Here is a 121,896-nt window from a genome sequence, read left to right as displayed (position 1 = left end):
CTCTGCAGCTGAACGCTGCCTCCTAGGTCCTAGTGCCAGTCAAGTTCCCCTTCTGTGTGCTGGGAGCCTTCCTGTTTTCTGTGCAACAGTGAATGTCCGCGATGGGGTGTGGGGAAATGAGGGAAAGAGGTAGTTGGAAAGGAAGGGAGGGGATTGGAGAAGAAAAGGAGATAGGGAAATCGGAAGGGGGAGCCTGGCATGTGGCACCCCCTTGGCAGCTGGGGCTCCCCTGTTAACCAGGCCCACTGAACCCTCACTCTGACCGACCCTACCCCTCCCTAAACCTGGACCCATCTGACAAGCCCCCCACAGCCAGACCCCCATCCCACTGAGCCCCAATCAACTGCACCTGGACCCCCACCCCATCAAGCCCCACTCCCCCAGCCTCCCACACCTACCCCCCCCAAGCCCCAACCATCTTCACCTGAATCCCCTGAAGAATCCCATTGCCTCTGTGCACCCAGATCTCCTGCTGTGCTGACCGCACCCAGAGTGCCCCACACAAACCTCTCACCCCACACCTGGATCCACCACACTAAGCCCCTCCACATTTGGATCCTGCTGGGCTGAGCCTGCCTACCCACACCTGGTGCAGAGGGGCAGGGCCCCGGTCTGTTTCTGGAGCAGGCCCAGCCCTTGCACTGTGTCATGGTCAGGTGCAGCCTCACTGCTGAGTCCCTGTCCTGGGGGAGGTGGGAGCTTCAGTGTGACCTCCCACCTCAATGCAGCCAGGGGCCTGGACTCCTCACTGCCAGGCTGGAGCCACATTTATTTATCAACAAATAAAATTTGCAGAATTTTTAATTTTTTGGTGCAGAATTCCCTCAGGAGTAGATACTGTTTACTAAATCTATTACAGGTCTGCCAGCAGGCTTCTTAAGAGTTCTATAGGCTGCATAATGGTGAGATGGTAATTTAAAAAAAAAAAAAAAAGGGCAGGGGGGAAGGATTAGATAAAGGAATTGCCAGCAACCACCATTTAAACAAATGACTTTGAAACAAACACCTTACATTTATTTTTATCTCTATGGTATAGATTATATTTTTGGATTAGGAAAGAGTCACTGGGATGGAGGTAGTGGTAGAAAGTTACACACCCGAGCAAAGCCAGGATTGCTTACCATATCTAGGGTATGATGGTAGGAAACCTGAAGGGTGAGCAGTGTCCCATCTGATACAGCACTAATCAGGACAATGTGGTTGGTGCAGATTTAAGAACCTAGACAGTTAAAAAGGAGGCCAAGAGCTACATCATTTAGAACTTGAAACAGTAACAGTGCCTGTTAAGTCAATCACTGCTGATGTTAAGAATGCAGGGTGAGCATAACATTTCTGCCACTCAAGTCAGGGAGCAAACATACTGGTCATTCTGAAGATGCTGGTACAGCTACCCGACAGTAAGCTGTACAAAGAGGGCTATATATTAAAATTGAGCCTCCTGATCATTAGAAGGGGTACTCCTATTTTGAAGTTGACATGTTTTAAGAGCAGGTCAGACAAACACCTGTCAGGGATGGGCTGGATAATACTTAGTCCTGCCGTGAATGCAGGGGACTGGACTAGATGACCTCTTGAGGTCCCTTCCAGTCCTATGAGAAATATTTTCATATCAATCCCACATGGCTCCTCAGAGAATGGTCATGACTGAGACACCAAGATTATTATCAGGATTCACTACTGTCAATCTCATTAACAAGCAGTGACCCAAACTAGGCACAAGTGACATCTTAACAATGGCAATCTATCCTGCATGTAGTTCTATATCAGGGGTTCTCAAACTGAGGGTCGGGATCCCTCAGGGGGTCACAAGGTTATTACATGTGGGGGTCGCAAGCTGTCAACCTTCACCCCAAACCCCACTTTGCCTCCAGCATTTAAAATGGTATTAAATATATAAAAAAGTGTTTTTAATTTAAAAGGGGGGGGGGGGTCGCACTCAGAGACTTGCTGTGTGAAAGGGATCACCAGTAAAAAAAGTTTAAGAGCCACTGTTCTATGCTAACTTTAAAGAATGTAACTACATAAAGTACTATAAATAATCCAATGCGTTTATTTTAAAGCTCGGCTATATATAGAGGCACCACGATACAAGAAGATCACTTTGTCAGGCAGCCACTACACACTACTAGCTCAACTGTTAGCTCAATATGTAGAAATATGCCACTGCAGATTGTAATAACTGACCTTACAGTTTCTTTAGAAAATCTAAACTTTTATTATACATATTGTAGTACACTGAAAATACGTACCCGAAGACAGAAGATCTTGAATTTACAACTGTACAAAAAACAAATAGAAAACATATGGGCTATGCTATAGATGTAACATTTTACAAAATGACATTTCTTGTTAAAGGCACCAGATTCCCAGTGGGCTCTGGCTTAACATTTTTCAGTCTTTTTTCTAGTCAGATCTTGCTATGAATGTGCGAGCCAACCTCAAGCTCTACAGTGTCAAAGTATCAAGCTTCTTTTTTCTATGCAAGTGGTCTGCACTTTGACGTGATTCAGTGGGGGAAATTAGCAACTTCACAGGGGCCTATTTTATTAACTGCTCGAAAGAAGATTTTCCCCATCACATCCAGCACCCTATTTTATTTGACTGAAAGGTTAACAGCAAAACTACAAATAAAAACTGAGACCCCTTAGGATCCCCTTTGGACGCTGATCCAGAACTGAAGAGTTAGTCATCCTAAGAACTGGGCAGTGTTTTGGGGAGTTGGATGGGATTTACTAGAGAACGCTTTGGCAGGAAAAGGTGTTTCCTCACCTCAGAAGAGATGAAAGGAGCCATGTTACCTGTTTCTACTCTATACTTCACCCTAGAATCCTAAATAAGAGAAACTAATTCTGTGTGGCCCCTCCGTAACCACGCTGGGGGGGCTTTCACAACCTTAAAAAACAAAAACAGAACACCCACAAAGGTCTCCTCCTTGCCCCCAGCGTAAAATTCCCCAGGGCATTCTTGTTTGCTGAAGCTACCCCACAATGCACATGTGACATTCTGGCTCACAGACTAGGGCCTAGAATGTTGGGCTACAGTAAAGGGAAACAAGAAAAAGGATTTAAAGAATGTTAGCCCTGAACAATGTGTGCACCTCCCACGCCTAGTTAGTGGGGGCTTCAGCACATCATTCTAGAGTTAACTTGGTTTTTGTTTAGCTTTGCAATGCACTGCTGAGCCTCATGTACAAAATCAACTTTTCAGTCATTTAGATGCTAGGTGAAGACAAAAATTATCAAGCTCAAGGAGTCAGATTTGCTTTGTAAAAATCAAGATTAAGTAATATACAGGAATTCAAGTGCTTGCTCTGCTGTTTCCTGAACTTTCTGGTACTTTAGATGTTCTCTTCTCAAAGCACTGGTTCAAGCTATGATACAGGGCTCTCGATGTAGTTTAGTTTTTCAACAGTGTAATGATTCTAAAAACATTTAAATGGCTACTTTCATTTCATATTTTGTTTTTAAAAAGGACACTAGATACTCAGAGCTAGCTGAAATAAAGTTACAGTCCTTAGGGCTAGATCCAGCCAAGAGAAAGCTTTTGTATTTAAAAATAAGACTGCTAATTATTTTAGCAATGTTGTCTCAGTTCCAGTGAGAATGAGTTTAAAATATTTTGTTTCTATTTAAAAACTAATTGGTTTAGTGCATATCACTAGTCTTCGATGAATAGGCCTGGAGATTGAAGTCTGTCCATCTACACAGTAAATACAGAGCAGGTAGCAGCAGTGTAAGTTTCCCCCATCCTGCTTCATTCTAATACTTCAACCGAGTTCTGGAGAGACTACTTAGAGAGAGGGAGCATCTCCTTGCCCACGCAGTCCTCCTCCTTGCTGCTGATGGCTGAATTTTGGGGATGTGGAATTTGTCCACTAGACACTGGACTGAGAACCCCAACTCATCGCATGTAAACTGAAGAGCCATCAAACGGCAGCTTCTGATCACTACCAAATGTGAATGAGTTTTGAACCAATAGCTGGGGATGCGAATGCACGTCCCCTGAGGTGTCCACTCCTAAAAACATTGTTTCTTATAAAAAGAAACAAACCCCTCATCTAATGTCTCTATTAGCAGAAGACTAAATGTATTAAAGCAGCAGCAGTTAAGACAGAAGCGTCACACTGGTTTAGTGTATAGAAAACTAGTTATCACATGGACTATTTTAAAACCTGAAAACAAACGAGATTGAAAAGGAATGCAATTTATTCCTTACACATTTTTAAAAAGACAAATACTTCTGACTTTAGCCCTTCACTTGTAATGTATTAAGTCAAAGAAGTTATAACCATTGTGAACACACCTTATAGTGAATTCATTCTAAAAACGAAAACCCTCCACTCATTTTAACTTGTTCCTGTTGCTTGTTTGGCTGATTTGTATCACTTGGAAAATAGTCTACCTCACTGCAGAAATGGAGTAATTAAGTAGAGGACACTTTCTAGAGTGACAGTTATGCTGAGGAGTCTCGTTCTCTCACTTATACATGCACACAACTTCTTAATGATAATGGAAGTTCCATGCAGGTACCAACAGTACAACTCAACCATTAAGTGTTAGAATGGTTAATTTAGGTTATTCTGGACCTTAATTTCGTTGGAGCAAATATACATACTTTTGATCAAATCACAATAAAATGTTGTAAATACATTTCCTCATTAATGTTTGCCCTGTTCTGATAGGCACATAGCTGGATAATCTATAGGCTGTGTTGGCACACAGATGTATCACTTAGGGGATATTTGCTTTTATCTTAGAAAAAGATCGTGTTGGCCTAAAAGTCATAGATTAATATTCCTTTTTAATGCCAACCCTGAGTCATCACAAGGCCCCATGTCAGTCTCTCACAATGCTATGTGACTTATCTTTGTACTTCTACCTCCCCAGCATCACCTTCCCAGGCAAGTGCAATTCCACACGAGATTGGCTGAAAGCAATTTAACATGGACATTTAATGCAAGTCTCCATTAAGGGCCAAATTCTGAAGTCACTACTTATGCCTGGTCTACACACAAGATGTACTGCTTTAACTGTACCAGTTCAGTTAAAGTGGTACAGTTATATTGGTATGTGTGCATATATGGTATAGCTATTCCTGTATGGGAAAGGGAATAAGCTATACAAGCATGAGACCCCTTTACTCTGGTATAACTGCATTCACACTAGGGATTTTACTGGTATAACTATATCAGTTTTCAAGAAAGTCACACCCAACAGTTGTACCAGTACAAAAACCTGTGTGTAGCTCAGGCCTTGGTCACCAAGTGCCCAGTGGCTGATTAGTCAAACTTGCACTAAAAAAAAAAAAAAAAGGAATTTGCCATAAAGGCAGAGTCTCGCTAACCTTCCACATTCACAGATGTGACAGTAACTCACTTTGTGGCTGGAAGAGCCACTCTTAAGACTGCAGTAAAATTCAACTGCTCTCGAGAGGCGTGAAAGCACAATACAAGCTTCATTCCCTCCAAGAGAAAGATAGGTTGCCCAGGGGGCCTGCTGTACACGAGCCAGAGATTAATCTCCACTGTGCGCCTCACGTGGTAGCAAAGAGCTATGATCCCGAAGCAGCCCATAAGCAAGGTGGGAATTCCATTTGGCAATCTTAAGTTTGACACTAAAGGAAAATTATAAATTTTGCTGCATAAAAGGTTAAGATATTCAGTTCCCCTCCATCTCAGTTGATTTATGCCAAATACAGATTAACTCGTGCTGGGCATTAACATTTGCAATACAGTAAGGTTAACAAAGCTTCTCAAACCCACCCTATGACCCTGGAAGAGACAAGCTAAACACACAGAGGGTGCCATTAGACATCTACCACTTGCAGTAGTTAGATTTACTACAATCAATCAAATTGCAGGAAGAACTGCAAATACCTGTGGTGGTGCAAGTGTCCATATGTAAATGGAACCCATGTAGTCAAAGTAAATATTTCTGCATTAAAATCTGTGCCCTTGCTTAGTGGTAAATTGTGATTCTGTAATTGTTCTTTCCTCAGTGCTTGGAACTGAAATGCTCTCAAAGTGAAAAGGAAATTTTTCAGCTGTGATCTCAATGTCTGGCACCCTGAATCACAGATTAACAAATCACAAATGTTAACTTCCCCCCTCCTTAAAAAAAAAAAAAAGGTAAATCTGTCAGTTTGACAGCATCCTCATACTGCATTCACCTGAGCCCAGTTAGTTTGGATAGCTACAACTTGTATTCTGGAAGGAAATAAGAAACCTACACATGAATGCCATTTTGTACAACGGACGCACTCTAGAGGTGCTGGCTGATTCTAGTCTTGGTTTGGTCCACAGTTTGTTGTTACTGAATCTCTTAGGAAACATTAGTTATAGGTTTGTACTTCTTGAGTCTGGTCCACTGGCCCGTAGCATAGTTCATTTCAAAGACTGTGTCAACTAACATGGTGGTGCTCCCAGTGCCATCGGCCTTTGGTAAAACTTCTGTATGCTCGCTAAGTTTAATCTGAATGATGTCGCCTTGCTCTTGGCAAGGATTCTCTGTGGAGACAAGAATAAAAAATAGTCAAACTACAAGTTAAGACACATTTCAACACAGCGTGTTAGCAAAATTAAAGGGTAAGGAAAAGCTTTGGCTTTGCTAGGGCCAGAGGGAGGAGGAAACCAAAAACCTGACAAGCTATAGTATCACTAGCACCTGGAACAAAGCAGGAAGCCACATGCTCTCACAGATCATGGTTTGAGTTAACAAAGGGAACTGAACCCTGAGGGACTAAATTAAGGTTTTAGCAAGGTTACCGGGGTAGGTGGGTGGGTGTTAGGGCTCTCCCTGAGATTTATCATAGCATTTGAGGTCACCTGATGTGCTTGAGTCAATATTTGCTACATTTAAAACATTAAAGAAGAGGCTCTGTACTCTTGAGCTCCCTCCTCGTCCTGGTCTGACAGCACCCACACTCGCTGATCTTCCGAGCACAGTGCAAGGCCTATTCACAAGACAAGAGTGTGGACTAGTTTGGTCTGTAGGGGTGGGTGCCCCCACCCGAGGTCCACCACATGCTTTTGTATGAGCAATGGTATTATGGTTATTTGTTATTTACTGAAGCATGTGCATGTCCTGAAGGGCACATTTTGTAAGTACAAAAATACAGTTTGTCAGAGCAGTCAGATGTCAGCACCCCTCCAACCACCACTCACAAGATTTTAGACTTCAGCTGGTATGTTGACACAGCCATGCCATACAAGCTTTCCGTGCATTGTTGTAGGGGCAAATGTATAGTTCAGCTGTTGCCAGGCAGTGTAGTGAGGCACTCCATACCTTTAAAACAGAGGCTTTCCCTGCTCCTCCCAATTTTTACATTTAAGCCATAAAATAAGATCCTGCCCAGATTATCACTAAAGCAGCACATCTTTACATTTTAGTGGTGCTTCATACCATCTACTGGTCCTCAAAATAATGTTAGTTGTAATACATGCCTCTGGATCCTGCCATGAACCCAAGGATAAGAGCCTTTTCTGGCCTAGTAACTTTGTTTGCAGTCTTGAACATTTCCTGTGCGGCATACATTTGCTCCCTCTGCAACATATTAAAGCAAGTGTATATTTCAGTGGAGAAAATGCTACTGAAGAACACAGTAAGTTACATTCAACATCCAAAGATAAGACACAGGCTACATAGTGATCTTTATTCTTATAGAAAATAAGTCCACTCATTCCTTTTCATAAAAGGCACATAGTGGCACACATTTTTGAGGTTGCAAAAGAGTTCACATAAGCCCCATTTTCACACAATTTTAGGGCAGTCACTTTTTGTGACTAGCGCAGACCTCTCAGTGACACCTCCACTCCACTTTTCCTTAAGGACTACACCAGCACATTTCACGTTTCAAAGTTCAGCTGCTTCTGCTATAAAAGTTTTTTAAGGGGAAACTTGTGGTGAAGAATTTCTTTTTATGGGGGGGAAGAGTCTGCTTTACTGACTTGTGTGTGTGTGTGTGCAGAGGTGGCAAGGGAACAAAATGTTAAAACTGTATGTGAATGAAAAATCACTGAGAATGTTCAGGAGCATCTGCTTCGTCCATCTCTTTTGTGACATTACAGATTCTTCCTACCCAGACTGACAGGCCATGGGGCTGCTGCTGGGACAGTTTCATGAAAGAGATTTTTTGAGAGAGATTTAAATATAGCAAACTCATTGAAAAGAAAACAAAAAGGTCAAACAACCCTTTCTTAAGGCCCTGATTCTTTGAACACTTATGCACGTGCTTAACACTGAAGACCTGAAGCTCACGCTTGAGGGCTTCAGCCAGTCACCTGCAGGGCTCAGGAAGGAATTCCAGCTCCCCAGCCCCAATATATTCTATTTTGTTTGATCTCCTATCTCCAAAGCATCAGAGATGGCCACAGCTGGAGGTGGGACACTGGATGGGGCCTGTGTTCTTAGAAGGCACTGAACATTTCCCCTCTCGCATGCTTAGCTGGCTGGTTCTTGCTCAGGGTTTAACTGATCGCCATATGTGGGGTTGAGAAGGAATTGAGAGAGAGAGACTGTGTGTGTGCGTGTGTGGTGAGAGAGAGAGCACGTGCGACCGTCTGTCTCGCCTTCCTCTGGACCATGAAACATCACTTGCCTGGATTATCTGGGTCTCTCTCAGTTAAACCATTTCCCTTCCATTGCAGGGGCCTTGGATATTGATATACCTCAGTCCCTCCCATTCTGCCTGTGGCACATAATAGTCTAGTCCCCTTGTCGGCTGTAATACTTTAGTTTAAGTTTGGTTGTTGGGTTTAGCGTGCAGCTGCTGGATGGTGTTGGTGGTCTGTGACGTACAGGATGTCAGACTAGGGATCTGATGGTGCCTTCTGGCCTTAGAACTCTATGACCTGGGACTGCTCATGTACTTTAACTTCAGGCACGTGCATTAGAGTTTACAGGATCGTGACCTTAATCAGCAACAGAAAAGAGATGTAGTCCAGTTTTTGGAGTATGATTTTTCCTGCATTTTACAGTATTTGACCATTTAAAGCTTTCTCTTTAGAACAATCAATTGCTATCTTCTTCCACTGTACAGTCACTGCTATTTGTGTTGGTTTATAATACAAGTCCTTTTCAGCCAAACATGAGTAGCAGTTATGGTGGAAACTCACCCCCATCCCATTTGTCTCAATGTTTGACTGTAACAACCTCATTAGGTCCATTTACCGTTATGAAAAACAAATGATTTGTTGGGGTTTTTTTTTTTAAACTTAAAAAACAAGGAAATCAGGTAAAGAAGTCTACCATACTGAACCATTATGTTTGCACAGATAGAAATCACAAGACACATGAAAACATCCAATAGCAACGTTAACTAGTTGGCAGAGCACTTCTATTTTCGTTGGTTAAAAGATGTACTTTCTACAGCCTCCTGAATGCCAAAACTCAGCATTTGCCAAGCCATTAAAGAATTAACATGCTACTGAGGTTAATAGTAAAGATTTGTGATCCTGAATGAAAACTGCTTTTCATCTACAGATACATTATTACTTACCGTGAGAGAAAGGCTTTTCTTGGGTGGTGGCTGCTGCGGAGTTTGGGGGACTACTTGCGGCGGTTGTGCAGCAGGGGAAATGGCAGGAGGCGCAGTAGGTGTTAAGGGTGAAGTAGGTGTAGCTGCAGCTGGATTTGAGTTACTGTTGTACATGGGTGTTCGTTGTTTGAACTGAGCAGGAAGAGGAGTAGTGTTTGGAGCTGTAGACTCTTCGGGTTGCCTGTTAGCCTGTATGGCCTCTCGCACAGATCCAGCTGCATGAACAAATGTAACAATTAAAAAAAAATCATCCGCAATTGGATAAGGGTCTCAGATACTACAGTGCCTTTTAAAAGTATCTAGATACAGACAGACAAGAGTTCGAGAGAGCCACGTTTTAGTGATGTGATTAAATGAGCCATTTATTTTATTTATGGATTACATTTGAAAAACTACATTCTCTCTCCCTTTCCACTGCATTTCCTTTACCAATAATGGAGAAAGCTTGGGGACTTCCAATTGGCAAATCTCCGTTGCACTATACTTAGCAGTGAAATTTGTATTTAATGGAGTCTGCTTTATAAATTTTTGAGTTTCTACTCCATAATTATAAGTATAGCACAATTATTGTATGAAGACCTATTATGCAGGAGCTGAGATTAGAGAAACTAAATTTTAGAAGCAACTTCCCAAAGGAAGTCAGAATTAATTCCCAGTCTCAGCCAGTCAGTGAATATTGAGAAGAAAGACTGAAAAAACAGGCTAAACAACAGGAATTATAGAATTAAAATCCAGTTCCTGGATCAGTTGTTGTTTAGAGGACCACTGAAAAGGAAAGGGTTACTGTAGAGACCTGCTTTTGGAATGACAGATGAACTGTCCCTTCTCTCCCAAAGTGGATAACCAACTAGTACAATTAAACCTCAAAACCACACACAGTAACTATTTCAAATCCAGTATGAACTCAAAACATTTTAGAGGAAAATCCCAGACAATGATATCCGCCACAGCCAGACACAGATTCTACAATTTATCAAATTATAATCTTGTCATCTGAAGACTCCCACAAGGCTTTACAAACAGAATCTATCTATTAATCACTTAGCTTACCATGACATGCAACTTACTCTTGGCTTAAACAAAGAAGCTGACTCCTAAGTGACTTAGGGGCTATTGAAAATGCTACTACTATTTAACGATGCTAAGCATCATTATAAACAGTTTAGGGCAGGAAGTGAGGAATGTGACCATATTCAATTGAAAACAGACTGGGGGGCACAGAGGGCAAAGGAAGGAGAAAAAACTGGCAGAATGTAAGTGCAGGAGTTGGGATTTCGGCAAGACGCCACATTAACAGCTTTAATCTTGGAGGTTGTTAATAGCTAAAGTGATGCAAGATGCACAGTTTGTTGTATTACATAAAAAAAATAAGGTCAAACAATAAAGCAATTAGATCCTGAATATGTGAAGTACGGCATTGACCAATTTAAAATATTTCCTGCCACAACAATGAAACAAAATGTTTAAAGAAAGAGGTTCTTAACCTTGACCATGAAAACCAGATAGGGCATTCAAAGCCATAAGGTGTATAGATTGTCGGGCTCAATGGGTAGTGATCAATGGCTCCATGTCTAGTTGGCAGCTGGTATCAAGTGGAGTGCCCCAAGGGTTGGTCCTAGGGCCGGTTTTGTTCAATATCTTCATTAATGATCTGGAGGATGGTGTGGATTGCACCCTCAGCAAGTTTGCAGATGACACCAAACTGGGGAAGAGGTAGATACGCTGGAGGGTACGGATAGGATACAGAGGGCCCTAGACAAATTAGGGGATTGGGCCAAAAGAAATCTGATGAGGTTCAACAAGGACAAGTGCAGAGTCTTGCACTTAGGACGGAGGAATCCCATGCACTGCTACAGACTAGGGACCGAGTGGCTCGGCAGCAGTTCTGCAGAAAAGGACCTAGGGGTTATAGTGGACGAGAAGCTGGATAGGAGTCAACAGTATGCCCTTGTTGCCAAGAAGACTAACGGCATTTTGCGCTGTATAAGTAGGAGCATTGCCAGCAGATCGAGGGACGCGAACATTCCCTTCTATTCGGCATTGGTGAGGCCTCATCTGGAGTACTGTGTCCAGTTTTGGGCCCCACACTACAAAAAGGATGTGGAAAAATTGGAAGGAGTCCAGCGGAGGGCAACAAAAATGATTAATGGGCTGAAGCACATGACTTATGAGGAGAGGCTGAGGGAACTGGGATTGTTTAATCTGCAGAAGAGAAGAATGAGGGGGGATTTGATGGCTCCTTTCAACTACCTCAAAGGGGGTTCCAAAGAAGATGGATCTAGACTGTTCTCAGTGGTAGCAGGTGGCAGAACAAGGAGTAATGGTCTCAAGTTGCAGTGGGGGAGGTTTAGGTTGGATATTAGGAAAAACTTTTTCACTGGGAGGGTGATGAAGCACTGGAATGAATTACCTAGGGAGGTGGTGGAATCTCCTTCCTTAAAAATCTTCAAGGTCAGGCTGGGATGATTTAGTTGGGGATTGGTCCTGCTTTGATAACCTCCTGAGGTCCCTTCCAACCCTGATATTCTACGATTCTAAGTTCAAATTAAAGTAAACCAAAATATTTGGTCTTCATTGTATGTGCTTTAATTAAACAAGACAATGTTAAACTCCCCTGGCTAGATAACACACACGATCCAAAAGGAATGAAAAATAAAATGCAACTAGCAAGGCTCAGAACATCACATGATGGTTTTTCTGCAGTTAGATACAATGCTAATACTAGAAAACAACACTAGCGGCTGACACTGCTGATGCTTCAGGCCATGTACTTTCCAGAGCTGCCAAGTTGCAGCCAGAGAGAGATTTATACAGGGCTTCTGAGAGATTTGGAACTCTGTTTCTGAGCCAAGCTTGTGTACATTCTACATGTGCCCGTCTGCAGTGACCACTGTGCCAAAGTTCCTGAACTGAAAAGTAAACATTGCTATGGTAGGAATCTGTACACAAGCACCAGGGTAAAGAATGTTGCATATAATTGAAATGTCAGTTCTTTGTTGACTGAATTTATCCCAAAGTGCTTTGTTAACGAATCACTATTATTTACGTGTATTAGATATCTTACGGACCTGTATGATGACAAGTCCCTGCTCCGTTGTGTGTGTGCGTGTGTGTGTTGGGGGGGCGGGGGGGTGTGTTAAACCTTTTAATCCCATGGCTAATCACTTATTTTAACACTTCCCTGTTTTCTATTATTGAATGTAATTTGATTTTTGAACTGTACCTAATAGACCTTCATAAAAATGCAAAGGAAAAAGGTGAGAGGGTGATAGGTTGTGGTTGAACACCATGTGTTAAAGCAGTAACCCTTTAATAAATTATACAATTATTGTTTAACACTTGAGAAAGTACCTCTCTCTTTCACACACCCAGAGCCACAAGGTAATCTTTGGACTAATGTACATTCCTAATGGCTTACAATCAGATTTCCTATAAAAAGACCAAGCAAATGAACCATTTAGGGGGATAAAGAGTACCTTAGCCTTTGTCAGATCTATAATTAAAAGTGATTTCATAGCTACTTTTAAAGTGAGAATTTTTTTAAAAATAATGTAAATGATGTGTCTTTTGTTACTAAAAAACTAGAGGCCTTCTCCTGCAACCCTTACACAAATAGTCCTGTTGAAGTCAATGAGATTACTTACACCAGGGATGGTTGAAGGAATGTGTCCTGCATTTGTAATTACAAATGAATGACAAAAAATATATGAGAGAACCAATGTATTAATAAAGTGCCAGTAGCAAAAATGATTATTTTACCTGGCTGCACTTCGGAGCTTGGGATATAGGAGGAAGATGGAACCACGCTGGGGGTTGCAGGCAAATAGCTTGTAGAAGGTAGTGCGGACTCATTGTTCAGAGGGCCAAGTTTCTGTAAAACAGTAAATGGTTTTGCAGTTCTGCAGCCATATATGACATGACTGCATGGAAATTCTGACCTTTTACACACAATGTCAACTTTGTCATTTCTCTATTTCTCCATTAGCGCTTTCTTTTTGGCACTTGCTTAACAATGTATGTACATGGGAGATTTTTCCAATTATACAATTATAGTTAACTGCTATAATTATATCAGTAACTCCTCACGTGGACACTCTTATTCCAGAATAAGAGTGCCTTATCTTAAATGGCTTACAACTCAATATAAACCAAACTGAAAAAAGGCACTCAGTCTGGTAGAAGAGTGTCCACACAGGGAGTTATACTGGTGTAACTAGTGCAGTTTGAATTCACAGCCTACCTTTTAGTGGTATAACTTCCCTGTGCACATTAGTCGTAGAACACCAGAAACTCCCTGAGATGTTGTCAGTCATTCAAAGTTTAGACAGAATTAGCAGCTTGCAATGATAATCCACCTTTCGGCTTCCACAAACTCCTCACATCCCCTTCTAACCCTCAGAAGAGAAGATCGACCCTAAGTTACATTTATGAAAAAAGCTCTCACTAGTTTTCCTAGAACACATTTAAGTGTTCATTCTGCATTGTATATTAGCAGCAAAATACATCAAGAATAGAACATTATTTTGTGGAATCGTTATAAAATAGTTATTCACTTGGAGGTAAGCTTTAAAGAGGATACAGAACTAGTCTTTAGAATAAAATATCCCAGCATTATGCAGCACAATTTTATATTTCATTGCAACTTAATGTCCTACCTGGGTAGACACAAGGCCAGCAGCATAATCTGGAGTTGCATTTTCCACTACTGTTTCTTCTTTGGCTTGTTTTTCCACCACTTCTGTATCTATTGGATAGAAAAGAAGGAGTTTGTTCAAGTTAACTTTCCTAATTCCTGAACTAAATTTTTTTAGAGTGATCCATGTAGAAGATTAAAAGAAAATTCTGATAAAAATTACTTAGAAAACACATCTGTTATAATTCTGGTAAAATCAACGTTTTTCCATATAAAATACCCACGTGGTTTCATAATCACGCTGATGCTTAAATTAACCACAAAATTTACATTTCACAAAGATACTGAATCTGAGCATTCAGATAAACCAAGCACAGCTATCCATCACAACACTTCTTACAATTGTGATTTCATTCATAAAAATGTATTTAACTTGTTTTGGATCTTACAAAAAAGAACTGAGATTTGTTTTCATTTAGCAAATTGCAAAATCAAGAAAGTGTTCCAGGAAAAACATGCCACCTAATTTGTTTTCTGCATGTGTTTAAGTAGCCCGGTCTTCTCATTCAGGATGATTATTAAATAATGCCTAATTGTTTTTTCATTCTTTTAAGATCATTCAAAATAAATATTTAAGATGCTTGTATACCATATAGATAAAAGATTCAAAATTGATCCTTTCAAAATTTCACTTAGTTATGCAATAAGTATACAATATACAAAAATGTTTCAGAACTTTTTTTTGACTGCAACACAAAAGGAAAAGCTAATGTCACATTCATCTTTGTTGGGATGTTTGTATGTTCAAAAGGGCACAGATAGTTAGTTCAACCCTCTCAACATATTTCCAGGGCACACAGCATTTTAATTAGTGGAATTCAGAAACAAACATGGCTACCTTTAATTCTTCAAGTGCTTGCCCCGTCCATTCCAAAGTAGGTGTGTGCTCACCCCAAGCACCGCCACTCAGTGGTATCTGTCAGGTTGGCTCCAGTGCCCCCTAGAGTTGCGTGCTCATAGCGCTGCTATAAAGGGTTCTACCGATCCTTCTTACCAGTCGCTGGAACTTCAGCTCATTCTTGCATTTTCCCTCAAGTACCCCTCTCAGTGGACTTTGTTCTTTTAGTTGTACATAATTATTTGTAGTGGTTAAGTTTCAGTTATTTAGATTATGGTACCCTGTTTAGCAGGGTTACCCACCCCCTAGTAGCGAGGCATGCCTCGGTCTCCAGGGTTTAAGTCTTGTGTGTCATGCCACAAGCCTATGCCTGTTAGTGACCCCCATTCCAGCTGCCTCAAATGTCTGCGGGAAGCCTACATGCAGAAGCACTGCAGAATCTGTAAAGGATTCAGGCCCCACACTAAGAGAGACAGGGACACCAGACTTAAATTCTTCCTCATGGTGGAGGCACTTCACCCTCCCTTGGAGCTGAACCACTTTGACTCAGCACCGAGTACTTTGGCCTCAAAAAGAAGCATGGAGGCTTCTCTTAGAGAGATGCAGCGCTGTTCTGCCTCTCTGGTGCCTTTCTGCTTTTCAGGACTCCTGGCACCATCAGTCATCCCTGTTGCCAAAGATCGCTCCTGTAAGGGACTCTCCATCGCCGGTGCTGAGAAAGAAGCAGAAGAAGATGGACAGGGAGCGATTCCCAACCCCAAGATCTGTGGGACACAAAGACACCAGCAGACTGCGACCCATGCCGGGTCTAAGATGCCAGCAATTCGCCCTGTACTGTTGACTCCAGCCCCAGAAAGGCACCACTGAGTCTGGCACCTTTGGCTCTCTCGTGGTGGAGGGTCCATCAGAGCCCAACTACTCTGGTGATGCCATCCACACCAGAGGTGTTTGAGGCCGTGAGGGAGGAATCGTTGCTCCCAGGACCGCCATCCCCTGCTGTACAGGAGCTGTCAGCGGCGGCACCAGAGACCAGAGCTCCCACAGCACCGTGGCCCAGGATGCCATCAGAAGGGAAACCAGCCATGATGGCACAGCACCAGTATCCTCCCTCCCAGCACCGCTCACCGGCACTTGTCAGCACCACTCCGTGCTGGTCACCTGGCAGGGAGTCCTCGGAGTCTGACTCAGAGGCAGAGTTGTATGTCTCCCGCAGAAGCCGGCACTGCTCCAGTCGGCTTTACCCAATGGTGGACATGGGCCAGGGCATTCCACCAGCGGCCTGGCCACCAGTGCAGTGGCAAATGCCACTACAATGATTATTCTGGAAGGCCTGGGCCTTTCCACCAGTCAAGGGGTCATAGTCCAGGAAATCCTACTCCATTGTTTCAGAGTCTGGAGCTCCCCCACCACGTCCCTCGGAACAGGTATTGAGCCTGGTGCCAAATATCAAGATCCAGCACTGAGAGACCGAGCTGGTGCACAGAATGAGGAACAGTGCCCCTTGCCTGTAAAGGCCTCCTCTTTCTTCTCTCTTGACAAGGCAGTGGTGGGAACAGGCATAGCACCCTCCTGTATAATGATGATTATAGGGAGTACTAGGAGCTCCTCAAAAGGGTAGCTCAAAACCTGGGGGTACATAGAGGAGATTAGAGTCCTCCCATGCCCTGGTGGATATTCCTGCTGCATCAGGCCCTCATGAGTTGCTTTGCCCTTAAACGAAGCCATTATGGACCCCATCAAGGCCTTATGCCAGACCCCAGTGTCCCTATAACCAACGGTTAAAAGGATAGAGAAAAAGTACTTTGTTCCAGCAAAGGGGTTTGAATTCCTTCAAACTCATCCACCACTGAGCTCACTGGTGGTATCAGTGGCCAATGAGTGGGAGCAACAGGGTCAGCAAGGTCCAACCCTTAAGACCAGAGATGCCAAAAAATTAGACTTCTTGGGCAGAAAAGTGTCTTCAACTGGCAGCCTTCAGCTCAGGATCGCAAACCAGCAAGTGTTCCTGAGTTGCTATGATTTTAATTCTTGGAACTTGATGGCAAAATTCAAGAAACTATTGCCATAGGAGTCAAGAAGTGGATTCACAGCCCTAGCAGAGGAGGGAAAATCTGTGGCAAGGGCATCCCTATTGGGAGCTTTAGACACGGTGGACTCTGCAGCCCGATCAATGGCTTCGACAGTAGTTATGAGGAGAGGCTCTTAGCGTCAATCCTTGGGCCTATCGTATGAGGTGTACCAGACCTTACAGGACCTCCCTTTTGAGAGTATGTCATTCTTCTCAGAGCAAACAGACATCAAAATGCACAGCCTCAAGGTCTCAAGAGCCACCCTGAAGTCCCTAGGGCTACATACACCAGCCCCTTCTAGGATGCACTGAAAGCCCCAACCAGCTCACTTCTTCCCACCACAGTCCTGACAGGACTATAGTAAGAGGAGAAGCAGGGGCTACAAGACAAGACCTCTACCCCAGTCCTCATCTGCTTCCGTGCCTGCCCCCCAAGACAATCGGCGGGGTGGCAGACCTTTTGATGGGACACTCAGGGACAATATACGAGGTCAATGTGTGGATCAGATTTCCCCAATTTTTGTGGACCGGTTGTCCCACTTCTATGAGGCATGGTATTACCTCAGATCACTGGGTGCTACACATGATAACACTGGGATACACCCTTCAATTCAGTTGTTCCCCTCTTTCGCACCCCATCCTTAGTCTCTCTTCAAGGATCCTTCTCACAAGCAACTTCTAGCATAAAAAGCCTTCTTCATCCCCTCCCTGTATTCAGGGAACTGGTATGCCGCCCTGGATTTGAAAGATGCTTATCATATTTCAATCTTTCAGGGAAAGAGAAGGTTCCTCAGATTTACTGTGAATGTGTACTACCAATTTGCTGTGCTCCCATTTGGCCTGTCCGCAGCCGCTTGGGTGTTCACAAAGTGCAAGGCAGCCTTCCTGAGGAGACGGGATTCAGGTCTACCCTTATCTCAACAGCTGGTTGATCAGAGGTTGGAGCAAGGTCCAGATGGAGACATATATAGCACAGTCAACTTTCTAGGACTTAGGTCTGTTAATAAATATACAGAAGTCTACTCTCTCCCCAGTTCAAAAGATAGAATTCATCAGGGCGATTCTCAATTTGGTCCAAGCCAGAGCCTCCCTCCTGGAAGCCTGGTTCCAAGCAATATGGGTGCTCATTGAAAGCTTCAGAAACCACCCATTACCATGGCTGGGATGGATCATGATGGGATGGGATCATGAACTTATGTGGTGAAGCATGCAAGACTACAGCACAGACCCCTTCAGGCATGGTATACCTGGACATGGTCATCACACTTCCCTCATTGGTGATCGCCTCCTTTCTTTGGTGGTTAGACGAAACCAAGTCCCATTCTCGAGACCCCAACCATCAATGTCTCTCATCACAGACACATCAGCGATGGGCTGGGGAGGTCACTTGGGGACCCTCAGGAGTCAGGGTCTCCAAAGGAGCTCTTGCTACACATCAATATCAGGAGGTCAGTGTGGTTTGCCTAGCCTGTCAGGCCTTCCAACCCCATCTGAAGGGCAAGTGCATGTTGGTTCTTACAGACAACATGACAGTGATGTTTTATATAAAGCAGCAGCATGCAGCGTGCAGTATGCAGAAATTCTGCATAGCTCACTCGATCCACTTTGAAGCCTCCTATCTTCCACGGCACAGAACAAGCCAGTGGATCACCTCAGCAGATCCTTTTCCAACCACCACAAGTGGTCCATCTGTCCAGATGTCATAAAAGGCATCTTTCACAAGTGGGGGACTCCCCAGATAGATCTGCTCGCGACGAAGTAGAACAAGAAATGTCTTTGGTTCTGCTCCTTCCTGGGTTGCTCATAGACACTTTTCTCCTCCCCTGGACAGACCACCTCTTCTACGCATTCCCTCCCATCCCTCTCATTCACAAGGTCTTGCTGAAGGTCAGAAGAGACAAGATGCATCTGATAGCCCTAGTGTAGCCATGTCAGCACCGGTTCACCATCCTATTAGACCTCTTGATGGAAACGCCAATCTGCCTGCCCCCATTTCCAGACCTGATCTCCTACGACCACAGCCATCTACATCATATGAACATAGCGTCCCTTCATCTCACCGTCTGGAAGTTCCATGGCTGAACCCCACAGAGCTAGCATGCTGTGAGCTGGTTTGTGAGGTGCTTTTAAAGAGCAGAAAACCGTCCACTTGAACCACTTACCTGCCAAAGTGGAAGAGATTCTTGAACTGGTCTATGCAGAAGTGTGTTTCACCTGCACAATCAACTCCACTTGAAACAACAAGTCCTAACTGTGTCATCTATTAGGGTCCATCTAGCTGCGATCTTGGCTCTTCCCATGGGTGAATCGCCATTCTGTTTTCTCAAACTCTAATTGTCGTCATTTTCTTAAGGGCCTGGAGAGGTTATACCCCCAGATATGGCAGCCACTCCCTCCCTGGGACCTAAACTTGGTGTTAGCAAGGCTAACAAGACCTCCATTTGAACCGCTGGTAACGTGATCTCTGCTCTACCTATCCTGGAAGGTGGCCTTCCTGGTGGCCATTATTTCTGCCAGAGGGTCTGGGAGATCTGAGTCCTTACTTTGTAACCACCTTATACAGTCTTCAAGGACACGGTTCAATTGCAGCCATATCCGCCCTTCCTTCTAAAGGTGGTCTCACAATTCCATAGTTACCAGGATATCTTCCTACTGGTCTTCTATCCGAAGCTGCATGTCAACAGGGAGGAACAGAGACTCCACTCACCGGATGTCAGATGTGCACTGGCCTACATAGAAAGACTAAATCATTTAAAAAAATCTACTTGGCTTTTTGTAGCTGTTGCAGACGGCATGAAAGGCCTTCCAGTCTCGGCCCAGATAATTTTATCATCATGTATCCACACATGCTACGATTTGGCAAAGGTCCCTGCTTCTCCTGCCCTGACAGCACAATTCTAGGAGGGCTCAAGCATCTTTGGTGGCGTTTGTAGCTCAAGTTCCTAACCAGGACATCTGTAGACCAGCACCATGGAATGCAAAACAGTGGATTGATGACCATTATACCATCACCCAACAGGCTAGAGATGATGCAGGTTTCAGCCAAGCGGTATTAACAATCAGCATGCCAATAAACTCCAAATCCTTCACCTGTGCCAGGGCTTGGGAGTCACCTACTTTGGAATGGACATGAGCAACACATCTCAAAGAACCGTAGTTATGGAAGGTTAGTAGCCATTTTTTCAAAGGGAGGAACCTCCCTTCAAGTTTAAACCCATCTGAGTTGATAATTTTAATTAAAAGTTGGATTTAAGAAAGTGAAATTGATAGGATATATCTGGCTCTTGTTCTCAAGGTAGTTTCAGTTATTAACATTTATACACCTTACAGACATGCTGTACCAACCTAAAGTCTTTCTTCTTCTCTTTGCTTCACGACCAGCACCAACCATATCCAACTCTGAGATATCTAGTAGCTACCAAAAAAAAATAAAAAAAAAAAATTCATTATTGAATTGAAATGTCTTACAAAACGTATTTCATAGAATCACAGAAATGCAGGGCTGGAAGGGACCTTGAGAGGTCATCAAGTCTAGTCCCCTGTGCCAAGGCAGGACCAAGTATACCTAGACCACTTCTGAAGGGTGTTTGTCCAACCTGTTCTTAAAAACCTTCAATTCCACAGCCTACTTTCGAAGAGTATTCCAGAGCTAAACTATCTTTACAGTTAGAAAGTTCTTCCTAATATCGAATCCAAATCTCCTTTGCTGCATATTAAGCCCATTATTTCTTATCCTGTCTTCATCAGACATGGAAAACAATGAATCACTGTCTTCTTTAAAGCAGCCTTTAACATATTTGAAAACATATCAGATCCCCCCTCCAACCCCAGTCTTCTTTTCTCAAGGCTAAACCTGCCCAGTTTTTTAACCTTTCATCATCGATCAGGCTTTATAACCCTTTTATTATTTTTGTTGTGAACTCTCTCCAATTTAGCCACATCTTCCCTAAAGTGCGCTGCCCAGAAGCGGACACGATACTGCAGCTGAGACCTCACCAGTGTTGAGCACAGCAAGACAATTACGTCCTATGTCTTATATACAACATTCTTGTTAATACACCCCAGAATATTAGCCTTTTTTGCAGCTGCATCACTTTGTCAGCTTATATTCAATTTGTGATCCACTACAACCACCAGATCCTTTTCAGCAGTACTGAAACCTAGACAGTTATTCCACATTTTGTAATTGTGCATTTGATTTTTCATTTTTAAAAGTAGTATTTGATTTGTACTATTTGATGAAATACTTTGGAAACTCACAAAAAAATATTAACTGCTCTATAACCAGTGCCAACAAACTATAGTTCACTTTTGATCAGAGGCTGGGGACTGATGGGAAAATGCAAGAGTATTTAAAAAGACTATTACTTACCTTCACTCCTCTTTCTTTGCGCAGAGGTGTTCTTGAAGGAGGTATAGGGGTTCTGTTTCCAGCAGGGCTAAATACACTAGGTGCTGTGGGACTCCTGAATGGAGCTTGTTTTGGTATTCCTTTGAGCGGGGCTTTGGAGGGGGGAAAAAAAAATCAGCAACATCAGTTGTAATGAACTTCCACTTAGTTGAAAAGAATGATGAGATCTGGACTCCTCATTTCTTGTACTGTAGCTTTAAAAGCTTTAAAAGCTTCTTGGACGGAATTGACTATAGATATACATCAGATGCATCTCAGAGGTTTATTTTTGCCTGCAAAAATGTTAATAAAAGGAGTTCACTGGGTCAGAGTTTGTGCCCCAAAGGTTTAAGGATGAGCCACAATTATTACACAGTTAGACGCATACAGATATCTTTTCATGCACAAGAATTTAAATAAAGCAGTCTATTAAAAAAGACATATTGCTACTGAACTACATCAAGCTCTGCTTACTGCTAAGGGCTCTATTTAATCAAGGTGAATTATAGACACAGATGGTAGTACCTCCTATAGTTAAGACTGCCTAACGTTTTCCATGATAGGACAAGTTTTCAGTTGCTTATAACTTTACCATGCTTTAACCTTTTGAGATGAAATGTATCATGTTATTTGTGCATCTCTGGCTGAAATACACAGGGGACTGCAGGAGCCAGAGGAGGGGGAGGGGGAGGGTCAGAGGGATGCAGCAGCTGGTGATGGGGGTAGATAGGAGCAGAGGGTGCTGGTGGGATTGCATAAGAGAAGAGTTATGGAGGGAATGTGGAGGATAAAAGAAACATGGAGTAACTACCCATTCCCTGAATGAGACAGAGGCCCTGTGGAAAATAATAGTATGTAATCATGTAATTAAAGTCTAAATCATAATGCAAGGGTGCCAAATGAAGTTTTAACACAAGCAGCTTTAATTCAGACATTTCCTAACTTTTGAGTCCTTGACTTTGCAAACTTAATATGCTTTAAGATGTGTTTTGGATGCATATATAAATCAGGAAAGCACTTAGCTTAATTTTCATAAGCTATTAAGAAGTTAAGCTATTGGAAGGAGCAACATATTGGTTATCAACTTCCCTCAAACAGCAGTTAGAAGCCATCCTGATGTCTCTAACCTTCCCCTTTCTGGGAAAGAGGACAAAAGTAATTGGTGTTCTACCTGACTTTCCTGCTTTCAATCAGGTTTTTGGCTTGGGTTTAAACAGAGTGTACCCATTCATTTTGTTGGCTGATTATCTTCTCCTATGGAAACTCAGGTTTCCATGCAGAGATTGTATTGTAATTGTCCAGCGACCTTTGATGCTATTGACCATAAACTTTTGAGACTCTCCTGCAGATCCTGGTGATGGGGGTAGATAAGATTGCATTTTGATGCTTCTCTTCTTTCCTCTCAGAGATCCAAGCATTATTCTGAGAACCTGTTCAGATGTTCTGAAGGTTCTCATGTGTCATGCAGAAATCTGTTCCCTCACCTTCCCTTTTCTTGTGAGATCACTTGGGCAGACAACAACATGTCTCTACATCTCCCTGTCACCAGACACTGATGATGCAGCCTCACTGCCTTCCAACTGCCTGGTTGAAAAAAGGCAGGTAAGAGCACAGATAACTGTAGTTCCAGAAAACATCTATTGTAGGTAGAAGAGGAAATGGAGATGGAGAAACTGCACTGGCTGAAACTGCTTCTGGCTGCATAGATGTTCCTGAAGGTGTGAGAAGGTGCAGTGTGCCTCATAAGCTACATAGAAGAGAATAGGTGTTTGTCTCTAACATTCTATCACTGTTGAAAAGTTATTGAAAGTAACTATGCCAAAAGCAACCAGCTGTATATTTAGCAGTTATGATAATCTGTCAGCCTGAGTAACCCTCTGCGAAGGAGTCTACACCATTACTTGCTTCCTAAAAAAATGCCACAGCCTAACTTGCACTTCTGGAAGTTGCATACAGGCAACAGTAGCTGCAGCAGCTGGGTGCATGTCTGAACTCCAACAGCAGGTCTGGCCACTGTGCTCCTACTCTGGATGGGTCCTCAATGTGAAGCTCACCTCTCTACCTTGAAATCTACCGGTATGTGTAGGAGGCCACTCGTCTGGTTTTATATGAGGCAGTCCTCTTTTTGGCTAGTTTGTCCCCCAGCCAGTACTAGACAAAACTATGCTATTTTGAAGAGTGTGCCACTCCATCCCTGCCAGTGTGATCTTGCATGCACTGTGAATGCAGGGTCACACAGGCAGGAATGGGGTCATGCAATTCCCAGAAGTGCTGGAATGCCCAGTATTCTGGGAATTTGTGGATGGCCACATTGTGTGACACCAGCACCTAACATGTGACAAATGCCCAAAATGTTTACTAAACTTACTGCCTCAGCAGTTGTGCGGTGTGACCCGGGACCTCTTGGTGCCAACTGGCAGAGGGATGCATAAGTGATACAGGGATCCACTGGGTCTGATGTCTTCATATTAGTTTGCCAAGGGTGCGATGTAACCCTAGTGATCATAATCACTGTGAAATGTATACATGGATAATATGTAAGGAGTCATGTATATATATTGAAAATTATGTTCTCAAGGTATGTGAATTGGAGCTGGTCACCAGAAGGTGATAAAGAAGTTTCTTTTAGGCAAGAGATGTTTGTCTGGCTATATGTAAATTGAGTATTGTGTGGTTCACAATGGATACCCATTTACAGTCTGAGCTGAATAGTAATGATGGGATTATAAAATCTTCAAGAGAAGGAATTTACAGGAAGAAATAACCCAGCAGGAGGGAATCCAGTTTACAAGTGAAGACAATGGATTTTTGGACTACAACTGTAGAAAGAAAAAAGGAACTCACTCTGTATCCTTCATGTAGGAAGTAAGCTGACTGCGTGTGTGCTTTATGAAAAAAGTATCATAGTCAGGCTTGGTTGAAAAATGCTGGGAAGACTTTGGGGGTGAACTAAACTTAGACATCCCTTGGCCAATGAAGTAAGTCTACATTCTAGAATGCATGTTATGAACTTTGTTATGTATCCCTTTGCTTCCAATACTTCGACTTGCTATCACCTGGATCTGTTCTTTGTTAAATAAATATCTTCTTTTTACTGTAAACATATCTAATTGCTGGGTGTTAAGCAGAGCTGCGATCTAAGGTATAACTGGTAAGCTGAAATGTACTGTTCTTTTGGGAGCAGAGGCTCCGGGAATTTTGTGAGCATCCAGTGATCAGAGGCTGGGTACTCCACGGGAACACGTGTGGAGAGTTAGAGTGCGCATATTGTTAACCTGTAAAGTCAGTGATTGCATTTCCAGAGGCTGGTGAAGCTGGGGAACTGACCCATAGTAAGCACAGATGAGGGCAGGTGGTACGGGTGTCTCTCACAACCATAGGTACCCCCAAGAAGTGTCACATGTGGATTAAATGTAACATGTGCCTTTGTATCAGAGGGGTAGCCGTGTTAGTCTGGATCTGTAAAAGCGGCAGAGTCCTGTGGCACCTTATAGACTAACAGACGTATTGGAGCATAAGTTCCACTACATGCATCTGACGAAGTGGGTATTCACCCACGAAAGCTCATGCTCCAATACATCTGTTAGTCTATAAAGGTGCCACAGGACTCTTTGCCGCTTTTATGTATCTTTGTGAAAATCTTAAGTGACCTACAACACATTCCTGCTGGCATCCTTCCCTGGAATCACAGGCACATCTGAGCTTACTGAAGCTTCTCCATCTGCCAGAAGAAGTCGGGGGCTGGGTGAAAAAGAGGCCAGAATTAGAAAGTCGGACAGAGGAGGGCACATGCATGGGGGCTCTTGCAGGTAAGACTAGCTCCCGCACACAAGGCGAGACCAATAGTGACTGACAGTGATGGCATTTGTTAATGAATGACCAAAGTATTAAACTGTTTAATACATTGTTTGAACCCTACGCCACATCTGATGGCCCAAGGATTCAGAATACACTGACACCATTTTGTCCTTTACCACTTGTAAGATATAACCTATTTTAAAATGCCCTGAACCACCACCTCTATAAAAAAACGTGTAGCCAATGCTAACCCTGTAAGGCTCTTTGTTTCCTACAGTGGCTACCCCACATACGAAGCTTTTAGAGTCTGCCCCTGCCTTTGACCAAATGGCCTAATCCTCTAGCTCAAACAATAGCTTTAAAATCCAGAGGTCCAGGGCTTATTTCACACTAGACAGCCTGACGAGTGGGATACAAAGAGAAACACTGCAAGCATGGATTACACCCTGGCCAGGGAAGCTTGTCCCAAGCTTCTGAGGTTGACAGGAGTTTCAATCCTCACATGTATCCATGGGGATTGAACCTGAGGCTTCTGGATCTGAAAGTATGAGCCTCTAGTGCTTGGGCTAAAGAGATAGCTTTATTAGCTCCAAGTCTAGAGTAGACAAACCACTATCTTGTATCTGTGGTCTGTCCTTTAACAGGGGACAAAGAGCCACATTTCATTAGGGTCAGAACTCCTGTAGCGTGGTAGTAAGCAGTATGTCTGATAAATTAGATCATCAGAAACCCCTTGTCATTGTACTGAGATAACTCCAACACTACCATTATAACTTGTATCTTCAGCAAATTGTGTCCACATAGCTCCAGTGCTACCAATATTCCTTATCTTATACCAGTGTCAACCTTGATCAGTTCCACTGTATCAATGTCAACATTCAAGCAGTAACATTTTAAAGCTTAAATATCTATTGATTTTTTTAAAAATGCAACTTTTAAATATTCTTCCAATCTACTCATAGCAAAGAATCAGACCAATTTTCACACTTCAGATTGCTGTAGGATGTTTAAAGAAGGCCCTGAAGGAAAAACTTCAGGCACTAACATGGTTTAGTTGCATAGCAGTTTCAAAAACTGGCATAATTGGCCTTAATTTTTTCCCCCACTACAAACTGATAACAGAAAATTCAAGTAGTTCAGAAATTACAACAAATACTTGGAACTGATCATCTCAGAGCACTGACTTGTGTAGACTCTTTTCACCCCATTAAAATGGAAATCTTGAGTGCAATTTTAACTGTAGTGGTGCTACTGCTACCCTAAAATATTGAAGGTACTGACACTTCAAGAAAATGGTGCATTTATAGTTCTCTACATTTAGAAAACAACTATTCTCAATTACTACAATATCCTTAGTAAGAGCTAGGCAATCTTTGCATCTGTTTGAGTCAATGTTTGATAGGCTTTATCTGCCTTTTCCCTTCTAATGCGCAGAACTGTTTATGTTTTTGGTAATTATGTTTGACAGTTTTGTACCTTATTTTAAGAATTACAATAAAATATACTATTTTTATATATAACCTCATCTATATATGTAAGAAAAAAAATTCCAAGCAGGAATTTCATACTATTTCACCTGGAATAATTACCCCATATTATGGTTATCACATGTTCTCCTTTCCATATGTGAAAATCAGTTTAAGATTACTTCACTAAAGTGCATCATTATTTTTATATTTTCATGTTTCCATAGAGCTTCATTTCCCTCCTCTCTGTAATCCAGTTTTTAAAAATATAAACCTTGTAATTTTATTCTTTGCAAACATTATATTTTACCTACATATGAGCTGTATAGACATATACATTATTCTCTACTGAGTAGTAATATAAAATGAGTCATACTTGTTGTATCTATTTTTTTGACCAGCCCCCTTCCTTTGGCATGGAAAGGCACTCCTGCAGTCTTCTTGAGCTGTTGTGCAGTTTCTGTTGCTAAAAAGAGAAATGCTTTAGTTATTTCAAAATTTGTATTTGAAATTAAAACTACTGCACATCCTACATAAAATTCTTTTAGGACCTAATCTAGTACAAGATGGGAAACTACCTTTAATTGACACAGGTCATCAATGTTAGACAAATCACATAATCTAATTATTTTTTTTCCCAAATGGTGCATTATCTGTTACACAATCCTTTTAAGTTACAGAAGTATACAAACTAACATAAAAATAAACAAACAATCTACTTGAGGGGAAAGTAGAAAGTTAAAAAAGGTAAAAATTTCATTCAAAATGCTTAGCTACTCAAGTTGATATTTTAATCCAATCAAACTGACTAATCAACTCAAAGAAAGGTAAAAGCAAGTTGCTACAGCAAAGTGCAATGTACAGTACAATATTTTAAATTCACTCAGTTAAAGAATGGCTTGGCCAAACTTCCTGCCTTCTGTTAATGAAAATCTTCTTGGCTTTCACTCACAGTAGGCACACTGAGCAAGGGAAAGCATGTACTGGCTGCCTCTGCTCCCTGTTGCAAAAACTATGACAAAATAAAGCTCAGCTTGGTTCCAGTTTCATTTCTGTGGTAAGAGCCCCAAGCATCTTAACAAAAGCTCTCCCTGATGAGTCTCAAACTGATTGCTAAATATAACCACCAAAGAATCTAACGTTGCTTTAAACAGAGAAAAAAAAAAAAAGCTTTTTCAGTGCCTTCAAATCTGAACAGCATTTAAATTACAAAAACAAGACTAGCATATTAATATGGTGACAGCCAGAATGGCTTCACTAGGCTTCGTCCTGATCTTCTGCACTGTTGTGTATTGTGGAAAACCAGTCAGCACATATTCTTGTAAGAAGGGAAGATATGATACGTGTTCCTGTACTGAAGAACAAGACTGAATTCTATGCCTGCCTTTTACAATCCTATTTGTAACTGTATCTGATCAACTAGCTGGTTTACTACTTACATTTCTGCAAGAGTTCTGCTCGAAGAGTGGCACTTTTGGGTTTTCTTTTCAGCTGGAAGTGTTTCACTGGGGGAGTAAGTGGCCCAGCTAGTGTTGTCAAGGCATTTTTGTTTAAGTACTGGCACTCCAACGGCAACATAGCTGATGTTTCACATTCACTTACTGTGTAAAGAGTTAACATAATGCATGTGGGTAAAAGGACCTCTTGCACAGATAATTACAAGACAATTTTTATATAGTTTGTGCAGGTGATTCTTAACTTCAGAGTATTTATTCAGACCCCGAGGGAAACTTCTGTTTTGCTCATAATCACTATTCCAGAAACCTGCCAACTCTAGCTATATTATAGGAAGTAACCCTTCACAAGGATTTAATAAAACAGGAAATATGTTATTTTTAAGATGGCCACGTTAGATTTGTCTAGTCAAGTGTAAAGTTATTTTTAAAGTATTGTACATATTTCAGTACTCGGGAGAAAACAGCTGAAGATTAATTCTCAGAAGCTACATTTAAAAAAAAACACAAAAAAACAAACAAAAAATAGAAAACCCAATCTGGCAGACCACAAAATACCGAGAGGTAAAGATTTCTACCAGCAAATGATCATTCCTATTTTCAAGCATGATGCAGTTCTCTTTCCAAGGAGTTTTTCTATTACTTTGCTGCATCCTGGCTTCTACAACCATTTCTGTCCATTACATTCGGTGGCTCTTCTACACTTCCAACTTTTGGGACAGTTCCTGTTATTTCATGAAGACTGGTACTGTATCACTGGTAGCAGTAACTATGGGAGTACTAGCATATACATGGCTCAGGCATTTTAACTGCCTTAGTCTAGACTACACTAATGCTCTGACTGCTGCCATCATCCGTGAAGCTGCACCGATGGGACACTTCCTAAGAACTGCTAGTATAGTTGCAGTCCATCTGTATAGCACAATGGTTGGTTCTTTGAAGTACAGATGTACACGCTCATCTTTAATGAGGCTCAATACAGGGGTCTGTCCACACAAAGCTCACTGCTTTGGGATCGGCGTCTTAGAGAGAAAGCATAATATCATGCTTTCGAAACTATGAACAAATGCACAGAGCCTCTCTCCTAATGTAGACAACCCGAAGTCCCTTGAAGATTAGTAAAAAAAAAAAAAAAAAAAAAAAATGCAAGACAGGAATAAAATGTTTAATTTATGATCTTTTAAAAGTTTATACAAGTTTAATCAAAAAGTAATATTTATTAAATTATACATCAGTTTTATTTCATTTCAGGCACTCCTTACATAGTTCTACTGCCTCATGTGGAACAGTTCCTGTGGCAAAGAGCTGCTGAATTAGACCCACATTTATTGCTTCCCATTAGACTCAAACACATAGGGTGTAATCCTTGCCTCATTGACTTTCACCCATAGTGGTTTGAATGCAAAAAATATAAAATATGCAGAGTAATTTTAGACAACAAATGATTGCTTACCCTTTTCCCTAAGTTCTCCTAAAATATCTTGAACATTGGGATTCTGTTCTTCAAGATCAAGGTTAAGGGAGCCAGTATCTGGAAAGGATTTTAAAATATCAGCTACCATTAAGACCCAGGGGTCTGAATCCAAGGTAGCGAGCTGGATAATTTCAGTCAGTGCACCTTTCATCTAACAAAAAAGAGAAAAGAAAATCAACAAATTGGAAACAATTCTAAGAAGGTTACTTTGTATCTGGAAATATTTTCAGAAACCAGCACAAACATGCACAATATTTACTTCCTGTGGGGAACCCATATATTGTGTTTTAACACAGTTAAAAAGACCTTTAAGCCATATGTCCAGAGTCATCTTTTTTGTTACAGAGTGCCATGAAGAAAAGATGATTTTTAAAAACTTATTTCAGGAGGTTCAACTGGGGAAAAAGTCAAAAGATTGTAGAGGGGGAAAGTTTATTTCAGCTACTAGTCAAAATATCTATTAGTTCGTAGCATAAATAAATAAAAATAAAGAAAATACAATCATCTCACTGAAATTACATATTGACATTTGGTTTTAATCATTATACTTTATTCACAGGTAGCTCAATCCCTGAGAGAGTTGAAAATTCAGATTTAAAAACTTTTTTTAATGTCTTATTTGAACGTTAAAAATTGACTTTTTTAAATCTCTCCAGTCTTTTGCAGAGCTAAGATGTTGCTTTAGGCAGCATGTGCTTACCAGAGCACAAGAAAAAAATAGAGTCAACATAAACTGTGTGACCACTATTAAGACATATTGGCAATACACAGTCCTAAGACTAAGGGTTTTAAGATGAAGTGCAAGGAAACTAAGAGTTAATATTGAGACATGGCCCTTTCCATATCCCATTGTGATCACATATTGCAGTACATATGGCACAATTTACACTGTTTTCAGGAATCCAAACACAATGAGACAATCAAGGAGAGATCTTCATCCTTAACTCTATATTTCCTTTCTCTTATTAATTTACAACAGGACTTTTGTTATTTGAACATATTTTGCTTTTTAAAAAAAAATATTACACCAAAATAGTAAATTATTAGATTATATCCCAGTTCTCTCTTCCATTTCCAAGCATCTTTAGACCTCAGAAATAAAGTCAATGGTCCTTTTGATTTTGCTGATTATATAGTGATCCCCCTGCTCCAACACATACACCCTAAATTACAGAAAGCTAATTTACGGTCTTATTTATGCTGTGCACAGAAGTCTCCACAAATTTCTAATCCCTGCTCCCCTCAAAGCCTCCCTCTCCCAAATCTTCACAAGAAACAGTGCTTAATTTGTAATGAAAGAGGTGCTGGGGCTCAAACAATTTTTTTTACTTTCATAACTGATGCAGCAAGTGCAGAGGTGCCAGGGCTATGAAATGCCAAGCCTAGAGGTGCCAGACTCAGCTCTGACACAAATTAAGCACTGCAAAAAACCCAGTGTCAGCCTAGAACTGAGGGGAAAATGGCAAAACGGCCAAATTGGGCTTCCCCTCCATCAGAAGCTGCTTCCGCTATATTTTAAAAAAGGAATGAATTAAGCAATGGGAGGGAAGAGTATGATACTTTGACCTCTCCAGTCCACAATACAAATTCTAGAACTTGAATAGGGATTTTCAGGGATTGTAAGTGTGAACACAGAACAGTCAATAATGCTTTCAGTACGTTTGAGTAATATGGTAAGAATGATAGACCCTGACTAAGCTGTCTATATTATGATTCCCACCAGTTTTAACACTGGTTCAGCTGACCTGGTGGTAATTTTTTCCATACATTTCCTCAGTGTCAACATCTTATGTCTCTTCTTCCCACCACTCTGTTAGTGCTTTTTCTTCAGGCTGCTTTCTACATATAGCCAAGCATCCTCAATGCCCTCTTTTATATTCCTCCTCAAACTCCTCTTTTCTCTAGTTTTGCATCAGGAAGACCGCCACTGGGCTCTCTGATCCCAGGTTAAGTTAACAGATCTGGCAGTTAGAAAAATATGTATTTATTTGCAAACTGAGCATATATGATATGCAAGTCAGAGGCAACAGAATCGCACATGCCATTTTTACAGTTACTTTTCAAAGCAGAACTGCATTCCAACATTGTTAATTTCATTATGGACCGAATCTTGAAATCCTTACTTAGGCAAATCTCTCATTGATTCCAACGAGAGTCTTGTTAATCATAGACTTCAGGATCAGGTCCAACATAGTTTGTCAGTTGTCCTTATGGGTCTTTCCTAAAACATCAATGTTTAGCAAAAATACTTTAAAAAAAGGAGTGAAATTAGTACCTATGGAAATGAGGAGTTAATTACATTTTGTACAGACAGCCAAAAATATGGCAAGGCTTTAACTTGGACAAATATCACTATAAAGATTAACATGAGAAAAACCAAACTCATTTTCACTAATAACAAACAGCCATCAGCATTATAAATAATCATAGCATTTGGGAATGGGAGGGAAGGGACAAGTTATTGGCAGCAGACAAGAAAACCAGACAAGAGCTCCAGCTTCATCCAAGTAGTTCCTATTAATTTGCTTTCCACTTCTACCACTAATGCAGTGTGGATTAAATAGAATTATAAAGTGGTTTTACTACTGGCTAAAAAACCTTAACTGTTTTTAATGGTTCAGTGTCCATTAAGAAGGTGATGTTGAATAGGAGTCCACAAAGGTCTATTATTAATCAGCATTTTCATTAATCTGAAGAATGGAGTGGAGAGTATATTAATATCTGCAGATGGTAAAGGTCAAAAGGATCAAAAATTCTCTAGTGACAAGGGATTAAAATACAGTATATATTTAATAAAATGGAAAAATGGCCAAGTTCAATATAAAATCGGATTCAATAAACTGTAAGATAGGAAATACAAGAGAGGGCCAGGGAAAAGTAAAGGATGACAAATTAAGACAGATAGTGATTGTCTTACATGCAGCTCAAAGAACTAAGGTGGCATAATATACCCCCCCTTACTCCGGTGCTTTATACCACCACTTCTAGTGTGCAGGGAGCAGACAACTTCCCACCCATGCAGGTGGATGGGGGCAGAGCCTTGACTCCGTACCCTTCAGTGTAGTTATGCTAGTGCATCAGGGAGTGCAAACAAGACTCCGGTTTAGACAACTCTCTCCCAGGGTACTCCAGGGGAAGCACAACACCACATTGCCCAAAATGCAGGGCATAATGACACAACCTAGCCATAAAGGAGTAAATGCAATCCTGGCAGAAAAATGCACATGCCACTATGGGTCATGTTAACAGGAGTATATTGTGCAAAATAAATAAGGGTAATTATTCCTCTGAACTCAGAACTGCATTGAGCTTTCGGTATCATTTCAAAACTCTGATTAGCTGCAAAGGGTTTAGAAGAAAAAGAACAAAAGGTTAGGGAAATAAATCCATTAGGGAATGGTTAGGAAAGCTGCCACGTTCAGCTTAGAGAAAAGCAGTACGAAGGATGAATTTAACAATTGTCTACAAATACACAGAGATGTTAAGAAGACAGGCACCAATTATTCTCATTAGTCAGTGAGGACAAACAAGTAGTAATGGGTTTATGGTGTGGTAAGGAAAATGTAAGTTAATTACCTACCCGACAGGAGTGCTGGAAGGATTAATTCATTAATACTTGTAAAACACTTGGAGTTCCTGAATGAAAGGTACCAAGGAAGTTGCAAACTATTGGGGGGGGCGGGGCGGGGGAGCTGAACACTCAAGCAATGGATCAAGCTGTCAAAGAAGGTTTGTGAATCACCTTCACTGGATATATTCTTAGATAGACTTGACACTTCCCAGAGAGGTTTAGGGATTAAGAATGGACAAGTGACCATCAAAAATCCTTTTTAAACCAAACACCATGTATTCTATTCATCCCAACATACACTGTAGTCCAGAAGTGGTTTCCCAATTATCCTGTTCCACTGTTAACCAATATACTTCACACAGTGCTCATTTTAGAAGGATGAAAGATACTGTCTCTTTAAAAAGCCTATATTCAACCTACTATCCACACAGCACAATATAATTTGATGTTTAATACCTTTAGTACACATGATACACCAGTTACACACACTGTACACACCATTCAGAACCAACAAATGCAACATTGTTCCTAATCTCATAACATTTTCAGGACACCAGCTCAATGCTCTGAGTCCTAACACCTGATCAGTGCAGACATGTACATGAGGAATAAAGAAAAACATGCAGTACGCTAATGAAGTCTAATCACACTGAATCTAAGTCATTTTCACAGGTCAATTCAACTCATAATACAAACTAATTCAAAAATCAGTCTGAATATACATTAAGACTTTTCACTCTTAGCTAGCCACAGCTCTCTTATATTAAAATAATTTATTATTATTAGTTGTTGTTAAAGGATGACATTGTGCTCAGTGCTGTATCATATATAAAAATGAATACTGTTCTGGCCCAAAAGACTAAGAAACTGTAAGGTTAATGCTAAATAGCAGCTGTTACTTGTTTTAAAGTCATCCTATAACAAGTGTGATTGTAACACTGTTTAACGTGACTTCCTAAGCATCATCATTTAATTTGAGCTAGTTTATTATAAAACAATGCACTTTTGATGTAACAATTGTTCCTTCTCAATGAACTCATCACTGAATTCCCTTTGGTTAATAGCTTTGTTCCACTGGGGTACTTTATTAACAATACAAAACTAATGCAAAAAGTTTTGGGATTCGACTATACAATTTTTCATCTTCAACTGATTTTACCTATATAATAATGATTTTTTTTATGTTTAAGTTTTAAGTGGGTGAAAATGGAGGAAAAAGGTCACGTACCCTAGCAGTTTTAACAGATCACAAGTACTCTGAAAAGGGACCAAAAAATTACATTGTGCAAGTCTCTCTCAAGAGCAGGCTTGCTCAGTTTACAAGTCAAACGATAAAATTTGTAGCTGCTAGCTTCACAAACTCCATCTAGAATCTGAAAAAGCCAGCACTTCTGCCTCTGTCAATAACACCAGTACAAGTTTCTATATTCAGAGCTTAGCTGGCCGTTTTGACAATACATGAGGTAGAATAGAAACTAGCTCACTCTTCAATAGTTTGAATGAGTCAGCAAGGCTAACAAAAGTCAAAATGAGTGAAGTGACCTGCCAAGCCTAATTAAATTTGGATTAATTTTAAAGCAGTATTTTAATAAAAAGTATCTCAGAAGTACTGTTCAGATCGATGGCTTTGCAGCATTTCAATGGATTATTTTACAGTGTCACTTGAGCTGCAGCTCCATCAGTTTGAGACAAGAGCCAATCAAGTGTTCTCCATGAAGAGCCCCAAACTTTTTAATTCACTCCTCTTGATCCAAAATACCTCCAATGTGGTAACTTTCAGGGAACACAGCGAGTCCCATTTTTTTACCTAAGCTTTCTGGGGCTTTTGCTAACTCTGGGTGTAATGAGAGCTGGGGTCTTGATATAGAGGGATCATGTGCGACTGGGGTGAGCGATTCCTATTTTCTGGTTTTGGGGAGGCCGCTTTATTTTGTTGTATTAGTATAATTGAATTTGTAATGTAAGAAAGATTCAGAGGTGGGACAGGCACTTAGCAAGCAGTTACAGTATGTCTCAAAGATACACAGGAAGTAGATATGCTAAGAAAGCGCCTTTTTAAAAACAGACTGCAGTGACACATAACTCAGTGAATGACTGCACAGAAAAACCTACAAGAGCCACTCTGAGTCACACTACTCTGAAACCAATTGGTTAAAACACTTGATGCTTTGCATATATCTCTTTTAGGACATTTGGTTGTAAATTCTCGAGGGTGCAGTGTGCACTAATCCAGGTTATTTACAATTTCCCCCGCACCGTGTTTAGAACACTACTATCACACCTCAACAACAAAAATATCCTATCTGACAATGGCATCCATAAACATGAGTCTCTTGCAAACTGCACATCTACTCGGAAAAGGTGAGACTCAAGCTGAACCTGCACGCTATCTGCATTGGTGTTGTCAGGAAACAGAACAATGTCGGCCATGAAGTAGAGTGCAAATTCCTCAAGACTCAAGTTGTGGAAATGTATGCTCCAGAATGCCCTCCCATTGCAAAACTATTCCCTCACAAATCAGCAGCTTCCTGACTTCCAACTCAATGCCACTTCAAAACACCCCACTCAGACTGTTACATCCTCCTACCTCCAGTTAGCCATGCCAACTCTGATTTCCTAGCCCCTAGACATTTGAACTTCAACATCCCTCTCCTATCCCCCCTAGAGACCCCTGCTCTTTCCCTCTCCGAGTTTCAGCACTTGCTGCTGTCCTCCCTAGGGTAAGGCTCTTAGGCTATGTTTACACTACAAGTGCTACAGCAGCATACTGCAGTGCTGCATTATAGACCAGTGATGTGCAAATGGGGCGGGGGGGGGGGGGGGGGGGGAGAGTTAGGCTATTCCCTAGATCGGTGGTTTTCAACTTTTTTTCCCTGCATTTACAGATTCCTAAAAAGCGTCAAATGGAGGAGCAGACCCCTTTGGAAATTTCAGACAGTGTGCGGATCACAGGTTGAAAACCACTGCCCTATATAGTTTGCTCCTCTGGCCTACTTCCAAGCACAGGTGCTGGCCCAGAGACACAATCCCCCAGAAGGAAGCCACTACACTAGCAGTTGTACCTGGTGAAAGTCTCAGGTTCATAACTCATCAGCCTAAAGATGAAAAACAACCCCTCCCCCAACCATGTTTCAGACAAGAGGGCAATGATGGGACTTTTTAAGACTGACTGTATGGCACCCACATGGGTGCCACACACGAGTAACAGTAATGATTGCATTTTACACTTTCCATTAGGAGGGTCTCCGAGCACTTGACTTTCATCACAGATTGAAACCTCAAAGTACTGGCTAAACAAATAATACTAAATGCCTAGATCTTACACAGCACTTTCATCAAAACAATACAAAGAAGGACAGTACCAATACCCCCATTTTACAGATGGGCAAACTGAGGCACAAAGGTGGGCCAGGACTTGGCCAAGGTCACCCATCAGGCCAGAGGCTCCCAGGCCCTGTGGATTCAAGGCCAGCGCTCTCTCCACTGAGAGACACAGGTCTCAGTGGGCTGGCCACTCAATCCAGAACAGCTATTTCAGTGTAAACTGGGGAAGCTGGTCGGGCTGGCGGAACTGGGGGAGGGCTTGGCAGGAACACATGGCAAGGACCCCCTGGGAGTGGATGTAGGGGCATTATGGGTTATAACTGTGTGGGGGCCAGACCAGGCAGGTACTGAGTGTAACGCCCCGGGGGAGGACGGGGGGGCGCAGTACTGATACCCCCTCCCCCACCCGGGGGTGTGTCCAGCAGGCGGGGGCGAGACTCCGCGCACGGCTCCTCAGACGCCATTTAACGGGGAGAGGGCGGGTACCGGCGCCGTCGCCACACGGGGACGTTTGCCGCCCGCCCGCCCTGCCGGGCCGTAGCCCCGACCTTCCCGGCTCCTGTGCAGCCCCTGCCCTGTTCTCACCTCATCCACCGCCCGGCGGGGCAGGTGCAGCATCCCCAGCAGCAGTTTGAGCTTGACGGCCGAGGAGAGGCCGTGGAAGCAGAGGCGGATGTTGTCGATCACCGAGGCCGTGAGCAGCGAGGCGATGCTCGGCGGCGCCCACAGCTCGTCCGTGGAGCCCAGCTTGTTGTGCAGCCACAGGCCAGTGTCGCTCTCCCGCATCGACGCCATCTTGAGAGCGGGGCGAAAAAAGAGGGGATTCTCAGCGGGCATTTTATGAAGACACCTAAGCGAAGGGAGGGTGAGGACCCCTTTGGGCTGCCGTTTCGTTCGTAACCCAAAATGGCGGCGCCCAGTGGAGAAACTCCACCATGGGGGGGGCAAGGAATTCCGTAATCTAAAATGGCGGCGCCCTGTTGGAGAGGAAGAGCCGGCTCTTGAGCAAATCTCCTGTGATGCAAAATGGCGCCTCTCTTCCGTATTGCAATATGGCCACCCCCTGTTGAGGGGAAGCGTTACCGACAGACTGGCTTCCTACCCCTCTCCGCGGGCTGGTTGTGTCCCCAATGCTCCCTTGTGGTAGTAACGGGCCACGGGACGGGTCTGAAGGTCGAGCGTCTTGGAGCGCGCCCCTCAGCCAGACGGAGCAGCGGCTCTGAGCCAGGCCCCTTCCCTGTGCCCGCTCCCTCTGCCCTTCTCTCTCCCTCATTCATTTCTTCCCCCTTCCCACACCTTCACCTCTTGTCTCCCCGCCCCTCTTCTCCGTCCATCCGCTCTCCTCCTTCCTCCCACTTCAGCCCCGCGCCTCACTGGCCAGTAGCCAGCACAGCTGTTGCCCGCCAAAGCCCAAGAACTCTCCGCTCAGCCCTGCGCGGAGCAGCTTCCCCGCGCCCGGGGCTGTGCTCTGCCCATTGGACGGTACCGACCGTTTCTGACTCGGTGGCAGCCTGTTGTAGGCTAGAGCTGGCCGGAAAAGTTTGCAATGTATATTTACTTATATAAAATATTTAAATATTTTAAATATATATAAGACTTCTCCAGTCTCCAATCTCTCCCCCCACCTTCTTTTGACCAGTCAGCCCGATGCTCTAATCTACACCCTCCACTGTGGTGTCTGGGCAACTCACTTCTTTGGTCCTTAGTTTGTTCCCCCTCTTTTCTTCCTTTCAAAACAACAAACCCAACCTGCCACCAAATTGATAGATGATGAAATCAACTTGCAATGCTGTGCTTTGACGGAAGCAAAGTTAACTGCCTTTTTCATCATCTCCCCAAAGATTTTAGTGGGGGGGGGGGTGATGGTGACAGGAGGAAGTCATCTCCGTGTTCACACCAAAAGCAGGAAAAATAGTCTCTGCAGGTTCAGGGCCTTATAAATACAGCTTAAAATGCTTATTTTAGTATAGCAATAAACTAAATTAAAATAGGGGAATCTTTCTGGGCATGGCTGGAGACCATGAATTTGGTGACCCTGCCACACTTAAGGATTTTGTATCTGCAGATTTTGCCACCTCACAGTTTACCTCTTTTTCCAGACCCTTTATGAATATATTGAACAGTATTGTTCCCAGTACAGACTCCTGGGGGACACCGCTATTTACCTCTCTCCATTCTGAAAACTGACCATTTATTCCTACCTTTTGTTTCCTGTCTTTTAACCAGTTACTGATCCATGAAGAGCCTTTGGTGAGGGAACTTGTCAAAGACTTTCTGAAAATCTAAGTACACTATATTCACTGGATCCCCCTTGTCCACATGCTTGTTGGACCCCCTCAGAGAATTCTAGTAGATTGGTGAGGCATGATTTCCCCTTTTACAAAAACCATGTTGACTCTTGCCCAGCAAATCATGTTCATCTATGTGTCTGATAATTCTGTTCTTTACTATAGTTTCCAACCAGTTTGCTCAGTACTGAAGTTAGGCTTACCCGCCTGTAATTGCTGGGATCGCCTCTGGAGCCTTTTAAAAATATTCATGTCAGATTAGCTATCCTCTAGTCATCTGGTGCAGAAGCAGATTTAAATGATAGGTTACATAACCACAGTTAGTAGTTCTGCAGTTTCACATTTAAGTTCCTTCAGAACTCTTGGGTGAAGACCATCTGGTCCTGGTGACTTTTATTACTGTTTAATTTATAATTTTTTTCCAAGATCTCCTCTGACACCTCAATCTGGGACAGTTCCTCAGATTTGTCATCGAAAAAGAATGGCTCAGGTTGGGGAATCTCCCTCCATGAAAACCGATGCCATGAAGACTGATGCAAAGAATTCATTTAGTTTTTTCACAATGGCCTTAAGGGGGATAAGTGCGCCTTTAGCATCTCGATCATCCAGTGACTCTGCTGGTTGTTTAGAAAGGCTTTCTGTTTCTTATATACTTACAGGGTTTTTTGTTTTGTTTTGTTTTTTTTTTAATATTGCTTTTTGAATCTTTGGCTAGCTATTCTTCAAATTCTTTTTTGGCCTTCCTTTTTTTTCACACTTCACTTGCCAGAGTTTATGCTCCTTTCTATTCAATAGAATTTAACTTCCACTTTTTAAAGGATGCCTTTTTGCCTCAACTGCTTCTTTGACTTTGTTTATCCACAGTGGCACTTTTTTGGTCCTCTTACTACATTTTTTAATTTGGGGTATACATTTAATTTGAGCCTCTATTACAGTGTCTTTAAAAAGTTTTCATGTAGTTTGCAGGGATTTCACTTTTGGCACTGTACCTTTTAATTTCTGTTTAACTAACTTCCTCATTTTTCTGTAATTCCTCTTTCTGAAATTAAATGCTACCGTGATGGGTTGCTGTGGTGTGTCGTCCCCGTCCCCCCGGATGTTAAATTTTATTATGCTATGGTCACTATTACCAAGTGGTTTAGCTATATTCCCTTCTTGGACCAGACTCTGTGCTCCATTTAGAACTAAATCAAGAATTGCCTTTCCTCTTGAGGGTTTCAGGACTGGCTGCTCCAAGAAGCAGTCATTTAAGGTGTCAAGAAACTTTGTCTTTGCGTTGTGTCCTGAGTTAGTTGAAATCCCCCACTATTAGTGAGGTTTTTTTATTTTTGTAGCCTCTCTAATCTCCCAGAAAATTTCAGTCATTATCACCATCCTGGTCAGGTGGGCAGTAGTATATCCCTATTGCTATATTCTTACTATTAGAGCATGAAATTACTATCCATAGAGATTCTGTGGTACAGTTTGGTTCATTTAAGATTTTTATTTCCTTTCACTCTATGCTTTCTTTCACATATAGTACCACCAGTACAACCTATTCTGTCCTTCTGATATATTTTGTACCCTGGTATTACTGTGTCTCATTGATTATCCTCATTCCACCAAGTTTCTGTGATGCCTAGTATATCAATATCCTTATTTAATACAAGGCACATTTAGTTCACCCATCTTATTATTTAGACTTCTAGCATTTGTATATAAGCACTTAAAAATTGTCACTTTTTAGCTTTCTGCCATTATGGGATCACACCTCTAGTCCATCACATGTTGTGCACTTGGACAAATCACTTAACCTTTGTGCCTCTGTTGAGTGAAGTTTTTTACGTGTAACTTCCTACCTTTAAAAATATTGAAAAAACAAATTTCATCATGTGGTCATGTTGACACCCACATGGGTCATCGGATATGTAGGGCTATTTACAGTGACTCGAGTGTGAGTGAAAATCTCAGGGCAGACTGTTAGGAAGCAGGGCACAAACCCCAAATTGGCTGTGGCACCAGCTACCAGGGAAGGAGCCTCGGGGGGGGCCTGTGGCTGCTCTAGCAACCACCAGGGGGCACCCCGGGGTCAACTGCTGCCCTTGGGGCTGCTGCTCAGGCATTCCCCAGGGCCAGCTGCATTGGCTGCTGCTCAGGCGGTCCCTGGGGCCGGGTTCCCTGGGCCTCCAGAGTAGCAGATGGGGTGGGGGCCGCTCCAGCAGCAACTGGTGAGACTGGCTGTGGGGCCACCTGAGTGACTGGCCCCAGGGTCAGCTGCTTGGGCGGCCATGGGGACAGCCACACTGGCTGGTTGCTGCAGAAGTCATGGAGGATACAGGAAGTCACAGAATCTGTGACTTCCACAACCTCCGTGGCAAACACAGAGCCCTACACATAAGTGAGCCAGACTGATTCCTGCTATGTATTTGTCAGTGTTCTACTGAGACACGGGGACTCTGGCATGAGCTTGCACCTGGTTTGCCAGCATCACACGCACTGTTGGAACCTTTAGATCTATAACACAGACCTCTGCGACTTGAGCTGAGGGAGAAACTGATAGCAGTAGTAGGTGTCATCATCAGCCCAGTAGGAGATGGGATACTTTGCCAGGAGGTTTCACAAATCTTTGCTGGCAGCAGAGGAATGGTGAGTCTCCGGAATCTTGGTAATACCATGCCAGACTCTGGAGGGGAGCTTGCTGTGAGCACAGTTTCTTTCTATCCTTTCCAAGCGGGATCCCTTCTGCCCCAACCCCTCTAATCTGTCCTTGTTCCAGTCCATGTCCCATTCCCCTTACCTAGCCAGTTCCAGTCTTCACTCCACTCCTTAGGCTTTTTTCCACTGAATGCATCCAATGAAGTGAGCTGTAGTTCACGAAAGCTTATGCTCAAATAAATTTGTTAGTCTCTAAGGTGCCACAAGTACTCCTTTTCTTTTTGCGAATACAGACTAACACAGCTGCTACTCTGAAACCAGAATTATGTTTGATTTTTTTGGCAACAGTATTACATTGTTGACTCATATTTAGTTTGTGATCCACTATAACTATATAGTGAACCTTGGGTTCCATGCCAGCTTCTGGAAAGGCGTGTCCTCTAGTTGTCACAGACCCTTCTGCCCCTTTCTCTCTCCCCACAAAAGACTGACCCCTTTGCCCCTCTCCCAGACCCCTCTCTCTTCCCCTAACTCCCAATCCTAGCCTGGACCCTGGGTTCCTTGTCCCAATCTACCCCATCATATGGTTCTTTTCCCTTCTGGATTCATTAAATTGGTTCCTCCTCTTTGTTCCCTGGGTACCAGAAGAGAGACAGTCTGCCTGCCCTCAGGACCACAGAAGAGCCCAAGCTGGAAGAAGCAATTGCAAAGGAAGTCCTTCTCAGCCCCAGTACCCAAGATGGAGTATGCTCAGTTGGTATATTCAAAGTTCTGTTGGCACATAGAAGCTGTGAGGGGATGGAGCAGGTCCAGTACAGACAGATTCTTCAGAGAATTTAGCTGCCAACCTTTTAACAAGTCTGGACTGAGAATTTGTGAGACGAGAGTTTTTTTTTTCTAAGGCTTATAACTTGGCCAGGGTTTCTCATGGAAACATCCTTGATACAAAGGCCAAATTTCAAACCCCTTCTCCAAAGCATGGAAGTGTAAGAGCATTTCAGCAAAATGATTGTATGAATTTTTTCTAACATGGACAAAACAACACATTTTCCCCTAGTTGGTTCTCAGAAGCACATGGTTTCAGCAAAAATAGTCTAACTAAATTCAGCCTGAGGCAGACAATTGACATGGAAAATGTCAGCCCAAGTGGTTAAAGGCTGGCAAAGTTATAAGCTCCTAATAACAGCTCTTATGATGGAAAGTGTCAGGGTACCTTAAGTATAAGACTTGCTATCTGTGCCACCAATAATGAACAGTAAATCTGAACCTTGGAAAAATTAATCTTCAAAAATGTATTTCAAATGCTATACAGCATTTGTTGTTTTAAATGAGTTTTTCCAGTGGTCCATACAGCTGTTCATACATGTTAGACTTATTGCAAGAAATGAAGGAAGCAGAAAAGGGGAGCAGGGAGAACCAAATCTCAACTTAAACGCCTCACCCACAAAGGGCCAGGAAAAATAGAGCTGAGCGCACTTGTTCAAAACTTTTGTAGTGGAAAAAATGCAGATTTGGCAAACAGAATTTGTATCAATTTCACCAAATCGTTTAAGTAAAATCTAAAAAAAGAAAAATTAAAAAAAAAAATCTAAATGTTTAAATATTTTTGGAACAGGACATTTTGATTTTTTCAGTTCGAAATGACTTTGTTTAGAAATTTCCTTTAATTTTATTAAATTAAAATTAAACCTTTGTTTTGGGTTAAAGAAAATGTCTTGCTCAACCCAAAACAATTTTTTGAAATTTTTTGATATGCTAAAAATTTTTGGTTTTGGTTCAGCCTGAAACTATTTCTCTCCACTCCCACCCAATTTTTTTCAGAATTGCTAGTGAACCAAAAAATCCATTATTCATCCGCCTCTACAGCAAAAGTAACGGTAGGACTCAGCCTCTTTTGTTGTTTGAGATGCTCTCAATGAAATTTTGGAAAACATTTTGAAGTCTGTATTTGCTATAAATAGTTTTTAAAAAGTTGTCACATTCAGTCATTTATTTTTCCAAACTATTGTTGCAGGAGAACCTATGCCTTCCATTCTGGCAGTTATTTTTTGCCCAACATCTGTGCAATAGTTGTTTTGTTTTAAGCTACACATATTTGTGTCCTCAGGTCCCTTTCAATACTAAACTTGATGTAGGGATAAGTTTTTGTAATAAATAGATATTTTTCTAGTATTGTCCAATGACCAAACAGCCATCAAGCTTATGTGATAATTTTGAGTAGAGTTGTTAGAATGTGAAGGGATGCTTTCCTTCATCCTATGAAATGTCAGAATGTTTCACTGTGGCAAGTGGGTGCAGCTTTATTTTAATTTCCACTGAAGAAACTTTTCCAGGCAATACCTGGTCCCATAAATGTAACCAAAAGGTGGCAGCATATTGTTTGCTATTCCTTTTCTCTCACTTTATGGAAACACTAGCAATAAGCAACTCAACTTTACTCCATCAGTCTGCAGAGATGCCAGGAAGACTGGCATAATCATTCTGACTAAGGCATTTAGGTGATGACTAATGTAAATTCAGCTGTTTGTTTAAAAGAACATAAGAACGGCCTACTGGGTCAGACCAAAGGTCCATCTAGCCCAGTATCCTGTCTACCGACAGTGGCCAATGCCAGGTGCCCCAGAGGGAGTGAACCTAACAGGTAATGATCTAGTGATCTCTCTCCTGCCATCCATCTCCACCCTCTGACAAACAGAGGCTAGGGACATCATTCCTTACCCATCCTGGCTAATAGCCATTAATGGACTTAACCTCCATGAATTCATCCAATTCTCTTTTAAACCCTGTTATAGTCCTAGCCTTCACAACCTCCTCAGGCAAGGAGTTCCACAGGTTGACTGTGCACTGAGTGAAGAACTTCCTTTTATTTGTTTTAAACCTGCTACCCATTAATTTCATTTGGTGGCCCCTAGTTCTTATATTATGGGAACAAGTAAATAACTTTTCCTTATTTACTTTCTCCACACCACTCATGATTTTATATACCTGTGTCATATCCCCCCTTAGTCTCCTCTTTTCCAAGCTGAAAAGTCCTAGCCTCTTTACTCTCTCCTCATATGGGACCCATTCCAAACCCCTAATCATTTTAGTTGCCCTTTACTGGCATTAGAAAAGATTCAGAATATCTTTTTTGAGATGAAGGTCCACATCTGTATGCAGTATGCAAGGTGTGGGCGTACAATGGATTTATATAAGGGCAATAAGGTATTCTCCATCTTATTCTCTATCCCTTTTTTAATGATTCCTAACATCCTGTTTGCTTTTTTGGCTGCTGTTGCTGCACACTGTGTGGATGTCTTCAGAGAACTATCCACGATGACGCCAAGATCTTTCTCCTGATTTAGTTGTAGCTAAATTAGCCCTGATCATATTGTATGTATAGTTGGGGTTATTTTTCCCAATGTGCATTACTTTATATTTATCCACATTAAATTTCATTTGCCATTTTGTTGCCCAATCACTTAGTTTTGTGAGCTCTTTTTGAAGATCTTCACAGTCTGCTTTGGTCTTAACTATCTTGAGCAGTTTAGTATCATCTGCAAACTTTGCACCTCACTGTTTACCCCTTTCTCCAGATCATTTATGAATAAGTTGAATAGGATTGGTCCTAGGATTGACCCTTGGGGAACACCACTAGTTACCCCTCTCCATTCTGAAACTTTACTATTCATTCCTACCGTTTGTTTCCTGTCTTTTAACCAGCTCTCATTCAATGAAAGGATCTTCCCTCTTATCCCATGACAACTTAATTTACATAAGAGCCTTTGGTGAGGGACCTTATCAAAGGCTTTCTGGAAATCTAAGTACACTGTGTCCAATGGATCCCCCTTGTCCACATGTCTGACCCCCTCAAAGAACTCTAATAGATTAGTAAGACATGATCTCCCTTTACAGAAACCATGTTGACTTTTGCGCAACAATTTATGTTCTTCTATGTGTCTGACAATTTTATTCTTTACTATTGTTTCAATTAATTTGCCCGGTACTGACATGAGACTTAGTGGTCTCTAATTGCCAGGATCACCTCTAGAACCCTTCTTAAATATTGGCGTTACGTTAGCTATCTTCCAGTCATTGGGTACAGTAGCTGATTTAAAGGACCGGTTACAAACCATAGTTAACAGTTCTGCAATTTCACATTTGAACATTCAGAACTCTTGGGTGAATGCCATCTGGTCCCGGTGACTTGTTACTGTTAAGTTTCTCAATTAATTCCAAAACCTCCTCTAGTGACACTTCAATCTGTGACAATTCCTCAGATTTGTCACAAAAGACTGCTCAGGTTTGGGAATCTCCCTAATATCCTCAGCCGTGAAGACTGAAGCAAATGAATACAGACCTGTTATTTCAGTTGGTTCAATGGTTTGCACCTCATTTGTTTGGCTTCTGGCACAAGAGAGAAAACACCTCTGAAGAAGGGTTACATTTTAGCTCACTGTTAGTCTGCTGAGGTAGCTTCAGGAAGAACATGTCCTTTACTGCTTGTTAATTAATCTAGACATTGTAAGCAGACTATTTGAAAAGCCTCAGGTGTGTTATTGATCTGTAGACTTGTGCCGAATTTTGTCCCTTGTGCCACCTTGGATAACTGGGCTGGGTGCCAGTGACCTCCCCAGGGCCAGGAAGGGGAGGAGGAATCCTTCATGCAGAAGTATACAAAAGTGAAATGGTATGAATATATCAGTCAAGGTTTTGCTGAATAACTGCATCTGTTTAAATGACTGCTCCTGAAAGATCTGCAGATGTCCAGTTTCCAGCTTCAGTGGTAAGAGGCGTGTGTGTGTTCTGGACATCACTTACATTGCATTTCTGTAGCCCAGAGAGCATCTGGGCATGGAGCCAGCAGCCCTTAGGAAACTCCAGCTAGTACAGAACACTGCAGCATGACTCCTCAGCAACAAGGGCCAGCGAGAGCACAGGAGCCTTGTCTTCCACGTCCTCTGCTGGCTTCCCACAGACTATCAAGTCCAGTTCCAGGTCTGTCTTTGCCTTCAAGGCTCTCAGTGGCCTGGGATATTTAAAATATCACCTAATGCTCTGGGATGAGGACCATCGTTGACAACTCCACTCCCTAGACACAATGGAGCTTTCTAACACAGGGGTAAAGCTTGCCTGTGCAAGAGACAGTTTTCTCAGGGGCTGTTCACAGACTGTGGAACAAATTCTCACAGGAATGAAGGACCATCATAAACATCACCACTTTCTGTACTAAGTGCCAGGTGCACTCCTTCAGCCTAACCACAGAGCAATGGGTGCATCTGTAAAAACAAATCCCTCAATATTACACTGAACAAATAAATCTTCCCCTGGGGAGAAGATGAGAGAACAAACCTCGCATGAAAAATGTGGTTTAATCCACTGCTGGAAGGTGCTCAGATGCACATGTTGTTGACTATAATACAAGGGCATATATAGTTTAGGAGCCCTGGGTTTTCATTCTTGTGTTATGTGAACTTGAATCTCTGTGTGGGGAGTATGGGGATAGGGGGCTGGAACTTGGATTTTCTCTTTACTGTTTGCTATATTTTGGGTGGTGTTCTCCCTGAGGCAGCACTGAGAACTTGCTGGAGAATGTTTAGATCACTCTGTATCACTTGATGTCAATGGATGTTCTACTGTGCCGTCAGTCTGGTTCCTGCAACTTGCCCTCCTATCTGCTCTTTTCTTGGTTTACTTACTTTTCTATGATGTCAATACACTCTTGGGACATGACCCTTTGAGGAGCCTCTGATGATTGGGTGTGGCATACAAATTTAGCACCAGCCACCACAATTTACACTAAACCTAGTTTACACCCTCCCTGGAGTCTAGTTTAGGAGTGAGGGTGGACACTGAATGCACCTGTAATGGAGTGTACCAGGCCCTTTGAGGCCCCCTGCTGGAGACCTCATGGTCCTCCTACCACACCCCGCCCCAGAAAAGGAGCAATAAAGGTGGGTTCTCCAGGCCTGCCTAGAAAGGATGTAGGAAAGCAGCCAATCAGAGCACAGCAGGCTCAGATTAAAGGAGCTGCAGGGGCTGAGCAGGTCAGTTGCTGGCTGGGACCAGAGGAGCAAGGAAGGTGGTCCTTGCTGGAGCTCAGTGGAGAACCAGAAGACAGGTTGTAGTGACATTGTTATTCCGTGAGGAAGAACTTCAGCCCTGAGTAAGGGGCTACATGGGAAGTGACCCAGGGAATAGCAGCAGCAACTATTATAGGGCAGAGAATGTTTAGATCACTCTATCACTCGAGGGCTAGTGGCTGCTATTTATAGGGTCCTTGGGTTGGGACCCTGAGTAGTGGGCAGGCTGGGTCCCCTCACTGGCAGGGTGGTCTAAGTCCCAAGAAGGGGTTAAGACTTATTTAGAGGCCCAAGTGAAGGGCAGGACTTAAAGAGTCTCCAGGGAGGAAGCCCTGGGGGGACTGCTCTATAACAGGGCAGGGATGGACTTAAAGCTAGCCCAGAAGGGGCTGAGATCTGAGCCCAGAGACAGGGCTGTAGACATTACCATGGGCACAGGGACAGGCCCTGTTGGACCTTTTACCCTGGAAGGGGTTTGTTTGTTCACGTTTGACTGACATTACCAAAGGCACAGCGTTTCACTGTGTGTGACTTGGCCACAGGGTTGAGCCACTGAAGGCATGCCTGACAAGGGCAATAGATGACAAGGGGCACCATGAGAAGAAAAGAGTGCAGGATTGCACCTGGCTGACAGAAGGCACTCATGGGAGGTGAGTGACCCCCATCACAAAGCCCCATTGCCTTTTTTGTGCATGCAAATATACTGGGGGAGGAGGCGAGATGAGAATTACTTCATGAAGTGTCTTATTTCTTTAATTGCTGTCATAGGTATGAGTTAATACAAATTTCAGTGTGCCAGCATGAGCAGATTTCAAAGCTGCTTGACTGTTGCTCCCTCTATTTCCCATCTCTTGCTGAACAGCTGGTCTCTAGAAACAGAGGAAATGTTTCCATTGGGAAATTTCAAAGCCAGCTTGAAAGAAAAGGGACAGAGGGTACGTCAATATGTTCTCTCTCCTCACTCTTTCCAAGCCCTGGACTATTAAAACACTCCAATTTGGGAATTGTCTATATTTAATGCCTTCATGGACCCAGAGTCATGTGTTCAGCTCAGTCTGTCGTTGACCTTTAATTAGCTGGCCCACTGTGAACAGAAATTCTGTTTTCCTTTATCCTTTACTTCAAAAGCATCTGCGGCACAACGTTAGGCACAAAACACACAAAACTTATAAGTCTGCATGTGAGAATGAGAATGCCAATGCAATTTGGTGTGGCACAGGCACTGTCCCAATACAGCTTTGTTACATTTGTTTTGGGGATGAAGGTACTTTCTGAGTTGCTGTGCTTGTGTCTGATCTAAATGAAGATGGTTTAATTGGGATCTTAAGGCTGCCTTTTCTTTACTTTGAAGAGTTATTTCTGTTCCCTAGTCTCTTCACTGACATGTACAATTTTCTCTCTCTCTCTCTCTTTCTTTTTGGATTGGGAAGGCAGGCCAGAATTAATACTCCTTCAAGAATGTCATTCTGTCAATAAAACATCCAGAGGTGCACCTGTCCATTGAGATACTGAGTGCTAGTCACTACTACTCTGGGCCAGATTTAACTCACTAATCTTGAGTTTAAAAGTTTTTCATGTCATTGCCAAGCTTTTGAGCCACCTGGTTCCCTGACTTCTCTCTCAGGAAAAAGTGACAATTTAGTATTTTCCTTTCAAAATTAAGGCTACATCTACATTACACACCTTTTAGCCACTACAGCTGTCCCGCTAAAAGGTGCGCAGTGTAGCCACTGTTTGTTGGCAGGAGACAGCTCTCCTGCCAACAAAGCGCTGTTCACCAGTGCTTTTCGTTAGCAAAACTTTTGTCGTTCGGGGGTGTCTGTGTGTGTGTGTGTGGGGTTTTTTTTTCACACCCCTGAATGACAAAAGTTTTGGCCTTCAGATTCCAGTGTAGACTCAGCCTAAGTTTTGAATATTTAGAAAAAGACAGTAGTAAAGCTTTCAAAACAGCCAAAGTCCCAATTAGTCAATGAGTGGCTTGCATTGTCTAAGCCACTCTTAAAAAACAAACAAAACAATCAGCAAAAACCCCAAGCCAAAAATTCTACTGTGCATGTGAAAAAAACATTTATATGCTCATCAATTTTTTTTTAAAGTACTGAACAGATTTTATTCAGATGTGGCTTGCACCATAGCTACAAAACAATCCAACTTTAAATACAAAAAAGTTTGAGCCAACTTTGAATGATGCAGGGTCAATATTTTTGCCTGGAATAAGTAAGGCATAGTGCATTTGTTTAGTTTTTATACAAACTGCATCAATTCTCTTCAAAGTATCTCCCCTTCTCCCCATTCCCCCTGAGTCACTTCTGTGAGAAGACTTAAGTATGGAAAATTACAGACTCAAATGCATTTGTTTGCAAGAGCCATGAGCAATTGAAGAGGTTAAGTGGGGGGTTATAATGGAGGTTGGAATTCAACTTTAACTGCAGAGTAAGCAGTAGCACAAGCTAATTTATCTGTCATGTTTGGTGTGTGTTTTTCAGATACTGAATGCAGCCGTGGTCTTGTTTGTGTCAAAAAGATATTTTTGTTATTATTGTTACTTAAAAACCTTTGTTTGCCTGAACCATGTTGTAAAGCTGCCATAAATCTATTGGGACTTTTTTCTTTTCTTATTTTGAATCTTGAAAAATTCTCACTTCAACTTGCACATTTAAAAAAACCCGACAATATGAAAACCACATGCCCTAAGTGTGAACACATTTTCCCCTCCATGATTCAGAGCAGTATTGGATTGTACTGTAACTCTTCAAAGGTGGCAGTATTGTGACAGCAACATTTAGCATATCACAAGTGTTCCATTAGCACAGACATAGCAAGAATATGTGCTTTGAAAAATAAGAGCTTTTAAACCCCCTCCCCTCACAACCCCTTTCCTCTTTACCTTGATGCAGTTTCCAAGACGCAGTTGGAAAGCTAGTTAAAAGAAATCTCCCTTCTGAGATGAGATTGTTCTGCGGTGATGAAAACCCAGAGATGTCTGCACAGAGCAAGTTCCTTGGCATTAGAAAAACATCTGAGAAACAGAAAGCTATGTCTTTTTTTGTTTTCTTTTCTTTGAGACAGTGAGTGGCCATTAGGACTACAGCTTTGCATGATCGAGGGGATATAAGTGTGCCCTAAAAATAATAATGAAATGTACTGTGGAATCCCAGCATACGTGTTTGTATGCTACTCCAGTGCATGGCACTCTACTTCAGTGCATGGCTTTTCAACTTGCAGGTTGTGAACTGGACTTGGTGTCTATCTGGCCCATGTCTAGGGCTCCTAGGTAGTATGGTAATACAAATAAATAATTATATTAATAATAATAGACCTGTGTGAGTAACAGATTTTTTTTTTCACTAGTAATTTCAAAATACTGAAAAAAAATTTGTTTGGATCAACATAATACTGACACTTCCCTGAATTTTTAGTGAATCAAAAAGTCAGAGACAAAATTGTTTCAGGGTGAACAAAATATTTTGTTTCAGTTTTGACCATTTTTAAAGCTGTTGGGGTTTTTTAAAATAAAATTGAAGGGAACTTCTAAACAAAATTGTTTTGAACTGTAAAACTGAAACAGTTTTACCTTTTTCTGAATTTTTTTTTTTTTGACACAAATAATTTGGCAACATCAGCACAAATTTGTAAAATGTTTCAGTATAAACAAATCTTCAATTTTTTGCTGAAAAAACTTTCAGGGGAAAAAATTTGCCTAGCACTGGTTGTGATCACCTTACCCATCCTGGATGGGTATTCCTGGGGTGGAAAAGGCAGGTCTTTAGTATGGAAAAGTTGGAGAAAAATTTTTCTCTAGGGCACAGATGCCTTTCTTAGGGCATCCCGAGGATGAACAAGGGCCTTGGTCAAGGCGAGCCATAGGCATTTTTTGTTTTTTTGCCAGCCTGCAAAATATTTTGCAACCAGCTCTCCTGCCTCCAGATACCCTTAAAAATAAAAGGTACTCTCGTCTCACACTCCCTGCAAAAAGTAAATTTTAACCTCTTTTTACTCATCATGATCACTCCCATCCTCCCACGTTGTGTGTTTATGTGAGTTAACAACGCAATCCTGTAGCCAATGATTGTAGTTTATTATTCATTTGTTGTGTAATATAACTAACTTCTATGCTATTTCATATATCATCATTGCATGCTAAATAGATTTAAATTGTCAGATTATAGAAGTATAGGATTGATCAAGAGTTAGAAGAGATAATTACTTAGATATCTAATACATATGGCTAAAACACAAGGCCTACTGGCTAAGGCCTCTAAGATTTTAGCTTATAGTCATACTAGGCCATAGGCTTAAGAAATGCTTGACACAAGTAAGTGATCAAAGAATGACCTTATGCCACAAGATTACTGGAAAAGATGCACCAATGGGTGATATTGCGAAAAATTAACTGTAAGAGAATTTTTTGCTTACAAGATACCAGATAGGGCACGTGTTAGAAAAATGTGACTAACTGCAGGGTGCACTATATGTGTAAATGCTAATGAGGTATAGTCAGAATCGCATAATAAAAAGAGGGTGCCCAGATGAGGAAAACTGAGCTCCGTATGGGAAACTCCAGCAGGAACCATTGCTCTACTGAAGATCAATTGGCAATGCAGCCATCAGACCTTAAGAATATTGCAAGTATATGAGTAACTTGTGCATAGGTCTTTATAGATTTTCTATATACTTGGGTAATAACTTTAACTGTGACTTTAATAAAACTTGTAAAACAGATCAGACCTTGTACTTGTGAAATGTATGTGTGGTCACGATCCTTGGTCTTTATGTGTTCCTAGAGACTCTAAATCGGAAGCAAGTAGCAGAGGTGACTCACTTGGTTGAGCTTGAAACTGTAGCCACCAGTGCCGAACTCACGGTGTTGTAATACAACGTTACTAAATTTATTTAAAATAAAATAAAGGGCTACAATCCCAATTTATATAAATGTCTGTCTACCTATCTCAGTGTTTGTTTTTCTGCCTCCCATCACTGTCATGTCTGAGTGCCTTCCATGTAAAATGGACAGCAATAGTGAAGTCCTCAGGGTAATCATGTGGCTTTGAAAATCAGGGATGTCATAGAATATCAGGGTTGGAAGGGACCTCAGGAGGTCATCTAGTCCAACCCCCTGCTCAAAGCAGGACCAATCCCCAATTAAATCATCCCAGCCAGGGCTTTGTCAAGCCTGACCTTAAAAACTTCAAAGGAAGGAGATTCTACCACCTCCCTAGGTAACGCATTCCAGTGCTTTCACCTAGTGAAAAAGTTTTTCCTAATATTGAACCTAAACCTCCCTCACTGCAACTTGAGACCATTACTCCTTGTTCTGCCATCTGCTACCACTGAACAGTCTAGATCCATCCTCTTTGGAACCCCCTTTCAGGTAGTTGAAAGCAGCTATCAAATCCCCCCTCATTCTTCTCTTCTGCAGACTAAACAATCCCAGTTCCCTCAGCCTCTCCTAATAAGTTATGTGTTCCAGTCCCCTAATCATTTTTGTTGCCCTCTGCTGGACGCTTTCCAATTTTTCCACATCCTTCTTGTAGTGTGGGGCCCAAAACTGGACACAGTACTCCAGATGAGGCCTCAACAATGTCAAATAGAGGAGTATGATCACGTCCCTCAATCTGCTGGCAATGCCGCTACTTATACAGCCCAAAATGCCATTGGCCTTCTTGGCAACAAGGGCACACTGACTCCAATCCAGCTTCTTATCCACTGTAACCGCTAGGTCCTTCTCTGCAGAACTGCTGCCGAGCCATTCGGTCCCTAGTCTGTAGCGGTGCATGGGATTCTTCCGTCCTAAGTGCAGGACTCTGCACTTGTCCTTGTTGAATCTCATCAGATATCTTTTGGCCCAATCCTCTAATTTGTCTAGGTCCCTCTGTATTCTATCCCTACCCCCAGCATATCTACCTCTCCTCCCAGTTTAGTGTCCTCTGCAAACTTGCTGAGGGTGCCATCCTCTAGATCATTAATGAAGATATTGAACAAAACCGGCCCCAGGACCGACCCTTGGGGCACTCCACTTTATAGACATGGAGCCATTGATCTCTATCCGTTGAGCAAGATCTAGCCAACTTTCTATCCACCTTATAGTCCATTCTTCCAGCCCATACTTCTTTAACTTGCTGGCAAGAATGTGGGAGACTGTGTCAAAAGCTTTGCTAAAGTCAAGGAATAACACATCTACTGCTTTCCCCTCATCCACAGAGCCAGTTATCTCGTCATAGAAGGCAATTAGATTAGTCAGGCATGACTTGCCCTTGGTGAATCCATGCTGACTGTTCCTGATCACTTTCCTCTCCTCTAAGTGCTTCAGAATTGATTCCTTGAGGACCTGCGCCATGATTTTTCCAGAGACTGAGGTAAGGCTGACTGGCCTGTAGTTCCTCAGATCCTCCTCCTTCCCTTTTTTAAAGATGGGCACTACATTAGCCTTTTTCCAGTCATCCAGGACCTCCCCCAATTGCCATGAGTTTTCAAAGATAATGGCCAATGGCTCTGCAATCACATCCGCCAACTCCTTTAGCTCTCTCAGATGCAGCACATCCGGCCCCATGGACTTGTGCTCGTCCAGCTTTTCTAAACAGTCCCTTTTTTTCTGAGTCCCTTTCCATGTCCTGTCTGTTTTACAGAAGCAGTGTATTACAAACCCCTGCAGAATGGAGGCATGAAGGAGTTGCCAAGCACCTGAGCTGGCTGAGTGAGCACATCTAGATCTGCCAGATAGTAATGTTCCCACTATGCACCCCCCATGATTCTCCCCTGCCCCACAAGAAGTCAAGTCTCTGAGGAGGCTGAGAATCTTGACACCTCTGAATGACAGCCTACCGCTGCATGCATTGCCACCGCATGCACGCATGCACTGCAGGTGAGTCCCAGATTTTGGTCGGGTGTCAGGGCCAGAATGGGGAACGAAAGGGATCAAGGTGGGAGACAAAGGAGTGAGAGTGAATGTGAGAGAGAATGGAAAAAGTGTGGCAGAGGGAGAGAGAGGACTTGGAAGACAAGAGGCAAGGAGCAGAGGTAAAACAAAAATAGACAAAAGTACAGAAGAGGTACCCTTTTCTTTTCCTATCTCTCTTATTTTGCTAAAACCTGCAGAGCTGGAACCTGGAGGGTTTTGGGCTGCTGATGCCTCCCCCTCACCATAGAAGGCTTAGGCTGAGTTCTCATGGGAGGACCCTGTGAGGCTGGGCTTGGCAGGAAGTACCGCCCAGCAGGACTTGAGTGACACCCTCTCACAGCCCCTGATTGGCCAATAACAGTACTTAAGCCAGGTTGGGAAGCTGTCTGAGCAACAACTCAGACTACCTGCCCATTTTTGCTCCAGATCCTTGCTTGCGATCGACCCTGGTTTGTCCTTGACATCACTCTTTGATTGCTGTCTGTAACCTGGTGCCCAACTCTGACCTCCTGCCTGCCTCCAAGCACCTGACTCTTGGTTCACCCTCTGGCCTGTCTTGGACTCTGTTCTCCCAGTGCCTGACTCCTGCTCCAGCCACTAGGTCTGACTGCCCATGTCCTGGTCATAACACAGCTGACAAACCCTCCTGTGCACATCTCAACCCCCTCTAAAAAGTGTCTGTAAATTCTCTTTCACTGGGACAAGTGTTCTGGCTTTTCACTTTGAAAATCTGTCTGTCCTCTAAATGACCTGCTATTATTTTGAAACATAAATCCTGTCTCAAGCTATTAAACTGCTGTAAGTATCTGCAACTCCAGCTCAGGCAACTCCAAATTTCCGAGGGATCATTCTGATGTTTTGGTGTGCAGACTCACCCATCAGACTGCCGGGCTTAAGGCTTTCAGACAATTCTGGGTTCCAGTGATAACAGTGCAAAGCCTGAGAATTTTTCTTGGTTCACTGAATGGTTAAGTGCCTAAAAACAGTATTCTGCAGAAATCACAGTAATGGGGCAATGCACAGTACAACAATGGGGTGGAGTGCATCTCCTGCAGTCTGTTCTTGATAACAAAATGTTTTCTAGAATGATGAAGGTGTAGCCTGTATCATTTCAGCAATGCTTTGTAGCTTATTTGTCAGGTATTAATAATCAAAGTCAGAATGATTGTCTCTCTGAGAACTGCATACCAGACTCCATAGCTTTTGTGTTGGCCCGGAAAACAATATTTTGCTGTCTAACCTCTAAAGACCCCATCCACTAGAAATATATTACTATGCCCAGGGCTGGCCTGAAGGCTTTGGGATAAAGGTTACGGGGATGATTCTTTGGTCTGTATCCCAAACTCAACATGCTCTTCACTTCTCTACCCCTCCTTGCTCATCTGGTCTTGTCTCCTGCCATCTCTGCCCTGCAGTTATGTCAGCCCCAGCCTGCCCTTTTGGCTATTTCTCTCACAACCACTCCTGTGCTTTCCTCATACTACCCCTTACTGATAGAATACCCTCTGCAAGATGTAAAGGCACCCCCCTCTCCTTCAAATCCCTCTGCAAGACCCAGATTTACCATGAAGCTCACATGAATTGAATTTACTGCACTAACAGTGGCTTATCAGCCAATTGGGATAGATGAGGATTACAGAAAAAAGTTTATTGTATGTTTTGTTCCTCAGCTTCCTCATTTGGCTTGTTGCTTGTCTAAGACTGTAAACTCTATCTATTTTAGGGTTTCATACTGCTGTCCGTAGTAGCTGAGTGCCTTCCACATAAAATCAATAGTATAGTTCCTAGTAGGCTTCATGGGATCTCTAGCTCTTCTCCCTTTTGCAGGGTCAAAACTCTGCAAGATGATTTTTTTTGTGGAGTGGTGGTGCTAGGGGCTTGGGAATCTTCTTCTTCTTTTGTTTGGCTTGGGTAGATAGCAACAATTACAAATTTATATTTAAGTTTGATAGCCAGCAAATGTTCCCTTCATAGCTCTGCTAGTGCATCTCAGTCCTGACCCTCACTTCTGCTATGCCCATCCTTTTGAAACAGGGACTGCCAAACATGCCGCATCATGTGGATGTCTCATGATGGGGCAAATGTGCACAAAGGGCAAAGATGAAATCCAGGAAACTTAATTTTACATCTAAAAAAAGTGTTTAATCCACAACTTTCTATCACCATGATACATTCTGCAAGTAAATGTTCTAAATTAAGCAATGCATCCCCATGTATGGCTCCAGGGATATGAGAGGGGAGCAAAGGTGCTGGCTCTGGGGCAAGGAGGCAGGGATAAAGTCCTTACTCTGGAACGTTCAGTGCCTTCAGTCTTGCTAATTCTTCTGCCTCTTCCCATCCAGTGGCTGGGATTGCAAATCTGGAGAAACTTCCTGGGAACCAGCCTTGGGTGGGTGATTACAGACCCTTTAACTGGCCGTGCCAGACAAACCCTCTTGAGTGGGGAGGTGTAGCTAATCTTAACAACTTTACACAGAAACTTCACACTTAAGACTGAGACATAGCCTGTTCCTCTTTAAATTGTGCCTCTGTACTGAACTGCTCTGCACTGCACTGTTGCTATGGAAGATCCTTCACCATAGTAATAACCTCTTTCAGGGAAGGTTAAAAAGAAGCAGTGCACATGCTCAGAGATGCTTTTTCTTGTTCTGTTGGCAGTTTGCAGCGGCCATGCCAAAGAGACCATCACAAACACAAGAGAAATCAGGTACTAATATATATATATAATTTGAGGGATGGGGTGACTTTTGTTTCATAAAACTCCAAACAGGCCATGCTCTCAGATTTTTATTGACTGTCGGCTGCAAAGGCAGAGGCAGACAGCACTTGAAAGCATGTTGTGATTATGCTGCACAGACAGCTGTTTCTGTTCAAACACCTAACAGTCACTTCGGTGTGGTGTGAGATAACTGATGCCCCATGGGAATGTTTCTTTTACAGGGGGGCTCATTAAAAAGCTGAGCTGGGGCTGGGACTGAACATGTCTCAGGTGCCCTGAAAAAGTTTAGCTTAGCATCTGCTTCATTTGCCTCACTGATGCTTAAGCTTCAGCATGAGTTTATAGGAATTAGCCTCCCTTCATGATGCCCCTGTGCAGCTACAAGCACTTTAGATGTAAATGGCACTCTCCTAATCTGCTGTTTCAGGAGGACACTCTCTGTATTTTGCTGTATCTCGTTGCAAGGACTAGGATTTAACTGGACTTTTTCACTTGGATCACTACTGATTTAAAAAAAAACACCCCCTTTTTTTGTGCGGTTAATGCTCTTACTAAATTTTACTTTGTTAGTGAAGATAATGAAGACCGGCAAAGGGAATCAATAAATTCACACAGTCTCTCAGTTCTGGTGTTGAAAGAATTACATAAGGGACCCATTTTTTTTTTTCTGAAACTGGAACCCTGAGTTTGTGGCTGCACTATGTGCAAGTCTGCCCACTGTAAACTTACACGTACAACTGGGGATTTGTGCATGGAACACAGATGATTGCACATAACAGTACTCCTTTGCTGGCCCAGCTGCCAATTTGCATATGCAGCAGGTGTTCATGCAAAATTTGCAGATTCATCTCAGTTGCAGGGTTTGTAAATGTGGCCTTGCAGTTGTCTAAACAGCAGGTTTATTCCCTTATGTTTCTGTTGCAAACCACCTCTTCTGACTGGGAAATGGAGACTGTACTGTATAATGCTGTATTCCAGCAGCACATTCAGAGCACAAGGATTCAACATTCTTATGCAACATTTTTGCTCAGTGTTAATATTTAAAAATTAGAAAAAGAACGGACAACTCATCCTCTTGCCTTCCTGTGCTCTGCTAATGAGAATCTGCATTCTCTGTATATGGAATTTATTTTAGTTTTGTTACTGCTTAGAACTGAGTAAGTTTTTCGCTTTGCCTGTGTTTGAATGTACAACAACTGGTCCCAGTATACAATGCTCCATCTTGACCTAAGCAACTTATCTACTTGGGTCAAGATGAAACCCTGCATACAAGAGCTGATAGTGTTCAGAGGCTTCACCTTTGTATTCAGATGAGGTAACCTTGGGTCAGGCTGTCTAATACTTCTGGCCATGCTTTGGCCATCTCTGATGTACAGGAACAAATGTATGACAATAAGTAGAGGTTTGAAAACCAAGCAGGGATCAGAGGAGAGACAAGGGGGAATAATTCATGTCAAGAAACTGCTGATTTTGTTTTAGTTGTGACCAGAGACTTTGCCTATGGTTCTATGGGTTGGGGTTTAAGAAAAGCCTCCTCTCCTGCATGAAGGAAGCTGAGTGAAACCAGCTTATGTGATTTGTTTAGTTGCAAAGTAATTATAAAATTAATTTTACTTTTTCAGGTATATGTGAAAAAATGGTACATTAAAAATGAGAGGGAGAGAGCACTTTTCATCTCTAGGTTCAAATGCAGGTCAGCTTGGGAGCAGAGCTGCACAAATTCCCAGGGGTTAGCAATGACCCAACCCTTGCTGGTTTGGGTTTGTGTAGAATAGGACAAGTATCAGCATCACAAAGCTGGCACCCTAGTTAGCAATCTCAGCAGAGAGGCCAGAGGCTGACTGAGCCATGGCAAGTGAACTTCTATCTCATTCCTACAAGAAGTCCCTCTAGGCCAGGTTTGAGGCACAAGGGTGGGGTGGGGTGGGGTGAAGAACTTGGCTCTGCCACTGTCCATGCTGTACCTGTTCTGTAGATAAAGAGAGGAATTTAATCTCCAGGACTGTCAGTCTTGTAACTATCATGAATGTTACAGACACAAAGGGTTTATTTTACAGAACTTAATGTTTCTCACTAACTTGTTTATTGCCCTTAATAAAGGAGGAAGTACCAATTAGCAGGATGCTGACACCTTACCTCCTAAGAAGAGTGGTCTTCATGGTTCCTTTGATTTTTGTAGTTGCGCTGCTCACCATGGAGCCCATTAAAGCCAACCAAGAAGCAGGAACCACAATCCCAGCTGAAAGTATGTACTGCCCTGTATACAGGTTATCTCATAACGATACATAAGTATAACTCAGATTTAATGCTGCAGCATTTACAGGTTTTTAAAGATCATCTTAATTCAACCAGTCCTGGATACTTCGTGTATTCATTGCACTAGATGAAAATCTTCGTAACATACTCCCTCAGTCCCCCAGTAGCTTCTGGATCACATTCGTCCTCCCCATCCCCTCATCTAGGGCACCTCACTGCTCTGCATCTTCCTGCATTTCTTCAGTCCTACCCCTACCCTGCTCTCATGCTGTACTCTGCTAGTGTGGCACACCTTGACGCTCCGTTCCCCACCCCCTACATTTGGAGCGTCCTCTCCAGTCCTGTGTTCCATGCAATTATAGTCTCCACCTTTATATGGATCCTGAAGGATCACTTCTTTCCGCCAACAATGCCCTCACACGTGCCTTCGTGCCGGGCACTGACCCCCAAACCGAACATAGTAAAAATTCTCTGAAATTAAAAAAATGAATGTACAGGATACCGAAATAATAATAAGCACATCTCATAATCTTTCATGATCACAATCTCCATCCTCCCATTCTCCTCCCTTTGTGTATAGACATCCGTTGAGCTGTGATGAGTCTAATTTACATTATAAATTACTTGGAACAAGGACCTATCATTTTATTTGTCTGGAAAGTGCCATCCTCACCTATGGTTCTATGTATATACTAAATAATAATAATAGTTAATAACAAAATTAGACTAAGAAATATACTAGAACATTCAGAGATTAGGTCTTTAAATATATTTTTATACATTTCTCCTTTTATTCAACTGTAGCTGAATAGTTTGGAGTGTTTCTTTTCTCAGGCAGGCAGACTTCTAAAGGACTCTGAAAATTCATCTTTCCTTATTAGCAGGCAGACTTCATGTTGTAGGATCCCGCTCTGGTTTGTCAAAAGTGTGTGGAAATCAGTCACAGTGTTTGCACAACAGGCTGAAGGTCACTGCTGCTTCACTCTAGTTCTTTCCTTGTTTCTTCTCAACTTCAGAGCGCTGACTGGCCCCACGTCCTGAACTTCTCATTTGAGCAAATCGCCCAGTGAAGTAATCAAAGATGCATAGAAATTAAGAGGCAAGTGAGAGCATATGGAATGCCAATAATAGTTGATTTTAGAGCATATTAGTACCATTGCTTTATCTAACTCTGAATTACTAATGTTTATAGTGTATAGTTTCTAGTTGGATGAAGATCTGGCCTTGGTTTCATAGAATATCAGGGTTGGAAGGGACCTCAGGAGATCGTGTAGTCCGACCCCCTGCTCAAAGCAGGACCAATCCCCAGTTTTTGCACCAGATCCCTAAATGGCCCCCTCATGGTCATCCACATCCTTGTGACCTGCAGCTTGGATTACTTAGATCAGAGAACACAAACCTTAAAAATGCTTCAATTAGTCCAGAGGGCAGCAGCCCTCCTCCTCAGCGACACCAGCAACTAGGAGCACCTCGGTACACTGCTCACTACAATGGCTCCCCATGGAATAATGGGTCAAATTCAAAGTCTCAGGTCCTCACATCCTCACCTATGGTTCTATGTATATACTAAATAATAATAATAATAATAATTCCTGTTGCTGACTTCCTTGTTGTCTCTTGGAAGGGCCTGATTCCGTAAAAAGTCATAGTCATCCCCTTTGATTACTATTTCATGCCATTTAGGAATGTCTTTCTACTAAAACTCTTCCCTAGGTCGCCCCTGTGTTGACTGCCATGCATTTGAATTCATGCAGAGGGCCTTGCAGGATTTAAAGAAGACTGCGTATAATCTAGACACACGGGTAAGGCGGCATTGGACTTTTTTGTTGTATGACAAAGTTGTTTTGCTTAGAAGTGGGTAAAATGGATACATTTTTGTTTTGGCAATATCAATCTACTGTACGTAACTGTTCTAAGGGATGATGTTGGGCAATATCTGTTCATTGCTCAGGATAACAGCATGAGTTCCCTAGCTCCCTCTTATTCAACGTATAAGCCCATTGAGAGGATTAGTGAGGAGCTGTGACCTGCACAGCTTTCAGTATTTTGGTGACATCCCGCTCCGTCCCTAGCTCTATCTCACCAACTCAGTCAGTGCTACCAGCCCTTGGCCCAGTAGCTGGTTGGGGTTGGGTCATGGATGAGAGCTGGTTGGCTGGAGCTCATTCTGGATAAGACTGAAGTGATGCTGGTAGGCTGGGGAAAAATGATCAAAAAATATTCCAAGGATTGTACCTTCCCCTCTTATTGAGAGTGTTTGTCTACCTGTTGTCACTGGGGCTTGCAATCTGTGGCTACTGTTGTCTCCAACTGCCGTTAAACAGTAGTGGTGTCTAGGAAGGGTTTTTTAGTCTTTGCCTAGCTAGGATGTTGAAAGTGTTTCTTTCAGATGCAAACCTTGCTGCTGTGATCTTTGCCACCTTGATATTGCACTATTGCAATACACTCCACTTAGGGCTGCACCTTAAACAACCTGGAAGCTTCTTCAAGTCCTATCTTAAACTGTAGTGCAGTGTTGCTATCTGCTGGTAAACATCTGCCATGTTCCACCCTAGAGGTGGCTGCTTTTCAGTGGTAGGTGAAATGATTGCTGTGTTGTGCAATTTAAATACTCTGGGATGAAAGATACTATGTAAATATAAGATATTTAAATTACCTAAATCCAGCGAATGTGCATGGTTTATCGTCTCGCAGACATAAAATACCCCACTGTTGCATATGCAACATCAAAATGTACATAGCCCTTAGTAAGTTCTCCATTTTCTATGTTTTCTATTCATGCACATTTTTCAAAAGAAGCTTCTAAAAATTTGAGCATTATATTGTCTGACATCTGATTTATATAAGCAAATGTATTTTACAGGTTTGGAAGCGTAAAAGCACATTGGCATTTTTAGAGATTGGTCTGAGGACCCTTTGAAAGTTGAGCCATCATGTTTACATAAAAAGGCAGCTGCAGGGATGAAGATACCCTGAAGATTTTACTATGGAAAAATATGTGTTTCAGTGGGGCCAAATTGGTGCACAGCAGATGTATTCTTATAAACAAACCTGCTTAATAAATACAAGTCAAATGTATGTCAGACTCCTCCATGAATAAATTTGCTTAATGAATACATCTGCTGAGCATCACTAAAGCCAAAACTACATATTCATGCCATGCTGAAATGTACCAGTACATCTTTCCTTCTGTTACAAGTATAGTTGAACCTCTTCAGCAAGCAGAGCACTCGGCATCAGTTGATTATTCCCTGATACTCAGATTTCTGAAAGAGGAATAAAAAGGAGATCTGACCTGCCCAACTGGTTTCAAACTCCGGTTTTTTGCAGAGATTTCTCAGGACTGCTTCAAAAACCTCCATAGTGAATAAAGATTCTTAGCAGTTTCCCTTATGGGTTCTACAGTGTCATGGACACAGGTACTATGGCAAAGAAAAAGTGAGGCTGAATAAAAGAGAGAGAGAGAGACTGCAGAGAAAACTGAATTCTTGAGCCCTCAGGTCTCTAAATTCACTTGACGTTGGGGGAATGTAGCCTTCCCCTATTTTTGTTTTTTAAATTAAAGTTACATGAAGCTATTTTTACCCAAATGGCAGAGAGAAAATGAAGAGGGATGGGAAGGGTTTCAGCTGAAATGAATGCCAAGGACATGTATTTCCCAATTGTAGGTATGATAGCTGAGTTTGAGAACATCACTTTGTGAGATATATTTTTACAAAACCAGACCCTCTGTCTTTCTCCATCTTAATTTGGGAGTCTGTTTAAATCCTAATGACTGAATCCTTGAATATGTTTGGACTAGGAACGTCCACTGGGAATTCTCTTTATATGTTCTCAAAAAACATTAAAGCATTTCATAGTCGTTGAGGACTAAATGGCTCAGGAGATTGCTAATGAGTTATGGAGCTTTTCAACTCTCTGCTCACTAGTTCACTCTAGCTCGAGTTAGTGCTTACTAGAAGTTTCAGTGTGATAGTTTACATATCGATATGTCCAGTTGTTTTAGTGTGTTATGTATATTTGGCAGATTATTTATAATGCGATTAGTTGTCTTAATCTACTTCCTATTGCTGCCATACCATCCCATAAACCATTGATACCTTTGTTGGTATTGTGACGTCCTGCTCAGGACACCCAGAACTGTGAGCCACTGTGCTACCCCTCCGCCTTAGCAAGAGTGAGAGCTTTCCTGCTGCTATGCTGTGTGCCAGCTCCCTGACACACCAGCCTGTCTGCCTTGCCAGCAAACTCTTCAAAACTCTGCCTGTCTAAACCTTGCTTTGCAGGTAATGATCAGGGAACCCCAGTTCCCAAGTTCCACGGAGATGTCTCCCTGCGGTGTCTAGTCCCTCTTGCTGGACACTTGCAGAAATTTCTAGGTTCGCTGCCTCCAAAAAACCAGACACATCAGCCTGTTAGGTGAGCTGAAGACTCACACTTCACTTTAATACGCAGCACTGAGATGGTTTTGTAATAAAACAAGAATAAATTTGTTAACAAAGAACAGAGATTTAGCAAGAGAAAAGAAGACAGTGGTGGTTACAAAGAAAACAAAATTAAACAGTCTTTCTAGAGACTAAAATTTAAGATTAGCAAATTATAGTCTTTGCCTAAGCAGTTTTCATATTCACAAGTTAATCAGCCCTCCAAGTCAGGGAACCCAACGTTCACAGAATCAAAGGGTGCTGTTCCTTTTGCTCCCTAAGGGATGGATAACCAAATTGCCTTTTTGTTCCCCTTCTATTGCCTAAAGTCCATTGTCTCTGCTCTAAGAGTCAGGAAGGATTCCTGGAGTGCAGGCTCTATCTGTCAGTGTGCTCATTAAGCTGCAGCGTGTTAGCTTGATAACTTCATTTACTACATATGTAAATATACATTCATTGTCCTCTGCCAGTAATCAAGCAGGTCAGACACATTTCTTTCTCTAGCGCAGGCTGGGTTTAAGCACTGCCTTCCAAATACATTTTAAGAACATGTTTGCAGCACATACATACAACCTGTACATAGATGACACAATGATTTTCAGGACCATGGTGTGAGCAGTTTACATACGATACCTTTTTAGATACATACTATGACAACAGTGTGTTGGGGGTAATGAGGGTGTGAGACCCAGTGTGAGTTACAATATGGTGGGCCCTCTGCTAGTTGGCATTGAAGGGCTCCCAGGGTCACAGGTATATTCATTAGAGACATCCTCTACCTTGAGACAATAGACTCAGTTTGTAGATGAGATTGATGTGATGATCCTATGGCTCTTTTCCGTCTCTAATTCATAACTAGATGTGGGTGGGAAAAGGTTTTCTTATCCTGTGAACCTTTCTGAGATATCAAAAAAAAAATTCCTGTTTCACATTCGGACAAAACCAAGACATTTTGAAACTTTTCACGAAGACCAGAGACAATGCATGTAGAATAGACAATAGCTTGGTGGTTAGGGCACTCACTTGGCATATGGGAGACCCGGGTCCAAATCCCTGGTTTGAGTCAGGTTACTGGTTATTCTGGGAGCAAGCTCTTTGGGTTTGACTAGAAATCCCATCTGGGAAACCATTGCTGTCAAAACTGGTATATTTCTGCAAAAAGTTTTGGTTTTTAGCAAATCAACATTGCTCATGTAATGCTGATTTTAAAAAAAAAATCTGCTCTTTACTATAGTTACCATCAATTTGCCTGGTACTGCAGTTAGGCTTTTTGGGCTGTAATTGCCAGGATCACTTCTAGAGCTTTATCAGACACATAGATGCAAACAATATGTTGGGGGAAGAGTCACTTTGGCTCTTGTATAGGGAAATCATGCCTCAACAATCTATTAGAATTCTTTGAGGGGGTCAACAAGCTTGTGGACAAGGGTGATCAGGTGAATACAGTGTACTTGGACTTTCAGAAAGCCTTCGACAAGGTCTCACACCAAAGGCCCACAAACAAAGTGAGCAATCATCGGGTAAGAGGAAAGGTCCTCTCATGGATCAGTTACTGCTTAAAGGATAGGATAAAAAGAGTAGGTTTTCACAATGGAGAAAGATAAATAGTGGAGTCCCCAAACGATCAGTAGTGGGACCTGTGCTGTTCAAAATACCCTGTATTCATAGATGATCTGGAAAAAGGGGATGAAGGGTGAGGTGGCAAAATTTGGAGATACAAAATTATCAAGATAGTTAAGTCGAAAGCTGACTGGGAAGAGTTACAAAGGGATCTCATTAAACTGGGTGACTGGGGAACAAAATAGCATATGAAATTCAATGTTGTTAAGTGCAATGTAAGGCACATTGGAAAAAATAATCCGGATTATACATACACAATGATGGGATCTAAATTAGCTGTTACTACTCAAGAAAGAGATGTTGGAGTCATTGTGGATAGTCCTTTGAAAATATCTGCTCAATGTGCAGCAGCAGTCACGTTAGGAACCATTAGGAAAGGGACAATAAGAGAAAATATCGTAATGCCACTATATAAAGCGATGGTACACCTGCACCTTGAATATTGCATACAGTTCTGGTTACTCCATCTCAAAAATTAGAATTTGAAAAGGTGCAGAGAAGGGCAACAAAAATTATTGGAGATATGGAACAGCTTCCATGTGAGGAGAGATTAAAAAGACTGGGCCTGTTCATCTGAGAAAAGAGAGGACTAAGAGGGGATATGATAAGAGGTCTATAAAATCATGAGCGGTGTGGAGAAAGTGAATAGGGAAGTGTTATTTACCCCATCACCTAACACAAGAACTAGGGGTCACCAAATGAAATTAATAGGCAGCAGGTTTTAAATAAACACAAGGAAGAACTTCTTCACACAATGCAAAGTCAACCTGTGGAACTTGTTGCCAGGGATGTTGAGAAGGCCAGAAGTATAACTGGGTTCAAAAACAAATTATGTAAGTTCAGGGAGGATAGGTCCATCAATTCCTACTAGCCAAGATGGTCAGGGATGCAACCCTTGCTCTGGGTGTCCCTAACCCTCTGACTGCCAGAAGTTGGGACTGGACGAGAAGGAATGGATCACTCCATGTTCTGTTCATTGCCTCTGAAGCATCTGGCACTGGCCAGGGTCAGAAGACAGGATACTGGGCTAGATGGAGCATTGGTCTGAACGAGTATGGCCATTTTTATGTTCTTATGACATTTTCTGATGAAATCCCATTTCATTTAAGAATTCCCGATTAGCTCTTCTCATAACTTTCTGTTGTAGGGTGAGACTTTTAAAAGCTCCTCGGGGAACTAGATGCCCAGCTCCTATTGAAAGGAGTTGAGCTCTCATCTCCTTTAGCTGCTTTTTAACCACCACCACCCCCAATCTAAAGTTCTCCCCAGGAGAAAATACTATGAGAATGGACCATATACTCTTTTATTACTAGCTGAACTTGATCGATGCTTTGAAATGAACTTGGCATTGATGGCTATTTATCTATGTAAATATTGGCAAAACAGATATTCACGTGTTCAAAATTCGAATGGGTGTTTTTTAAATTTAGCCATCAGATGTTGGATGTGTTATCATTATTCTAAAAGGTTAAGAGTTCTGAGACCATGAATATTTAGGATAAATTAATCAAAAACCAGGTTCTAAACAACCGTGAACATTTGGCTGGGTTCAGAATCTGAACCTGGATCCAGATCCAAAGTTTTTAGTGTGTTCTTCTCTCTACAATGGGCCTAAACAAAACCTCCGCTCTGTATAGCCATACATTTTGATGGACTCAAAATCCAGGTCTTAACTTAGCAGTTGGAACCCATCTTTAATTTTTAGGTGTAATTTTAGGGATATTTAATTTTGTGTGTAAACAGTTTTATGATTATGCTCAACTAACAGCTACCAAAACCTCTATTTGTTCTTTATTAATTTCTAAACTATTCATGGTAAATTAGCATATGCAAAGCATATCAAATTAGATGTGCTCATGCAAATAAAAATAAAACATTAGCCATGGCTGAGTTTGTAAATTTTCACTAGAAATATAAATGTTGTAAGCAGCCTTGAGACTTAGCTCAGAAACCATTGGCAAGCTGTTGGGTTATCGTAGTCAAGCCTTCATGAGTAAGGTGAAGGTGATATTTAAAAGGTAGATGATTGAGTGGTTTTAAGTGATTAGCAAAAGTCTGATTAGACTTTCCCACTCAGAGTAACTGAAGGGCTCAATATTAGTGATTCCCTGAATTAGAGACAATACAATTGTATTTTAATGGTTTAACAACTGGCAAAAGATTAATATAGGAGAAAATGTTTATTGGTTAGAGAAGAGGGTGGGTGCTCTGGACACTTTGGTTCTAATCCTAGCTCTCCCACTGACTCCCTGTGTAACATGGGCAATTCACTGAAGTCAAAGAAAATTCTCCCAAATTTGGCCATGTTAGAAGCCTTTGAAAATCACAATCCACACATGCTCAGCAGAGACTCCTTTGATTTTAACAGCTAAAATCTCCAAAGATTCTATCCTTGCTGAGCATGCTCCTCCCTTTACGGCAATGCCTGTGATGCTGGGACTAGGTGAATGGGGAAGCTGGGACTGGGAACTAGATGCAGGGGAGAGGAGGACTGGGACAGGGAGAAGGCTAGGAGACTGGGAGAGGAAGCTGGGGCTTTGGAGAGGCTGTCACTGGCTGGGCGAGTAGACTGGAAGTGGGAACCAGGGTGAAAGGACGGGAGAGACAGATAGGAGGAGGAGCCAGGAGGGGAGAACTGAGAATGGTTGTACAAGGAGACTGGAGTCAAGGAGTTGGGGGGTGGGGAGAGGAAAACTGGGACTGGCTGTGCAAGGAGAGAGGGACTGGATGTGGGGAGGAGGAGAGATTGGGAGTGGGGGATTCTGGGATTGGGAGTTTAGGACTTACTAGGCAAGGAGACAGGACTGGGATGAGAAGCCTGAGGAGTGGAGACTGGGATTGGAAGAAAGAGCCAAGGGTGGGGAAAGAGACTAGACTGGGATGGGGACAGGTTGGAGGGGACAGAGCAGAAGGACACTTGGGAGGAATGGGCAGAAAAATCTGTGCCCACTAGAGTAGTGGTTCTCAAACTTTAGTAACCCGAGGACCCCCATTTTGTTTTAAAATTTTGCCATAGACCCAGGTCCTGCCGCCACTCCACCCCTTCCCCCAAGGCCCCACTCTGCCCCATCTCTTCCCACCCTTGCTCCACCCCTGCCCCTCCTCTTCCCCGCCTCTTTCTACCCCCTCCCCTTCCCTCCTAGCGCTTCCTGCATGCTGGAGAACAGCTGGTCCCCGGCATGCAGGAGTTGAGGGTGGGAGGGGGAGGAGTTGATCGGCTGGACCCGCGGACCCCCTGGAGTACCCTCACGGACCCTCAGGGGTCCGTGGACCCCAGTTTGAGAAACTCTGCACTAGAGCATTTGCCTCTCCAGAGCCTGGACTGGTCATCAGAAATGGTCACTGAAAATGCAGTTATTTGCCCAGCTCTACTCCCGATTCTTTTCATTGTCTGTTCCCCCTCTGAAATAAACACAAAATTCTGATTTTAAAGTCCTCCCATATGCTGCATCTTGGATAAATAAAATATTTCATCATCCCCAAATCCACCACCTCCGTTAAATATTTATACAAAAACACTGTCTTGTCCCCACACACTTCCCCTCAACCTGCTATGACACTCAGGGCACTACATTAAATGGGGTCATTATAAACACAAATTATTTTAAAATTCACAATAATTTTTTAACACCTCTCGTATACATTAGAGTTTTTAATGTGAAAGTAAATAAATAAAACCTAGAGTGTACCAGGTTCCTATATTTTTTCAGATCATCACAGGAAGTGTTGCCATACTATTATGCTAATTTAATAGCCAAAGGCTTAACTACCATCTATAACTAAACAATATGTCTGGTTATTATTCTTAAGCCTCATCATGTAGAACCAAACTGGTATCTCTTGTGACATAAATAAAACAGACTTTTCTTTAGGAGCTAATTAGTTGTAGAATTCTGACGCTCATTTTTTGATGTTGCTTTTTTCTTTCCCCCTTCCTTGCAGACAGAAACACTGCTTCTTCAAGTGGAAAAGAGAACTCTGTGTGACTGTGTAACTGCCGACACGCTGAACTGAACACTGGAGAAGAGCCAAAGAGTGTCACCTGTTCAGCTGGTTTTAAAAATGCTGCTGGATGTAATATGGACAGCTGTGTGGAGTACATATTGCAAGCATGTAAGCCCCAGTGTAGTGAGGCAAGCAGGTGGGGAGTTTCTTTATGAGATGGTGGGGTGGAGTGTGGTTGTCTGTCTTATGCTTGTTTTCTCCAGTAGGAAGGTGCTACTATTGTGGCTTGACTGATTGATCATATCAAGACAGAGCGTTGCATGCTGGAATCTGTAGTCTCTGCAGGCTGTATCGCCATATTAAAGGTAATGGTAGCTGCAATCCATTCTGTTTATTTATAATGCAAATTTGGACCAAATTCAGCCAATTTGTAACTGTGGATTTCAATGGTGTTACTACACCTGCTTATATCTGGACTGAATTTGGCCCTAAACAGGACTCCTTGTCTCCTGGGAAGCTGTCGACTTGGTTGGAGAAAATGTAGGTATCCTTGAATTAAATCATACACTGTCACTACCCACTTAGCGCTCCCACTGTATGCCAGCACATGTAGAAATAGCTATTGTTTTACCAATCTAAATGCATGTTGTGTACAAAGGGAAAAGGACAATAAAACTACTAGAAAAACAGGTAATCCCACACCCAAAGGTACCTTGTTTCTGTTTGAATGAGATCTTGACAATAGGCTAACCTAAAAGTTCAGTGTGACTAGGGGAAGGAGGAATCAAATTTTCATTCACTATCACTGTGCAGTGTAGCTTTTCTTAGAGAAAGTACGTCCACCATAGGAATGTACATGGCACTCAGATGTCACTGAGCTAGTTAGTGGTGTCACAAAGCAACACACTATTGAACAAGTCAACTTTTGTACACATCAAAAATGTCTTCTAAGTTCTCCACAGGGTCAGTGCTCATGCACTACGGGAGCCCTGTTTTCTTTGCCCTCTGCAAACCTGTGTATATATTGTAAGTATGAAAAGGGAAAGAAGTGAAAGCATTAGAAATTACTGAGTTATGTTTAGAGAGACAAGCTGTAGAGAGACAAGGAGGGTGAGGTAATATCTTTTATTGGACCAACTTCTGTTGGTGAGAGAGAGACAAGCCTTCGAGCTACACAGAGCTCTTCTTCGGGGCTGGGAAAGGTAGAGTGTCACAGCTAGTTGAGCATAAGTAGTTAGCACATGGTCTAAGGGACCATTCAAGGTGAAGTGGCCTGTTTAACCCCTCCTGAAAGAAATCTTACCTGAATCCCTGTTTCTGGCCCCCCAAATAAACCCCCAACCTCTCCAAGCCCATCACTGGAAGCAAGCTTTATTTATTTAGCTACTTTTCTTTCAATCCCTCCTTAAAACTCACTCCTGCTGCCAGGCCTCCTACAAGAAGTAAGTTAATTAATCCAAAACTTCCCAAACAACTAAACTCCCACCCCCCTTTTTAGTACATTAACAGAACCATCAGGGCATGCATATAATCTTATTACTATAAGCTTTGTCCTTCCTCACTCCTTCCGTGCATTGTGTGTTAGCCCCTGGCTGTGTCACTATAAAATTAAATTAGAAGCTCTTTGAGGCAGAGCTTTTGTCTTATTTGTACTGAAAGTGCCCAGTACACTTTGCGGTGATGTAAACATATAAACTAAGCATCACCATGTTTATCTGTTGCTCTAGTTTCATGTTCAAAATTTATTTGATAACATACATACACAAAAATGGACCTATGTCTCCAATTGAATATAACATAATCCACCTAAACTAATACCCTTTCCCCATCATCCATGGAGATGCTCAGCATCTATATTATGACTCTGTCTTTCTCACAGTCACTCCACGGGAGTGGAGAACAGCAGAAATAGGGGCTCAGAGGTCTTATGAAAGAACTGAGTTTTAAGAAGTGATCTGACAGAGATGAGAGTGGAGGCATATCAGACCAGGTCAGAGGAATTCCAAATGTTGCGGGCCATGAAGAAGAAAAAGACACAAAGATCTGAAAACACTTCACTTCTTTATGTAATCAGTCCCCCTTTGCAAGTATTTACTAGTGGTCAAAGACATGCAGCCATAGTGGGGTAAGGAAACATACCACAATAAAAATGTTATTTTAAAACTATTATTCATTCTGAACTGTGGAGCAGGGACTATAGTAAATGTATGTAATAAACACCCAGGCAAAGGACTGTTTTCTGCAACTGGTCCAGTATCTCCTGATGTCACTCTCTGATTGCTGCGGTGAACAATGAACTTGCTGACTTCCACCACATCAGTATGTCTGCATGAGCCTTGAGTGCAAGCTGCTTTTTGAATCAAGGCACTTGATACTACCCTCTGAGTCTCACTTAAGTAGCCAGTCGGTGGTTAAAACCAAGCAAAAGTGGATGGGAATCTGGGAGGCAGTGACCATGAGTTGGTTGAGTTCAGGATCCTGACACAGGGAGGAAAGGTAAGCAGCAGGATACGGACCCTGGACTTCAGGAAAGCAGACTTTGACTCCCTCAGGGAACGGATGGGTAGGATCCCCTGGGGGACTAACATGAAGGGGAAAGGAGTCCAGGAGAGCTGGCTGTATTTCAAAGAATCCCTGTTGAGGTTACAGGGACAAACCATCCCGATGTGTCGAAAGAATAGTAAATATGGCAGGCGACCAGCTTGGCTTAACGGTGAAATCCTAGCGGATGTTAAACATAAAAAAGCAGCTTACAAGAAGTGGAAGGTTGGACATATGACCAGGGAAGAGTATAAAAATATTGCTCTGGCATGTAGGAATGAAATCAGGAGGGCCAAATCGCACCTGGAACTGCAGCTAGTGAGAGATGTCAAGAGTAACAAGAAGGGTTTCTGCAGGTATGTTGGCAACAAGAAGAAAGCCAAGGAAAGTGTGGGCCCCTTAATGAATGAGGGAGGCAACCTAGTGACAGAGGATGTAGAAAAAGCTAATGTACTCAATGCTTTTTTTGCCTCTTTCTTCACTAACAAGGTGAGCTCCCAGACTGCTGCGCTGGGCATCACAACATGGGGAATAGATGGCCAGCCCTCTGTGGAGAAAGAGGTGGTTAGGGACTATTTAGAAAAGCTGGATGTGCACAAGTCCATGGGGCCGGACGAGTTGCATCCGAGAGTGCTAAAGGAATTGGCGGCTGTGATTGCAGAGCCATTGGCCATTATCTTTGAAAACTCGTGGTGAATGGGAGAAGTCCTGGATGACTGGAAAAAGGCTAATGTAGTGCCAATCTTTAAAAAAGGGAAGAAGGAGGATCCTGGGAACTACAGGCCAGTCAGCCTCACCTCAGTCCCTGGAAAAATCATGGAGCAGGTCCTCAAAGAATCAAGCCTGAAGCACTTACATGAGAGGAAAGTGATCAGGAACAGTCAGCATGGATTCACCAAGGGATGGTCATGCCTGACTAATCTAATCACCTTCTATGATAAGATTACTGGTTCTGTGGATGAAGGGAAAGCAGTGGATGTATTGTTTCTTGACTTCAGCAAAGCTTTTGACACGGTCTCCCACAGTATTCTTGTCAGCAAGTTAAAGAAGTATGGGCTGGATGAATGCACTATAAGGTGGGTAGAAAGTTGGCTAGATTGTCGGGCTCAACGGGTAGTGATCAATGGCTCTATGTCTGGTTGGCAGCCGGTGTCAAGTGGAGTGCCCCAGGGGTCGGTCTTGGGGCTGGTTTTGTTCAATATCTTCATAAATGATCTGGAGGATGGTGTGGATTGCACTCTCAGCAAATTTGCGGATGATACTAAACTGGGAGGAGTGGTAGATACACTGGAGGGCAGGGATAGGATACAGAGGGACCTAGACAAATTGGAGGATTGGGCCAAAAGAAATCTGATGAGGTTCAATAAGGATAAGTGCAGGGTCCTGCACTTAGGACGGAAGAACCCAATGCACAGCTACAGACTAAGGACCGAATGGCTAGGCAGCAGTTCTGTGGAAAAGGACCTACGGGTGACTGTGGACGAGAAGCTGGATATGAGTCAGCAGTGTGCCCTTGTTGCCAAGAAGGCCAATGGCATTTTGGGATGTATAAGTAGGGGCATAGCCAGCAGATCGAGGGACGTGATCGTCCCCCTCTATTCGACATTGGTGAGGCCTCATCTGGAGTACTGTGTCCAGTTTTGGGCCCCACACTACAAGAAGGATGTGGATAAATTGGAGAGAGTCCAGCGAAGGGCAACAAAAATGATTAGGGGTCTGGAACACATGACTTATGAGGAGAGGCTGAGGGAACTGGGATTGTTTAGTCTGCAGAAGAGAAGAATGAGGGGGGATTTGATAGCTGCTTTCAACTACCTGAGAGGTGGTTCCAGAGAGGATGGTTCTAGACTATTCTCAGTGGTAGAAGAGGACAGGACAAGGAGTAATGGTCTCAGGTTGCAGTGGGGGAGGTTTAGGTTGGATATTAGGAAAAACTTTTTCACTAGGAGGGTGGGGAAACACTGGAATGCGTTACCTAGGGAGGCTGTAGAATCTCCTTCCTTAGAAGTTTTTAAGGTCAGGCTTGACAAAGCCCTGGCTGGGATGATTTAATTGGGGATTGGTCCTGCTTTGAGCAGGGGGTTGGACTAGATGACCTCCTGAGGTCCCTTCCAACCCTGATATTCTATGATTCTATGTTACATTCTTATTGCTTTGTCAATAAAGTCTGAAAATGGAACTGTGCTGAAAACTCAGAGTTTATACAGCTGTTCTTTTTTGAGTTACAAAATCAGCTTGCAGGAGTGCTGACTTTTGCTGTTGCATAGGGTTAGCGGGATATGCATTTCAAGAGAGGCCTGCATTAAAGTTATTTTCTTTGAAGGACCTGAATGTTGTGTGTGTTCTTGCCTGTACATTACACTGATTGTCTCTGCACTGGCAAAGACTACTGCAGCTAGGGGCAGTACTCTATTAATGATCATTTGATGTCTAAGCATTATAGTTCATGTTATTTTTAATGTAATAACTTCAACCTGTAAAATTGAATACAGTAGCTGGTTTTGAGACTGGAACATTATTTTTGTACTTCATCCTGTGTTTTATTCCTCAACTCCACAAAGTGTTTGGCCATGTGTTATACCTTCTGGGCCACTGGAATCATACAGTGACTGTGAAGTGGTAACCTGCTGCTTTTTCTTTCCCATATTCATAAAGTGCCAGTTGTTGCATCACAGGAATATGGCTTATATTTTGATTGTTAGCTAGAAGGATCACAGCTTCCATTTTAGCTACAAGACTAAAGTAGTATGTGTTAATTTGAGGTACTGAAAGTTATATGTATAAGGAGCTGATACAAAAATTTAGCAGAAAATGTTGGAGTGCATTTATGTGTCAAGACTGCGTGTCTTGTCCATGTTCACTGAAAAATTTTGCTAAGATTTGTGAAATTTTTGATCAAATCTGTGCCAAGGTTTGAGTGAACCAGTGCTGATTGATGGCTGTGCAAAAAAATCAGATGAAGTTTATAATTCCATGAGGTTTCTGCACAAAGCTGGGGGAAACTTGTAATTTTGCTTTGAGTCAACCTTTGCTGAGTTTCAAGTTTTTAATGAAATCAGACAAGTTTATTGAGAAAATGTTGTCCATTGATTGACCACAGCAATAAGATGCTAACAGATAGAGACAGGCCTAAACTATATATTTTGGATCCAGACCCTAAGCCAAACTTCTTCGAAGTTCAGGATTGTTTAAATATAAGACTTTGGTCCATTATAGAGATCTGGAGACATCCACAAAATATGGACCCAGATTCAAAATGTCTCAAAGCATGAGTGTTCAGACACAAGGCTTAGTTGGGACCAGTCCTGACTGATAAAAGTTAATTTTTCACAACTCTTAAGTTTTGAGGTTTGATATTTTCCCCTCTCAATTAAATGACAAGCCCTCAAGTTAACCATGTAGTAAGTCTGAAAAGCATGATTTCTTGCCTACCCAAAGATAAAAGTAACTGTGGTATGCTTATCCTTGGCTATAAGGGCCTGCATGCCTTGTGAAAAGTTTCCAAGCTGCAGCATCCAACATGGTAGCACAATATGCAGCTAATGAACAATTCCGTCTTGCACTGTAGATAGTCAAAACATTGTTCAGTTCCGTGTTCTCAGTGACTGTAGCATGATTCTGTTAAAACATGGTCGTCTTATTTGTAATGTAAGACCAAACAGTATTTTGACCATTTTGATTTGCAACCATATGCTGCATCATGGTAACTTTTCCAAGCAAAGCTCAGAAGATATGAACTCAGGTGAATTGAAGCTGAAAAAAAATGTTAGAATGAGCCCCTGTGACGGAAAACTGCTGCATCTTCCTCGTCTCGAGCTCCTGATAGTTTGTTGCTGGCAGCTGCAGAATAGATAATCTGGCAAAGCTACCCCTTCTTAAAAATCCAAACTAACAAAAGAAGCCCCATAGGAAAAAAATGTTCTCAGAACACAAGAATTTCTAACTTTTCTTGGGCCAAATAAACAAGTCAGAAGAGATTTTACAGGCCAATTCCCACTGGTCAAAGAAAAAAAAAGCAAGCAACTATTGCTTGCTTGAGCCTTCCCAGACAAAGACCCTAATGGTGCCAACGACTAAAAATTCATTTTGAAAAATTGTCAGCAGTGAATGTAATTTAAGACTGGCAGCAGCAGGTCCAAGCTTTGATATTGCTTCCAGCTGCTGCTAGCCCTGGCTTTTCAGAAGAATCAGCATGCACACGGACAACACAAAAGCCTTGTCTCCAGTGGGAATTTGTCCAGTTTCCAGCAAGCAGTGGCTAGCCTCTGCTGTAGCTACACAAGTCCAGAGCAAGCCCAAAGTGTAGACTAGGAAAGCCACGATTTGCCCTGATGGATCTTATCCTTGCTTGAAACCTAGAACCTAAAACAGCTTCATTTCACAGTAATTTTTCAGTGATCTTTCTCATGCAACAGAAAAGAGAAAACTATAAACTGTTAAGAACATATGCATTTCTAATATGCCTGTTACTGTTGTATCTAGATTAGTGGTTCTCAACCCACAGCCTGCAGGCCACTTGCAGCCCATGTGACATCCTCAGAGCCATACAGATAATATATATATATTGTGTGGATGCGGCCCACATAACACATAGAGAGATGCCATATGGCCCACAATGGAAAATAGGTTGAGAACCACTTCTTGCATGAACTGCAAAAGTGTTTTTCTGACTTGATCTTTTTCTCCATCATACAAAGTGATGCAAGGTATAATTTGTAGTTAATCAGTTCCTCTAGAAGGGGAAACTTTCTTTTCGTTTTGTTACTATTGTACCCACTTCTGTATCAACACCTCATTTTTGCTGTGTTTCACTGAGGTACTTAAAATTCACTCCTGCTGACTGTATCAACCTCCCAAGTCCCTGAGGGTCAGAAAGGTTTCATAGTATCCCTGTGGTTTTGATTCTTGTGGTGTCTTTCATGGAACTCTAAGGGGGGAAGGTTCTGAGTGTCATACTGCCAATGAGAAGGAGTTCATTCCATGTTGCAGACATGACAGGTGATTCTTTTCCTCACCAAGCCTGTGACTTCATGTTTGAAGAAGACACTGAACAATTTCCTAGGCGCAGAGCAAGGTTGAACCAGTATCTAGTAGGACAGAGGAACAAGACAACACCTGGGCTACTTTACTTTTGGCCCTTCTCCTGGACTCACTGGACCCCTGGCTCTCAGACGAAGCAAAGTGGCCTGCAGTATTTATTTACTGAGATGTAAATAAACATATCTCGTGGGGTCCTGCAGGCATCTGTCCTGGTCCTGTACTACTCAATATTTTCATTAATGACTTGGATAGTGGATTGGAGAGTATACTTATTAAATTTGAAGATGACAACAGGCTGGGAGGGAATGCAAGCACTTTGAAGGATAGGATCAGAATTCAAAACAGCCTTGACAATCTAGAGAATTGACCTGAAATCAACAAGATGAAATTCAATAAAGATAAGTGCAAAGTATTACACTTAGGAAGGAAAAATCAAACACACACTACAAAATAGCGAATAACTGGGTAGGTGATAGTAGTGCTGAAAAGGATCTGAGGGGTTAGAGTGGATCACAAATTGAATATGAGCCAACAACGAGATGCAGTTTTGAAAAAGATGAATGTCGTTCTGGGGCGTGTTAACAGGAATAGTCGTATGTCAGACACGGGCAGGGCTGCTAGAACAATATGTGTAGTGGGGGTGCTAAGAACCATTGAACCAAACTGTATATGATGGAAACCACTTCAAGCCAGGGGTGCAGCAGCATCCCCAGCACCTATGGACAAGGATGGTAATTGTCCCGCTCGGTGGACATGGTGAGGACTCGGTTGGAGTGCTGTGCCCAGATCTAGGCACCGCACTTTAAGAAAGATGTGGACAAATTGGAAGGAGTCCAGTGGAAAGCAACACAAATGATAAAACACAAATGATAAAAGGTTTAGAAAACCTGGCCTAAGACAAAAGGTTAAAAAAACTGGGCATGTTTAGTCTCGAGAACAGAAGACTGAGGGGTAACCTGGTAACAGTCTTCATGTATGTGAAGGGTTGTTATAAAGAGGGTGGTGATCAATTGTTCTCCATGTCCACTGAAGGTAGGACAAGAAGTAATGTGCTCAATATGCAACAAGAGAGATTTGGGTTAGTTAGTAAGGGAAAATATTTTGACCTATAAGAGTAGTTAAGCTCTGGAATAGGATTCCAAGGGAGGTTATAGAATCTATGTGATCAGAGTTTTTAAGAACAGGTTAGACAAATACCTGTCAGGGATGGTCTAGGTATTTTTGGCTCTGTCTCAGCCCAGGGGGCTGGACTAAATGACCTCCCAAGGTCCCTTCCAGGCCCAGCACTACATTTCTATGATTTTATGAATATAACGCACTAACCAGTCATCTCGTAGCCCAGCTGCAAAATTAAAAAACAATAATATAAATGAGAGTTAATAAGCTGGCATGAACAATGTGAACATATCACTTCCCAGCTACAACCTCTAAAACCCTCTGTCACTCAGAAAGAAACTGGGGAAGCAGAGACACCTTGAAGCTGCCCTGGCAGTAGGTGAATCCAGGTGGGGTATAGTGAGAGGACTGTGAGTTCCCTAGACAAGGACCACTTGCTGAGAATGCCCTGCCAGCAGCCTCCACTTGATTAAACCAAGCAGGGCACTGACTTTGCATTTTGTACGGAAGAAGAATAAAGAGTTAGTGTTGATTTAACCCCAGAGGCCAGGCTCTGGCCAGCATCAGGCAGATTTCTTCCTGAGGTGGCTGTGCTTAACCCACAGCTATAGCAGGAGAGGCATAACATGACAGGGTGGCAGGGTACAACATGTCCAGGGCTACTGATTTATCAGGTTATAGAGGGACAAGATAACCGGCTAATGTACCTATTTAACCAAAACCCATTCTCTCTAAAACCATGTATATCCATGATCATGGTAACAGTATTTATATTCAGGGGCGTACATTATAACTGGAGCACCCAGCCTTCCCTCTGAATATTCTCTGTGCGTATTTAACTTATGTCCTTAATGTTAGTGATTTTTGAAGTAGCTGTATAATTTTTTTTATTCATTTACTGCACCGACAAATCTGCGCTAGTTCCCATAATTCTGTCAGCACCTGTGATATTAAGAGATCAATAGTATATTTTACAGTACTCCCAGAGGTCTCTCCACACTAAACGTCCTCACTAAATGTCTTCCCAGAAAGTCGTTAGCTGCCTTTAATTCTTTTGGCTGGCTGAATGTTCTCTGGTCCTTCGTGATCAGATTTCTACTAAGTATAGAAACTTCTTCCATCTCCATAGAAAGGGAAGATTAAACTCCTTGCAAGCCTGATTGGACAGCCATTTGGGATTTTACTACTTTTTTCGTTAGACACCATGTGGACACTAGTGCATGGCTTTGAATTTGATCATCCTTGATGGTAAGTAGACAGATGACAACTTTATCCATGGACACAGCATGAACATGAATCTATAATACACATAATAACAAACTAAGGCATATGTGCACTTATTTGGCCCTAGGAATTAGAAAGATTTGGTTTACTCTGCTATACTGGGCAAGATGCTTAACCTCAGTGTTTCACTTTATCCATCTGTAAAATGGGAACAATGATACTGAGCCACCTTTGCGAAGTGCTTTGGAGTCCTCAAATTAAAATAGCAAAGTATTATTATTACTTAATTTTAGCAACCAGCAGTTAGAAAAGAAATAGTCTCATATAATTTAAACAGACTCATTCATAATATCTAATATACACATATAATGGCTTTCATCCCGAGGATCCTAAAGGGCCAAAATCTGATACCTGTATCCATGCTGAATAATGCTTTACCCCACAAGTGTTACTGTGACTGCATTAGGACTAAAGGGCTACACAGTCTGAGTAAGGGCTCCATATTGTAGTTCAAAGTGCTTTCCTTGCTACTTGCAGGAATGACTTGATCCTCTACTGATGGTGTAAAAGGGGTAGTAGTTTAATACTGCACAGTGACATTACACAATCATTTAAGCAAGAAGAGGAAAATATTGAATCCAATTGAAATCACAGATGTATAATGTTTAAACATTATTGGCCAAATTCTGACCTGATGTAAGCAAGAGCCACCCTGTTGACCTCAGTGGAGTGTAACAGACCTGCTGCTTACAGCCGTTCTGAATTTGGCTCTATATTTCTGCTTCCTGGACCTGATCCTGCATGACCCCTAAGCTGCCTCAGTGGGAGCTCTGGGAGGGCGAAGAATACAGGATGAGGCTTCTGATTGTCAGCATGATTAAAACTGGACAGAAATTACTCTACCATCTTGTCCAGTGAGCTCACATCTTGCCAGTGTCACATCTCGGCAGTACGGTGAGTAACACCACACAGTTACAGAAGGGCTGCAATATGCTGATTTTTTTTTAAATTTAAAAAGCTTAAAAATTTTGTTTCCAGATAAAACTTTGCCATTGGTATGCGTCCAGCAGCAGTGCTTCCAGCCGTGTGAATGCTCAGGAAACTGGGCTGAATTCAGCTTTGTTGTAATCTGGTTTAGGTTTTCATTAATAAGGGGCAAGCCCTGGTCCCACCTTGGCAAGTGTGGAGGGCCCCTGGCCGCCATTCTACTACACAAGTTGACAGCAGGATGGGGTGGGAGTTACACAGGACAGGTGCACTCCGTGCATGGCAAGGCTCCAACTCTGCAGGTGTACCTTCTGAAGCCGTGAACATAAGGTGCTTGGGAGTGGGTGCAGAGGCTCCGCCACTGAATGGATCCCCGTGCCCTTCTCTTCGAAGGACACAGATGTCAAGGTGGCTATTCTATCCATTAAGCAGCATCTGCCAGTCTGCAGTCTTGGGGAGGTGCTACTCCACTCCTTTCCTCCCCATTACTCCCCAGTGACTGCAGACAACTCGGAGGCCATCCCAAGATGCTGACAGGAGACAGATTATTCTTTCTGTTCCCTTAAACAAGTTGGAGCACCTAAGTGAGTACCACATGAACTAAATTTCTGTTTCTATTATTATTATTATTATTATTGTTGTGCTCCTGTCCCTACCTGCCTACTGCAAAGTGCTAAGATCAAGCAATTATAAAGGGGAAACTGGCAAATGTCTTACTGGCTCAGAACTGTTTGCATTGATCTCTGGAAAAAGTATTAAAATGGACACCGCCTTCTAGCCTTCCAAAAACTATCAGACTTTATCTCTACATAAAACTTTCTGGTGAAGTCTGCTATCGCCTAATATATTATTGAAAGAAACAGTATGGCCCCAAGGATAGTATAAGAGCACCAATGTTCTGTTTGTCAAGAACATAGCTGAATGCCAGGGAGAATGGGCATGTGAAGTTCTGATTTTGTGCCAGAATTTCCATTTGGAGTTATTTAAAACTAGACTGGACAAAGCACTCACAAATGCCCCACAGGGAATATTCCTGCACTGTGGGATGGACTAGATAACTAGAGTGAATCATAGAATATCAGGGTTGGAAGGGACCCCAGAAGGTCATCTAGTCCAACCCCCTGCTCGAACCAGGACCAATTCCCAGTTAAATCATCCCAGCCAGGGCTTTGTCAAGCCTGACCTTAAAAACCTCTAAGGAAGGAGATTCTACCACCTCCCTAGGTAACGCATTCCAGTGTTTCACCACCCTCTTAGTGAAAAAGTTTTTCCTAATAGCCAATCTAAACCTCCCCCACTGCAACTTGAGACCATTACTCCTCGTTCTGTCATCTGCTACCATTGAGAACAGTCTAGAGCCATCCTCTTCGGAACCCCCTTTCAGGTAGTTGAAAGCAGCTATCAAATCCCCCCTCATTCTTCTCTTCTGCAGGCTAAACAATCCCAGCTCCCTCAGCCTCTCCTCATAACTCATGTGTTCCAGTCCCCTAATCATTTTTGTTGCCCTTCGCTGGACTCTCTCCAATTTATCCACAAAACTGGACACAGTACTCCAGATGAGGCCTCACCAATGTCGAATAGAGGGGAACGATCACGTCCCTCGATCTGCTTTCTGCAGTCTGTGTTGCTTTGCCAACGGCCATTTTCTCCGGGCGGGTGCTTTCAAACCCAAGTCCACTACATTGCTGTAGTCCAGGTGGATGCAGTTTCCTCGCCAGCTGGAGGTAGCAGAATACTTTCCCCAGTCACGGTGCATGCTGGGTGTCAGTCTAGAAGAACTCTTAACATTCAGACTGAAGTGATGAGTTGTGGGTTTGTGTCCTTAACCAGTGGCACCTGCGCTCTGGCTACCTGGTTTTCAAAGTGTTTCCACATTACTTCTATCTTGCTAAGGTTTAGCTTCAGCCAGCTCTGGGTCAGGATCTCAAGCGCTCCTGAGTTCAGGGGAGTTCAGATCTGGGTTCTTTGTTTGGGTCATTCTAAGGATAGGCCCTCTGATGGGGCGTACAAACCCCACACTGGAGAGCAAGGGGTTAAGGAACAGCTGTGGGCAAAATCAGCCCCAAAACCTGCCCAAACTGGAGGCAGGGCTGTAAAAAGCAGGGTAGAGCCGTTCAGAGACGGGCAGTGGGAGGGAGCAAACAGCTGCTCTGAGGGGAAATTACTGCCCAGGAGTACCGAGAGCGAGACCTGTGCAAACGCACAAAGGAGAAGTAGGGGTCGGAGTGGGTGGGTCAGAGACTTGGTTGGAGTGATTTACTCTGGGAAGCTGAAGGAGACAGGGGTAGGAAGTCGCCCAGTGTGGCTTAGCACCACAAGATGTCGGATATAGCTGTCCGCCTTTGGGCCCTGGACTGGAGCCCAGAGGAGAGGGTGGGCCTGGCCTCCCCTACCCAGTCCAAGAGGACAATACTACAACAATAGCCTTCACCTCTGCTGAGAGACCAGCTGGAAAAGACTGAAGTCACCTACTACAGGACAGGCCTAACAAAGAAAATAACAGAACGCCACTAGCCGTCACCTTCAACCTCCAACTAAAACCTCTCCAACGCATTATCAAGGCTCTACAACCTATCCTGAAGGACGACCCATCACTCTCACAAATCTTGGGAGACAGGCCAGTCCTTGCCTACAGACAGCCCCCCAGCCTGAAGCAAATACTCACCAGCAACTACATACCACACAACAGAACCACTAACCCAGGAACCTATCCTTGCAACAAAGCCCATTGCCAACTGTGCCCACATATCTATTTAGGGGACACCATCACAGGGCCTAATAACATCAGCCACACTATCAGAGGCTTGTTCACCTGCACATCTACCAATGTGATATATGCCATCATGTGCAACCAATGCCCCTCTGCCATGTACATTGGTCAAACTGGACAGTCTCACGTAAAAGAATAAATGGATACAAATCAGATCTCAAGAATTATAACATTCATAAACCAGTCGGAGAACACTTCAATCTCTCTGGTCACGCGATTACAGACATGAAAGTTGCGATATTACAACAGAAAAACTTCAAAACCAGAGTCCAGCAAGAGACTGCTGAATTGGAATTCATTTGCAAATTAGATACAATTAACTCAGGCTTGAATAGAGACTGGGAGTGGCTAAGTCATTATGCAAGGTAACCTATTTCCCCTTGTTTTTTCCTACCCCCTTTCCCTCCCCCCCTGTTCCTCAGACGTTCTTGTTAAACCCTGGATTTGTGCTGGAAGTGGCCCACCTTGATTATCATACACATTGTAAGGAGAGTGATCACTTTAGATAAGCTATTACCAGCAGGAGAGTGGGGTGGAGGGAGAGAAAACCTGGATTTGTGCTGGAAATGGCCCACCTTGATTATCATACACATTGTAAGGAGAAAGAAAAGGAGTACTTGTGGCACCTTTTCTTTTTGCGAATACAGACTAACACGGCTGTTACTCTGAAACCTGTCATTGTAAGGAGAGTGATCACTTCAGATAAGCTATTACCAGCAGGAGAGTGGGGTGGGAGGAGAAAACCTTCTGAAGTGATAAACACCCATTTTTTCATGGTCTGTGTGTATAAAAACATCCTCACTGCATTTTCCACTTTAATTATGCATCCGATGAAGTGAACTGTAGCTCACGAAAGCTTATGCTCAAATAAATTGGTTAGTCTCTAAGGTGCCACAAGTACTCCTTTTCTTTTTGCAAATACAGACTAACATGGCTGCTACTCTGAAACCTGGAAAAGACTGCGATTGTTCATGGGCCCAGCCCCCAAAGCCTCTGTGCTAAAGGGGAGGACTGGAAATCCTTGGGAGGGAGGTGCTGAAGGACAGGACAGCACTGGACTATACTTCAAGGGGGAGACATCCTGCTAACCACTGCCTGACCACAAGGCAGCACTGTTGTGCACCTTCTACAGGCCATTAACAGAAACTCAGATCCAGAGTTGGCTTTGGATTATGAACTCCCCCAAAACTCAGGGTGTTTATCTCTGGGATATTGGCTTGGGGCCATCCGTGTGACCTTCTGTGATTCTATGTCTGACTCATGGAAACAGGTTGGAAGGCATGACTCATCTGGTTGGCTCACATTCACTTCTATTGGCCATAAGGGGTGGGTTTATAACTAGTGTTGCTTGTTAAGCACGGATGACATGCCCTGCCTAGTACTAGACGCAGAACAGAGTCTCTGCCAGAAAGAGCAAGAGTTGGACACCCGGTGCCTGATTCTGCTCCAGCTGAAATCCTGCTGTAAATGTCTCGCAGCTAAGTAAGGGTTAGGAGCTGTACATTTCAGCATAGCCACATTTTGGAATAAAGGCAACAATCCAAAAATTCATAAATATCTTTGTTATATTACATGTTGCAGCAGTCACTGAAGTATGCCAATGTATGCCCATGAGAGTAAGCGACCATCCAAGAACAGAGACAATTAATAAACAAAGCAGCTACCATAGTCCTGTCGCTGCCCCTTTAAATCTTCTCCTCTCCTTGGCAGCTCAGTTCTTATATGTTGCTATAGTGAATCTCCATGGCAATGACCCTAATCAGTGAGAGGGGGAATGCAGGGGACGCATGCTCAGTATGGCTGCAGTGGTTCCCTTAGCTGCTTGCTACTGCCATTTCCAAAGGTCTGTCACAAAAGACAGAGGAAGATCAAGCACTTAGCAAATTAGTAGTTTGGGTGAGTTTCATTTCCAAGAGCATGGCCCATGGCTGCATTGGGGTCTGTGTGTGCATGTGTACCTACGGCTGTCATTTCACATCTGCTTCATTAGGCTGAATGTGCTGGGAGCAAACAGTTGATCTTTCCTATTTCTTCTTGTTTCAGGCTGGGAAGGAAGCTTTAATTCTTGATGATAATAATGGTGTCTCCTTCTGTCTGGAGAGCGATGTGGATGGCAATCCCGTTAATTTCAGTGGTTGGCCTATTGAGTGTGAAGCTGGTCGGGGCCAGTCAAGAATCTGGGAGTGTCATTCCAGCAGAAAGTATGTACCCCTGCCACGCTATGGTGGCTCAGATTCAGAAGCAGAATTTCTGCATTGTTTATGTCCCTTACTTCATCCAGTGAATGCACAAATTTCATGAGCTCCATGTGTAGGCTGCCCTTCTTAATTTTGCTAGGAAGTGCAAATTGGTTTGTAGCACACCAGGAAAGTCAACTAATGTGTGCATTATTATTATTTTTCATTAGCACTTATTTGAAAACAAAGTAACTACTAAATATTTATCTGATGTTATCTTAAACCTGTATAGTCTTAGGCCATTTTTGTTTTCTTCCAGAAGTCTGCAAGAAGATACTCTAGGTGTGCAATTGTACACATGAAATCCTTACTAGTCTGGATGCTGTTACACGCAAACTGTTGCTTAGTTGTGCTAGGGTATTGCAGGCATGTTTTTTATGTTTTTTGTTATTCGGTTGGAACAAGGCATATTGGGCTGGATTCATCTTTGGTGTAAGCCCAGTGGATTTACACAAAGGAATTTGACCCACAGAGTTTATCCCTGAAATGGATGTGGAATTCTGGAATTACACTGCTGTACATCAGAGCAAAATATTAAAATGTGAGGTAGCCATCTGAGCACAGGTCTGGGAGCCAGGAACTCCCAAGTTCTAATCCCAGCTTTAGCACTGACTGCTGTTGTGGCCTTGGGCCAGTCACTGATTCAGTTTCACCCAGTGAAAAGAGGAGGATAACAGTAACAGAGATGATGTGAGGATGTTTTGAGAAGATAGTGTTGTAAAGTGGTCTGACAATGAAATGTGCTCCAGAAGCGCAGAATGGCCACTCCCTAGAGTGATAAAAATATCAGGCAGCTCTCACGCAGAGTTTTAAAAAGTGTGGAAGGTGACTGCATAAATAAGACTGGTCCCTAAACATAAATCAATGTCAGATTTTATCACAGCCATCTCCATCCATTCTCCTGCCACCAAAGCTTTTAATTCAAAAGTTGATTTGGTCACTACATTTTACTTTCCTGGGATAACATAGCTGCTTTTCAGATGAACCCTTGGTACCTACATGGGACTAGAGGGTAAAATCCCCTGTTCTGTTCTTTTCTGTTCTAGTCTCCTCTTTATTAGAGAGACACTGTTAAATTGTTTTTCTTGTTCTATTCAAACTCTTCTGTCGCCCTCATCACTGTAGTATCCAAGCGCCTTCCAGTAGTGCATTAATATATGTGCCCTGTGCTATGTGTTTATATTAGCAAAGGTGGGGCAAACAAGTGCACTTTGCACATTAAATGGAAGATAGTGAAGCATTTTGATGGTTCTTTGTTCGTGGCAGTTCATTCCCCAGTCGTGGGCTCCTGACTCCTTCACAGATGATCTCCCTCTGTGTGGTAGAGAGTTCTAGTGAACAGCACTGTCAACCATGCTCCTCAGCCCTGAGCTTTTAGATACCCTGGACTCAGGCTGTTGAGCACCTTGAAGATTCAGAACGAGGCCTTGCCTTTGACATAATATGGTATGGGAAGAGGCCAGTGCAGTGAGTGGAAGACAGGTATGATGTACTCCTGTAGCTGGTGCTGCTATACAGCTTCTAGGTGGCATTTCCTGAGGACCCACGACATTTTGCCCAGGTAGACAGCATTGCTTGCTGGAGCCCAACTGGGAAGTGAGAAAGGTGTGTGTGTGTAACGGAGGGCAGGTCATTGTCTGTCAGGATAGCTATAAAAGGTAGAATGCTTTGCCTGTGATGCTGCAATGTGAGAACTTAATGCCAGTGAGGAATCCAAGGGCATCCCTGAGTGAATTGTTGGTGAGTATCTTTAACCAAAGGAGACTGCTTGTGGCTACAAACTACTCAAAGTGCTTTCTTCTGCCCACTTCCTTAAGTTCTGTCTTGCTTGGATTCATCTTCAACCAGCTGTTCTACATCTGTGAGCTGAGCTTGCCCAATCTTGACAGTAGTGGCATGGCTCTATGGGATGAAGGATAGGTAGAGTCATGTGTCACCTGTGTATTGTTAGCACCTAAGTGCATGTCATCTGACCAGTTCACCTGGTGGCTGCATGTAGATGTTGAATAGGCCTGGAGAGAGTCCTTGACTCTTGAGGAACCCCACAAGTGAGGGGTGTGATGGTGGAGGTGTTAAATTAGTATGGACCCTACATTTAAGTTTTGTCAAAGAGGGGGTGGGTGAGGGAGGCTTTCCAAACCTAACAAACCCAGTGCAGGAGAGCATTTGCACTCCTTGCTGCTGCAAGTGAGAACAAGGACACTGGCAGATAGTTTCTGCAGTGTGGGAATCCTGCCAGCCAAGACTGCATGCTTCAGGGCAGGCCTGGGAGATGCATGATGAAGTGCACTTTGCTATTGCTATGAGCAGGAGCACCATGTAGCTTCCAGCTACTGTGTGCTGCTGACCGCAGTACACATAAGAGTGCTCGGGCGAATACCAGGCACTCCCTAGCTGGCAGACTACACCCTCTTGGGCAAGTGGTGTATGGGCTGATGAATTTACTGGTCCTGCCTGCTAGAGTTCTCTTGACCTTGTCTTGCCCTGCTGTTTGGGGTGGAAGGAGGCTTCAGATGCCCGGTCCTGTTTCCCATTTTGCTCAGAAGTGAAGCAGAGAGCAGGACCTAGCTGATTATGAATAGTAATTAGCAATGAATAATCAGTACCTTGTACTTAGTGCTTAACATCTGCAAAGGACTGTGCAAACGTTAAACAATATCAATGTTTTTAGAATAGTTTTCTTGAAATTTCAATGAAAACCAATTTTAAAAAAAATGTAAACCTCTCCTGTTGTGTTTATAACCCGAACACAACAACCTTATGCTGGTGCAGGAGAGCTTGAAAATGGGAACCAGCCAGTCTAGTTTCACAGTCCAAGCTGCACAAAATGCAGAGTAAATAAATTGCACACGTCACGGAAAGTAAATTAGTCTTCTGAAATTATTTCGGTTTCAATTGTTTACTAGGAGGACCGCAGAAACAGAAGCAAGGCATTTTTCAATTTCCATGTAGACAGAATCCATTTAAATTTAATTATACTAGAATCTTGAGTGTTCTCATTCTGCACAAACCTGTTAAATCTTCCCCCACAAAATGCCAGCTGGTCCCCACTCCTCAGAAAAGATTGAATAGCAGATTCAGAATGTTGTACTGAGCTCTCGAGGTCATCACTGTGGCAAAATATACTACAGTTTGTGTAGGTGCATCCTATAAATCATTACACACAATTAAAACAGCCCTGCCCTTGTTTATTTGCTTAGGGTGAAATTTGCCTGTGTGCCGAGGGACAGCACAAGGCTGATGCTCCACATTCAGAGTGTAACTGGGGTTAAGTGGCACATAGACCTTGAGATGACTCTCTTCAGAGGTGAATTTCAGCCTCACTCTAGCACACATCCTTGGGGAATCTTCACTGTCTCCCAGTCATCAGTGTGAGATCCTGCAAACTAATGCCTGTCAGTTTCTGCCCTGCTCGCTGATGGTTTTTGTGAGGGGCGTAGTCAGCGTTTGACTGCCGATTGCAGTGTCACTGCCTTATGGAGACAGAGACAGGTGTCTCATCTTGAGATGAGCATTTCTTACTTTCATTTTTGCACCACCAAGTCATGATGTCGTAAATGTTTTAGTGACCACAACTTCAGCGTGGGTAGCTCCTTACCGTACCGAGTCATCACAAGACACTCTTACAAAAGACATGCAGTAATTTAAGAAAGTAGGCTGCGATGCCAAGCTAGTAATATGTTCACTGATAAAAGTCGGAGAAAGCTAGTCTTCTTTCCGCTGGTTCTCATCCGGTGCTCAGCAGTTAAAATGTGATTAGACCAGAAATCTTTAAAAAAATCCCCTTTTGTTTAAACCATTCCAAATCTGAGTTACTTTAAAGGCTGGCTTATAGCCAGCCCCTCTCCACCACTCAACCCAGCCCTGGAGAAAAATGCCTTTGCTGATGACACTTGTCGTTTATAGGGGAATGCCTCTTAATACAGCAATGTCCATGCCTGGCATGTTTCAAAAGCCAATAGTTGTCCTCTGCAAAAAGGATCGAGAAAAATGGAGAAGAGTTAGAAATTTGAGTTCATATCATAGGACAGCAACAGTGGAGGTTCAGAAAAATAGGATCTCTGAGGAAAGGTTAAAAGAATGTGGACTGTTGATGTCTTGCCTTAGTCTCGCTGTAGACTGATGTCCACGTACGTACAGATGTGCTATAAAGCAAACAGTTCATTCTCATCACAATCATCCACATTAATCAATGAGAATACAATTATAAACTACAGACAGTAAAGTGTTAACTTAGAAAAATATTCATATTGCAGTAGATAGTCGGTTATAAATTGCCAAGGTGTTAAAGAAAGGCTATCACTAAAGCTTTTGAACACTACAGAAGATATTCAACTGTCAAAAATGCCTCAGACACAATGATACCCTTCCTGATTAGGTGGAAGAGGGAATAAAAAAAAAAGGATTAAGTCACTCTTACAAAATTATCATAAAAGTGTCTTGCTGGTTCCAGAATGGGGATGGGGTAAAGGCAGTTTCCAGCTATCTGAGTCTCCTCAGTTCAAAGCTCAGCCAGACGTGAATTTCAGTGTGTAACAACGTGAGAGATGCTTGCTCACCTCATCCACACAACCAAGGCACTCGTTTGACTTCTGTTGCAAGTTAGAGGAGCCTCAGGGCTGCCAGAACTTTTCCTGGTGGATAATGCCCCCCAAAGGGCTGTTATGTCTGCTGTGGATTGACGGAGCACAGAAGTGCTTTGGCTACATCCCTCTCCTCATTCCTCTTTTGATACACTCCCTACACCAGGGACTCCCCCACCCTGAGGTTCTCGTCAGATGAATGGCTAAGGCAGCTTTCTGACCACTTTGCATTGTCAGAACAGCACAAAGGGGCTGTAGATGGGCCAGGATCTGGCTCCCTTTCTCTGGGAGTGGATGCTCTGTTATCATTGTACATCACAATCTCCTTATTTCCTATTTATCCAGAGGTTGACGTTTTATATGATGTATTTCCCTTCAGAGGGCAGGCTTTCTTAATTCATTAGTCAAATGCAGGAGACTGAGATCTAGACCAGTGTTGGGTGGGCAGTGTCGGTGTTAGCCCATTGGGGGCCCTAAGCAGGAATATTCCCCCCCCCCACAATATGGCAGCAGCTGAAAGGAGGAAAACCCAGATTGGGCATGTTCCCTCGCCAAGACATGCATGAGGGCTTCTGAACAAATAACTTGTCTGTATCATTTCTGGAACCACTGAAAATGTCTCCATAGTGTCTTGTCCTGCAGGGAGCTGACCCGTTCATGTGAGGGTCTGAGTGCTTCCACTCCAGGGAAGTGAATGGGAGTTGAAGGCATGCAACACCTTCCAGGGTCAGGTTCTTCAGCAGCTTTGGTCCAGGTTTTCAAAAGCAGGTGTGCAAAAATGTGCATCTATATTTGCAATGACATGTGAACAGGGGATTTGCACATACAGGCATATACTTTTGTGTACGTGCAGCCCCATCCTGTGCATGCACACTGGGCATTTTGTGTGTTCAACCCAGGCCCATTCACGTTGTTAAATGTACTTTTCTCGGAAATACAAGATCATATTTTCTCTTGGCATTGCCATGATGTCAATTCCATGTGATTTCAGTGACGTCTTTCTGCTGCATCCTTTCCCAGGTCGTCCTTGTGTTGACTGCCATGCATTTGAATTCATGCAGAGGGCCCTGCAGGATTTAAAGAAGACTGCGTACAATCTAGACACACGGGTAGGTGTTATCTTAGAAATGATACTTAGGCTTAATGTACCAATTTGCCTTGACTGAGTAAAGCTGACATAACATCTTTTGCTGACTCATTTTCATTTCAAACAAATAGGACTGTACTATGCAGATGTATTGGGGACAAGCAGAGATTAGTAGATTTTAAGGCCAGAAGGGACCATTGCGACCATCTAGTCTGATTTCCTGCATTACACAGGCTAGAGAACTACAGCAACTGGTTCCTGCATATAGCCCACATAGGGAGAAGGAGAAGAGGAGAGAGAAGAGTAAGAAGGGTGAGTTACCTTTCCCATCACAATCATAGGAGTGTAGGGCTACAAAGAACCTTGAGAGGCCATCCCCCTGTGATGAGGCAGGACCAAGTATACCTAGACCAAGGGTGGCCAAACTTACTCCGAGCCGCATATGACACTCTTCAGACATTTGAGAGCCGGGGTGCGCCTGACGGGCTCAGGGCTTCAGCCCCACGGGAGGTGCCTGCTGGGGCTCGGGGCTTCAGCCCTGCTCCTGCTGAAGCCCCAAGCCCTGGCAGGTGTGCCCCACGGGGCTAAAGCCCCAAGACTCCCCTCCCCACTGTCGACACATAAGGGAGACAGGTTGGGTCAGGTGGCCCCGCCCAGGTTTGCTGGCCCTGCTCGGTCACATGGTACCACTGGGCCCCTCTATGCATGGCAGTTACTGGAGCCAGCAAGCTGGGGGCTGCGGCCATGGGGAGAGGCAGTGGCAAACAGCTGGGAGCTGCAGGAAGAGCCGCTGCTTTTGCTGATGCCTCTTCCCTGGAACTAAAGCAGCAGCCCCTCCCTGCAGCTCTCAGCCACTGCCTCTCCACCTAGAGCTAACACCTGGAAGCTGCAGGGAGGGGCCACTGAGGGTAAGAGGGGGGGCGACGTGTCTGAGGGGCATGACTTAAGCTATTGCAGGGCCAAACCTTTAATTAGTCCCCCAACACTCAGCAGGCACCAGTCATCTCTGGCAGAAGCCCCTAACCCCACCACCCCACTGCAGGGTAGAAACCTTGAGCTTGCCCCCCGCCCCCCCACATCTGGTAGGTGGATAATGGGGAGACGGGGGGGTGGCCAGGGCTCCACAAGCCACACTTTCAACTATAAAAGAGCCGCATGCGGCTCACGAGCCGCAGTTTGGCCTCCTCTGACCTAGACCATTGCTGAGTGGTGTTTGTCTAACCTGGGTTTTTTTAAACTTTTCCTCATAGGTCTGGTTTTCTAATCTTTTCTGTTGCTCTCCTCTCTACTCACCACAATTTGTCCACATTTTTGTTAAAGTGTGATGCCCGGAATTGGACACAGTGCTCCAATTGAGGCCTCACCAATGCCGAGTAGAGGGGTACAATTACCTCCCATATCTTACATACAGACTCCTGTTAATACACCCCAGAATGTGTATCTGCCTCACACTGTTGGCTCATATTCAATTTATGATCGACTATAATTCCCAGATCCTTTTCAGCAGTACTAGCCAGTTATTCCCCTTTTTGCAGTTGTGCATTTGATATTTCCTTCCTAGATGAAGTATTTTGCACTGGTCTTTATTGAATTTCATCTTGTTGATTTTGGACTAATTTGTCAAGGTTGTTTGTATTCTAATCCTGTCCTCCAAAGTGCTAGCAACCCCTCCCAGCTTGGTGTCATTTGCAGATTTTATAAGTGTACTCCCCACTCTGTTATCCAAGTCATTAATACAAATATTGAGTAGTTCTGGAGCCAGGACAGACTCCTGCGGGACCCCAGTAGATACGTCCTCCCAATTGGACAGTGAATCATTGATAACTACTCTTTGAGGATGGTCTTTCAACTAGTTTTATGCCCCCTTATAATAATTTCATCCAGACCACGTTTTCCTAGCTTGTTGTTTGAGAATGTCATGTAGGATTGTGTCAAAAGCCTTACTAAAATCAAGATATATCTATTAGAGCAAGAACCCTGTCAAAGAGGAAATTAGGTTGGTTTGATATGATTTGTTGTCAAATTCATGTTGGCTATTACTTATCACCCTATTATCCTATAGGTGTTTACAAACTGATTGCTTAATCATTTGGTCCAGTATCTGTCCAGGTATTGAAGTTAGACTGACCTATCAAAAATTCCCTGCAACCCCTCCATTCCCCTCTTTAAAACTAGGTTCTTTGTTTGCCATTTTCCAGTCCTCTGGGACCTCACCATTCCACCATGAGTTTTCAAAGATAATTTCTGACGGTTCTGAGATTGCTTCAGCTAGTTCCTTAAGTACCTAGAAAGAATTTCAACGGTCCCTGCTGACTTGAAAACATCTAACTATTATATTTATTAGAGCATAAGCTTTCGTGAGCTACAGCTCACTTCATTGGCTGTAGCTCATGAAAGCTTATGCTGTAATAAATTTGTTAAGACTCTAAGGTGCCACAAGTACTCCTTTTCTTTTTGCGGATACAGACTAACACAGCTGCTACTCTGAAATCTAACTATTATGTAACCTATTCTTTCCCTATTTTGGTTTGCATTCCTTCCCTTGTTATAATTAACCTTTTTAGTGAAGACTGAAACAAAACAGGCACTGAACATCTTAGCCTTCTTGATGTCACCCATTATTAGCTCTCCTTCCCTTCTAAGCAGAGGACCTACACTTCCCTTCATCTGTCTCTTCTTCCTAATGTATTTATAGAACCTTTCCTTGTTGCCTTTTATGTCCCTTGCTAGGGGTAACTCATTTTGTGCCTCAGCCTTTCTGATTTTGTCCCTACATGCTTGTGTTATTCTTTTGTCCTCCTACTTAGCAATTTTTTGTAGGATTCCTTTTTGATTTTCAGTCACCACTCAGCAATGGCTGTTAACAGGACAGCAGCAGAAGGTGGAAAGTGGAGAGAGACAGTAGAGCTGCACTGACAAAAGGGAATGGGAACACAAAGGAGGAGGAAAATCTTATGTGGTGTCACATTTACACCCATCATTGGTGCCAGCTCATAATAAACCAGCTTAAACAGCTCACATGGGTGCCCAAGCATTCTGGTTGCTTTGCTGATGGCATGGTCAGTACGGTATACGACATGCATGGATTTTCGTGTTTGGGCTGGTTCACATTAGAGCTTTGAATGGGTTTAACACAATCAGTTTAGTTAAACTTGGTGCAAAACCCAAACATAGATGCACTTAGGGAACTGAGCACTGATATAACCTAAGGCATGAATTTAAACAGATATCATAAAACCATAGCAACTCCCTGTGCGGTTGCTCTTTTTTCAGCATCAGAGTGGTCTTGTTGGTTTAACTTAAGTTGTTTGGGAACAGGTTTACATTAATCTGAACTAAGAGCATCTATACAGCAGTTTGCACTGGGTATAACTATATTGGTATAAAAACTGATTTAAATTAAATCACCTGTCAGGGATGGTTTAAGTGTATCTAGTCCTGCTTCAGTGCAGGGGGACGGACTAGATGACCTTTCAAGGTGCCTTCTACCTTCCTATGATTCTATCTTGCATTATAGGAGTCAAATGGTGACTGATAATGGGAACAAACTACCCAGGGAAATGGTGGGTTCTCCATCTCTTGAAGTCTTCAGATGAAGACTGGCTGCCTTTCTCTAAATTGTGGCTTAGTCATTTACAGCTTAGTGGGATCAGTACAGGAGGTAACTAGATGAAATTCCATGGCTTGTATTATACAGGAGATCAGACTAGATGACCCAACTGTCACTTCCGGCCTTATGAAAATTTCACCCTCAATTATCCTTATTCCAAGTCAGAGTTTGGCCCATCTCATCTTTTTGTGAAGTTTTACGGCAAATTAATTTAATGTAATAACTCTAAATATTCAGAATACCTTTTACAAGAGCACAGCCTGCAGAGTAATGTTCTTTTAGGGGACTCCTGGGACCAATGGTGGCATTGATAGGGATCTTTCTGCATTCATTAGCTTTTGAGATTATTTTTGAACACTCCCAGATCATCCCTTCCAGCTTGTATAAGGACTGTGAGACTCGCATAGGAAGCATGTGGTGGAATGCCAGTGCATTGGTCCTACACAAGTATTCAAATCCAAAGAGCTGCTGTGGTGCTAAAATAATCTTATGTTGTCTGCTAGGCTTATGACAACAAGAATGTTCACCTCGCACAGCTCTGAATCACACAAAGAGCGTCGTTTAATGACACACACTGCAGCATCAAGCCAATAATTGAAAGCAAACAGGAAAAATGAGCAAGCCTTCCATTCTAGTGTCAAGGTGAAAGGCAAAGCTTTTGCGTTTAAAAGAAAAAGGGGTTGGGGGAACATAGTGAGGAGGGGAAAGCAGTTGAATCACAAATCAGGAATAGTGAAATTTACCCTGTGCAGAGAGCTAGCACAAAGCCAATGTGTTATTTAAGCTTACAAAACAGGGCTTCAGTTAGAGTTAGAACCTGAGCTGGCTGAATTTCACCCTAAAATATGTCTGAACTGGAGTCTGTGGTCCATTATTATTATTATTTATATTACCACAGTGCCTACGAGACCCTGTTGTGCTAGGCACTGTACAAATACAGAATAAAAAGATAGTCCCTGCCCCAAAGCGCTCACAATCTAAGTATAAAACAAAAGAGATTACAGGTGGAAACAGACAGACAATGGGAACACAAGAGAACAATGAGGCAGTTCTGGTCAGCCTGATAGGCAGCAATTTTAGCACAACAGCTGCCTACCTAATGTCAAAGTTTTTTTGTAGGCATCATGGCAAAGGAGAGTTGGCTGGTTAAAGGTCCTGTTAGTTCATTCAGGTTATTTACTCAAATTAATGAACACCTTATTGAAAATGCCAGAACACAAATGTTTGTGGTTTACCGTAACCAATCTGGACAGGCCTTGTGCAGGCTCTCTATGTCAGGGTAAATTTCACCTTTCCTGATCTGGGATTGGATTTAGCCTAGGGTAAACCATGAAAGGTTACTTACATCCAGCAACAAATGTTTGTGAAGTGTCCAGATACTGTTGTCATCGCTATCTTGAGTTAGTGCCAACTGTCATGTTTTATTGTGAGTCCTGTGATATTTGGTCTGAAAGCCCCAGCTTCTGTAGTGATGGGAGTAGGTGGGAGTTTCAGCTTTCATTTTTTTAAAAGTAAGTTTCTAACCCTCATGGTTACAGAGAAACATTACCCCTAAAAGCACGAAACCAAAAAGGCAAATAAAGACATTTATTTGTTTGTTTGTTTTTAATCTTGAATTTTTGAGCTAGTCTCCTGGGTTTTGAGAGTCTGACTCATGATTTCTGAGCACTTGGGTTTGGCAGTATTGTAACAGTATGTAACTGTAACATAAATTAACTCCAGTTAAAACAGGATCACAAGCTCGAGCCCAGACCTACCTTGAAAAGGTCCAGATTCAGAAAAGTTGGGGCAGGGAAGTTAAATTGCCAGCCCCAAAGAATTCACTGGAGTTGTTCTGGATTTACAGGTGTGTAGCTGAGAGCGGAATCGGACCCTTAGCACAGTAAGTGGTACTATTAAATTATACAGTTCTGGGCACATCAATAGCTGATGTCTTCCTGTTAAGTGGAAGGAATTAAGAGTGTGACTGAGTGGAGTTTTGCCCAGAATTTATAAAAGACACTTCAATAAATTCTGACAATCTAACCCCTTGAGGTTAACTGTGAAAGTGAAAACATTAAAACCACCAAATATTTTCCATGCAGTTTAGTCTGTATTCCTCAGTTCTGAACATGCTTATTATGTACCAGTTTGCCAGGTAAGTCACCATATAAACCAGCTATAATAACCATGATTTCTCATTCCACAAGGCCCCCTGACAATTGCAGTGCTGAGGGATTAGATCTAATCAATTATATATTCCTTTAAAGTGATATATTAAATTCCATGATTTAATGTTCTTTTGCAGACAGAAACCCTCCTCCTGAGAGCAGAAAAGAGAGGCCTATGTGATTGCTTTCCTGCAATGCACTGAAATGAGCACTGGGACATGGCCAATGGACATTATTCATTTTAAAAATGCTATTGAATAAACTACGGACAGATTGATTGAGGATAGGTTGTGAGCATATGTCACAATGTAAGGAAAAGATTGTTTTCATCTGTACAAATTCAACTGAGTTAGACCTTTTTTGCTTTGACATAGTTGATCATTACTGTATCTCTTGTCACACATGCTGAAATGTCAAAGAAGAAACAGTGCCAAAGTTGCACTTCTACGATTTATGTAACAATAGATTTGCATTATTCTGAAATTTCAAGTCAAGTTTTGCCCTTGGATGTTCAGGCTAGGTCTTCCACAGATGTAAATTAGCATAGGTCCACTAAAGAACTACACCAGTTCATACCAACTGGGGATGAGGCCCCAAGGGGTTTCCATTGGATTTACTGATGACTGACGATGGGTGTATCCAATGTCAAAATATGACCCTACACATCCAAAAGCAGCTTATTCTACAATGATGTTCAGCTAAAGAGTTATCTACAAAAAGTCAGTTTTATGTAGAAAATAATGGTTAACATTTACTGCTTTGCAGTGTGAACAAAGCAGTTATCTATCATATTAATATACCAATTGTATCAGTATCTAGTATGTTATATACCGTTATTTGCATCTCACAACATACAGCCATACAGTAGATCTGATCTTGGGGTTTGGTTGTGTTTTTTTTGGGAGGGGGGAGAGAAAGGGTTAACTGGGCTGGGGGGCGTGGGAAGGGAAAGTAATCAGCAACATTAGCAATCACATGAATGCTGCCTGGCAGCTTAACAGGATGTACCTGCCAAAACTTTCTGAAGAAGTGCCCTTTATTAAGCAAACCACGTATTGGATTGAACCTTTCAGCTGACCTTCTTCACATGGTTTTGGCAGAGGCTCTACACAATGCCTATGCCTCACTTAAGTCCCCGGTAAGTCCTATTTTGGGGAGTTAAGTAGTGCTTATGTAACCCTTCTGCCCGTCAGAGTTGGCAGCAACAAGGGCTGGGTTCAATATCTAGGGGTTCCATTCCAATAACACAATGCAAACCGGCTCGAGCCCCCACCCAGTGACCTGGGACCAATATATACCACCCCCGCTGGGCGCCTCCAAGAGGCAATACTTCCCCTCTCGCAAGCACATAGTCTGAGTGTAGCAAAAATCTTTTAATAACAGAGAGAAACAATGTGGCATTATGTTGGGGAAACACCACCAACAGGATTCATAACACAACCCATGAGCAAAAAAAAACCCACCCCAGGCAAATTGGGGCATGCCCTTTTCCCTTTGGTTCTTGAGTCCAGCAACCCCAAATCACCCAAAGTCCCAAAAGTCCAATGCCCCAAAAGTCTCTGTCCCTGGTCAGGGCAGCCCCAGAGTTTGAAAGTTTATCTGCGGAGCTTTACCTCCCAACCTGGGTGGAAATGGGACAGGGGTAAGAGGCACCTTACGTGATCTGAAGCTGACCGCCCCATAGCTCCATAGCAGCGCTCCGCTCCGCCAGCCGCCCCACGAACTCCTTCGCTCAGCTGCGCTCCGCTCTGCCAGCCGCCCCACGAACTCCTTCGCTCAGCTCCACGGCCCACAAGCAGCTCCTGCCATCCACACACTGCGCTGCGTCGAACTGCTTCACCAGCCGTCCCGCAAACTGCTCCACAATATATCTTCAGGCTCCCCCACTACTTAACACAACACTTAGTGATTTCAGCTCTTAGGTGAATTCAGCTTATAATAGGGGAGCCCCAGTGCTGGTGCACTGTCAGCCCAAAGTGAGCTCAGCAGCCTATAACTAGACTTCTAATGAAATCAAAATTAGCTCTGATATTCCACAGTGGAGAGAGGAGGAAGTGCAATTAGCATGTAAGGCCCTCACCAAGGGGCCCATGCCACCAAGTATTAATACTTGTCCCCAGCCTCTCTCCATTCACACAGTTTTGGAACCCATGACCCTTGCCTAGCGAGTGCTACTTAGTTGATGGTGAATCCCTCCATCATAACAAAAGGCCACGTACAGTTCCAAGCACAGTTCCCATAATCAGGGTAATAACAATTTATTCTTCCTGCCCCAATAACAGAGACACTGGGGATCCCACAGCAGCCAAAGTGACCATTTGGGCAGCTATGGTCTCATTCTAGGCGTGGTGGGTGTGCCTATGCAAATGAGATCGGCCCCTGAAGTTCTTTTCCACAACTTGCCACACCTCACCACCAGATGTCAGGGTGGAGCTCATCCTGACACTGCTTACACTTAAATTGTGCATAGCCTTTGAGTGAGCCTTCTGAATAGGCATGAATTTCACCCTAGGATCCTGCTGCAGCAAGCTGTTGATTGTTTCCTGTCTGGTGATCCTACTAAGTGCCTTCAGCTCCACACTGCCGTCAGTGGAAAATGAGGGTGCTCAGGACCTCTGAGGAGACACACAGCAGTCTGCACTAGCTGGCCGTGTTACTCCTTTAAACCTTGCAAGTGAAATATGATCCCTTTTCAAGTCCTTCACCTCCATTTTGTTTGCCAGGCAAACCTCTTGTGGAAAAGTCTTATAGAAAATAACAAACTTTCTCCAGGGTTCTTAAACCATCTTGTAGAATTAATAGAGAATTATATCCTGGCTATAGAATGCTACAGGCTGGTTTACAAGTTCTATAGACAGGACAGTATTCTCTGTCTGAAATGACCCAGGTTTTCAGAGTAATATCTGTTCATTCTCATTGTTTAATTCCTATTGAATTCAATAGCACCTTTCCAGAAGTGACTGACAGGTTACTGTCGGGCTGCTCAGGAATGGAGGGGCTTCTACTTTTTTTCCTTAGTGAAACAATTAGCTTTGAAACATTTATTATCATAATTACATACCTATAAATTACATACAAAGTGAGATATGGGGAAGAACGTCAAGATTCGCTTTGGGGTTACCAGCGTCCCTTGGGCTACAAGTAGTGTCCGAATTGCTAAACATTTTGGCAAAACTGGAGGATGAGGTGTTCTAAGCACAACACCCGCAGGGCTGTAATTATAAAACCATGCTGGGGCTCAAGTCCTGACAGCTTGCAGGAGGCATCCTGTAAACAGCTTCCAGGGTGATATACCTGACTCATCTGAGACCCTGCTGCCAAACACCAACATCCTGTTGAACATCTCCAGATGTTCATTTGACATTTACAACAACCAGTAAACAGAAATGACTCACAGTATCCGAATTCATTGTCAGTGGTGGAGGACCTTACGTGCTGCGGCTCTCTTGGGCCCGATCCTGCAGTCCGTCAGTTTGGATGAAATTCAGCCCCGTGGGGAGAGCCAGATGTAGATCTGTGCATCATTTAAATCCTCCTTAAGATGTGGGGCTCAGGTGGGATTTAAATGCATCAACCTTGAGCTGGCTTTCTGCATGGGGTGAATTTCACCCTGTGACTTCAACAGGAGTTTTGCCTGAGAAAAGACTTTAGGATTGGGCCCCACATTCTCCAGGGAAAGGAGAAACCTCCTCTCACTCTTCATTATAGGTGTGAATCATGCCTTGCACCTTGCAAGAGAAGCCACTTGTGCAGATCATCAGGGACCAATATTTACTGAGCCTCCTGTGCAGATCCTCCAGTGAAGTCAGGAAGAGTTTTGTGTGTAATAAGGGCTGCGGGACCAGGTTATAAAATAGAAAACTATTTCTAGTATCATTGCACCATGCTCTAAAGTAGTTCACCATGGCTAGTGGGTAGCTGTAGATGTCTCTGCTACAGATCACGTATTTTTCTACAGGCAGAAGACATTAGGTGAAACCCACCCCTTTGCAAAGAGACAGCACAAGGTCAATGCACCACTTAACTCCCACTTGGACTTAAGTGGCCTTGTGCTGACCTCTGCACAAGGGGTAAATTTCACCCTGTATGCATCATTGAACCTGTGGATTTTCTAGCACAGCCTCACCCTTTGGGAAGTGGGGGTAAATATAGTATCCATGGCTTTCTATCAATATTTTGCACGCTTATTACTGTTGCAACACCTTAAAGAGTCTGGAAAGTCTTACAAGCAAATAATATTGTTTGGTATGTCATGCATTGCTTTTAGAAAGTGGTCGATAGCATTTGAATTTTCACACACGCATCGTATCGTGAGTTCGAAGCAGAGTGAAAAATAGGTGGATGTTTGCCATGTAGAATTCATTACAAGTTCCCAGCTGTGACGGTAACCATTATGTTGTATGTACTCCTCATTGTCTATAACAATAAAAGATGAGCTGTATTACAGCGCTTAAAGTGCCCTTTTTATTGCTTTGGAAAATTGCATACATATGCAAAAATAAATACTGTCTGTTAAATAAGAAAAAAATCTGCAGTGGAGTTAAGAGTCTTATACTAGGCACTGTATTTAAATACACACTCTTGTTGCTTATGTATAAAACCTAATTCGTTCGCTCTGGTTTAAAATTGAAATTACTGTGAGTCATTTTATGTCTTTGAGGGAACTTCTGCATCCTGAAAGGATAAAATGCAAGTTTCTTATAATTAGCAAGGATGTTTGGTCTAGTGACTTGAGTGTGGGGCTGGGAGTTAGACACTTCTGAATTCTAAGTCTGGCGTGTTCAAATAGCTTGCATGCCATGAATATGTGTTTCTGTTCATGCTGAAATCAGTATCTGCTCAATTTTTGAACCCACTGGCCCAAATTCTACCCTCACCTGCCCATGTGTATAAAACTACAGCTTGGATTTTGTAAGGTGGCCTCATTTTATTTTAAAAGGATTGGCAGGGGACACCATTTTGAAAGTCAAGCCGTTGCATCCTGTTCCTAGAATTTTAAAATGTGAAGTGCAGAGCTGAAGTATTTTGATTCCAAATCCCCGTAGCACATGTTACAATTGACTTTGTATTTCTCACTATGGTTGAGTTGGCTCCAGGACTTCAGTCCAATCTGTTGTGTAAGTGCGTGCTATATATGTAAAATAATAAATAGAAGTCTTGTCTTTTCTGAGCAGAAAGGAAGGTCTTTCATCATCTTAAAAGCACTCTGGCACTAAAGATAGATGCTGTCTACAGCACATGTTGCTGAATATCACCAGTCTTCTGCCCACTGATACTGCAACATGCTTTTACTATGCCATGCATTATAGATGGGAACAGGATGTTGATAATTCTAACTTTTCTCAAGAGGGTAGAATTGCTCTAGAGTGTTAGTAAGGAATTCATGCTGTATAAAAAAGTGAGGGAAGTGAGGTGTCACTACAGATCTACATTATATGCAAAGCAGCATTGGTGTTATAACAAACCTATCTTCTGTGAGGTTTCCTTTTCTTTTTAATTACTTTAAATAGTACTCCTGTACCTCACTGGTCGGACGTAGGAGGGAGTTGTACAGGCCAGGGTTTAATGGGGTACAGTGTAGCACAAATAAAAACTCTACTGTAGTGAGGCAGAGTGGTTAGAGGACTGACCAATGGTCTGGGCTCCAGGAACTCTTGAGTTCTAACGCCCCTCATACTCTGTGGCCTACGCCTGAAGAACATTCAACAGGAGCTGCAAGTGCTCAGCACCTCCTAAATTAGGACATTTATTTGTGTGTCTAAAGGAGTAATTAGGGGCCTGATGCAAAGCTTAGTCAAGTCAATAGGAGTATTTCCACTGACTTCAATGGGCTCTAGGTGCCTAGCTTTAGACATCCAAGTTTGAAAATATTGGCTTCAACATCTCTGGGACAAATTCATCCCTGATGGAACATCACATAGTAGATGATTACCGCTCTATGTGTCTCACTTGCCCCATCTGTTAAGTGGGAATAAGTATCTTTGTAGAAAGAAATACCAGAGTAATTGCCCAAAGCACAGATATATCACTATTGTAAGGTGGAGTCTTTTGACTCTAGAATGCTAAATGCTTCTTTTTGAAGGGGAATGCTGTAGAGGCTGCTTAGCTAATGTTTGTACAGTGCATTGAAGATGTAAAGTAGAAAATATTATAATGCATTTCAGTAGTTTTATGAAATGACTGATTTTTATAATGGGTGAATAATGAAAAATCTTTTCTTGAAATATTGGTTTGAATATTTAAATGAATTTGCCTCAGTTGTCTCCATGTTCCTTTCATGTTTGAACATTCACGTGGTTAAATGTCACTACCACGAATGGACGCAACAGCAAATTCACACCAGTAACCTGAGGCTAAGGTTCTAATCGTCGAATCAGGGACCAGACACCATACCATGTGATTTATGTGACCAATCACAACTAAGTGGCACACCCAGAATGGCAAGTCCTAGAGCAAATAAGACACACACAAAAAATTGAGTAATTTTGAATGTGTTGAATAAGTATGAAGAATAAATTGCAGCAAATTGCAGCCTGTTTAGAGACATTATGCAACCAAAACAGGAAAAAGCTATCAAATAAATTAATATAAATACATTATTTCTTGCAAATAATTAGCCCCACTCCAGCCATTACCAAAGCACACCCTCCAGAGAAGCATTGTCAGGGGAATTGGGATTAATTTATACTAGAAAAAGCTTACAGAGGGCCTGATTCAAAGCCCATTGAAGAAGTCAATGGAAAGACTCTCAATAATTTTAACAGATTTTGGGTCATGCCCCGCTTGCAGAAAAGTGAGCATTGAAGAGAAGGATAAATGTAAGTTAGAAAAAAAGAGACAGGTAGTTAATGGCTGGGAATGTGTGTAAATAATGTGGACTCAAGAACATATGGAGAAAAATCCCAAGCAGCAAGGGACCTAAATTACACTATGTCCATTTGCAATCTTCAGAAATTTCATTGTGCACAAGAGGGCTTCCTGAATTGTCTCCCATCAGCGTAGAAAGAGAGAGAGAGATTATATCTAGCCCTGCATGGGAGGAAGTTTGTATCTATCCCCAGAAAAATACAGGCTGTGGGTTTGGTTATGTATTGAATAAAGAACAAAGTACTGTAAGGTAAAATAGATGTTACCGATGCTCTAATTCAGAGGAATATGTCAAGGTACACTATCTGGAAACTAAAACCATATTAATGTATTTGTTGTTAATTGGGTACCACACATCTTTGATTTAAAAAGAAAATCCTCTTGTCCAGCAAAATTGGATTCTACAAAAGCAAGAGACTAAAAAAGATACCCAAAGGAGGGGAACAAACCTAGATCTATGCTTTTAACATGCAATATATGTACTTTCAGGATTGAAATGTTCAGAGAAGCACAATGATCAAGCAAAGTTTACATGAGAAGTCAGAATAATTCTTTCCCTGATTATAGCTGTCTGCCCTTGCAAGCAACACAAGGAGTTCATTCAGGTCAGAACCCATTCTAGGTTATTAAAAATGTAGTATACATACACTCTTATAGTATGCAATGCTTAACCCGTTGAAAACAGCCACTATGCACATTCAGCTGTCTCATCTAAGCACGCCTTTGACTGGCAGTCTGGAAAATGGCTGCTCTTAAGGACTGAGGTTTCATGGTATTTGTGCCCCTGAACATTATTACATTTCACTGGAACTAGAGAAGCTGAGAGGATTGGCAGCTAACCCTCCCATGGTTCTGTAAACGGGGGACAGTTTACACCATTCACTATTTATGTAGGGGATTTTTGTTATTATTTCTTTAATCTTGTTGCTCATATTAATCAGCTTATTTACTAGGGTAACACAGTATCCTCATCAGTATGTTGGTAGAGAAAGATACCTCCTTTCCCCCCTGTAATAAAGGGATCCTGGAAGATGGTTGCTAATCAACATTTCTTCCCACCCCAGAAGAGATGGAAGCTATAGATTAAAAGCAATGGAGGATTCCACCTTACTACATTCATCACAGTGGAATATTTACAGCATGAGGTGAAAAGGTATTTACGTACTACTATTATATTTATTAATTTGTATTACAGTATCCACTATAAGCCTCAACTGAAATGGGGCCCCATTATGCTAGGCATTATACAAACACACAGTGAGAGACAGTCCCTGCCCCAAAGAGTTTACCGTGTACATACACAAGAAAGACAAAGGGTAGGAGAGGGCACAGAGGTGAAGTGACTTGCCCAAGGTCACACAGGAAGTCAGTAACAGAGCCAGGCATAGAAACAAAGTCTCTGACTCCAATTCTGGTGCCCTATCCACTGGAGACACTACTGCATACCCTAGGCCTCATTGCCTTCCCTAACTAGTAAGAGAAGTGTTGCCAAGTGGTTGGAGCATAGCAAGAGTTATTACAGTACATGAAAAATCACGTGCTGACCTACGACCTCTGCAGTGCCTAGGCACAGTAATGCCATTGACATCAGTGGAGTAACATCAGGGACGAATTTGGTCTAATGGGTCAAGCCAGGAGACTTCCCCAGAATTAGATTCACTTAATGCTGACACAGGCCTGCGGGCAATTGTGGCTGCTGTGGCTGAGAAAGCAAAAGCAGGGCCTGTGCTGCCTGTGCAGGTAGCTTGTCACTGATTTGTGATTAGGCTGTTCCCGAGCTTTCTCGATTCTCGTGGTGATCTCAGAATCAGCGTAACTGACGCACTTTAAGCCCTATACTGCCAACATGTTTTGCTTGAGGACTGAAGAGCTAATTTGAGATCAAGGCCAGGCACCCAGACAATATGCCGATGGTTATCACTGTAAGACAATAGGTAGATTAGCTAAAACATGGAACCACAATAACCCAGACACAACATTAGAGACAGAGATTATCTACAGCCAACCATTTAAATGATATGCATGGTCCAAAAATTCATATGCACATTTGGGGTTTTAGCAATAAATCTTGCAAGATAGTTGGGATCTCCCCTCTGCTTAAAGAGAAGCCCACCCTTAGGTGCTTTGCTGACTCAGGCCCAGAGTGCTCAGCAGCTTGCTGGATTGATCACTAGCTGAGTTCTGCTTTTAATTATAGCATTGCTGTTATTCAGACGTTGGCGGTGTTTCCATTATAAACCCATGTGTTTGTAATTGCTGAAAAAGATCTGCTGGTTGGAAAGGTGCTGTGCAAAGAATCCACATTTTATTTTTTTAAACAACATTTGAAGAACAATCATTTGGGGCATTTTAAAAAAGGATTAAAAAGAGTAGGGAGTTGATCTTCTGGCAATGTTTTACCATTTAAAGACAACGGCAAGGTCTACTCCATCAAATTGCTGATGTATCTATCTGCCTTGGGTACTTAGGTGTCCTCCATTGCTGTAGTCATGAAAACCTCACAACTCCCCCAAGTTAGGGAAGTACTATTACTATTTAGAGATGGGGAACTGAGACCCAGAGAAAATGACTTGCCCAAGGTCACACAGAAGCCTGTGGATAAATAGGGAATTGAATCTGGGTCTTACAAGTCTGGGGTGAGCACCCTAAACACTGGATCATCTTTCCTCAGTTTGGGTAGTCCCAGTGGGACAACAGCTACCTAAACGGATAATGTTGGCAACCAATTACTTAATATGGTCATTTAAAAAAAAAAAAAAGGCAAACATAAGGCTAGGAACTGATTCCATGATGGAATTTGAAGCAACGAGTGAAGACCCTGTTGCACTGAGGGGCCAAGGGACGTTGTTGAAATCGAGGGGAGCTTTGCTATGGACTTCAGTGTGTGCAGGATGACAGCCGAGGGCAGGAAAAAGAACTGGTTTTTAAATCTAGTTTTGTTACTTTGTTCTTCGAAGCTACTTCTTGAACCGTATGCCTGTCGCTCTGGGTTTTCAAAGGTGACTCTGTGGGGGAGAAAACCACCACCGAGAGAAAACAAGAATGCTGTTCTTCTGGCTCTATAGTGCCAGAACTGAATGCAGCCCGTCAGCGTGCAGCACAGTGACTGCTCTGTAGCAGTTCTGAAAGAGCCAAAATACAAAAGGAACACGGAAGCCAAACCAGAGAAGCACGGCCCGGGGGCATGTAGTAAATGCAGTGTATTCCTTTCCCCAATATAGCATTTTCCCCCCAGGGAGTCAATGGCTGGAAAGCAACTGTTTTTATGCCTTTATTTAGCAATATCCTACACAACTTGTATTTGTAATAGTGGTAAAGGGGTAATTTAAACTAACAGGGTCCAGCCTGTGTTTCTCCTTTCGTCCCTGGGGTATGTCTGGTTGGTCCCACTTTTGAATTTGATTGGTTTTGTTTTTTATAGCACCACAGTTTGGGACCCCCATCAACCAACTTCAGTGATTAGGGCTAGACTCTCTTTAGACACAGCCCTGAGTAAGGCGTGATGCAAAAGCAGCCCCATCAGGTGGTGCTGTGACTCAGAGACCCTCCTCAGGGTCATAGCTTCCTCATTGCTCCAGGGCAGCGGTAATCTGCTGCTGGCCTAGACTAGCCATAAATTACGCCCTCTACAGAAGCTCAGCTGTGCTGGCCAGCAAGTAGTGGAGTCAAGATTCCACCCATTCCCCTCCCTGCCCACCTGCTCCCAGATAATCAGGTGAAGAGTGACCCAGCATCTGGATGGCATGCTGGATGGTGTAACGTGGGTCTCCCCTTGCATGGGCACGCAGATTGAGTCACAGTCTGGCTGTTACAAGACAGTACTCATTGCGTGTCCCTACAATGATCCATGAAAAATCATGGCTATGGAAAGGAACTACCTAAGTAGACTTGGAGACAACATTTACTAGTGATTTACGTGATAATAGGAGATTGGAACTCAGAGGATTTAGCTTCTCTTCCTGGCTCTGCCACAGACTTGCTGTGTGACCTTTGGCAACTCACTTGCCCACTCTGTGCCTCGGTTTCCCTCGCTATAAAATGGAGATGGTAATACTTCTCTATCTCACAGGGAAGTTTGTGTAATATTTTGACACACTCAGATGGAAGACAGTATAGAAATTCTAAGTATTATTATAGCAGGAGGCAGAACCCTATAGAATCACCATAGCAATGCCTGTAACAACATGGTCTTCAGCCCAGTGGAATATAGGAATTGCCATAACAGATCAAACCAGAGGGTCATCTAGTCCTGTAGCTTGTCTCCAAGGAAGGGGTAAGAATGCCAGTAATGATAGAGTGTAGAATAACATGCTTATAAGAGAAGTTTCTTCCAAAGCCCCTCAGTCAGTGGCTGTATTATGGTTTGAAGCATGAAGCTTATAGCTCTATTAAAATGCATTTGGCCCTTTTGCTGTGCTCTATCTTTATTTAGGCATATTTTGTCCTGAGACAGCTCTATGGGGATTTTCTTACTCCCTCTGCTGTATGGTCTTATGTATTGCTTTTAAGGAGCCTACTCTTCCCACTGAATTCAGTGGGAGTTCCTTATTGACTTTAATGGAGCAGCATCATGGGGTCACTTTTTGGTTGCATGTGAACTGTTCTGTTATGTAGGCACAGTAGGAAAACGCTGCTGGTTCTCAGTTCTCTGTGGCTTTGTTATTGTGATGGTTTGCATTAGTGTGTCAGGCCCAGCTCATCAAAGATATTTAGGTACCTAAGTCCTATTAAAATCAAGGGGAGTTAGGCACTATATGGTTCTGAGGATCCGGCACTCAGCATCTATGGATGTGTGTATTTATGTCTTTCACTGTCCCTATTTATGTATTTTCCACTGAATGCATCCGATGAAGTGAGCTGTAGCTCACGAAAGCTTATGCTCAAATAAATTTGTTAGTCTCTAAGGTGCCACAAGTCCTCCTTTTCTTTTTACTGTCCCTATGGGTGCACTGCCTCCCACATGTCTGAACTTCAGGGCTAATATCTTTACTGTTTGCTGCACATCCCTGATAATTATTGTGTTCCCTCATTTGTTAGTCTCACTTAGTTCACCATTTCCCTCTATATTTGTCTGATAATATGGTTAGGGTGGGATTTTCAAAGCCCCTAAGAGGACACCCAATTCCCATGGACGGGAAGTGGGCTGACAAACCTCTTATCCACCTTTCTCTCTCCTATCAGTCTATGTAGTCTTTTCCCTGTAGGTTTCTGTTTCTTAGTCCTCCATCTCCTCCTTGTCCTCCTCCTTTGTATTTTCCTGTCAATAAACATCAGCACATTTCCAGTTATGTTTGTTTATTTTTGCATTTGTTAAAATTGTCATGTAGTGGGGTGGTCACCCCTCTCCGGCCCTGAAGGGGTTAAAGCAGCCCTGGAGAGGGCTGTGGCTGGGAACAGCTGGGCTGATTGGGGGAAGCAGCCAGAGCTGGGGCCACGCCTCAATCAGGCCACAGCTGGCCCTTATAAGAGGGCTGTGGGCTAGAAGCTGGAGAAGTCTCACTCTAGCCCTGGAGTGGAAAGGGCTAGCTATCTGGGAGCAAGGTACCTAGAGCAGAACAGTACTGGGGAAGGGTAAAGGGAGCTGGGGTGCTCCAGCCTGGTAAACCCCCAGGCTGCAGGCCTTGTTAAAGGCCCAGAAAAGTACTGGGGCTGCAGAGGTGCAGCCCAGGAACAGGCAGAGGCAGCTGGTCCTACCCCCTTGCCAGTGATGAGTGGCAATTACAGGCTGCAGTCTGCCCCAGGAAAAGGGGGCTGGATGACGACTGGCAGTAGCCACTAAGGCAAGGTGGGGATAGAGGGTTGGGGGTTCCCCTGGGTGGGAAGACCCAGAGTGTGGGGGCACTGCCGGGGGCAGCACCCAAGGTATAGGGGCACAGGGGTCTGGGAGGGACACCGGGGCCGGTGGCAGGCGAGACACTGGCCTGCAGAGAGCGTGCTGGGCTGGAAGAGCTAATTCCCGAGACAACCAGCAGGAGGTGCTACACTGGTGAGTTGTCACCTAACTAGATGCCACATCTGTAAATCACATTGGAAATGGATGGCTATATATTATGATGGTGGTGGCTGATGGCATTAAAAAGATGCTGGCATCTTGGGTTGTTCTAAATTTTGTCTTAAGTTCAAAGAAATAAAATTTCTGATATTTTTTCCTGATAAAATTGCTGCCATGATTATGGTGGGACATCGAATGAGACAGGCACATGACAATCAACAAAGCAGTGACACTGATTCTGTACTAATTGCTGACAAATGCACAAAATTAAACTGAAAAAATAGAGAAATCCTGGGTATTGTTTGTAAGTGCAAGGTTTTTCAGACAGAAATGGGCTTTTTCATGTTGATAATGTCCCTTTGGGAATCTGTGTAAATGATGATTAATGAATGATCCAGTTAACAGAAATGGAAACTTCATTGGAAAAACGTGCTGTAAAACTGCACCCTGGAAATCAGCCTGTATCTGGGATGAGTGGTAAGGAGAACCCCTCATCAAGGAGGCATATGCAGAGACACACAAAATATCAATTGAAGTTGTCTGCTGTAGGCTGTGGATGTGCTGAGAGGGATTCTATCTGCTATTGTTACAGAACAGTAAGAGCAGCAGTGGGATATCTGGGGCCCAAGCCAATGAGGTATTAAGTACCCTTAATTTATTATTATTGTTGTTTCATGTTCTATAATCCATAGAATCATAACCTCGAGAGGTCCCTTCCAGTGCTATCTAGTCCACTCATGGCAGGATTAAGTATTATCTAGACCAGTGGTTCCCAAACTTGTTCCGCAGCTTGTGCAGGGAAAGCCAGTACGGCCCGTGCTGCTTCCCACAGCTCCCATTGGCCTGGAGTAGCGAACCACAGCCACTATGAGCCCCCGATCAGCCGAATCTGCGGACGCGGCAGGTAAACAAACTGGCCTGGCACGGGCTTTCCCCGCACAAGCGGCAGAACAAGTTTGGGAACCACTGGTCTAGACCATTCCTGACCGGTATATGTCTAACCTGCTCTTAAAAATCTCCAATGATGGAGATTCCACAATCTCCCAGGGCAATTTAGTCTAGTGGTTAACCACCCTGACAGTTAGGAAGTTTTTCCTAATGTCCAACCTAAACCTCCCTTGAAGCAATTTAAGCCCATTGCTTCTTGTCCTATTCTCGGAGGTTAAGGAGAACAATTTTTCTCCCTCCTCCTTGTAAAAACCTCTTACGAGGTTGAAAACTGTTATCATGGACCCTCTTAGTCTTCTCTTGTCCAATCGCCTCTCAACTGTGAGGGCTGCTCTCATCTTGGTATTCTTGTGCTTCAGGGCAGGGGAAAGCAAGTAACAAAGTTCCATGAAAGTGCCCTTATGCATGCGAAGTTTCACAGCCACTGGGAATCATCCCAGACCCGCAACACTATGCGGTGCCACCAGTCTGTGCTTGTTTCCTGGGCCCAGAATCAGTGTTCCACGGCAGGAACCTACCCCATTACCACCATGATGTCCAAATTGCCAGGGCCCATGCTTTGAGAAAAGTCTGTGTCCGTGTCCATGTCCTCATCACTATCGAGATTGCGCTGTTGTCACCTCCTCGCCTGCTTTTGCAGGTTCTGCACATACTGCAGGATAATGTGTGAGATGTTTACAATGCTCACAACAGCAGTGGTGAGCTGAGCGGGTTCCATGCTTGCCGTGGTGTGGTGTCTGCAGGAGAGCAGAGTTGCAGCGGAAGTGGTGGATGACGACGGATGCCACGAGAATAGATATCTATACAGAACGACGAGAGGACGTGCAAGGTGGATTCATGGCACCAGGAGAGAAGAGTGGCAGCGGTGGATGATGACAACATGGAGAAATTTGCTTTTGAGACTGAGCTCATTTACGAGAGCAGAGTTGCTGCGGATGATGACTGTTAGCAGTCCTACTGCATCGTCTGGTGACAGCAGCACCCAGGACACAACATCAGTGGTGATGGTGACCTCAGCTGAGCGGGCTCCATGCTTGCCGTGGTATGGCGTCTGCACTGAAAAAAGGCATGAAATGATTGTCTGCCATTGCTTTCACAGAGGGAGGGGCGACTGACAACATGTACCCAAAACCACCCACAACAATGTTTTTGCCCCATTAGGCATTGGGAGCTTAACCCAGAATTCCAATGAGCGGCGGAGACTGCGGGAGCTGTGGGATAGCTACCCACAGTGCACCACTCCGTAAGTCGATGCTAGCCACGGTAGTGAGGACGCACTCCGCTGACTTAATGCGGTTAGTGGGGACATACACAATTGACTGTATAAAATTGATTTATAAAAATCGACCCTTATAAAATCAACCTAATTTTGTAGTTTAGACATACCCTTTGTTATCCAATAGGCAGCTGCCATTTCAAGTCTTAAATACTGACTCCCTCTAAAATGCTTAGAATCATTCAGCATTTCATTTTGGGAGGCAGTTATAGGAGGATGTGGGCTGTGATGGGTGGAGTCAAGGGCCCTTTAAAACTGTCTAATTTCATGTATAGCATCTTTAGCTAGGAGGAAGTTAAATTCCTGAATGTGCTAAATGAAAAATGGTAATAGAGAAGCTGCAATGTAGCATAGGGAATGGAGTTGGAAAACTTTAGCAATGAACAGGCATACACACAGTTTACACCAAGCATTGCATATATGGCTTTCTGAGCAGAGCCATGTGTATCACCAAAAACGATTCACCAAAGATCAGTAGGCTTTGTAAAGAGACTCATTTTGGCCATGTTCACACCCCTTTTGTGGTTGCTTTCCATGGTAATCCAGCACAGCAACCCTGGCACTTTGGTGGATCCATGTACCACTGTTCATGCCTCCACACTTTTGTGGATGGGAGGCTTGACTTCAGTTGACATCCTGCTAGTTCAGTGTCTGCTATGGCAAAGGATGGTAGTGAGTCAGCACAGGGAGGAAGAGCAAAAAGGAGTTCCTGTTGCTCCACACTGACCACTGTGGACAATCAACAGAAAAAGGGTTGTTAGACTTCCCCAGCTGGCAGTGCTGAGGCTTGGAGCTGAAGCGAGTGTTTAAGGCAAGGTAAGAGAATGGGATGAGGTGGGAGACAGGAGATCCGTTGCATGCCATGGGATCTGCAAACAATCTTTGTACAAATAAATACAATTCACTTGGTATAGCCTTTGTTTTATTTTTAGACCTATTATCTGCCAGGCTTTTAGAATGTGTTTTTCTGCAAAAGGCTCTGCTGCCTTCTCAAGCACTTAGTCTTTGCTTCAGAACCCTTAGCCCGCTTGATACAATTATTAATGCACCGAGCCACAATTTAGATTTTTATGATGAGCTGTTTACTCCTTTCACTCTGGGGATCTTTTATACATGAAACTGCGATATTTAGCTGCACGTCTGAACTCCTGAAGTAATCACTTTGTCTGTCTGGAATCTCATTTCAGCAGGCTCTCTGCCTCTGTTAGCAATGCAAACAGATTAATGGGCTGATGGTGGCTCTTAACTTTACAAATCTTCCACCTTTGCTGTTTGTTTTAAAGAGCAGACCTGCATAAACATGTATCTTAGCCAATTATTCATGCACAACTGCACCATTTCTTAGTGTCATTTGTATGTTTTCAATCATAGGCTGCTAGATCTGCAGTATTTAAAAATAACACTCTGGTCTGATTTCTGATGGAATTCATACTGTTACCTTTTTGACTCAAGTGTTTAACCAATAGTTAGGGTTTTGAAGGTTGTTTTGTTTTTAGGAGGAAAAATGGGCTAGAGTCAGGTATGTCTTTGATGCAATCATGTTTATTTACAAAGTCCTATTTTCATGAACACCATAGAAATTAAACAGAAGGCAATTTCTTTGCTCACAGTTCAATGCCTCTTTCCAGCTAGCTCTCTGCCCAAAAGCTTTCTCTTGGCTTTTTCCCAGGGATGTACCAAAAGTCCTTCTCTGACTCTCTGGGGGTCCCTTGCGACTTTCTCTTGTGTGCTTCTGTGATGGCTTTTGTATTCTGCTCCTTCCCTCTCATGCACACAGCTCCATCAAACAATACTCAGCCCCCTGAATTTGCATTTAGACCCCAGAGAAAACACCTCAGACCTCATAACTCAACTCCTGCTCTATTTTGGGGGGTGGCCTGTGTTTTGGGCAGTGGTTCCTATGGTTTCAGCTATCTATTCCAGAAAAGAGCTTAATTACTTTTTTCATAAATGAAGGGCTGCTCTCCCACCAATCAGGCTTCACCCAACGCCTAGCATAATACAACTGTACTGTACCTAAGGCACCATGTAGAGTTTTACATTGTAAGTGATGTTAAATTGGGTGAAGTTAATAATTACTATATGTAGATTACACTCAGCAAGTAGCTGAATTTGGAGAAAAGCACACTCGAAACCTACAGTTTACATCATTTTAATTCAATGGGGGTTGAGGTGGGGGCATGGGCAGGGAAAGCACAACAAAAGCCAGGAATGAAAAAGATAACACTGTTTACAACTCAGAAACAAAATTAGTCACTACAGAAAGATTACCATACGTTATTTATAGCACAGCCTGGCACTTCTGCTTTGAACCACATCTTGTCTCTCATGTTTTGACTGCTCTTTCAGGAGACTGCAATGAGGTTGGATAGAAACCAGTGCAGGGGGGAGAACATTTGAAAGCGTAGGCAGAGGGCATTTGTGTTTTAGTGGTATAAATCAAGAGATGTGGACATGGACTATCCTCACTAGTGATGCTTCCGCTCTGCTCTTGAAAAGTATTCTGAGAATAACATTCTCTGGTGCCCTCTACCTTGTGCAGTCATTTAGACCAGTTCAAAGTGGGTGTAAAATGCTTGCACTTCAGAACATTTAGCATTTTACCCCTGCTTTGCCCTGGTGCGCATGACTTTACCAGCTGCGGAGCACTGGAGAATCAGCCCCTGAGAATGTAGACTGTAAAGACGCCTGCAGAACATGGGAGGCGGGTGAAGTACTTTTGGGGGAATTTGAGGGATAACTTTCCTCAGATTTCTTTTAAATACCTGACACTCAATGCAAGCTGAGTCATCTAAAGACAAATATTTCCTCCCTGAAATTATTCTTCTGAGCCCGAAGGATAAGGTATGTCTGTAACGATGAATTAGCCATATCTACAAAGCAGATGAGCTCCATCGCCATACTGAGGTCATCACCCACTGATCCCAAACCATACCAAACAACCACAGTGAAAAAACACTAAGGGTGTGTCTACACCGCAATTAGACATGTGCGGCTGGCCTGTGCTAGTTGACTCAGGCTTGCGGGGCTTGGTCTACACTGTAATTGCAGTGTAGATGTTCGGGCTCTAGGACCCAGCGAGGTGGGAGGGTCCCAGAACTCGCGCTGCAGTCCGAACTGGAACATGTACACTGCAATGAAACAGCCCCTTAGCCCGAGCCCCACGAGCACGAGTCAGCTGTCATAGGTGTAGACCAAATTGCAGTGTAGACATACCCATAAGGATGCAATGCAAAGCTTAAAGGACAGGCTTCCCTTGTGCAGCTTTAACTTTGCCCCTTCTCTGGCTTATCCCCTGGGGAGCTTGGTCTCTGCAGCTTAGCTCGCCAGTTTATCTTCCCCCTCTCAGTTCCCGTGCTCCACCCCAGGCCCCATATCCCAGAGAAGATGATATGGGAGAGCAGCACTGGCTTAGGAGTTGTAGACCTGTCCTCCTCTTTGTAGCTGTGAGAGGGTATACACGCCATAAAGGACCAGACACGCTCCATAAATTCCATCCCTGAGAAGGCTGATGCATTTTGCCTTCCAAGGCCATCACATAAAGCTCCACTTTCCTGCCCTGATTCAGTGAAGTACGAAAGGTCATGCATAACAGAGGTAACTGGGTGAAATTTAAGGGCCTGTGATATACAGAAGGTTGAACTAGATGATCTAACAGTCCCTTATCGTCTTAAACGCTGTGAATCATAACTTTCAGCACATCAATAACCCACTTAAGTTAATGAGGACTATACACATGCTGAAGGTCATACACACGCTTAAGTACCTTGCTGAATCAGGGCCTTGTAGCACACTTGCTATGAAATACAAAGGCCTTGGCCCTTGCAGGAAGTTCACTGAGTATATTTTCATTTAATTTGCCCTTGTCTGATTTCTTCTCGGGCATTGAACTCCTGGTACTAGTGACTTGTAACAGTGAGAGACTTCTCTGCTAACTGGAGAATGGGGATTAACGAATGGGGAGCTGCTCGTGGATATTGCCACTCTCAAAGTCTTGCTCTGTCAGGGTTTAATCCTATGAGGTGCTGAGCACCCTCTGTTCTTGGTCCTGGGCACGCTGCTGCAGCAGGCTCTCATTGAACTGGGCCTGGCTTAGAGCAAGGGGGAAGATGTTTCGACCTCAGACTTGTAGTAATTGTGCATCTCATCAGCCTCAGTTTACCATGACAAATGAGAGCAAGTCATGGTAACGGATTGTTTTAGCCCAGTGTACTGATGACAAAGGCCCCATTAGAGCACCAGCATTGGTCTTCAACTTGCTGAGGGTGTTTTTTCATTAACCTATTGCATCACAAAGTCTACTCAAGGAAAACGGAAGTTGAAGTAACATTCCATATGAATAATTCAGATTGTTTGACCATAGTAGAGAGGCCTGTGGGCATGCCCCATCTAGCTGGCGTTTCTAGAAAACCACTTCTTTCCCCTAGTCCCTCATATAGAATTTGATAGCAAACATAAGAGTTAAATTCCTGTCTCTGTTATATGCTGAAAATCCAGAGTGACTCCGTTAATCTCAGTAGAATTCCTCTGAATTCACGCTAGTGTAGGTAAGAGCAAAATTTGGCTCTAAAGTTTTTTATTCCATACATCACAATACTTAAATCTGTTCTTAGTCAAAAAAAGGTTGTGGACTGTAAATTGTCATGGCCTCTTACATTTCCACAGCAACTAGCTCAATCCTGATTGGGATGTTATGGCAGTACTATAATAAATACAATCAATAATTATTATATTTAGCTCTTTTTCAATTTACCAGAGGTGGCCTTTGACCCGTCCAGAAATCTGCAGCCATCATCTTCCCTGGTTTGTGGATATCACAGCTTTCACTTTTTAAATAATGAGTTTCAAGCCCTTGTAAAGGTATCCTCAAAAAGAGAAATTGTGAGGTGATGACTAGGGCTGAAAGGAATAAGCAGCTGGGCTCCATTTCTGCAGCAGGAGGTTGCTGGGTACATAAAGATCTTCTCTGTCGACACACAGTTATGTACAATGAGATGGTTAAGACTGGGATGTATCCCAACCTAGCAGCCCCTTAGTAATGAGTCTCTAGACCCTTAGGACTCTCCTGTAGAATGGTGGGATCACTGTGGGCAGGGACTGGTTAAGTTTTAGAACAATATGGGGGAGCAATAATAATTTTGCAAGCTTGCCCCAAAGTGCTCAGGCTGGATCTGATTATACAGTGAAACCACCTGGAATGAGATGGTCTAACAGCAAACTAGTCCTGAAAACTTACAATGCCTCCTCTTTAATTATAAACAGTGAATCTTCGGAGTAACACAACCTCTTTAAACATTTCAATTTTTCAAAACCAAGAGCAGCTATTGATGTAACAGGCAATGAAATCTCCAGTGGGCAGCCCTGGGATGGAAGATCAATAATTCACAGCTCTATTTCTGCCAGCTTCTCATCCCCAGTCTAAATCCTTTCCTCAGAACAATATCTTACATGCTAAACTTGCTCATCCATTTATCTGTGGCTGTGTCCCCAAATACATATGGGGGAAAGCTTGCTTCCTTGAAATCAATGGCAAAACTCCGAGGGGCCCTATCCTCATTACTGTACCTAGTTTTGTGCAGTCCAGTGCCCACTAATGCTGACGGGAAGACTCCCACTGGGCATTGCATTGGGCCCTAATATAGCAGCATTGATGTTCACATCGGTATAGGCTCTCACCCAGCAGGAGTGGCAGGTGCTTCTCGGATTGTGTTCTTAGCCTTAGACGGGGGGGGGGGGGGGAAGCAGAGTTTTGATTAGAGATGGTAGCACTAGCCAGGCTAAAATAAGCAGCAGCACAAATCTTTGCCTGAACCTCAAAGTGAAGTTTGTTACATCTTGTGGGCACATACTTGAAGGCCAGGCTAAGATGAGGCTCAAATTAAAACTCACTCGAAGTTGGATAATGCAGAAGTTAAGGTACCAACAACATGAGCAAACTGACCTGGCCAGTTTTGAAGCTTGAGTTATGAAAGGAGGCTAGACTTGTAGTTAAGGAGCTGAACAGGGAACCAGGAGAGCTGGGGCCAGTTCCTGGCTCTGCCACAGGCTGCCTTTGTGACATTGGGCAAGTCACCTTCTCTCTGTGTTCCTCAGTTTCCCTTCTGTAAAATGAGGTTTACACTTCCTTTCTCCAAAACTTTGTCTATATGGATTGTAAGCAATGTGGGGCAAGGATTGTCTTGCGATGTACTGTTTGTACAGCACCTAGCACGATCTTCTCTGGGGACTCTAGATGCTATTGTAATACACAAATAATTTGAAGTCTACTATAAAGCAAATGCTAGATTACAGCATGGACAAAGCATTTCAAGTGCTGCCAGAAACAGCCTATATTGCAACCATCCTGAGTGATTCTGTCACCTCTGCTCATCCAGATCCTTTGGAATCCAGCCAGGTATCATCCTGCCAAGATTTGGAGGAGATTTGTATTCATTAAATAATCTTATATCTATACTATCGTATACCTACACTATCACCTCATGGCAGTCTAGTTCTGTATAGTCCCTGTCTCTCATGAACTTCGCTCCTATTTCACTCTCTCCTCCTGCTTTGCTTTGGTTTCCTCCATACTCAAAACCAAGAAGCAGGATTTATTCAGGTGTTCAGCCATTTTCAATCCTCTGCTGTTGCTAATCCTCAGACGTGCTACTTTTATCCTTTGTGCCTCTTACCTTCTGGATATATTTGAAAGGAAAAAAAAGAACCATTCTCTTAGGTCAGCAGAGTTTGCGATAACTTTGAGTTGTTCTTGGGCCTGATTCTACTCTCATGTAGGTGGGCAGTAATCAGGGGTAACCCCTTAGAAACTGATGGAGTTACACCAATGTAAAATGAGTGAGAGAGGTGAATCCGGTCCTTTGACAACTTTCCTGTTTTCTGTTCTAAGTATCTCCCCCTCCAGACATTAATTGTATATAAATTAGTTTTTGTCTACATTAAACCTACATTTATCTACACTGGTGGGTGCCTTTGACTACAGTGCAAGAGCCCACTGTTATTAGGCAACTGCCTGTCTTCAGACTTTCCCGACGTAGCCCCAAACGTGCAGGGTACAATACAGCTCCAGCTTTACTAGAAGCCCACCTCAGTTATGTACTTGGATTTTTACTGCTCTGCAATAAGAGTGCCCACCCCATGCTCTGGAGTCCCTTGACAATCTTTTATGAATACGTGTAAACAAACCAACCTGGAAATTATCCGGCTATCAAATCTGGGAACCCTGCAATAACATATATAGAACAAATCCCCACCAGAGTCCCACTCCAGTATGACCCAGCCTTACCAATTTCTGTAGAGAAGGAGAAAAGATGAATATTGTAGTCCTTGTGGTGCACGCTCCAGGCTAACAAACGCAGGCTGCTACAGACCAAGGGGTTAAGAGGGTTCCAGAGGTCCTAGTGGAGGCTGGCCCACTCCTCATTTCCATCTCTCATTCCAAAGAAACTGGGGCTGAAGCGCCTCTGCTGATTGCAACCAAGGCAGCATGTCACAAGGAGAGAGGCAGTCTCTTAGACAGGTAGCTCCCAGGCCATTTAGGGCTTTATGGATCAAAATAGCTGCTCAGTCCAGAAACCAAATGCAGCAAGTGCAGGTGCAAGAGCACAGATCTAATTTGCTCATGAAAAAACAACAACTACAGAACAAACAGGCCACTGGATTCTGAACCAGCTGTACTTTCCAGATGGATAGAAGTGTAGCCCCATGTGAGTGCACTGCAGTCATCTAAATTTGAGGTTGCAAAGGCAGAAGTTCAAGGGTGCACTGGGAGGCAGTGTGGTCTCGTGGATAGAGCACTAGACTGGAACTCAGGAGACCTGGGGTTTTATTCCTGGCTTGGCCACCGGCCTGCTGGGTGACCTTGGCCAAGTCACTTCACCTTTCTGTGTCTCAATTTCCTACCTGGAAAATGGGGATAATGATACTGCCCTCCTTCGTAAAGCGATTTGAGATCTGCTGATAAAAAGCGCTCTATAAGAGCCAGGTATTAGATAGCTGATCAGATACTATGGTGATGAGCATGATGTAAGAACCTATGTAGAATAGATTAGGGATGACATTTGCAAAGCCTGCATTTGAAAGAAAGAGGTGCAACCTCCTAAAGTACTATGGCTGACATCACTGTTACCTAATCTAGTAGCAGGCTAGTAACCAGATCACCCAGATAGCAAAGCCAGTCAGCGAAAGCCATCCCCACATCCTCCATTAACGAGGCAGAAATTATCCCCACCATCTCTCCGATTGCTTTCTCCAAGCAGCATCACCTCAGTCAGGTCTGGCTTGAGTCCCAGCCAGTGTATCCTGATCCCTGACCCAATCCCTCAGACACTGAGTGTTGCAATCATCCAGTCCTGCCAGGGCAGCAGAGATGGAGACATAAAGCTATGTGTCATCAGCACACTGAGGAAGGGACTGCTACCCCTGCCTCCTCCCTAACCCCACCCACCCTGCCACTGCCTCATGGACATGTTTAACAAGAGGGGAGGCAGGATGGAACCCCACCAGAGAGATACCTCAGGCAGGAGGAGCACTTCCCCAACACCAGCCTTGCAATGCTCAGCAAGGTAAGAATGGAACCACCGGGGAGCCCCTTGGGTGGATGTGATGCAGTTGATTTGTCAGTTCCTTCAGTGATGGCTTGCGATGGGTTTTGCTATATTCCGTTCTCTCCTTTGGACTGGGGTTGTTTTCAATCGGGACTAGAAAGAAGTTAATCTCTCTCAAGGCTTCCCATCCGTCCTGTACCCCATTTAGAGTTTGATCCAAAAAACATCAAAGTCTATGATGTCACGGAGTGTGGGGTGCAATTCAGACCAATGAGGGGTTGTCACCCCCCCCCCCCCGCTCTGTAAACCTGGGTGCCTGATGTGCCCTACTGTTGTGGCTCATAACCTCAGTGGCAGCAGCCAGAAGACAGGCATGCAGGTCACACCCTGAGTGTCCGTGTGCTATGCAGCCAGCCCTGGTTCAGCATCTCCAATCCCAACAGCCTGTCTACAGCCCCACCCTGGCTTCCACCAGACTGGGTTACAACCAGCAAGGTGACCCTACACACTCTCAGTCCTGAATGGTCCTCCAACCATGTGCTCTGCAGTGTCCAGCCCTCTTCTGGACAGTTCAGAGAAATAATAAGTTTTGTTTGTTCCTTTAAAGAGACAAAAGCACATCACAGCTGATGAACTTAACTAGGGTAAATATACCCTTCCCTGAAAACACAGCACTGAGCTGGTTTATAGAAAAAAATAAAACAAATTTATTAACAATAGGCCCTGGGTGAATCATAGAATATCAGGGTCATCTAATCCAACCCCCTTTGGTTAAGTGATGCCAAGTAAAAGGAAAAAAATAAAGATGGTTACAAGCAAATAAAAGTAAAAACATACACCTAAACCTCTAAAACTTAATCTAGCAAGGTACAGGTTTTGTTCAAGATGGTTTCTCTCACCAGTCATTCTTCTTTCCAGCTATGGCTGACTTTCCCTTGTCAGGACTTTCCACAGAAGTGCAAAGTGCTGGCTTTCCTTATCTTCCTATGTGAAAGATCTTTGCCTAAGTAGGTTTCTCATGTATATTCAGTTTCCAGAGACTTCACCCCCTCCCTGTTTATTGAAGGACCCATCTTTTCTCAGATTGCAAAAGCTCTGGCCCTTTTTGTCTGTCTAGTGATGGATGCCACAGATAGCTTCTCTTTTTGCTTATATCTTCCAAAGTTCAATGACCATGTTTCAAGAGGCAGGATGACATCATGCTGTTCTTCCCTGCCTGTGGACTTCCCCTCCCTTTGCTGATTTTTATGTAAATGGGGCTTCCACTGGTTTTGGTCACACCTTGCTTAATCTCACTGAAGATAGGTAGATAGCTGCCTTCTCTCCTGTCTGGGAGGAAACCTGTTTGGTCACAAACTTTAAAGCATAAGATAATTAAGTATCCATATTTCTTCATATAGTGTTAATACATACATTTCACAATGCCATTAATCACCGGTATGTCTTTCAGAAAAGAACTCAGTCTATAC

The 121,896-nt window shown here is 43.0% G+C and overlaps 3 protein-coding genes across 6 annotated transcripts; 2 read left to right on the top strand and 1 right to left on the bottom strand.

Moving 5' to 3' along the window:
• Positions 1–2,032: 2,032 nt before the first annotated feature.
• Positions 2,033–37,509, bottom strand: NELFA (negative elongation factor complex member A). Of its 2 annotated transcripts, none has more exons than XM_073342736.1 (11): positions 37,196–37,509; positions 29,695–29,866; positions 28,227–28,388; positions 27,164–27,253; positions 21,506–21,636; positions 20,479–20,548; positions 14,190–14,278; positions 13,294–13,405; positions 9,496–9,749; positions 7,442–7,541; positions 2,033–6,505 (listed from the first exon to the last, which is right to left on the bottom strand). In XM_073342736.1, exons 1-11 carry the CDS (start codon positions 37,445–37,447, stop codon positions 6,321–6,323), a joined length of 1,617 nt encoding a protein of 538 aa, XP_073198837.1. In that variant the 5' UTR covers positions 37,448–37,509; the 3' UTR covers positions 2,033–6,320. The 2 variants fall into 2 exon arrangements, with proteins under 2 accessions (XP_073198837.1, XP_073198838.1); XM_073342737.1 differs by lacking the exon at positions 37,196–37,509 and adding an exon at positions 31,839–32,415.
• On the top strand, positions 37,024–70,150 carry LOC140910820 (NELL2-interacting cell ontogeny regulator 1-like). Of its 3 annotated transcripts, none has more exons than XM_073342738.1 (6): positions 37,024–37,475; positions 38,837–38,967; positions 57,151–57,199; positions 59,312–59,456; positions 61,181–61,269; positions 69,454–70,150. In XM_073342738.1, the coding sequence occupies exons 2-6, from the start codon at positions 38,930–38,932 to the stop codon at positions 69,523–69,525; spliced, it is 393 nt and encodes a 130-aa protein (XP_073198839.1). In that variant the 5' UTR covers positions 37,024–37,475; positions 38,837–38,929; the 3' UTR covers positions 69,526–70,150. The 3 variants fall into 3 exon arrangements, with proteins under 3 accessions (XP_073198839.1, XP_073198841.1, XP_073198840.1); XM_073342740.1 differs by lacking the exon at positions 38,837–38,967 and adding an exon at positions 54,221–54,456 and having other exon boundaries at positions 37,038–37,475; XM_073342739.1 differs by having other exon boundaries at positions 37,038–37,475; positions 38,837–38,860.
• A 14,772-nt stretch (positions 70,151–84,922) lies between these two features.
• On the top strand, positions 84,923–101,250 carry NICOL1 (NELL2 interacting cell ontogeny regulator 1). The gene is made up of 4 exons (XM_073342735.1): positions 84,923–85,030; positions 85,178–85,335; positions 90,975–91,063; positions 96,939–101,250. The coding sequence occupies exons 2-4, from the start codon at positions 85,203–85,205 to the stop codon at positions 97,002–97,004; spliced, it is 288 nt and encodes a 95-aa protein (XP_073198836.1). The 5' UTR covers positions 84,923–85,030; positions 85,178–85,202; the 3' UTR covers positions 97,005–101,250.
• Positions 101,251–121,896: the final 20,646 nt, after the last annotated feature.

This window comes from Lepidochelys kempii, chromosome 4 (genome assembly GCF_965140265.1).
Source record: "Lepidochelys kempii isolate rLepKem1 chromosome 4, rLepKem1.hap2, whole genome shotgun sequence".
NCBI classification, from domain to species: Eukaryota; Metazoa; Chordata; order Testudines; family Cheloniidae; genus Lepidochelys; species Lepidochelys kempii.
Note: the sequence above shows the minus strand (reverse complement) of the source record. Positions and strands in the feature narration are given on the sequence as shown.

Excerpts from the sequence above, each read along its gene's own strand:
- LOC140910820 (XM_073342738.1), top strand. The coding sequence starts at position 38,930 with ATGCTTGTTGGACCCCCTCAGAGAATTCTAGTAGATTG. Across the intron at positions 57,200-59,311 it reads ACAAACACAAGAGAAATCAG|GAGGAAGTACCAATTAGCAG; the intron begins GTACTAATATAT and ends CCCTTAATAAAG. Across the intron at positions 59,457-61,180 it reads AACCACAATCCCAGCTGAAA|GTCGCCCCTGTGTTGACTGC; the intron begins GTATGTACTGCC and ends ACTCTTCCCTAG.
- NELFA (XM_073342736.1), bottom strand. The coding sequence starts at position 37,447 with ATGCCCGCTGAGAATCCCCTCTTTTTTCGCCCCGCTCTCAAGATGGCG. Across the intron at positions 27,254-28,226 it reads AGCAGAACTCTTGCAGAAAT|CAACAGAAACTGCACAACAG; the intron begins GTAAGTAGTAAA and ends TTCTCTTTTTAG. Across the intron at positions 9,750-13,293 it reads AAGCTCCGAAGTGCAGCCAG|CTGGATCTGTGCGAGAGGCC; the intron begins GTAAAATAATCA and ends TTGTTCATGCAG.
- NICOL1 (XM_073342735.1), top strand. The coding sequence starts at position 85,203 with ATGATAATAATGGTGTCTCCTTCTGTCTGGAGAGCGATGTGGATGGCA. Across the intron at positions 85,336-90,974 it reads GAGTGTCATTCCAGCAGAAA|GTCGTCCTTGTGTTGACTGC; the intron begins GTATGTACCCCT and ends ATCCTTTCCCAG. Across the intron at positions 91,064-96,938 it reads CGTACAATCTAGACACACGG|ACAGAAACCCTCCTCCTGAG; the intron begins GTAGGTGTTATC and ends GTTCTTTTGCAG.